Source organism: Coccinella septempunctata, chromosome 3 (genome assembly GCF_907165205.1).
Source record: "Coccinella septempunctata chromosome 3, icCocSept1.1, whole genome shotgun sequence".
NCBI lineage: Eukaryota > Metazoa > Arthropoda > Insecta > Coleoptera > Coccinellidae > Coccinella > Coccinella septempunctata.
In genome coordinates, this window is record NC_058191.1 from 20,907,593 (window position 1) to 21,025,289 (window position 117,697).

The 117,697-nt window shown below is 37.2% G+C and overlaps 2 protein-coding genes across 3 annotated transcripts; one reads left to right on the top strand and one right to left on the bottom strand.

Annotated features, from left to right (window-relative positions):
• Window positions 1–7,468: 7,468 nt before the first annotated feature.
• Window positions 7,469–17,811, bottom strand: LOC123310178 (calumenin). 2 transcript variants are annotated; one of them, XM_044893595.1, is made up of 5 exons: window positions 17,700–17,806; window positions 17,269–17,540; window positions 16,441–16,727; window positions 16,146–16,385; window positions 7,469–8,132 (listed from the first exon to the last, which is right to left on the bottom strand). In XM_044893595.1, exons 2-5 carry the CDS (start codon window positions 17,484–17,486, stop codon window positions 7,924–7,926), a joined length of 954 nt encoding a protein of 317 aa, XP_044749530.1. In that variant the 5' UTR covers window positions 17,487–17,540; window positions 17,700–17,806; the 3' UTR covers window positions 7,469–7,923. The 2 variants fall into 2 exon arrangements, with proteins under 2 accessions (XP_044749530.1, XP_044749529.1); XM_044893594.1 differs by having other exon boundaries at window positions 17,269–17,811.
• A 17,070-nt stretch (window positions 17,812–34,881) lies between these two features.
• Window positions 34,882–102,340, top strand: LOC123310176 (N-acetylgalactosaminyltransferase 6-like). The gene is made up of 10 exons (XM_044893589.1): window positions 34,882–35,414; window positions 35,470–35,542; window positions 71,413–71,557; window positions 77,185–77,351; window positions 77,423–77,611; window positions 77,667–77,844; window positions 93,102–93,330; window positions 94,586–94,807; window positions 94,869–95,123; window positions 102,007–102,340. The coding sequence occupies exons 1-10, from the start codon at window positions 35,256–35,258 to the stop codon at window positions 102,175–102,177; spliced, it is 1,788 nt and encodes a 595-aa protein (XP_044749524.1). The 5' UTR covers window positions 34,882–35,255; the 3' UTR covers window positions 102,178–102,340.
• The last annotated feature ends 15,357 nt before the right edge of the window (window positions 102,341–117,697 follow it).

Genomic DNA, 117,697 nt, shown 5'->3' on the forward strand with positions numbered 1-117,697 from the left:
GATAATTATCAAAGATTCATGAAATTTTGTACAGGGTGCCTTTGAAAATGAAACGATATATGTTAACCAACGGAAATCGAAAAATTGCTCATTTTTCTCAATGAGCTCTAAGCCAAAAAGGCATAGTTCCAATTTAGAGAGTCAACACTATCTTCAACTTCAACAAGTTGAATTGAATAAACACTACATCCTGTCCAAAAAAGAAACTCTTGATACACAGCATAATCATTCTCATCATCATCATCCTCAGCCTTCCCTCGTCCACTCCTGGACATAGGCCTTTCCTAATTCCTTCCAATGCTCTCTATCTTGCGCCTTCTGATACCAATTTTCACCCGCTATCTTCTTTATGTCATGCGTCCAGCGTAGTGGAGGTCTACCTCTACGCCGCTTAGTCTCCCTTGGTCTCCACTGCACGATCTTCAGTGTCCATCTCGGATCCTTCACTCTTGCCGCACACTGCCACTTCGAATCTGCGATTTTATCCACTATGTCCTTGACCATGGTTTTTCTACGAATTTCCTCGTTTTTCACTTTGCCCCTAAGTGTTATACCAAGCATGGTTCTCTCCATTGCTCGTTACATCACTCGGAACTTGTTAGCATAGAACCATGTGATAGCGGTTGTTTCCATCCCATATGTTGCAACAGGCAAAGATTATAGATCTATAGATATAGATTATAGATATATAGATAGATAGATATCTATTTTATTTTACAGTCGTACTTTTAGTATATAGGTATTGGTTAAGGGTACTCGACTGATATATAGGAATTTAATTATTCTCTTTACTCCATGCCGAGTTTTCGGAAATGTTTATTTCCTTCTTCAGGGCCACTACAAATATGAAAACAAAACATTATGAAACCTCAATACACCAAAACAAAATACACTTACAGAATGTGAGGTTTTTTCTTTCTTAATAACTTAATATATTGTAATAAACCTAAAACAAACATAAATATTCACATGACAGCTTGATATTTACGTATTTTAAATAATTAATTAAGACTTGTCTCCATAAGAATTGCGTTCATATTTATGTTTGTTTTAGGTTTATTACAATATTATTAAGTTATTAAGAAGGAAAAAAACCTCACATTCTGTAAGTGTATTTTGTTTTGGTGTATTGAGGTTTCATAATGTTTTGTTTTCATATTTGTAGTGGCCCTGAAGAAGGAAATAACATTTCCGAAATCTCGGCATGGAGTAAAGAGAATAATTAAATTCCTGTATATCAGTCGAGTACCCTTAACCAATACCTATATAGATAGATAGATATATAGATCTACTCTATAATCTTTGGCAACAGGAAGAACACAAGCATCGAAAACCCGACGTCTTAGGTTTATTGAGATAGTTTTATTTCTTAGTATGTATGAAAGTTTACCGAATGCAGCCCATCATTCTATAAGTAATAAAATCCGACCTTTTTTATTAGTTGACATTTAAATATTATGATATTTCACGTACTTGGATGCAATTTTAATTTCTAACAGTTGTTACTCTGAAGGCTTTGAAGCTATATTAATTCACAATTCACGGTTATTCGTGATCTGTGCTGAATTATTTCTCCGAAGAGTAACAAGTGTATAACAATATCGATAACAGTACGGCTGCTGGTGCTATCTATTAGTGTATAATCATTGAACTCTATGGGTTCCCATAGAGTTCAATGTGTATAATAGAGAGTTGAAGTCATAGAGGTAAAGGAACCTCCATTGTTGAAGTGCTGCCATGAACGTAACGTTGTAATTGAATGGGGTATTTTCCAAAATTTCAAAATATATATCAACGAAATCCTCATATCTCAAATATATGGAATAGTTATTTTCCTATCAAGTGCGGAAAGTGATACTTGCCCGCACGAAACTGCCGTTGCCCGAACGATGCGAAGCAGAGTTCGGGTAAGCAGTTGAGTGCGGGCAAGACACTTTACGCAAGAGTAAAGCTGCATTCACAATCAATTCGCGGGCCGAAGTGCACTTCGGCACGAAATTTACTATTCGCAATAATCTTGGAACCAAATACTCAAATTAATCAAAAATGTAACTGATCAAAACATAAGCATTAGCACCATCTAAAGCCGGCACGAAATTCCTTGCCGAAATGATAGTTTGCGACTTGCAAGAAATTTTGTCTTGAATTTCATTGTGAATGGTAACGGTCAACGGAGAACGCCATCTGCTAAGCTTCCGTGCCGAAGTGCACTTCGGCCCGTGAATTGATTGTGAATGTAATTAACTTGTTTAGATTGCTACAGGAATATGTCTCATACCAAACATGTTGGTGGAACTTGAAAATGGCAGAACAATTTTCTGGATATACCCACAACCCTCAGATTTAGACAGGTTCACTGTTTTTATTGCATAAACCTGATCGAGGGGCTCCTCGGCCCGCGAGGCCCCTCAAGCCGCGAGGCCGTAGGCCGTCGCCTACGCCTTCCGCCGCCACTGCTCCCAGAAACATTCTACGTCACTTTTACAATCCGGCATCCTTGGAACACTCATCAATGTTTCTCATCAAATTTTCTGATCTCCATATATTATTGCGTCTATGGTTGTGTATTGCCATCAATGACTCTCATCAATGTTTTCTGATCTCCATAGACTTGATAATATATTATTGAGTCTATGGTTGTTTATTGTCAGTTAATATTCGATCTTCCTTGGGCTGTTATTGTTGATGAAAGAAGGCATTGCTGATATATTTTATAGGTTCCTAAAGTCATCAATATGAAAAAGTTTACAGGTGGTAAATTTTCACTGCTTGCTTTAGAAAAATTCGACTCCATTTCCACAAGTTATAACAATCTGACAAGAACGTTTAAAACAATGTCAGAAACTGTCATCGGTTTCAGGAAGATATAATTCTGTATCTTGGAACATAAATACATAAATGCATTTATGTTCCGATGTTGTCGAATTCACAAAAATTACTAGACTCTAGTAAAGGCATTCTACGTCACAAGCTCTCACATATTTTTTTTCAAAGGCTATATTTTTTTTCCTACTGAATTTTGAGTGGAACCTTTCATGTGGTGACTAACCAATGGAAAATGGTTTCCAAAAATAATTTTTAATTCTTTTTTTGAGTTTTAGGAAAATACCCCATTCTACGCATCCTCATTAGTCAGTTTTGAACGTTTACGTTAGCGTCAGCCTACGTAAACTAGCGTTCTCCCACGTATGTATGCCTTAAATTATCGACGTACGTTAACCGAACATTGAACGAGTAGCACCGATGACTTGCGAATGGCCGAATTTTGACTGTCGATAACCTCAAACGGTCATTGTTTACATTTCCCGTGCATTTTCTCATAATGAATGCAAGTTATAGGAAATCATCAGTGATTTTAAAGTTATCAAAAGGATTAAGTTATAAATCGGTGTGGATAGATAAGAAAATGGCTGAAATTCCACTGCGATTCACATGTGTCTAAAGCTGCATTCACAATCAATTCGCGGGCCGAAGTACACTTCGGCACGAAATTTACCATTCACAATAATCTTGGAACCAAATACTCAAATGAATCAAAAATGTAACTGATCAAAACATAAGCATCAGCATCATCCATAGCCGGCACGAAATTTCTTGCCGAAGTGATAGTTTGCAACTTGCAAGAAATTTTCTCTTGAATTTCATTGTAAATGGTAACGGAGAACGGCATCTGCTAAGCTTCCGTGCCGAAGTGCACTTTGGCCCGTGAATTGATTGTGAATGTAGCTTAACACTTAAACATTTCAATTATGACCGTAAAATAGTTTCCTAACAAAAAATAAAATGCAACGTTTGTGCATAAACTCATCTGGATGGAATTGAAAAATCTAGCATATGGCTAAAAAGTCGCTTTGATTTTTATTATAGCCTCTTCTTATTGGTAGATCATGCCCACAAAAATGCCATTTCTTAAACTCTCCAGCACTTTCGAAAAAAAAAATTTTTAAAATAATAATTTTTTTTTTATTCCCATGACGCTTGTAACTTCTTGAGGAAAGAGCTTTAATATTCTTCTTCTTTTAATACATATCCATTAATGGATGTTCGCGACCACATTTTTCATGGCATCTCTAGCGGTATGGATCAATGTCTGAATTTGGTGAATATCTTGTATACCCGTCCACTGCCTGACGTTCCGCAACCGTGACATCCTCTCCTACCTTCAATCTTGCCCTCGACTATCAGCTGAAGGAATTGATATTTATGGCCTCGCATTATATGGCCAATCTTTCGCTTCTTCGCTATGTTAAAGAGTTCACGGTCTTTATTGATACGCCTGAGATCATCCTCATTCCTCACTTTGGCAGTCCATGGTATCTTCAGGATTCTACGATATACCCACATTTCGAATGCCTCTAATTTGTTGATGTTTTTTACCTTAAGGGTCCAACCCTTCACCCCGTAAAGAAGCACTGACCAAACGTAGCTCCGCACAAGTCTCAGTCTAAGATCAACATCAAAGTCGGTACATGTAAATACATTTTCAATTCGGCATTTTATTTCAACATCCGACGACAATTCTTCATAGAGCCAAAGGACAATAAATATTATCACCGAAGGAATAAAAACAGGACCGCATTTAGAGAAAATGACATAAAATATAAATTCGTCCAGTTCCTATTCCCTTATGACAAGTGTGCCATGCAAAGTGAAAATTGAATTTCTCAGAATAAATCATGTAGTTTTTCATGGCAATAACGAAATTTCTGTAAGGGATGTAAAAAATATAGATTTGGGGGCTTGAATGAAAAATCATGATATTCTGAGTACTGCCCTGAAAATATTGATATTTCATGAGCTGTTTGGAAAAGCTTTCTGAAGCGAACAAACCCACAAAATTTGATCGAAATCGTACCTTGCATTCCAGAGCTACATATAGTTATCGCAAATTTTTCTGAAAGGCCTGGATGACCTGCATTCACCATTAGGGAGATCGGCCGCCGAATGCGAAGTTGAGCGAAGCTGAGAGTTTTCAATGCTAAATGATGAGCTACGTCACTCGATTCGTAGCTGGTCGATTATATTAGCATTGAAAACTCTCAGCTTCGCTCAACTTCGCATTCGGAGGCCGATCTCCCTTAGGCTATGGCCAACGACTCATGAAACAACCTGTATAGGTTTTCCATTATATGTTATTATTATTATTATTAAACAAAAAATTGGAGCTGAGGCAAGGCCTTTAGGTAGCTCTAAATGACATTCTATAAAAAATAAAGTTGACAGCACACTTCCAACAGAACATCACAAAAACAACCGATCGACAGAAATCATATATCACACTACACATCTCAAGTCCTCCGGACCTCCACGAAATAGTCATAGGAGTTCTTGAAAACGTTCACTGAGGAAGCACCAACGATCTCCGAAGGCAAACGGTTCCAGGCATCGAACACTCGATTAGACAAGAAAGACTGACGAGGGGTTGTCCTAAAATTCTCCTTCTGCAACTTGAAGCAATGGCCTCTCAGGTTGCCAGTATTGAGAGGGAACAGAGAGGACATATCGGTTCCAAACTTGCCATACAGAGATCTGTAGGTCACAATCAGGTCTCCCCTCTCCCTTCGATCCTTAAAAGTAGTCAAGCCAAATATCTTGAGACGTTCGTCATAACTGGGGCGATTAAGGCTATATGGAAGACGAGTAAAAGATCTTTGAAGCCTCTCCAGCTTGTCCATATCACCCTTGAGGTTTGGAAATCATACTGGTCCCGCAAATTCCAAAATAGGCCTTACATAGGATTTATAGATTTTGCAGCAAACGTCGGGGCTACAACCATGGAAGGCCTTTGAAATCATGTAAGCCACCCTCCTCGTCCTCTGTGCTATCTTCTGGACGTGCATCGACCAAGAGAGATCGTCCGAGACCGTTAGACCCAAGTCATCGTGGTGTTTAGTTGCAGACAGGACTCTTCCGCTCAACATGTAAGGTTTTCTGGGGTTCTTTTTTCCATCTAAGTTGAGCGGAAGCAGCCAATCCTCACACCATTTGGAGACAACATCCAGATCGCTCTGTAAAGTTGAAGAATTTTCTGTTTTATTGTAAAGCTTGGTATCATCGGCGAACTGGGAACAGGAAGACTGCAAAAGAAGTGGCAAATCGACCGTGTATAAGAGAAACAGAATCGGACCAAGGACCGACCCTTGAGGAACACCACTGATGACTGGTCGTGGACACGAGATATCCCCTGAAACGCGCACTGAAAATTCTCTGCCACTCAAAAATGCTTTAATCCACATCAGTAGCCCACCTCTAATACCAAGATGTTCAAGTTTCATTAGGAGTCTTTTTATAGGTACTCGGTCAAAGGCCCTAGAGAAGTCCAAGTAGATCACATCGACAGAGGTACCGGCGTCGAGAGCTCTCGTCCAATCATCCACACACCGCAGTAGATTTGTGATCACTGATCTCCCTGGCAGGAAGCCATGCTGCTCCGGTGGAATGATGTTGTTAGCCAGAAGAAAGTCTAACATCTGGCCAAGTATCACCCTCTCACAGATCTTTGAAGCCACAGTTACTCTAGAATTTCCAAACATATTCACTTCCCTAGTGATAATCATGAATTTAGTTTTTTGATGTTTATGTTTAATCCCATGTTTTAGCTATGTTCGCCTACTATATTGATTAGTTGTTGTAGGTCATCTATATTATCTGTAATCAGCACTGTATCATCGGCGTAGCGTATGTTGTTGACTCAGACTCCATTGACTTTGATCCCAATGTCTCTATCTTTAAGTGAATCTCGAAAGATGGCTTCAGAGTATATAGTATATACAGAGTAGAGAACGCCGTGCTTTGTTTCCCCAACCTGCAATTTCGTAGTTTTGGAACTGAGGCCCGTTGAATGTAAGTCTTGGTTCTGGCGTGGTGCGTTTGAGATAGGATCCTCTCTTTTTCTTTCCGTCAGATTCACTCCGTCAATTCACAACTTTTGTATTGCTATTTGTATTTGTATTTTGTGTAACTGCTGTTCCTTTCAACCCATTGTATTACGCTTTTCACTTGACTGATTTTATGTTAGTGCCTGTTATGTTCTTTTGTGCGAGTCAACGAGTAAAATTTGTGAACTAGGATTTTTACTTTCGATAGTTATCGCTGACACCCCAGATAACACGGAACCTGGTCTTCGACTCGGAGCCACCAGGGTAGGTTTGCTATTTTCCCTAAAGAATAGCTGGCGCTGGAGATAAAACTCCAAAAGTTTAAATATCTCTGGAAAGCTTCGGAATATCAGTTAGGTCATAATCGAAATCACATCAAAATTCGATGGGAAATCCTCAAATGTGATAATTTAGACAGAATGCCATTCTGAAAAACAAAGAGAATGGCTACTTCCTATATAACCGGAAATGACAAAACTCATAACACAATGCTCGCTGAGTAATTAATTCAAAATACATCTCTATAGAAGAAGGAATGCTGAAATAGTAGTACGTGGAATATGTAGTCGTAACAGGTATAAACATAAGTGTTTGATAAAATTGGTATATTTATACTTGTATAGAATATAAAAATATTAAGTTATGGCACATTTCATAATACAAGCGTTAGAAAAACACATTGGATTTAATTATTTGCAAAAACCCTATAAAAATAGATTCTAAAAAAATTTCAAATATTTGATTTCATATTATTTCTCATTAAGGATAGAAAGGAAAATAATTTAATAAAAAGAAGTACATAGAGTTATTATAATAGTTATAAACTATCTGCACTAAAATAAGTAGTGTTGCATGAAACTGATTTACAGTCAGAACAACACAAGTGGCAATTCTTTATGAAGTGAAAAAATTTTAGATTTCAATATACACCTATTTTGTTGGTTCCTACTTACTGCAATAAGTTGCCGAACAAGAAATTGATGTTCACCATGAATAAAAAGTAACGCCATAATGAACAACAATAAAATAATTGAAACAAGGAGGTTCAAAACTCATCGTGTCTTGCTAGGGCATCACCAAAATCAGTTGCTTGAGAGCCAACAAACAGGTCATATTTACTCATAATTTCATCTTTAGTTAGTTGCCCATCTGCATCACCATCAGCTTCATAGATTAAATGTCTAGCTTCTGCTTCTGCATGATCAAAATCGGGAGGAATAACCCAATTTTTAACTTCTTCGACATCAAGAAAACCTACAAAAAGTGGTTTATTAAAATACTTTGACCCAGTTGTCTGATAAATCTACAAGACACTTCAGCAATCCTGCGTTATCTACAAGTGACCTTGAGATTACGATGTAATCAAGTGTTACATCGAATTCGCAGCTAAGTTGCCACATCAGAATCTATTCAAAACCAATAAAAAATTGAAATGAATAAGTGTCTACTCAAAATGTGGCAAAAATGTAGGGGTTGGTGCCAACTCCGAAAACATGTGATCAAATATTTACCTCTTCTGAGATACGGGGTGTTACGAGATCTTTCCAATGATAAAATTGAAAGGCATGAGATATTTCGTTAACATTTTCGACTTCTGATCATATTTCATTATTCCAGAAAAAAAGATGCCTACCAAAAATGTTTAAAAATGCGTTTCAGAGAAATCTTGAGGTTGTCAACTTCAAATTAGCATATTGCAAGAAGTTAGGGTGGTTTTATGAGATAATCTTTCCCAAAAAAGCCACTAAAACAAACTGTAGACGGATGACCGTATTTTTTGTTCAGAATAGTGAAAGAATGTTAACACCTCATATGAGCACATATTTATCCTTGTGTCTTCACAAAAGTTTAATGTTTTGGACAAGGAATCTCCTACATTTATGACACATAAAAAAGACAATGAAAATTTCCTCGGTAGTAGATAGTAGTGGAGGAAAATTAAATTCCATAATTTACAATCTTTTCGTGATATAGTGTAACTGTGGTTTATTTGTTTCAATCATCTCTGTATCGAGAATGAAAGAACTCAATTATTCGAAGTTAATATGGAGGAGGAATTAAAATGGTTTGTACATAATACAGGGTGCCTACTTCTGAAAGGGCCAAATTTCAAGGAGACATTATACATGTGACTTGCAACAAAAAATGTTATATAACACATTGTCAAAATGTTGACGGTTATTCTTCAATTCAACATTTTTCGATTTCACGAAATATTCCAAGTTTTTCAATAAAATCAATTACACTACAGTTATCCTCGTAGTCTAATCAAATTTGACCACATATCTGGAAACGGCATTAAATCTGCTACAAGATGAGAATTTCTGTATACGAAAAAAATTCTTATTGTCGAATTGGTAAGGGGATGAAAATCACGATTCTGAAGTGAAAACAATCAATCCTATTTTTCCAATGGTTTTATCGATGACAAATTATTAATTATGGATGTTTTCTTTTCAGCAAAAAATACATAATTTATTGTGCTTTCAAATGACATATCACTTTTGTACTAGCTGTTGTTCTCTGCCATGATATCACGGCTAACAAGATAACAACTAAAAAGTTGAAAATTTCTAAACCTATATTTTGCTCTATCTCGAAACTCCTTGTTATTGAATATCAAAGTGAACATTGAATTCAAAATTTGACAGCTTCTGTCGCTTAATAATTTTGAGCAAAGATTAAAGAGTAGTAATATAGGAAACGAAGCGACTAGAGTGATGTGAGCGCCATCTGTGTTTCAAATGTGTTTTTGAGGCCCTAAGACTGGTTAAAATATTAATTCGAGGGACATATGAAATTTTGCGAGATGTCAGAGTCATATGGCCATTTTGATCAAACAGGTTTTGAATGTTTTGATTCTCGTATCCATAGACAACCTCGTATCGCCTTTTGTTTTTCAAGCCCGTTCTAGTTGCTGATTTTTGAAATTTGTGTGTAATTTCTTGGCGAAAACCTCAGAATATCGTTCGAAAATTATTGTATGGTGAAGAACTGTGGATCAAATAAAACGAATTTTACTAAGGAAAATGGGAATGTAAGTATTAAAACTGGTAACATGTGACTCGGTCATTCAATGATTTTTATTTTCAGTGCTACGAAGTGGCCTGCAGACACTACTGACTACACCATGTGCTATGAACATTTTACTGCAAGTCGATTGAGAACTGTTCATCCACGTAAATTGTTGTATGCAGGAAGCATCCCTTGAATGAAGGGCCCATTTAGGGGAAATTATGACTTTTATTCAAAGAGAGACGTCCATTCAAAGATTCTCAATTGCCTTCAATCATAGACATAGACTGTGCCTTCCCTTTCTATCTATGCATGAAATACGGTCAAAAAAAGTGACAGAGAGAAACGCAAGTCGGGCATGCAGTTGTCTTTTTCTAGAATATTGATTGGTCCACACTCACCTCTATGTGAACAAAAAAGAGAAGGTAAATGCCCGACGATCATTTCTCCCTTTCTATAAAAAAAGCCAATTTCATGCTGACATTGCTCAGTCCATGTCTCTATGTCTATGCCTTCAATATATTCAGAAATGCAAAAGTTTTATGGATTTCGATTTGGCAATCGGGTGACTGTCAAATTGTCGTTTGGAGAGTCAAAGTTTTATGAAACCTTCTGTGAGTGTTTTGTTCATTCGTCAATCAATTTGTATATTGTGCCATAAAGAGACCAAACCATGAAGAAATAAAAAAGCATGAAGAAATTATACTGACGGGCTTGAATACAGGTCTTGTATACCTCTGTAAGGTTTTTTTCAATTGTGGTTCTGAAAATTTTGTGAATAATATGTAAGTAACGGAAATGTGTATCCTATGAAGGTAAATTGAATATTGGTTCATATCAATTTCTGATATAAATTGTACAAATTCAACTCAGTTTATTAATTCAAAACGTTTTCACAGAAAAAACACCTTTAACGTACCTAACCATGTACTCTTGCATCCTCGTCAGAGTATTCGTTGTCCACAATTTATAATTTTTGTAAATTTTTTATAGATTGCAAATAAAAATTTATCACATCCAACAGCGTATTTCATTGATACCAATTGATTCCAAACAATGTTAAGATGAAAACTAACATCCGGGTCACAAAACAAAACCATCCTTTTGTTTTGTCGCTCAGGATGTTTGTTTTGGGATCTCAACAAGGTCAATATTGAAATTCAATACAAGGAATAGAATTCGAATTTCGCGCCCCTCAATTATAAAACAGAAAACTGCTATTAAACAGTTTTTCTGTATTGATATTACGTTTTCAGCGCCATCTCATTGTCAAATGTGTTTTCACAGGCCAAATGTAGTCGGTTTTTAGTACTAGCGATATGAGGGCGTTTCCTATCTTTCTACTCTATAATCTTTCATTTTGAGTATCAATATGTTTTCTTGAATCTAACGACGTTAATACAATTTCTAATTAGTATCCTGGAAAAAAAACGGGAAAATTATGCCTGTTTTTTCAAACATCGAATATCGCGATATGTGGTTTATACATTTGCGAATGGAAATGCTCGCGCAGCGATTCGAGAGTACAGTTTGCGTTTTCCCAACAGACGACAACCAAATAGAAAAACATTTGTACAAGTGTTCAGGCGATTAGGTGAAAAAGGCTCATTTGGTGGTTTTCGAATCAGAGACGGTGGTCGAAATAGCCAGCATGAACCTGCTATACTTCAAGCTGTGCGGGAGGACCCCACAGGCCACAACAAGTACTCGTCAAATCGGATCTACATTGAGTACTCATATTCTACAGTACACAGAGTACTAAAAAAAAATAAGTGAATATCCATATCATTTGAAAAATGTGCAGGATCTGTTAGGTGCTGAGGTGAGACTAACATTCTATAATAGGTGGTACCTGAATATGTTAGGAGAGTGAGAGGGCGACAGGATATTATGGACCGATGAGGCCACTTTCACGAAATCGGGATTGATAAATTTGCAAAATAGCCATGTATGGAGAAGAGAAAACCCTCATGCGACCATTGTTTCTCATTTCCAACATCTATATCATTAAAATTCAGTTTATTCATTTGAGTTATTTAGATTATTTGATTCTGTAGATAAATTTATGATTTCCATGAGAATTACCATTGGAATAATAGCAATGATTTTGTTCACTTCAGAATCTGGATATTCATCTCCTTACCACGTCCGCAATGAAGTATAATTGATTTTATGGAAAATCTTGAAATATTTCGTAAAATCCAGAAATGTTAAATTGAAGAATAACCGCCAACAATTCGACCATGTGTTGTATGACATTTTTTGTTGCAAATCACTTGTATGATCTCCTCACGAAGTATGGCCCTTTTAAAAGTAGACACCCTGTATATACACAGAAATCACATTATCGCTGCATAAACATTCCTGTGTTGAATGCCATCTGTATATTCTGCAGGAATAAAAAATGTGTCTACAGGGTATCCCACCGGAAGTGCCTTTTGCGTTTTGTATTGGTAAAACTAGTGCTGCAGTTTTTGTGTTCTATTGGTGTTCCGAGTGCAAAAAGTCATGTTCTTCATAAAGTAAGTCATGGGTGTGTTCTGTGATGTTCTTTTGGAAAACTCGTTCCGCACTATATGCACTCAGTGCGCACTATTCGGCACGAGATCTGAGAGCGCATGCCTGTGTTGGTGCTTTATGTTTATGCTTCGTAACAGAGCAAAACACTGACAAAATTAATGGTGAAATTTGAAAATTATTATTATTATGTTGACATTTTTAGAGTAAATTGTTTGGAATTGGCAATTTTTGTCGTCATGAGCGGGAAGATATTTTCATTGTTATTAATCTGTTATCTTCATCTTCTGACAGTGAAGATAAGCTGACTAACTAGTTGATTTGAAAAGATGATCGGGATTATCTACTTCAACTACTTCATTTATAGAAATTATTTCCTGATTGAATCTGAAAGTGGGGTCTGAAACATTTTCCATTTTTTATTTCAAAAAGAGCGGACCAGCGCACAACAAACAAGGGCAAAATGACATCGAAATCATAGATTTCTTTTCAATCTATGATCGACCGTTATATTTCGGTTTCGTATGTTCTTTTGGAGCTGCACAATAGATATGCTCCTTGACAGCACGGAAATATTCGAGTGCATTTAGTGCAGAACTTGTTTTACCAATAGAATAAGCTATAAGACGTTTACCAGAAAATATTTTTTGGATGTGCTTGAAATTTTTCACGAAGGTAAGAACCGTCTTCAAAATATTCGAAACCATTTATGACTTCCACTTATACTGGAAATGGATATCGACTTGCTTTTTCCAAATTGAACATCCTGTATTCTATTGAATTTTGAATCTATTTCTAAATGAGCGCCATCTGTGTGTCAAGTGTGTTTTTAAGACGCCAGGACTGGTTAAAATATTAATTTGAGTGCCATTTGCAGAAAGATATGAAATTTTATAAGAATTCAGACATCCATTATGATCAAAGAGGTTTTGAATGTTTTGATTCTCGTACCAAAGATTATAGAGTAGAAAGATGGGAAACGAGGCAACTAAAGCGATTTGAGCGCCATCTGTGTGTCAAGCGTGTTATTAAGACGCTAGGACTGGTTTAAATATTAATTTGAGTGCTATTTGCAGAAATATATGAAATTTTTTAAGATTTCAGACGTCAATTTTGATCAAAGAGGTTTTGAATGTTTTGATTCTCATTCCGCATTTTGTTTATCTGGCTCGTTCTAGTTGCTGATTTTTGAACTTTTTTGTCTTATTTTTTGGTGAAAACATCAAAATATTGTTCGAAAATTATTGAATGGTGAAGAACGGTGAATCAAATAATGAATTGTATTTTACGTGATTGCAAACACTACTAACTACACCATGTGCAATGAACATTTTACTGCAGGTCAATTGAGAACTGTTCGTCGACGTAAATTGTTGTATGCAGAAAGCATCCCTTGCATGAACGGCCTATTAAGGGGAAATTATGATCTTTATAGGTCCATTCAATGATTCTCAATTGCTACTCTTTCAATATATTCAGAAATGCAGAGGTTTTATGGATTTCCATTTGGGAACCGAGTGACTGTCAAGTTGTTGTTTAGAAAGTCAAAGCTTTATGAAACCTGCTGTGAGTGTTTTGTTCATTCATTAATCAATTTGTATATTGCGTCATGAAGAGACCATATCATAAGGAAATCATAAAAAAAGCACCAAGAAACTATACTGACATACAGGTCTTGCATATGTCTGTAAGGTTTTTTTTTCAAGTGTGGTTCTGAAAATTCTTTAAATAATACCTACATATGTAAGTAACTGGAATATGTATGCTATGATGGTATATTGAATATTGGTTCATATTAATTTCTGATATATCTATATTTTACAAATTCAACTAAGTTCATTAATTCAGAACAGCCTATTGTACAGAAACAACACCTTCGACGTATAGCAGATCACCATATACTTTAGTGTCCTAGTCAAAGCTCCATTTATTGCTCATAATTTCAATTTTTGTAAATTTTTTATAAATTGCAAATGAAAATATAGTACATCCAACAGCATTTTTCATTGATATCAATAGATTCCAAACAATGTTCACATAAAAACTAACATCCTGATAACAAAACAAAACCATACTTTTGTTTGGTCGCTCAGAATGTTTGATTTCTGATCGAAACAAAATCGATATTGAAATTTAATACAAGGAATAGAATTCGAATTTCGCGCCCCTCAATTGGAAAACAGAAAATTGTTATTAAAAATTTTTTCTGTATTGACAGTGAGTTTTCAGCGCCATCTCATCGGCAAGCGTGTTTTCATTGGCCAAAATGTAGTCGGTTTTTAGTACTAGAAATATGAGGGCGTTTCCTATCTTTCTACTCAATAATCTTTGATGTATATTTTACAAATTCAACTACGTTCATTATTCAAAACTCTATAATGTTTGAATTTGAATACTTTCCCATGACTTACAAATATGTTGTATTTATAAGGGATTATTGGTGTGTGAAAGTGAATGTAGGTTTTATTTTTAATTGTCTAGGGTCTAGAGGGTTAATTATATTCTTCTTACTGGTTATAACAATTATAACATCCCACATGTACTAGTTTCGAGATAGGGTGTAGAACGTTCATTTATTCAACATGTCGTTCAATTTTCTGGATGGACAAACAAAAACTACAGATAAGAATTTGGCGTTGATGGTGTTTGAGGCAAAACCAAATCAGATGAACGAACATTCGGGACGGATATAGATAAGTGTTATGGCAACTTCAGCAATATTTCAAAGGAACTGTATAGGAAATACGTAATGTGATGTGAGCATGTATTAAGAAACAGAAATACATGAATCTATTTGACTCTTTTCTTCAAATATTCTCCACATGTAGATATATTAAAAATTCCCTTTCCGTCAACTGAATATATTGGATATTAGACCAATCAACTGTTTTATTAAAATCATATTGAATTACCCTCCTCATTAATACAATTTGTCAAACAGAAATTATCCTGAAGAAGAATTGTAAATACACCTTCGAACCTTTTGATAGTGTTGAAATATTGACAGATTTGTTTTTACAAAGAACTGTAAAGCACAAATATTCCTTAACAGCTGACAAAATGGGCAAGGTTAGATTTATCTACTTGATTGGGGTGAAAATACACAGGGCAAGATACTCATGAATCAGGACCAGAGAATCTGTTCGACCTATCTATAAGTTCGAAATATCAATGTTTGGCTTATTGAGCATTCACTGTATCTATTATGCTATCATGCACTATAACTTCAGAATACCTCAAGTTTGGTTCTCAATTGAAATATGGGAATAAAGAATCCTTTTTGCAAAAAAATCGACTCATTGCCTTCTGAAAACCAATTTAAAAAATAAACAGTCTTATTTGAACCTCCTGTATATCAGAACCTAATGTTATCTACAAAATATAATATGTATCATTAAAAATTTATTCAGCAACCAATTTCATATAACAGTTTTGAGATTGTGCATTGAATTCCTGAAGAAAAATAGTTTTCTTACAAGCCTTCCACATTTTCAAAAAACTCGAAAACTACTCTAGTTCAAGAGAATACTGCATAAATGAAGGTAGAAATCAACAATAGAATGAAATGAAAAAGAGACAACGCCAATTTAATAATGCATTCAAAAATAAAATAAACAAGATTTTCCAATTGAAATGAGCAGGTTGATATCCATTTCTAGTTTCTAGCATAAATATTTGTCCACAAAATTTCTAGTGAGCACTCCCAGTGGGACATTCTTAATACAATGTACTCACCATCTCCATCTTTATCTCTATATGTATCGAATTGTTCTCTTTCACTCTTCACCCAGTCTGGTTCTTCTTCATCGTCTTCCCCTCTATACAAATCACGGATATATTCCTTCAAAGATACTTTTCCGTCATTGTCTTTGTCAATATCTTCCATAGTCTCTAAAATCATTACATCTTTCATGTATTCATCTTCCTCTGGATGGAGAAATTTCCCATATTCCTCTTTACTAAGAGCATCATCTCCTAAAATGTTACAAAATATAATAAACATCATTATTAGATATAATACATTCTGTACCATCTTTATCAGCCATCTGCCACCTTCTTTTGTCTCGTTTCCTCATCACCATATATGAATAATTCTCATCCTCTTGGTTTACAACATTTGAAAAGTCTATAAAACCATAAACTAACTTTTCATAATCTTCCCAAGATAATTTTGGGTTATTTTCAGGGTTATGCATTGCCCATTGCTTATTTATATCTTCTGATATATATCTCTTTTGTGTGAATTTGATCCAATCCCTCAGTTCTTCACGGGTTACAAAACCATCTTTGTCATGGTCTATTTTATCAACTATCACTCTGAAAAATTCAACTTTTGGTGAAAAGTTTACATAATGCCTACCTTGGATTTTTTTTTTGACAAAAAGTAGGTATGGTATAAGAAATCGATTGGTATATCTCTCAACTTTGGTAGACTTGTAGTTTGGGAGATATGATTTTTTTTTAAAGTTCTTATGAAAATTGCGAATATTCGGTATGAATCAGTCGAATTGTAATATTTTCCTTGTTCAGCGCTTGGATAACTAAATCCAATCGTTTATGCGTTTAATTAATATCTTGAAATGGTATTTTCATGTACTATAATCTTTGGCCAATCGTTTATCCGTTTCATTTATCTAAAAATGATATTTTGATGTAGAAATTCGATTTTTCACTACCCAAGTTAACCTAACCTCAAAATTATTTATTTATATTTTCATCCAAAATTGATGGATTCCCACATTTTTCCGAACTAGCTAAAAACTTAAAGTCATCGAGTTCTCTTGAAACCATTTGTATTCATTGAAATTGATGAAAAATCGCTGACAAACATCTAAGGTAGGCGCTGAAGGAAACTCACCCCAGTCTTCGCTTGCTCTCTTCTGGTGGTAAATCATCAAAAGTTTTGGCCTCTTCTCCCAAAAACGCTTCATGGTCATATTCCTTATTGTGGATATCATTTTCGAAGTGTTCTTTTCCATTCAAACCTCTATTATACACTCGGTCTACCTTTTCTTCCTTTGACGATACTGATACTGCCAAAAAAATAAAAGTAATACACTGCAACAGCTTACGCATTTTCACAAGAAAAACTAGGGCAAATGAATCGAGTCCACACGTTACTCGTCTGTATATCTTGAAATATGTAATGTAATAAAATATATTATGATTATTTTTGTTTCTGTGTACGACAACAGCAAAATGCCGAGTATAAAATAATACAGGAACACACGTATGTGCTGTGTTACTTAGTTGTTCTTCAGTTAACTGAGTTAACTCATAACTGCCCCAATTTTATAGCTTCTTAAATAAATCTGAACAATGAGAATCGACCACATCAGCATTTGGAAATCGGAGCAGACGCCCACAGTAAAGTGATTAGTGTGAAGGAATCTCGAATCTCCTCTCTTCTTGATCAGACTTCTGTTTTATTCATTCATTTTAATTTTTACGGGAGTACGGGTGGATAACGTCATTGCAGTGGCGTAGCTAGAGTAGAGGGCCTCGGTGCAAAAAACAAGGTGGAGCCCCTTAATAAATTTTTTGGTTTCAATAAAGTCGCGGTTATTACGGGTTATTTGCTTGAAATCCATTATAAATACTCCAAACCTGCCAAGCTGCAGTGTCATAGTTTCTTTACCTTGCACCTCAGGCTACAGCTACAGGGTGCGGCATTCAACTTGAGACAGTGAATTATCTCAAGAACTATGTAATCTATATAAAAAAAAAATGTTTCGAATGAAAACTGTTTTAGGTATGAACCTCAGATCAATAAAATCTGAGGTATAAACATATTTTTTTTCTCTGAACTTGGCTTCAAGTATATCTCAAGTTCAAATTGATCTTTTTTAACATCTTTGTTTTTAATGAAAATGTATATTTTTTAGCGTCGATTCTTCTTTTTCATAAAAAAGATGTAACTTTTGTTCAAAACTTTTCTTCATCTGATTTCAAAATATCTAAATTTTATTTAAATCACAAAATGGATTTCTGTCAAATAATGTTAATGGGTAGTCTGGCATCATTAATCCGAACATACGGGAGGGTGTTTAAAACAGGCGAATAGGTTATCTCTCACATCGAGTTCTGTAGAAATTGCTTAAAAAACAGTTTAACACCTAACTGGCTGAAATGAGAATACCACACAGAGATTACATCAGATGATATATCGGGTGTCCCAAGGTGAGTGGCCTATTAGATTATTATGGAAACTATTGATGGTAAAGATTACAAATTTTGTGGATAGATATTTGGCCATGTGAGGTACATAAAATTCCACATTTCCAGTGTTGCCGGATGTACGACAATTTGGAAACAACTTTGTTAATTTATAAATGGAACATCCGGTATTTCTATTTTTTTTTATTTATTTATTTATTTATTTAACGGCAAAAAACCCTTCACAATAAAAAATAGAATTAACAAGAATACATGCGATATACAAAGCATAATAAACCTAATTTAAACAACTAGAACATAACCTATTATTACAAAAAAAAAAAAGAAACACACAAAAATGAACAGGGAAAGGGAATATTCGTATGAAACTGCTATAGTCGGATCATTGCTGGCAGATCTCTTTTCAGTCTCGAAAGCGAATCATTGAATATATCAATACCTAGTGCATCGATAAGATTAGTGTGCTTCATCATTCTTGGAATCGGGGAGTATAACCCATAATTGGTCCTCGATAGTCCCGGTCTAAGTAACTCAACCCGTCTCATGGATCTAGGCGGAACGATCAGATTGAACCGTATCACCAATTCAGGTACAAATATATAAGACCGCGATAAATCTTTGCCACAAAAAATACATCGGCAGAAAATACTCTGGATTTTAATGAAGGTAGTCGATCGCGCATTTGGGTTACCGGGAATGAACTAGCAGGAATGCCTTACCTGTATGAAACATATATGAGGAACTTATTCTGAACTCGCTCAAGAAACAGACTATCAACCAACGTGTAAGGAGACCAAACAACTGACGAAAACTCAAGGGTTGGTCGCACTGCTAGAGTCAGATACAAATATCGCAGTGTTTCAACGTTTCGAAAATCTCTAGTATTTCTAAAAATGAAACCGAAAGTCCGTAAAGCTCTAGTGGAAATTGTCTGAAAGTGGGGTTTGACAGATAATTTACTATCATATGAAACACCGAGATCTCTAACTACACTTATTCGTTCTAAGGCATAACCCCCAAGGAAATAGGTAAAAATCATCGGATCTTCAATTCTACAAATTGACATGGATTTACACTTTCCCAAATTTAGCGACAAGCAATTTCTAACACACCAATTCTCCAACGCTCTTAGGTCCCACTGCAAGTTATAGATGTCATATAGACCCTATGGCGTAGTAAAGCTTCAAGTCATCAGCGAACAATAAAAACATCACATATTACACACACTTCACATATTATCACACATTTATGATATTCCATAAAATATTAAATCTATTACACTCTTACTTTTTCATACCTATATATTGTAACGTTTTCTTCGCTTGATTAAAACGTCCAACTTATTAAAATTATTTATTTACACTTAATACACATATAACTCACAAACTAACTATTACACTACTATTTATTTCCACTCTTGTTTATTTCCACTAGTCGCTTGCCCTGTAACTGTACTTGTACTTGCCTACCTGCTCCTCCGCTGGGCTTATATAGGCGCCGGAAACATTCAGGTACCTTCGCGGTTATTCTGGAATTTCTCGACCGCTCTGGTTCTCGAAAGGTCCGACCGCAAGGGCCGGACTGGTTACACTGTCCCCTCCTTAAGCCTGTTCTGTCCCAGAACAGATTTAGTGAATTCCTCCGAGGACCGTGGCGAAACTTGCACTCATCACCATTCCTACAGTAGCCATTCTGATGGAAGTAGCACTCCACAGTTTTTCCAGGCTCCTTGGCCTGCTTTGGGTTGAAACTGCACACCAGGATCCGTATACCAGTCCCCTGAAATACCACCTCCAGCATGCTTCGCACAACTTGCCAATTTAGCTGGTCCAATCCACAACCGAGCTTGGGAACAGCTAATTTCCTAACCCCAAAGCGTTGAAGGTCTTCTTTCAAGCTATGCAGTGCCGTTCTTAGATTCTGATAGGTTGGCTTCTGATAGGAATGTTGCTTTGTGACTAGGTAATAAATGAACCGACCTTCAGCCTCCAATTTCAAAACTTTTCCGATTCTTGGCTGCTGTCGCAATAGTTGTTCCTGACGTCCAAATTTATTTCTGAATACTCTTGCTATTCCTTTGCTCATACGAAGGTCCTCCGCTACGCAATGAGCGAGAGAGTATTCCTCAGACACGGTAAAGAGATCTTGATGTACTTCCTGTGTAACGCCGAACCGTGCAACACGTGTCTCACCATAGCAATCCATAAACTTCTGGTAATCGCTGCTACCTTGCATCGGGGCTTCCACAAGACGTACTTCTTCTTTGTCCTGCGCGTACGGGGCTAATCGGTTGAAATGGACAACCTTTGGTTTTCCTCTGGGGAGCTTCCTTATCCGGTAAACTACATCATTTATCCGCTTGATTATTTCATACGGTCCCTTCCACTGTCTCTACAGCTTTGGTGAAAAACCTTTCCTCCTTTGTGGATTATGTAGCCACACCAGATCTCCAGTGGTGAATCCACCTTCAATAGCCTTGATGTCGTAGCGCATTTTCATTCGGTCACTTGCTTGCTGCATTTGATTGCGTACCTTGTCATAAACAGCTTGTTCCTTAATTTACTAACGTAGTCCTCCCTAGCTACTTCTTCTCCAGGCTTACAACTCTAGGTCGCAAGGCAGCCTTATTTCTCGGCCGAACATTATACTGGATGGAGTTCCCTTGGTAGATTCTTGAACCGAAGATCTATATGCCATGGTGAATAGATGTAAATATTCATCCCAATCCCGCTGGTGATCAGAAACTACTTTGGCTAGATGTTTTCCCATGGTCCGATTCATTCGTTCGACCATGCCGTCTGATTGTGGATGAAGAGGTGTAGTCCTTGTTTTGTGAATCCCCAATTTGCTGCATACTTCTTGGAATAACTTCGATTCAAAATTTCGGCCTTGATCACAATGCAGCTCCAGAGGTATTCCAAATCTGCAGAAGAATTCTCTGACCAATTTATCAGCTACCGTACTTGCCTCTTGATTAGGACTACCGTAGGCTTCCACCCATTTCGTGAAATAGTCCATCGCTACCAAAATGTACTTGTTTCCATGGTTTGTTTCGGGAAAGGGGCCAGCGATGTCGATAGCTACTCGTTCCATGGGGGATCCGACGTTATATTGCCTCATTGGTGCTTTTCCTTTACCATAAGGTCCGTTAGCAGCAGCACAAACCTTGCATCTTCTACACCAATCTTTAACGTCCTTCTTACAATTTAGCCAATAAAATCGCTGCCTGACTTTTTCCAACGTTTTAGTTATCCCGAAATGTCCACCTGAAGTTCCATTATGTAGTCTGGTCAGAATGTCTGTCACACGGCTCTTCGGCACAATCAACTGAAGTCTCTGCTCAGTTCCATCTTCATTTTCCCAACAACGTTTCAGAAGACCTCCATCAATCTTCAACGTTTCCCATTATGCCCAATACGACTTTACATTCTGGCTCAGTCTGGATACTTCTTCCCAAGTAGGTCGTCTACCGCTTTTCTTCCAACTCAGGATTACTTTCAAGTCGTTATCTTCCTCTTGTGCTCTTTGAATTTCTTCAGGTAGCCAGTCGTCTTCGATTACGGTGGTTCGCCTTAAATCGATCTTTTCTTCCAGGCGCGAACAATGGCTGGAATTCTGGGGACACTCAATGGTTTTGGTCGAACCATTGTCTACCACAGCGACTCCCTTTATTTTCCCAGCTGTAGCCCTTTCAAATTCTGGAAGATTTTGCTTGAAATGCCTCCTTTTGTTGCAGTTCCAGCACACAGCATCCTTTTTCCTAGCGAGCAATATTCTGCGGACTTTTTCTCTGACAATCTCCTCAACAGATCGATCTGTTTCTTGCTATTGTCTTACACGAAGGTGTCCTCTATGCAACGCTTGCTTCGCTGCCTCAATTTCCAAAGCCTGGGCTAAGGCATCATCAATGGTTCTAGGGCGTGCTAGTCTCAGGGCTTGTTGTATTTCACTATCCTTTATCCCATCCACGAATGTCTGGATTGATAGCTGTTCCAGGAAGCTATCTGGAGCAGATGGATAAGGCAGCCTGACTAATCTCGCCACATCAGCTTCAAACTCCTGGAGATTTTCCCCTGTTTTCTTTACTCGGTTCTTTATTTGTGCATGGTATACTTGTTGCAGATGAGCATCGCCATATCTCATCTGAAGTTTCGAAGTAAGAACTTCGTAACAGGCTTGTTGACTCTCCGGAATCGTTTGCACAATGTTGAGTGCCTCTCCTCGTAGAGCTATTGTTAATGCCGTGGCTTTTTCGTTATCGTTCCAATTGTTCGCCAGCGCAGCAGCTTCAAACTGTTTTTGATATGTCGACCAGGGTATTTTTCCATCAAAAGTTGGAGGCTTGATCTTCATTCTACTACCTTCGCCGTTATTTTCCGCTTTCGCTGTGTTGTAGGGTGTTGAAGCCAGAATATCTGTTCTGTTTGACGTTTTTTTCAAGGAATCTATCAATTTGGAATGATGTTCAATTATTCCTGCCATTTCTTCCAATTTTCCATTAACGTCGTCATAAACTTTGTCAAACTTTTCGTCAACTCTTTCATAAACTTTGTCAAACTTTTCATCAACTCTTTCAAATTTTTCGTTCACTATATCAAACTTCTCGTCTACTTTTTCAAATTTTTCATTTATGGTTTCCAGTTTCTTATCCAATTTGTCTTTAAGTTGACTCACCACATCGTTACAATTTTCCTTAATCTGGTCCATTTTCTCATCAATTTTCTCATTCAATCTTCTAGAATTTTCTTCCAATTGTTCATTTAACTTACAAGAGTTCTCGTCCATTTTCTCATTCAATTTTCTCAAAAAGTCCATTACCGCTTGAGTCTCCATCGCGTTCTGCAGTCTTGTGGTCACTGGCATGAACTCCAAATATCCAAAATTATTTATTTAATTCGAGCGATGTTGAACCGCCCACTTGACACCAATGTAACGTTTTCTTCGCTTGATTAAAACGTCCAACTTATTAAAATTATTTATTTACACTTAATACACATATAACTCACAAACTAACTATTACACTACTATTTATTTCCACTCTTGTTTATTTCCACTAGTCGCTTGCCCTGTAACTGTACTTGTACTTGCCCACCTGCTCCTCCGCTGGGCTTATATAGGCGCCGGAAACATTCAGGTACCTTCGCGGTTATTCTGGAATTTCTCGACCGCTCGGGTTCTCGAAAGGTCCGACCGCAAGGGCCGGACTGGTTACAATATCTTTAACGGTTTTTGAGTTATTAATTGTTTTTCGAAATTTTAGATCGAATTGGCGTGAAGTGACGCAGATATTGATCTGATCTATGTCACTGCTTTTGAATTATAGTTGTCAGTTATACAGGATGGACCAAAAAAATCATCATTTGCCAAGTTACAAAATCGTAAAAAAGTCTGTTTTTTCAAATTAGACACCCAGTATATTTTTCAATTTTTGGAATCAGTACAACACACTCTATAATTTTTCTATTCACGTCCCTATACCTATCTCAACTGTATTCCGAGTTATATGCGTTTATTAGATTTCGCTTTATTGATGGATAATAAAATAGATTATTTCATTTATGATGAAAATCTAAATTCTGAGAGATATATCAGTATAATAAGACATTTTGTAGAAGAGTTTGTTGATCATTTGCCTCTTCAAAATTACAATCAAATCTGGTATCAGCAAGATGGGGCAAGTGCCCATTCAACTGCTCAGGTTTCCGCAGAATTTTTGATGATCGATGGTTTGGACGTATGGGCCCCTGGGATTGGCCCGCGAGATCACCAGATCTCACCCTCCTCGATTTTTATCTTTGGCCTAGGATCAAAGATATCGTATATGCAACTCCAGTCAACACCAAAGAGGAGCTAAAGCATCGGGTGATACATGCATTTCGTACACTAGATCGAGATGATTTACTCTGTAATCTGTGGAGATGATATCCGAAGGGCTACGACGAGGGGGGTGCGGAACCGAATCCTGAAATGCTTGGAAGCCAATAATGGTCGGCAGTTATTTAGTTTTTTGTAAACTATTTTTGTTATTTATTAATTGAATAGGTTGTTTTGTTTGTGTTGGTTTGGTTTTGCCTCCGATCTGGGTAAAACTTTATTTTGTTCTCGTAATTTTGATCCAAATTGTAAGAAATTTCTTCTCAATCTTGAAAACTTTTTTCGATTCATTCGAGGTAATTGTGGATACATTTCAATGAATTTTCAATATGTTCTCTCGAGAACTTTGTCACATTCGGCAAAAATTTCAAATAAATTCATTATAAAGCTTCATGTGTATATCTTTCTTGAGCCATTATTTATAGAAAAACCTCGAAACAAAACACCTGTTAGGCAATAATTGCTTATTTTGACATTTATGGATTGAACTGATTCATTGATATGTCGATCTCTGAACGACATAGAGAAAATAACAATACAAAAGTAATTAACGCTTATTGAATCAATCTGAAATCTAATAAACGCATATAACTCGGAATCCAGTTGAGATAAGTATAGGGACGGGAATAGAAAAATTGAAGAGTGTTATGTACTGATTCCAAAAATTGAAAAATATACTTGGTGTCTAATTTGGAAAAACAGACTTTTTTACGATTTCGTAACTTGACAAATGATGATTTTTTTTGGTTCATCCCATATAACTGACAACTATAATTCAAAAGCAGTGACATAGATCAGATCAATATCTACTGACTAAATTTCTGACTTAAATCTCAAATATTGAGCGAACTAGAGTCATTTTCGTAACACGCCAATTTGATCTGAAATTTAGAAAAATAATTAATAACTCAAAAACCGTTAAAGATAGGTAGGAAAAAATAAGAGTGAATAGATTTATTATTTTATGGAGTATCATAAAAAATAGAAATACCGGATGTCCCATTTAAAATAACAAAGTTGTTGCCAAATTGTCGTACATCCAGCAACACTGGAAATGTGAAATTATTTTTAAAATGTACCTTACATGCCCAAATATTGATCCACAAAATTTTAAATCTTTACCATCAATAGTTCCACTCACAATAGGCCACTCACCTTGGGACACCCGATATATTTCATGAAGACAACATTGAGGAAACACTTACATAATTATATACCTATAATTTGAAATTATATCCGAAACATCATTGAATAAAGAATTCAAAGTGAAACATCTATTGGGTTTTGTCTGGATTCCGCGAGAACTGATGCGCATCAAAGATTATATAGATTAATTTCTGATGGAAATTGTACAAATTCAACTAATTTTATTAATTTGAAAAAAATGTATTGTATGTATAGAAATAACACCTTTGATATATAACATTTCACCATGTTCTTTTGTGTCCTATATTCAAAGCTCTTTTATTTGTGTACACTAGTGTACAGGGTATCTTCAAAGGTGAATTGTTTTCACCAGTTGTACGTGCTGTTCAAAAAATGCCTTACTTTTGAATAAACCATGTATAATCTTCAATTCTCTCAAATTTTTTTCATGAATTTCAAGCAAATAGTATACCAAATCTAACACAGTATTTCATTAATATTGTAATGTTTTCTTTGCTCAATTAAAAAGTCCAACTGATAGAGATTATTTATTTACACATATACTAACAAACTATGTTACTACTATTTATTTTCACCCATTTCCACCCATTTTGTGAAATAATCCATCGCTACCAAAATGTACTTGTTTCCATGGTCTGTTTCGGGAAAGGGGCCAGCGATGTCGATAGCTACTCGTTCCATGGGGGATCCGACGTTATATTGCTTCATTGGTGCTTTTCCTTTTTACCATAAGGTCCGTTAGCAGCAGCACAAACCTTTCCGAACCGTGCAACGCTTGTCTCACCATAGCCAGAGACAAAGTTTGTCTCTTCCATAGCAATCTATAAACCTCTGGTAATTGCTGCTACCTTGCATCTGAGGCATCGGAGCTTCCAAAAGACACGTACATTGATGTTTATGTTCTGTGGACACGTACTTCTTCTTCGTCCTGTGCGTACGGGGCTAACCGGTTAAAATGGACGACCTTCGGTTTTCCTCTGGGGAGCTTCCTTATCCGGTAAACTACATCATTTATCCTCTTGATTACTTCATACGGTCCCTCCCACTGTCTCTGCAGCTTCGGAGAAAACCTTTCCTCCTTTGTGGATTATGTAGCCGCACCATATCTCCAGCTGTGAATCCACCTTCAATAGCGCATTTTCATTCGGTCACTTGCTTGCTGCATTTGATTGCGCACCTTGTCATGAATGTAATCCAGCTTGTCCCTTAATTTACTAACCGTAAATGTCCACCTGAAGTTCCATTATATAGTCTGGTCAGAATGTCTTTAACACGGCTCTTCAGCACAATCAACTGAAGTCTCTGCTCAGTTCCATCCCAGTCAACCAGAAATGTAACAGTAAGTCGCAGGGCAAAAATATCGCATTGAAGCGCTTCTTTGAGAAGTTTCATGGATGTACTTAAGATTTCACATTGTGGACATTAACGTCCGCATATTGTTGAGTTTGCGAATTCCTCAACTTTAGATCCCTAGTGGTTGCATGTAACATCATATCGAGATGTTCCGATGAAGTGAACATAGCTACTATTATGCGACTTCTCTCTGTTGATATTTTTGAAATATTGAATCTGTGATATTTTTAGAACATGAAATGATGTGTTGTGAATAAATTTCGATGAACTCTTCCCAGCGACTTCTCTAAGAAAAACTTTCAGTAACTGTCTGAAATGTTCTATTTATCAGCACGTGGTCTCGAGGTTAACTCATAACCTAAATCCCGCTATGCAAAACGTGGTGTGACGTGTTTCGTTCTGTGACTGCGTTGTACTGTTGAGAGAATGAACAAACAAAATCTTTATGAATGAATTTTTAGAATAATTTTTTTAACCGAGCTGTTCTATTATTAAATTTCGTTTTAGTTAAGTGTTACTTGACGTTGATTGATTAATTAACGTGCAGTAAAAGGTGTAAAAGGTAGTTATACAGGGTGTCCGGGGAGTAACTGTACATACTCATACCAGAGATAGAGTTGGACTAGCTGATTACGGATTGACTATAAAAAATTAATTTTTGGATTTCCCTAGAAAGCTACAGGGTGGTTTTCAACTTCTTGGAAATACTTAGACCATCATAAAATCCAAACTTATTGACGGATATTATTGAAACTTGGGAGGTTATTGACACATGCTAAAGTCAAGTCAGAAAGATATCAATTATTTCATTATTCCAGGGCCGGACTCATTAATATTCATTTAAAGTGTTCAGGGTAAAAAAACACTTTGTATTTCAAATTACAAATAATTGATTCGTTTTTTAGGAAGGAGCTAAATTATGCTTCAATTCTTGGTATCAGTCGAAGTTGTCACATCAACAATTATTTTTTTATAAATTTCTTAATTTGGATAAAGTTCGAAAATTGCAATTTATTTACCTGAACAGGACATAGTCATCTTGTGCAGGTCGAAAATAAATGATAAATTTTCTTAAAAAAGTCACTGAAGTTGAAGAAGACTATAATAATTTGTTGATATACTGGGTGGCCACTCCAGACGCGGATTTCACTTTGAGGGAGTAAATGAAGGTATTTTGAAAAAAAAAAATTGGTGATGTTTAAAGGGTATACAGAAGCATATTTCAAAATTATTCTTATGTATAGCTAGTGTTCGAGTACAATGATATAGACCAAAGTTACACTTCTTACAGTCAAGAGAACAGCTGATGAACAGAATAATCAACTGTTGCGATATTTTACGAAATAATGGCGATACGGTTCGGAAGACTGTATCCAATTTGAAAATTCGGCAAGATCGAGAAATGTGTACAGGCTAATGATTTTCATTTCGAACCACTTTTGAAATATCGCTGACTCAGCAATTCATTCGTTCCTATTTTTATTTTTATTATTGTTTCGTTATTGAAGTGCTTATTGAAGCTCTGATTTTTTTTGTAAATTTTCTACTAATACATTCGCATTTTATATTCAAACATGAGATTTTCAGTTCTCTTCATGGTGAAAAATTAAATTTTTCGAAATTTATCCAAATTCAAAAATTCATGGAAAAATAATTCTTGATGTGACAACTTTGAGTGATACCAAGAATTGAAGCATAATTTAGCTTCTTCCTAAAAAACGAATCAATTATTTGTAATTTGAAATACAAAGTGTTTTTTTTACCCTGAACACTTTAAATGAATATTGATGAGTCCGGCCCTGGAATACTGAAATAATTGATATCTTTCTGACTTGACCTTAGCATGTGTCAATAACCTCCCAAGTTTCAATAATATCCGTCAATAAGTTTGGATTTTATGATGGTCTAAGTATTTCCATGAAGTTGGAAAATCACCCTGTAGCTTTCTAGGGAAATCCAGAAATTAATTTTTTATAGTCAATCCGTAACCAGCTAGTCCAACTCGATCTCTGGTAAGAGTATGTACAGTTATTCCCCGGACACCCTGTATAACCTATTGAAATAATGACTACATCAGGATCACTTCTTGGCCCTCTTATCCTCCCCATTTTTGCACCTTTGTAACGTTCAACTTTCAACATACCTCATATGAATTTAGGTGATAAGTAACATTCACAACCTTCAAAATCCAACTTGGAATTCTTTTGAATCATCGAGAGAACTTCAAATTATTATTTTAGATACTGTGCTGGAAAAAATCACCTTCTACTGTTAGATTTTTCACGACACTCAATTTATTACTATCACTACAGCTCTGATTTTTTCTTCTTCAGCTGGACCATGCCGTTCCTGAAGTGGAATGAAGATTTATAACAAGATATATACTGTATTCACATTTATTTTAGCAGTCGGTTGGCCATGAAATAATTTTCTCAAGTTTTTGTAACTAGAACGGAGTAAGGTTGGCACTCATGAAATGTTGTTAATGTCATAACGCCGTTGCCACAACTAATATCAATTAATATTACGAAAATGCCAAAAGTGATTGAAAAAAGAGACAGGGTTCCAGAAAGTGCTAGAATTCAGGTCCGCTCATTCAAATAGTTATACCTTGATATTCTAAAATCCACAATACCTCAGACGGTAGCGAACATATTCAATGTAAGGGAAATTATATTATGTTTCATCGGAATCTAAACGACTTATATTTCAGCTGCATATTTCCACAATCAGAAAGATTGTGAATGAAGAGGATGACAAAGAATTTCCTTCTATTGAGAGACCCAAAAAAGTGGTGGCATTTGAGAATTTTATGTTGGGGTGAATTGATGCGAAACGTTACTACAGGATTTTCGATTAATGTCATCGTAGAATAAGTTTCCGAAAATTGATTTTTCTATTTTTCATTCGACTTGTCCCATACATTGTAAATGTCTTAAGGTACCAATAAATACCTAATTATTATTATTATATCAATGTATTAAGATGAACAGCCACAAATACGAGCCAGTTGTCCTGTTAATTTTTTATTCATGTGGAATTTTTGTTCAAAGGTTAAGTTCATCTTGACTTGAAACTTCCTTCAATTCCTTTTACTTCAATTGATGCAAGATGATTTTTGTTGAAGAATTCAACATTTTTGTGATTGTCCGTTAATTCCTTCGAGAGATGCCCATTCCCAACCACTGCATCATATGCATTTCATCTTCGGGTTAAAATTTTTGAGATCTACAACTGATGTAAACGTATTCAAACTTTAGCCAAAGAAGATAACGGACATTAACTCTCCTCAAGCTGGTGCATATTATGATATTATACTGATCTCTTGTATTTTCCATGCCAATAACAAGATTTGGTATGCCTTCAATCAGTTTGTGTAAACTTCAATTATGTTCGTCACATATTTTCCGAAGAGATTCGACATTGTGATAAAAACGTAATAACAGAAACTTTTACGTAGAACGGGCAACATAGCGTTGATTTAAAACCCAAAAATGTTTTGACAAGCGTCATAACCCCACATTTTCGTACTATACACAGTGAAATGTGTCAAATTTCCATGGCCAACCGACTGCTAAAATAAATGTGAATGCAGTATATGTTCTTTATTTTATATATTTGGATTTGTATGAAACATATTAATCTTGAATAAAAAGATATCAGTAATTCATATAGTTGTTCAATTTCCCTTTTGAGGATGAGAGCAGAATGCGAAATATATGTAGGTAAGAGTAAACACAGGGTAAAAATGAGGCGTTCAGAGCTGAAGAGGCCCAAGCTACATTTTTTCTGAAATTGAGTTTACGAGTATATAAAATTTTGATTCATTTTCAGGCAGTTCTTACTGTTAATTCAATTTCAGAAAAATTGTAGCTTGGGTCACTTTTCCTCGGAACGCCTCGAATATAGAGTGCAAATTGATTGCCACGATGGTAATTATCAAATTGAACATGAATATAACTTCAATAGAGGATACACTTTGGTAGTTTATTCTGTCAAAATAATCATTCCAAAAACCTCCAAAATGAGAAGTCGCAAAGTTGCTGTCTAGGGTGCTTTTTTTACACCTACTATGTGATGTACTGGGTAATTACCTGCGATATGCGATGTTGCGGACATTAAGCACTCTCCAGTAAGTACTGGTTGCCTTTTTTTAAATCAACATTGTGAAGTCGCATTTCCACAGTGGTAATTCCCAACAACTTCCCTGTGACTGAAACTGGTTGACTGGGATCTTCTTTTCCCAACAACGTTTCAGAAGAACTCCATCAATCTTCAACGTTTCCCGTTGTGTCCAATAAGACTTTATATTCTGGCTCAGTCTGGATACTTCTTCCCAAGTAGGTCGTCTACCGCTCTTCTTCCAACTCAGGATTACTTTCAAGTCGTTATCTTCCTGTTGCGCTCTTTGAATTTCTTCAGGTAGCCAGTCTTCTTCGATTACGGTGGTCCGCCTTGAATCGTTCTTTTCTTCCAGGCGCGAACAATGGCTGCAATGCTCGGGACAAGGTCTTCTTATGATAACCAAGGCCGCCGCGGCCTTGAAAAAATTATAAGTCTGAAGTCTCAAAGTGGTCTTAAAGCTGCATTCACAATCAATTCGCGGACCGAAGTGCAATTCGGCACGAAATTTACCATTCGCAATAATCTTGGTACCAAATACTCAAGTGAATCAAAAATGTAACTGATCAAAACACAAGCATCAGCATTATCTATAGCCGGCACGAAATTCCTTGCCGAAGTGATAGTTTGCAACTTGCAAATGATGAATATGAAATGAAATTCAAGACAAAATTTCTTGAATTTCATTGTGAATGGTAACGGAGAACGCCATCTGCTAAGCTTCCGTGCCGAAGTGCACTTCGGCCCGTGAATTGATTGTGAATGTACATGGGCGCCCGCAGAAATTTTTCTCAGGGGGGGCAAAATATCATCTACGATTAGTTTTACTGAAAGAAAAATTTCTCTAACGGTGTCTATCAGAATCTCAAGGGGGGCCGTGGACTAATTCATACTATCCGTCTCCGACCCTTCAGCATAACTTAGCCGACCTTAAGAATAACTTGAATTGACGTCTCAGGGACGTTATTGTACGACGTCTTACTAGCCTACTTGAATTGACGTCTCAGAGACGTTATTGTTCATCCGAGTGTCATCGAAGAGTCGAAGACCAATAAAGACCTAATGAAGACGTCTTCGAGACAACACCCTTCTACCTGGGCGTCAGGACCGGCAAACCGGGGCGGCACATTCTGTGGGCGGCAAATCAGTTGATACCAATTTTTTCAGAAGCGAAAAGACAAACATTATTAATTATAAGAAATGGATCACGCCTTCACAGTAAGGCAGGTAAATAATAAACGAATTAATTCAGATGCATAACATCCGCAGATAATTAAATCAACGAATGTTACGATCTAAATCGAACTAACAAACTACCATCGCTCGAAGTATTACCAGAATTTTCATTTCGCCGACAAAGAGTAGATGCTGACCATGGTTTCGGTCTTATTTGACCTCGTCAGAGCAACAAAACTCAATTGTCAACGAAATGCTATGAATTGCCGGCTCCTTTTATTCCATATCAGTAGCGGGTATGATGTATAAATACATCGTACCGACATCTGACAGAGAAACGGGAACCAACCCAATTCAATTTCCTAACTCTCAGAGCGAAGATAGCAGTATGCATCCATATGCTTTATTCCCATATTGCAGATATCGTATATTACGATAATTAAGCAAGGGAAAAAGCGCGGAAAGGTTCGGATCATGGCAGTAACCGATCTGCCGCGGACATGTAATTATCGTAATATACGATATCTGCAATATGGGAATAAAGCATATGGATGCATACTGCTATCTTCGCTCTGAGAGTTAGGAAATTGAATTGGGTTGGTTCCCGTTTCTCTGTCAGATGTCGGTACGATGTATTTATACATCATACCCGCTACTGATATGGAATAAAAGGAGCCGGCAATTCATAGCATTTCGTTGACAATTGAGTTTTGTTGCTCTGACGAGGTCAAATAAGACCGAAACCATGGTCAGCATCTACTCTTTGTCGGCGAAATGAAAATTCTGGTAATACTTCGAGCGATGGTAGTTTGTTAGTTCGATTTAGATCGTAACATTCGTTGATTTAATTATCTGCGGATGTTATGCATCTGAATTAATTCGTTTATTATTAATTATTAGAGTGAAATCGAAAAGGCGGCTTTTTGCGCTTGGTCGCCAAACAATTCACATATGTTCTTCTCAAAGTATGTTCACTTAAACAAAAGCAAGTGGAATACCACCAGATGGAAAACGATCAAAGATGCCGCATTCTATTCATAACATAAATAGCTATCAAAGTCAGCCTGTAAATATCTGCACCGCAGCGCCCACTCACTGCCCCTTTTTTTTGCTCTCTAGCCAGTCGGTCTCTTTGATAGACATCACAGATAGTTTTTGGGACGGATTCCAAGATATTTCAGAAATAATTTTTATATTCTGTTTGCCAATCTGAATTGGAAATGTTAATTTCTAAGAGGAATTTGAAATACTCGGGAAGCAAGAGTACCTATCAACCCTTTACAATAGCATATCGTGTTTATACGAATTGAGACTGTTGTAGTTTTTCATATATCTCTTTATCTGTGTAGTTTAGAAATTCAAATTGTATCATATTGAAGGTCAGTACAATATATCTGTATTTTTCAAACGTTTCACTGTATATATTTTACTGTATGATACAGGCGCCGTCGTAGTTAGTAGAAATATAACCCATTCTTTTGTATTCTTATCTTTTTTTTAGATTCAACATTTACCAAGGCATATCAATTTATAAAAAACACTTATCTCTGAATATCTACATTTTGACAATGCTGTACGTTATTCCATAAAGAATGATGTACTTAAACTCAATATAGTCCCAGCAAGGTGGCAAAATATCATTTTGCGGGGGCGGCAAAATGTCTGGCGGCGGCCCTTTGATAACGCGTCTGCATTGCGATAGCTAGTCCTCGCTCTGTGTTCAGTGTCGAAGTCATACTCTAGCAGCCTCTCAATCCATCTAGCCACTTGTCCTTCTGGAGATTCATTTACACTTATACTAACACTTATAGCTAACAAACTTACTATGTCACTACTATATATTATTTTAACGTCGAATTTATCGAAACGTCGGCATTGTCACGAAATAAACAATAGAAATCAAACAGTGTCCAATATTCCCAATAATTTCTTCTTCCTCATTTATTTTAACTTGTATTTATTTCCATTCGTCCATTTCTGGCATTGTGAACTCTACTGTACTGAACTACCTGTTCCTCCGCTGGGCTTATATAGGCGCCGGAAACATTCCCGTGCCATTCGCGATCCTTCTAGAAGGAAGCGGCCGCGATTCTTCCAGAAGGAAGCGACCGCCAGGGACGGACGGGTTACAATATTAATTGATTTAAAACAATATTGAGATGCAAAAACATGCTGCTCACAAAACGAAGTCCTACTTTTGTTTTGTCGCTCAGGATGTTTTTTCTGGTTTCAATGTCTATATTCTAATTCAATAAAAGGAAGTGTTATTCGAAAGTTTGACAGTACGATTTCAGCGCCATCTGATTGTCATTTATGTGAAACACAGGCCAAAATTCAAAATGTAGTCGGTTTTTAGTACAGTGACTTTATCAAACACTGTATCAAAAGTCATTGTAGTTTTTAGTACTAGCGTTGAATGAAATACTTCAATCAACGGTACTAGCAATATGAAGGCGTTTCAATCGTATCATTCAACTACCCTCCATACATTCAACCAGAGACTATGATTCAACGTTGCAGAGATAACCTAACTCTTTGCTAGACAGTTATCTATGATCTCATCATAGACATAATAATGTCTATGTCTTTATTAAGTCTATGGATCTCATGGAAGAGATAAGATAAGAGACCTTGACTTCTTGAATAATAATATAAAAATTTTGAATAAATATTATTATTAATTATTCTTGGTAGAACATACTTTCCTGAATAAAGGTTAACAAGTTTCACAGCTAACAACATTATGACAAGTTAACCGTTGGTTCGCATCATATGTATACGTATTTTGATTAGATCCTGTAACTTGGTGGTAGTGTTGATATAAGTTATCTTACACCAAAGAGGAATCTTTGTTTATACATTATACAGTTTTAACAGCTTAACATGTTGAGTTGTAAAAATTGATGAACCTTGATAATTTCACTGAAAGAATGGAAGAACAATTCCAAAACATATGACGCTTCTTTATCCTTTATCATGAGAAGGAATTTTAAGGCAATATACAAGTTTTTCTTCATCTCAGGAATAACAATTGTATGTACCGTTTTAATATATAAAATTGTAATAAGAAGGCTCAAACATGAAATTCCATCACGGAAATCTTCTCTAAGCAAAACGGTATTAGGTCCAGAAGATGTAAGTTGTTAGATTATAAAGTATGAAATTGTCATTTAAAAATGGTCAATTCTAGGTACTGATATTGAATGGCGAGAAAATAGATTGGCATAACTATGCGTTGATTGAAGATGATTTCAAGAGAAAAGGTAGGTGGTGCGATAAATTTTCACAATATTTCAAACCTATTTGTATGAATTTTTCTCTGTTGAATATTAAGGAAATTATTTATCTCTTCCTCTGTCAAAAACATAATGCAAAAGAATCTGAACTATCTAAGCAGATATGCTGAAAATTCATTAGCAAGACATGTACACGTTAGGTAACCACACAGTTCACTTCTGCAGCAACTAAAAAATGTTGATCTTTATAATAGATGAAGAGGTTTAACTGCTAATAGGTGAAGTATGATTTTTGTTACACTGGGATTGACTGAATCTCGCACAGTTGAGAGCTTGTTATAAGATGAACAAATATGCTACACTGCAAGTACGGTCGCGACAAATTATTTTTAAAGAACACCCCCATGAAGAGGAAAAGTAAAAGTAGTCTGGAAAATAACACATTCCTCTGAAAATCCACTCAAAAATGAAATGACTCTTTCTGATCTGCTGAAAGTGACAACAGGGCATTTTATTTCTATAAGAAAAACAAAATTTCAGATCACAAAAAACAACATACGAAAATTGACATGAAAAGTTTTATTCTTTATAATTGTACTCAATGCTTTTTTTCGACTTCATGACCTTCCGTTATATTCAATATAACTTTGATTCACTCTCTGATTTCTAGTGGTATTATGAGTTTCTCATATCACCTTCTTATATGTGGACCTACTAAACTTTTTGCCAAGGCTAAGAAATTATCAAACAAATTGAGCAAACTGTTTGTAGTATGCTTGCAAAAAAAATATTTTGTAGACCTACTAATACTGATATGGAGTCTCTCAGACTCTGATGAATTGATAATGCGAATATATGGGATACTGTAAAACCTCATATCTTGAAACAGAAGGTGAACTTGGAACAAAACTTTATTTTTTTCCTAATTGTCCAAAATATTGCAACAGCCTTTGTTTAGTGGCTGTTACTCGCTCTCACGTGTCAAAGTAGAAATCAACTTAAAAAACCGTGCCAAAGGTGAGACAAAATAAGATAATTTGTTTTGTATTGTTAGGTTCGGTTACCACACTAACCAGGTAGAGTTCACGTGAATTTGTTGTTCCAACATTACATTCTTGCCAAACTGATATCAAGATATTGCGAAGGATGTTGAATGTTTTTGTAGTAAAACATGGAACAAATGTTGCAAGCTTTCCACTGGAGCCTCAAACATGATTAGTTGTTATTCCACATAGATCAATCATGGCATCATCTTAACCGAAACCTGGAGCATGTTTGTATGCATCATAGAGGGAAGATAATTTTTATATTTATTTCCAATGAAGAAATTTCACATTCAAAATTTCTCCTTACTAAATAAAACATGATCAATTCATCACCTCTCTTTCTCTATAAGCCAAAATTTGTTCCAGGTTACCAGTTATGGGTGATAACCGAGGTGATAACTTGGAAAATGGTGGTTTTTATTTTCTTTTAATCTTATTGAAAAATTCAGTGAATTTTTATTTGTTGTGGTTGATAGAATGGGTTTCCTTCAATGTCTTAAATAAGTCAAAGAGATATAACTCATCTGTCAAGCAAACAACATGTGTTAGCATGTGCAAAATGCATCAAGTTGGTTTTACAGTATTGACATTGTGAAAAAAAACAAAACAATCACCAGTAATAGGAAGGTAATAGAATGTCTGTAGGTGTAGCTTAAACATTGCAAAAATTATCGAAAAATTTTAATACCCAGAAGTCGAGACGCTCCTCTGACAACCTCACCGGTTGAAGTTGTATAAGAGGTTGAAACTTTTGGCTAAATCCAATCTGAATGGCTTACTGCTTTAAAATAAATATCTACACTTTTGTGCACATCAATTGATTGTCGTTGTTGTTAGATTCTTTATTCTGTTGAGTTATGTTCAAGTTTCTCAAACAGACATGAAATAATTGAATTCACAAGGTTTTTTTTTTTTTTGGATTTTTTTAAATTTATTCATTTATTTATTCACAAAGGGGGATGATTCAAACCAAAAAAGCATATCCCATTTAAGAATTATTTCCATCTCAGGTGGTTGTGGAAAATCTATTTAAAGTTGGTAATGGCCTACAAAGTAAGATTTTGAGTTGCGAAACTCAGGTTGGTATTGAGAATAAACACTGACCCACTGAGTTTATAAGCCCAAAAGATACATATTTCCAATTTACAATGACCTACTGACAAGGGCGGATATAGCTATTTTTCATGTTCGTCTATGCGGCTGAGCGCACAAAAATATAATTTCTTATAACGTCAGTTTCAAGACGATAAGGCTACCGCGTGAAAGTGTTTAATTTACGCTAGTAGGAAACACAGATTACAGAGTAGAAATATTGTTCCTAACTCATGTGGAAAGTGCCTTTCACAGATTACAGTAATCTGTAATCTGTGGTGCCTTTTGCGCACTCTACAACTTCGCTTCGCGTCGTTCGGTCAACTGCGTTCCCTTGCGGAAAAGTATCACTTTCCACACTTGTTAAGGAAATAACTATTACTTAATTAGCGCAAAAACAACAAGTTGAATATCTTAACAATTCCAATAACCTACAACTGTGCGCTAGTCAGTAACCTATTACTATCACGTGTATGTCCTCCCCTTCTTTCCAATAACAGATTCACCCGTTGATGCATTGAAACATTCCTAAAGCTGGAGTGCCAATCACGCGACTGAGGCGACTACGTCACGTTCACTGCTTTCATTGTAATTTATGGACCAGTTGTCAATCGCGCGGCTCTGGCGTCGCGACTGCCCAAAAAGCAGCCCAGTCGCTACAGTCGCCGCGGCTTGTCAATATATTGCGTGTATGAATTATTCTTATGAATTTTTTTCGGCCGTTGAATTCAAATTGAATTCAAAAAATTACCTGAATGTGGCTTGAGATAAGACAACACATTTTGAGAACTTGCTCCATCGATTGATACTCTATTGGGAATATAATTTAATATGTGTCGTGATTTGTCATTTTTGCATTTTTGAAAAATTAATTTCTGTAATTCGATTCTTCCTATTAAATTTTGCCGAATTGAAATTCGAGAACTAAATCAATTAAGTTTTCCCTCCATTAACGCGTGCTAGTCATGAATCAGCGAAGAAATTCCCACAGAGGCTAAAACATATGTACACAAACTGTAGACCGGTTTCGGGATTATTGTCCCTCATCAGTACAGTGCAGTATAACACATCTCAACCGGAGGATGGTGTCATTAAGCAAGAATGGGGGCCCATCATGAGGGATATTTGACAATCCTCATCACGACACGCTGCGACACGACACATAACTATTTCAATTATGTATGGCTATATGTATATTTTTCACCAATTTTCTGTCGGGCATCGTTTGTACCCATTGTTTCAAACTGGTCCATATTCAGGCAATGGGTACGACAAAACTAGTGATAGAGAGTTGATTGCAATATTCTGAGACCGTTCAGGAGTTTAGGAGTAGAATACGAGCCAACACAAAATTGAACTGATTGCTGATGAGTCGGTAAGAACTGAAAAATATGGCTTCATCCTATTCAAGGTGTCTGTGGACTAACCTATTCTCGTAAATCTCTTTTTCTCGGGTAAGGTGATGAGGACAGCTTCGCGAAGACACATATAATACATGTAATAATGAACCTATTTTTTCTCTTTTACTTCTTCGTTTTTTGAATCGCCCAAAAATACCTGCTGCTTTTTTCATGATATTACTGATACTTGCTTCAATAAAATATTGCGTATTCCAATGCGACGGCGGCTAGAGCCGCGCAATTGGCACTCGTCGCAGTCGCGTCGTCGAGTGATTGACACTCCACCTTTAGGAATGTCATTCCACTCTTCCACCACAGCAATATTCAACTCTTCTGTATTTCGGGCAGCGAATACGACGATGAATCCCCCTCTCTGGAAAATCTCACAAGTTCTCGATGGATATTCTTTTTGTTCTGTTGCTAGGTCAGAGACAACAACGAGACGCCCAATTCCCCACTATATATTTCGTCCGATGTTTTGCATCCTTGTCTCACAGCATCGACCCTGTTTGTAGATGGCGCCAAAGGCACTGGTGTAGCGTTTAGCGCGGGAATTATGAATTATTCTTTTGTGTATTACTGTTTTCTTGTTTTGAAGTATGGGAGCGATTTCGCGCAACCATGGAATTGATGCTGAAATTTTTGCCATGTTGATTATTATAATTCAAATTGGCAAACAATTCCGCTATCAATATGGCTGTGTGAAAATTTTTGGACGGAAATACAACTTTTCGAATGGTGGTTTTACGATTTATTTGAATTTGAATGAAACTAATAACAAACATATGGGAGAACAATTGAAGTATTAAAAAAGGGAAATATAAAACAAAACAAGTGAAATATAAAGCGAGTAACGTATAAACAACAAAATAGGTCGAATGACCTTCACATATTCTTCATTTTCATCAATTTTTCCGATTTGATTATACCATTTTTTTGGTTTTTAAATTTCTGGTTTTACCTTTTAACCCACCAGACTATTCCAATATTTACAATACTTTGCACTGTTTCTATCTCTGTTCGCAATGTTGTTCACATGTTAACCATGAAAAATCAATGTGATTATGAACAAATTTAGAGGCATGATATGGAAGGTCAGAAATATTAGAGTTATCCACCATAAAATTCTCCAATGAAGTTTCACCTTGTCCAATGGATATTGTGAATACTATACTTGGATATTGGATAATACAAACTCCTCTTATCATCTGAACATTCCTTGTTCCAGATGAACATGTTGTGTGCCTCCAACACATCTGATGACAATAGAGCAGAACAACCCGTACACGTTATTTTCTTATAGATGCCTTTCAAAATGAAACCAGCAACATAGGCTACTGAAAAAGTTTCTGCACGACCCCCATTCACATCTGCTTTAATTATGGATACCGTCTCCTCTGTTGATATTTCTGGCATACATATGACTTCAACTTCATTAGGTTGACATTCTCCTTCTTTCTCATCTTTCTCCAGAAATGATTTTAAATTGCTGAGAGGATCATTATTGTCCTTCTCACAATTTGAATGAGTGGAACAATGAATTAGATTGTTTAAAATTTGGGCTTTCAAACTACCCACAAATTGAAAAGCAGAGGGATTATCATTACAACCTGATCCATATCTGATGCATCCAAATAGGTTCTCTAAAGGATCTTGATTTAGAGACCTTGATTCCCCTGATAGCATTCAGAGATGTAATCCAACCCATTTGAGATGGTGGTGTACTTTGCTTGACCTGCCCGCTTTTTGAAAGCCTTTTAAATTTCCAACTCTTCACCATTTGCAAAGCTTTTGGCCAATATTCAATATGAGGAGAGTTTTCACTAATATTACATTTCAACTCCTTTCCTGACTGGTTGGTGTTCCCATTAAAACTATCGAACAGCGTATCCACTTCCATCAGGAATGAGGCTGTAGCAATACACTCCTGTTGCATTGCTCCTAAAAATTGATATTCGATGAAAAAATATAAAGATAAATTTGAAATTAATCTTACCATTTCTTATCATCGAATACAAATATGCTGACACAGTTCTACTCATTACTTGTGCAGCTATGTTAACCTTCATGGCATACTTCATGATTGGGTCAAAAAATCTTTAAGCTTATGAAGGGACCTGAAGACATAAGGAGATGCCTTGTCATGCTCATAAGCCCAACGAACATGCGAGAATTTGGCCTCCATAGTTGTAACGCTTTCTTCCATTTGAACGTTCAGAAATACATTGTATTTCCTGAATAAAGCATAAGTACGCTTTAATAAATGAGGGACATCGTACATAATAAAATTTTTTTGGCTCCATATATAAAATATGGTTTTTGAGTTGTCACACCCAATTCTTTCAGGCACTTGACATTGTTAACACCCATATCACAAATAGTTGCAACAATGTCTAATTTTGCTACGTTTGTAACAGCTTTGATGACATCAAATAGACAATTTCTAAGAATTTCTGAACTGCAACTCTTGTGGGTAAAGTAAAACGCTATAGGTTGCTTCCATTTACGGTTTAGTCCCACAAGCATAAAGGTTAGAACTTTTCTGGCAGCCTGTTTTCCACTTCTTTCTCCTCCAAAGTCCTCAAAGCCAATGATTTTCTTCTGGCCCTTATCGTAGTACAAGTTTTCTTTGATGTCCATTTCATCAAAGAGCAACACGCAACAGCGATCAAGGTCCTCTTTTATATTTTCATTAATATGCTTAAAAATGTTTTTATTTATTCCAGCATTCAATGGCACCTTTTTGAGCAAGTTCAATACAGTGTTGTAGCATCTGGGACTTTTCTTCAATAATAATAGAGACATAATTTTATCGTCCAAAGTCCATCTTCTGCCTCTTTTACTCTTCACTTTCGAACATCTTAATTGAGACATCATGAAGTTTCAGGATGTTTTAGGCATGTTTTTATATAAATTTCGAACCTCTGGGGCATCAGACAACTCTAAAACGCTCCTCAAAGTTTTAGACTTTTGTCTACACTAAGCATGGGCAAACTACGGCCCGCGGGCCAGGTCCGGCCCACGTGGAAGTCTAATCCGGCCCGCGTCAAGATTTTGAAACAATCACCAGTATTTTTGTTTCCTAAGTTTGACCGCCTGATAAGGAAAAGCAATGTCACCTTATACCGAGTTGTCTCAAAGCGTAAGTTGCGTACTGTTTATTATCATCTTAAAATGTTGAAGATTATACATCGAAGACGACAAATTAGCTGGAAACGTATTAGGTGGAAGAAGGACTGATAAATGGGGGCTTCGTAGCTGCTGAAGTGAACCAAGTCTATGCAGCCTAGTTTTGGGATACATGACGTTAGAATATAAGCATATGCTTACATTCACTTTACACAAATCTAAAGAAGTCACTTTGGAATTAATTGGTGATAAACAACTTCTTTGTCATGTATCTCAAAACTAGGCTGCATGGACTTGGTTCACTTCAGCCCTGAATCCCTCAAATAAAAGTCCACCAATTTGTTATTCAAATTGCATAGAGTTGTGCTCGAGGCTCAGCCTTAGTACTGCGTGTGCTTCTGGCAGCGGCTGGCATTATTTCTTGTAATCCCCAGAAAATGCAAAAGTCGCCAAATCTCCTTCGATGTTCCAACGACTGCATCACAGAACACAAATAGTGATGCATGGAATCCAAAACTTGCAACGAACGGCTTCTTGCTGAGCTCCAAACATGAAGGCAGTATTCGAGTGTGATTAATACATGAAAATTTATTCAATTATTCGATTCTGCGTAGTTTGAATCGATTAAGTAACGGTTTCCTTCTAAATGAAAATTTTTTAGCTTTAAGAACGGTATTAATTATTGGATCTAACATTAATTTTAGTTTAGCAAAGTTTGCGCGCAACTTCTAGTTCTCTCAATTCTATACTAAATTATTTTGGATTTGCTTGGGAGTCTTGGGACCTCGAGTTATAGCTGTCAACAGCACGGTTACTGAGATGATGATATTATGCTCGTGGTGGTTAGTAACGAATCAAGCATTAAAATTTTCATAGTGAATAGAAAAAAAGAGAGCCTTATTTTTGGTGAAAACTTTATTTGGAGACTGCAAAAGCAACGTCCGCTCGACCGGTTTCGGTGAATCAAATCACCATCCTCAGGAGTCAAGTAACAGGACGACTGCAACGAGAGAAGATATATTCAAGATTCAAAGATTTTTAAGAAAATAGGAAGTGAAAAACTCACGGTGCAGCAGCCCTGTTATGACTTTTCAAGTGAGCAGAAAAATCGATCGGTCCTCACTGTTGTCGACATATAAAATCCTATGAAATATTAAAAACACTCAGCTCAAATTCGAAATTCGTTAAAATATCTAGGTTACATAAAACATAAACAACACAAACACGAAAGAATGTAAAGAGCACAGCGCGCAGGGATGGACCGCGACTATTGAAGACGGATCGACGAACGACATACGGGAGTCGACACTCGACCGTCAGTCAACACATAGGCGGGGGCACGAAAGGGTAAAAAATGTGCGGGGTCCTGAGGTCGTTAGTCGCTCACTACCGGGGTTGTCTCCTCCACAACCGGTTCCATCTTAAGCATATCGAAAAGGCGTGGGAAATCGTGCGTGGACAGAGAATTTAGAGCGAGCAGAGACTTGTCTTCGATGTGGCAGAAAATCTCCATCTCCTCCAACACACACTGCCTCAAACCAAAGCTGGATGGATGAATGATTTTAGCGTCCTTCTCCGGGTCGAAAGGGTGACCGGTGAATCTCAGGTGTCTGCCGAATATTGACTTATCGCAGTTGCTTCTTTTTTGGCTTCGAAGGTGTTCGTTAATTCTCTGTTGAAGAGGTCTACCAGTTCTTCCAATGTAAACAACGTTACAGTTTGGGTCTCCACATGTCAATTTGTAGACTCCGCTTTGCTTTAGCGGTGGTATGCTATCTTTATTATGTACCAGGAGGTTATATAGGGTGTTAGTAGATTTATAGGCCACTCTGACATCGTAGTTGTGGAACAAATTTCCCACTCGGGAAGACAGAGATCCAATGTAAGACAGTTTCATGTACTTAGTGTCAATCTTATGTTGTTGAAGAGCCGAAGCTTCACTGTTCAGACGTTTCAGCTCCTCCTTCCTCATCATGGAGTCCACCCAGCTAAGATCGTATCCATTACGGATTGCTACATGCCTGATAATGTTCAGCTCGGATTGGAAGTCCTCACTTGAAAGTGGTATGGTGAACAGTCGATGTATCAAGAACCTGAGACCTGAGAGGCGTTGACTTAAATGGTGGGAAGAACAGAAGTTTATAATATGGTCAGTCTGTGTTGGTTTCCGATAAATGTTGAACGATATTCGGTTATTCATACGCTTCAGTTTAAGATCGAGGAATGGAATCTCAGAATCCACTTCCATCTCCATAGTGAAGTTTATCCTCTGATGTAAGCTATTGATCAAGTGTAGGAAGTTGTCCAATTCACTGCGGTCACCTGTCCAGCAAACTATCACGTCATCGACGTATCTGTACCAGAAAAGTATATTCTTTATATAAGGGTTGTCTGTGTTAAAAACCAACTTCCTTTCGAAGAAAGACATAAAAATTTCAGCGAAACTTTGAGACAACGGGTTGCCCATCCCGAGACCGTCCTCCATTCTGTAGAATACGTTCTCAAACGAAAAATAATTCTGCTTTAAGCAGATCTCGACTAGATGAAAGATGCTCTTACAGTGATCGTCACTCAGGGATGATGTCCATAAGATGTGCTTGAACAAATTCATCGTCTGGGACACGGGTATACTCGTAAAGAGGTTCGAGACGTCGAAAGAGACCAAAATGGCGTTATCGGGTATGTGGGTGTCTCTCAGATTCACAACTAGTTCAGAGGAATTCAGAATGCTGTGTGGAGACCGATATTGAAGATTGGTGTGGATATAGTCGCTCAACCATCGTGCCAAGCCGCTCGCCAGGGTGCCACAAAATGAAAGAACCGGTCTTATGCAGATAGCTGGCTTGTGTATCTTTGGTAGCCCATATAATCGGGGAGAGACATGGTTCATTGGCAGAAATTTCTTATAGCTCTCACACACTTGAGGGGCATAGGTGTTGACGACGCTGGAGAAGTCTTTCTGATATTGCTTTATAGGGTCGTTTTCCAGTCTCACGAAACCATCTGCTGATATATATTCTAACACCATTGATTTGTAATCGTCCCTTGGCATAATCACCAGACAGTTCCCCTTGTCGGCCTTTGAAACAAAAAGCTTATTGGTGGATATCTTCTGTCTTATTGACTTTATAATGTTTCCGAATTTGTCGCGGGTGGAGAAGGATGATATACTCTCTTTGTACTTATTCAAAATGGTGTACAATCTGGAGGACAATGCGTTTGAGTGTTCTTTAACTATGGAGCGAATAGCACACTCCAAGTCTGCAATGAGAGACTTAACTCCGGAGATACCAGAGGGGGGAAGGGCAAACTTCAATCCCAGGCCGAGAAAATTGAGCTCATCTCTTGAGAACTTTGTGGTAGTCAGGAGTTTCACCCTTGGGTGGAAGGTATGGTTGATTGGTGAAAGAGTCGTGTGATCTACTTGGAATGGGTCACCTCTATCCCTCAATCTTTGTAGCTTATCATTAAGTGATCTAAATCTATGTCTGGATAGGTTATGTAACTTGGCATGCAACCTTACCCGCAACTCGTCCAACTCCAAAGGATGAAGTCTCATCTGCAATATGTCATCCAGAATCTTCATTTTTATTCTATTTCTATAGATGTTGGAATGCCACTTGTCGATTTCCCTCCTTATCCTAATCCTCGTGTGGTTGCGGAGAATATTCCCCTCGCGACGGATTGTGCTCAACCTATACGATCTCAATATGTAGTTTGGGCAAATGTTCTCCCTGAGACATGTCTTGTTGAACCAGATGTGACCTGATGCGATTTCTGTCTTTCTACCCAACTTGAAAAGTAGACGGGTTAAAACTGCCAGGCTAGCAACCATCATGACTTCTTTGAACCCTTTGGCGTTCACCATATTGATAGTGAATAGAAAAAAAGAGAGCCTTATTTTTGGTGAAAACTTTATTTGGAGACTGCAAAAGCAACGTCCGCTCGACCGGTTTCGGTGAATCAAATCACCATCCTCAGGAGTCAAGTAACAGGACGACTGCAACGAGAGAAGATATATTCAAGATTCAAAGATTTTTAAGAAAATAGGAAGTGAAAAACTCACGGTGCAGCAGCCCTGTTATGACTTTTCAAGTGAGCAGAAAAATCGATCGGTCCTCACTGTTGTCGACATATAAAATCCTATGAAATATTAAAAACACTCAGCTCAAATTCGAAATTCGTTAAAATATCTAGGTTACATAAAACATAAACAACACAAACACGAAAGAATGTAAAGAGCACAGCGCGCAGGGATGGACCGCGACTATTGAAGACGGATCGACGAACGACATACGGGAGTCGACACTCGACCGTCAGTCAACACATAGGCGGGGGCACGAAAGGGTAAAAAATGTGCGGGGTCCTGAGGTCGTTAGTCGCTCACTACCGGGGTTGTCTCCTCCACAACCGGTTCCATCTTAAGCATATCGAAAAGGCGTGGGAAATCGTGCGTGGACAGAGAATTTAGAGCGAGCAGAGACTTGTCTTCGATGTGGCAGAAAATCTCCATCTCCTCCAACACACACTGCCTCAAACCAAAGCTGGATGGATGAATGATTTTAGCGTCCTTCTCCGGGTCGAAAGGGTGACCGGTGAATCTCAGGTGTCTGCCGAATATTGACTTATCGCAGTTGCTTCTTTTTTGGCTTCGAAGGTGTTCGTTAATTCTCTGTTGAAGAGGTCTACCAGTTCTTCCAATGTAAACAACGTTACAGTTTGGGTCTCCACATGTCAATTTGTAGACTCCGCTTTGCTTTAGCGGTGGTATGCTATCTTTATTATGTACCAGGAGGTTATATAGGGTGTTAGTAGATTTATAGGCCACTCTGACATCGTAGTTGTGGAACAAATTTCCCACTCGGGAAGACAGAGATCCAATGTAAGACAGTTTCATGTACTTAGTGTCAATCTTATGTTGTTGAAGAGCCGAAGCTTCACTGTTCAGACGTTTCAGCTCCTCCTTCCTCATCATGGAGTCCACCCAGCTAAGATCGTATCCATTACGGATTGCTACATGCCTGATAATGTTCAGCTCGGATTGGAAGTCCTCACTTGAAAGTGGTATGGTGAACAGTCGATGTATCAAGAACCTGAGACCTGAGAGGCGTTGACTTAAATGGTGGGAAGAACAGAAGTTTATAATATGGTCAGTCTGTGTTGGTTTCCGATAAATGTTGAACGATATTCGGTTATTCATACGCTTCAGTTTAAGATCGAGGAATGGAATCTCAGAATCCACTTCCATCTCCATAGTGAAGTTTATCCTCTGATGTAAGCTATTGATCAAGTGTAGGAAGTTGTCCAATTCACTGCGGTCACCTGTCCAGCAAACTATCACGTCATCGACGTATCTGTACCAGAAAAGTATATTCTTTATATAAGGGTTGTCTGTGTTAAAAACCAACTTCCTTTCGAAGAAAGACATAAAAATTTCAGCGAAACTTTGAGACAACGGGTTGCCCATCCCGAGACCGTCCTCCATTCTGTAGAATACGTTCTCAAACGAAAAATAATTCTGCTTTAAGCAGATCTCGACTAGATGAAAGATGCTCTTACAGTGATCGTCACTCAGGGATGATGTCCATAAGATGTGCTTGAACAAATTCATCGTCTGGGACACGGGTATACTCGTAAAGAGGTTCGAGACGTCGAAAGAGACCAAAATGGCGTTATCGGGTATGTGGGTGTCTCTCAGATTCACAACTAGTTCAGAGGAATTCAGAATGCTGTGTGGAGACCGATATTGAAGATTGGTGTGGATATAGTCGCTCAACCATCGTGCCAAGCCGCTCGCCAGGGTGCCACAAAATGAAAGAACCGGTCTTATGCAGATAGCTGGCTTGTGTATCTTTGGTAGCCCATATAATCGGGGAGAGACATCGGAAACCAACACAGACTGACCATATTATAAACTTCTGTTCTTCCCACCATTTAAGTCAACGCCTCTCAGGTCTCAGGTTCTTGATACATCGACTGTTCACCATACCACTTTCAAGTGAGGACTTCCAATCCGAGCTGAACATTATCAGGCATGTAGCAATCCGTAATGGATACGATCTTAGCTGGGTGGACTCCATGATGAGGAAGGAGGAGCTGAAACGTCTGAACAGTGAAGCTTCGGCTCTTCAACAACATAAGATTGACACTAAGTACATGAAACTGTCTTACATTGGATCTCTGTCTTCCCGAGTGGGAAATTTGTTCCACAACTACGATGTCAGAGTGGCCTATAAATCTACTAACACCCTATATAACCTCCTGGTACATAATAAAGATAGCATACCACCGCTAAAGCAAAGCGGAGTCTACAAATTGACATGTGGAGACCCAAACTGTAACGTTGTTTACATTGGAAGAACTGGTAGACCTCTTCAACAGAGAATTAACGAACACCTTCGAAGCCAAAAAAGAAGCAACTGCGATAAGTCAATATTCGGCAGACACCTGAGATTCACCGGTCACCCTTTCGACCCGGAGAAGGACGCTAAAATCATTCATCCATCCAGCTTTGGTTTGAGGCAGTGTGTGTTGGAGGAGATGGAGATTTTCTGCCACATCGAAGACAAGTCTCTGCTCGCTCTAAATTCTCTGTCCACGCACGATTTCCCACGCCTTTTCGATATGCTTAAGATGGAACCGGTTGTGGAGGAGACAACCCCGGTAGTGAGCGACTAACGACCTCAGGACCCCGCACATTTTTTACCCTTTCGTGCCCCCGCCTATGTGTTGACTGACGGTCGAGTGTCGACTCCCGTATGTCGTTCGTCGATCCGTCTTCAATAGTCGCGGTCCATCCCTGCGCGCTGTGCTCTTTACATTCTTTCGTGTTTGTGTTGTTTATGTTTTATGTAACCTAGATATTTTAACGAATTTCGAATTTGAGCTGAGTGTTTTTAATATTTCATAGGATTTTATATGTCGACAACAGTGAGGACCGATCGATTTTTCTGCTCACTTGAAAAGTCATAACAGGGCTGCTGCACCGTGAGTTTTTCACTTCCTATTTTCTTAAAAATCTTTGAATCTTGAATATATCTTCTCTCGTTGCAGTCGTCCTGTTACTTGACTCCTGAGGATGGTGATTTGATTCACCGAAACCGGTCGAGCGGACGTTGCTTTTGCAGTCTCCAAATAAAGTTTTCACCAAAAATAAGGCTCTCTTTTTTTCTATTCACTATCAATATGGTGAACGCCAAAGGGTTCAAAGAAGTCATGATGGTTGCTAGCCTGGCAGTTTTAACCCGTCTACTTTTCAAGTTGGGTAGAAAGACAGAAATCGCATCAGGTCACATCTGGTTCAACAAGACATGTCTCAGGGAGAACATTTGCCCAAACTACATATTGAGATCGTATAGGTTGAGCACAATCCGTCGCGAGGGGAATATTCTCCGCAACCACACGAGGATTAGGATAAGGAGGGAAATCGACAAGTGGCATTCCAACATCTATAGAAATAGAATAAAAATGAAGATTCTGGATGACATATTGCAGATGAGACTTCATCCTTTGGAGTTGGACGAGTTGCGGGTAAGGTTGCATGCCAAGTTACATAACCTATCCAGACATAGATTTAGATCACTTAATGATAAGCTACAAAGATTGAGGGATAGAGGTGACCCATTCCAAGTAGATCACACGACTCTTTCACCAATCAACCATACCTTCCACCCAAGGGTGAAACTCCTGACTACCACAAAGTTCTCAAGAGATGAGCTCAATTTTCTCGGCCTGGGATTGAAGTTTGCCCTTCCCCCCTCTGGTATCTCCGGAGTTAAGTCTCTCATTGCAGACTTGGAGTGTGCTATTCGCTCCATAGTTAAAGAACACTCAAACGCATTGTCCTCCAGATTGTACACCATTTTGAATAAGTACAAAGAGAGTATATCATCCTTCTCCACCCGCGACAAATTCGGAAACATTATAAAGTCAATAAGACAGAAGATATCCACCAATAAGCTTTTTGTTTCAAAGGCCGACAAGGGGAACTGTCTGGTGATTATGCCAAGGGACGATTACAAATCAATGGTGTTAGAATATATATCAGCAGATGGTTTCGTGAGACTGGAAAACGACCCTATAAAGCAATATCAGAAAGACTTCTCCAGCGTCGTCAACACCTATGCCCCTCAAGTGTGTGAGAGCTATAAGAAATTTCTGCCAATGAACCATGTCTCTCCCCGATTATATGGGCTACCAAAGATACACAAGCCAGCTATCTGCATAAGACCGGTTCTTTCATTTTGTGGCACCCTGGCGAGCGGCTTGGCACGATGGTTGAGCGACTATATCCACACCAATCTTCAATATCGGTCTCCACACAGCATTCTGAATTCCTCTGAACTAGTTGTGAATCTGAGAGACACCCACATACCCGATAACGCCATTTTGGTCTCTTTCGACGTCTCGAACCTCTTTACGAGTATACCCGTGTCCCAGACGATGAATTTGTTCAAGCACATCTTATGGACATCATCCCTGAGTGACGATCACTGTAAGAGCATCTTTCATCTAGTCGAGATCTGCTTAAAGCAGAATTATTTTTCGTTTGAGAACGTATTCTACAGAATGGAGGACGGTCTCGGGATGGGCAACCCGTTGTCTCAAAGTTTCGCTGAAATTTTTATGTCTTTCTTCGAAAGGAAGTTGGTTTTTAACACAGACAACCCTTATATAAAGAATATACTTTTCTGGTACAGATACGTCGATGACGTGATAGTTTGCTGGACAGGTGACCGCAGTGAATTGGACAACTTCCTACACTTGATCAATAGCTTACATCAGAGGATAAACTTCACTATGGAGATGGAAGTGGATTCTGAGATTCCATTCCTCGATCTTAAACTGAAGCGTATGAATAACCGAATATCGTTCAACATTTATCGGAAACCAACACAGACTGACCATATTATAAACTTCTGTTCTTCCCACCATTTAAGTCAACGCCTCTCAGGTCTCAGGTTCTTGATACATCGACTGTTCACCATACCACTTTCAAGTGAGGACTTCCAATCCGAGCTGAACATTATCAGGCATGTAGCAATCCGTAATGGATACGATCTTAGCTGGGTGGACTCCATGATGAGGAAGGAGGAGCTGAAACGTCTGAACAGTGAAGCTTCGGCTCTTCAACAACATAAGATTGACACTAAGTACATGAAACTGTCTTACATTGGATCTCTGTCTTCCCGAGTGGGAAATTTGTTCCACAACTACGATGTCAGAGTGGCCTATAAATCTACTAACACCCTATATAACCTCCTGGTACATAATAAAGATAGCATACCACCGCTAAAGCAAAGCGGAGTCTACAAATTGACATGTGGAGACCCAAACTGTAACGTTGTTTACATTGGAAGAACTGGTAGACCTCTTCAACAGAGAATTAACGAACACCTTCGAAGCCAAAAAAGAAGCAACTGCGATAAGTCAATATTCGGCAGACACCTGAGATTCACCGGTCACCCTTTCGACCCGGAGAAGGACGCTAAAATCATTCATCCATCCAGCTTTGGTTTGAGGCAGTGTGTGTTGGAGGAGATGGAGATTTTCTGCCACATCGAAGACAAGTCTCTGCTCGCTCTAAATTCTCTGTCCACGCACGATTTCCCACGCCTTTTCGATATGCTTAAGATGGAACCGGTTGTGGAGGAGACAACCCCGGTAGTGAGCGACTAACGACCTCAGGACCCCGCACATTTTTTACCCTTTCGTGCCCCCGCCTATGTGTTGACTGACGGTCGAGTGTCGACTCCCGTATGTCGTTCGTCGATCCGTCTTCAATAGTCGCGGTCCATCCCTGCGCGCTGTGCTCTTTACATTCTTTCGTGTTTGTGTTGTTTATGTTTTATGTAACCTAGATATTTTAACGAATTTCGAATTTGAGCTGAGTGTTTTTAATATTTCATAGGATTTTATATGTCGACAACAGTGAGGACCGATCGATTTTTCTGCTCACTTGAAAAGTCATAACAGGGCTGCTGCACCGTGAGTTTTTCACTTCCTATTTTCTTAAAAATCTTTGAATCTTGAATATATCTTCTCTCGTTGCAGTCGTCCTGTTACTTGACTCCTGAGGATGGTGATTTGATTCACCGAAACCGGTCGAGCGGACGTTGCTTTTGCAGTCTCCAAATAAAGTTTTCACCAAAAATAAGGCTCTCTTTTTTTCTATTCACTATCAATATGGTGAACGCCAAAGGGTTCAAAGAAGTCATGATGGTTGCTAGCCTGGCAGTTTTAACCCGTCTACTTTTCAAGTTGGGTAGAAAGACAGAAATCGCATCAGGTCACATCTGGTTCAACAAGACATGTCTCAGGGAGAACATTTGCCCAAACTACATATTGAGATCGTATAGGTTGAGCACAATCCGTCGCGAGGGGAATATTCTCCGCAACCACACGAGGATTAGGATAAGGAGGGAAATCGACAAGTGGCATTCCAACATCTATAGAAATAGAATAAAAATGAAGATTCTGGATGACATATTGCAGATGAGACTTCATCCTTTGGAGTTGGACGAGTTGCGGGTAAGGTTGCATGCCAAGTTACATAACCTATCCAGACATAGATTTAGATCACTTAATGATAAGCTACAAAGATTGAGGGATAGAGGTGACCCATTCCAAGTAGATCACACGACTCTTTCACCAATCAACCATACCTTCCACCCAAGGGTGAAACTCCTGACTACCACAAAGTTCTCAAGAGATGAGCTCAATTTTCTCGGCCTGGGATTGAAGTTTGCCCTTCCCCCCTCTGGTATCTCCGGAGTTAAGTCTCTCATTGCAGACTTGGAGTGTGCTATTCGCTCCATAGTTAAAGAACACTCAAACGCATTGTCCTCCAGATTGTACACCATTTTGAATAAGTACAAAGAGAGTATATCATCCTTCTCCACCCGCGACAAATTCGGAAACATTATAAAGTCAATAAGACAGAAGATATCCACCAATAAGCTTTTTGTTTCAAAGGCCGACAAGGGGAACTGTCTGGTGATTATGCCAAGGGACGATTACAAATCAATGGTGTTAGAATATATATCAGCAGATGGTTTCGTGAGACTGGAAAACGACCCTATAAAGCAATATCAGAAAGACTTCTCCAGCGTCGTCAACACCTATGCCCCTCAAGTGTGTGAGAGCTATAAGAAATTTCTGCCAATGAACCATGTCTCTCCCCGATTATATGGGCTACCAAAGATACACAAGCCAGCTATCTGCATAAGACCGGTTCTTTCATTTTGTGGCACCCTGGCGAGCGGCTTGGCACGATGGTTGAGCGACTATATCCACACCAATCTTCAATATCGGTCTCCACACAGCATTCTGAATTCCTCTGAACTAGTTGTGAATCTGAGAGACACCCACATACCCGATAACGCCATTTTGGTCTCTTTCGACGTCTCGAACCTCTTTACGAGTATACCCGTGTCCCAGACGATGAATTTGTTCAAGCACATCTTATGGACATCATCCCTGAGTGACGATCACTGTAAGAGCATCTTTCATCTAGTCGAGATCTGCTTAAAGCAGAATTATTTTTCGTTTGAGAACGTATTCTACAGAATGGAGGACGGTCTCGGGATGGGCAACCCGTTGTCTCAAAGTTTCGCTGAAATTTTTATGTCTTTCTTCGAAAGGAAGTTGGTTTTTAACACAGACAACCCTTATATAAAGAATATACTTTTCTGGTACAGATACGTCGATGACGTGATAGTTTGCTGGACAGGTGACCGCAGTGAATTGGACAACTTCCTACACTTGATCAATAGCTTACATCAGAGGATAAACTTCACTATGGAGATGGAAGTGGATTCTGAGATTCCATTCCTCGATCTTAAACTGAAGCGTATGAATAACCGAATATCGTTCAACATTTATCGGAAACCAACACAGACTGACCATATTATAAACTTCTGTTCTTCCCACCATTTAAGTCAACGCCTCTCAGGTCTCAGGTTCTTGATACATCGACTGTTCACCATACCACTTTCAAGTGAGGACTTCCAATCCGAGCTGAACATTATCAGGCATGTAGCAATCCGTAATGGATACGATCTTAGCTGGGTGGACTCCATGATGAGGAAGGAGGAGCTGAAACGTCTGAACAGTGAAGCTTCGGCTCTTCAACAACATAAGATTGACACTAAGTACATGAAACTGTCTTACATTGGATCTCTGTCTTCCCGAGTGGGAAATTTGTTCCACAACTACGATGTCAGAGTGGCCTATAAATCTACTAACACCCTATATAACCTCCTGGTACATAATAAAGATAGCATACCACCGCTAAAGCAAAGCGGAGTCTACAAATTGACATGTGGAGACCCAAACTGTAACGTTGTTTACATTGGAAGAACTGGTAGACCTCTTCAACAGAGAATTAACGAACACCTTCGAAGCCAAAAAAGAAGCAACTGCGATAAGTCAATATTCGGCAGACACCTGAGATTCACCGGTCACCCTTTCGACCCGGAGAAGGACGCTAAAATCATTCATCCATCCAGCTTTGGTTTGAGGCAGTGTGTGTTGGAGGAGATGGAGATTTTCTGCCACATCGAAGACAAGTCTCTGCTCGCTCTAAATTCTTTGTCCACGCACGATTTCCCACGCCTTTTCGATATGCTTAAGATGGAACCGGTTGTGGAGGAGACAACCCCGGTAGTGAGCGACTAACGACCTCAGGACCCCGCACATTTTTTACCCTTTCGTGCCCCCGCCTATGTGTTGACTGACGGTCGAGTGTCGACTCCCGTATGTCGTTCGTCGATCCGTCTTCAATAGTCGCGGTCCATCCCTGCGCGCTGTGCTCTTTACATTCTTTCGTGTTTGTGTTGTTTATGTTTTATGTAACCTAGATATTTTAACGAATTTCGAATTTGAGCTGAGTGTTTTTAATATTTCATAGGATTTTATATGTCGACAACAGTGAGGACCGATCGATTTTTCTGCTCACTTGAAAAGTCATAACAGGGCTGCTGCACCGTGAGTTTTTCACTTCCTATTTTCTTAAAAATCTTTGAATCTTGAATATATCTTCTCTCGTTGCAGTCGTCCTGTTACTTGACTCCTGAGGATGGTGATTTGATTCACCGAAACCGGTCGAGCGGACGTTGCTTTTGCAGTCTCCAAATAAAGTTTTCACCAAAAATAAGGCTCTCTTTTTTTCTATTCACTATCAATATGGTGAACGCCAAAGGGTTCAAAGAAGTCATGATGGTTGCTAGCCTGGCAGTTTTAACCCGTCTACTTTTCAAGTTGGGTAGAAAGACAGAAATCGCATCAGGTCACATCTGGTTCAACAAGACATGTCTCAGGGAGAACATTTGCCCAAACTACATATTGAGATCGTATAGGTTGAGCACAATCCGTCGCGAGGGGAATATTCTCCGCAACCACACGAGGATTAGGATAAGGAGGGAAATCGACAAGTGGCATTCCAACATCTATAGAAATAGAATAAAAATGAAGATTCTGGATGACATATTGCAGATGAGACTTCATCCTTTGGAGTTGGACGAGTTGCGGGTAAGGTTGCATGCCAAGTTACATAACCTATCCAGACATAGATTTAGATCACTTAATGATAAGCTACAAAGATTGAGGGATAGAGGTGACCCATTCCAAGTAGATCACACGACTCTTTCACCAATCAACCATACCTTCCACCCAAGGGTGAAACTCCTGACTACCACAAAGTTCTCAAGAGATGAGCTCAATTTTCTCGGCCTGGGATTGAAGTTTGCCCTTCCCCCCTCTGGTATCTCCGGAGTTAAGTCTCTCATTGCAGACTTGGAGTGTGCTATTCGCTCCATAGTTAAAGAACACTCAAACGCATTGTCCTCCAGATTGTACACCATTTTGAATAAGTACAAAGAGAGTATATCATCCTTCTCCACCCGCGACAAATTCGGAAACATTATAAAGTCAATAAGACAGAAGATATCCACCAATAAGCTTTTTGTTTCAAAGGCCGACAAGGGGAACTGTCTGGTGATTATGCCAAGGGACGATTACAAATCAATGGTGTTAGAATATATATCAGCAGATGGTTTCGTGAGACTGGAAAACGACCCTATAAAGCAATATCAGAAAGACTTCTCCAGCGTCGTCAACACCTATGCCCCTCAAGTGTGTGAGAGCTATAAGAAATTTCTGCCAATGAACCATGTCTCTCCCCGATTATATGGGCTACCAAAGATACACAAGCCAGCTATCTGCATAAGACCGGTTCTTTCATTTTGTGGCACCCTGGCGAGCGGCTTGGCACGATGGTTGAGCGACTATATCCACACCAATCTTCAATATCGGTCTCCACACAGCATTCTGAATTCCTCTGAACTAGTTGTGAATCTGAGAGACACCCACATACCCGATAACGCCATTTTGGTCTCTTTCGACGTCTCGAACCTCTTTACGAGTATACCCGTGTCCCAGACGATGAATTTGTTCAAGCACATCTTATGGACATCATCCCTGAGTGACGATCACTGTAAGAGCATCTTTCATCTAGTCGAGATCTGCTTAAAGCAGAATTATTTTTCGTTTGAGAACGTATTCTACAGAATGGAGGACGGTCTCGGGATGGGCAACCCGTTGTCTCAAAGTTTCGCTGAAATTTTTATGTCTTTCTTCGAAAGGAAGTTGGTTTTTAACACAGACAACCCTTATATAAAGAATATACTTTTCTGGTACAGATACGTCGATGACGTGATAGTTTGCTGGACAGGTGACCGCAGTGAATTGGACAACTTCCTACACTTGATCAATAGCTTACATCAGAGGATAAACTTCACTATGGAGATGGAAGTGGATTCTGAGATTCCATTCCTCGATCTTAAACTGAAGCGTATGAATAACCGAATATCGTTCAACATTTATCGGAAACCAACACAGACTGACCATATTATAAACTTCTGTTCTTCCCACCATTTAAGTCAACGCCTCTCAGGTCTCAGGTTCTTGATACATCGACTGTTCACCATACCACTTTCAAGTGAGGACTTCCAATCCGAGCTGAACATTATCAGGCATGTAGCAATCCGTAATGGATACGATCTTAGCTGGGTGGACTCCATGATGAGGAAGGAGGAGCTGAAACGTCTGAACAGTGAAGCTTCGGCTCTTCAACAACATAAGATTGACACTAAGTACATGAAACTGTCTTACATTGGATCTCTGTCTTCCCGAGTGGGAAATTTGTTCCACAACTACGATGTCAGAGTGGCCTATAAATCTACTAACACCCTATATAACCTCCTGGTACATAATAAAGATAGCATACCACCGCTAAAGCAAAGCGGAGTCTACAAATTGACATGTGGAGACCCAAACTGTAACGTTGTTTACATTGGAAGAACTGGTAGACCTCTTCAACAGAGAATTAACGAACACCTTCGAAGCCAAAAAAGAAGCAACTGCGATAAGTCAATATTCGGCAGACACCTGAGATTCACCGGTCACCCTTTCGACCCGGAGAAGGACGCTAAAATCATTCATCCATCCAGCTTTGGTTTGAGGCAGTGTGTGTTGGAGGAGATGGAGATTTTCTGCCACATCGAAGACAAGTCTCTGCTCGCTCTAAATTCTCTGTCCACGCACGATTTCCCACGCCTTTTCGATATGCTTAAGATGGAACCGGTTGTGGAGGAGACAACCCCGGTAGTGAGCGACTAACGACCTCAGGACCCCGCACATTTTTTACCCTTTCGTGCCCCCGCCTATGTGTTGACTGACGGTCGAGTGTCGACTCCCGTATGTCGTTCGTCGATCCGTCTTCAATAGTCGCGGTCCATCCCTGCGCGCTGTGCTCTTTACATTCTTTCGTGTTTGTGTTGTTTATGTTTTATGTAACCTAGATATTTTAACGAATTTCGAATTTGAGCTGAGTGTTTTTAATATTTCATAGGATTTTATATGTCGACAACAGTGAGGACCGATCGATTTTTCTGCTCACTTGAAAAGTCATAACAGGGCTGCTGCACCGTGAGTTTTTCACTTCCTATTTTCTTGAAAATCTTTGAATCTTGAATATATCTTCTCTCGTTGCAGTCGTCCTGTTACTTGACTCCTGAGGATGGTGATTTGATTCACCGAAACCGGTCGAGCGGACGTTGCTTTTGCAGTCTCCAAATAAAGTTTTCACCAAAAATAAGGCTCTCTTTTTTTCTATTCACTATCAATATGGTGAACGCCAAAGGGTTCAAAGAAGTCATTAAAATTTTCGTTTGGTTCGTTGTCAACGTCTGTGTAATTCGAAGTATTTTTGACCTTTTGATTTTCATTGATGAGAGCAACAAGAATATCACATATTTTTCAAAAATTTCAAGAAACAAACAATCACGTCCTTCAAAGTACCTTTGACTAATATTTACAACATTACTACTGGAGGGAGGAGCACCAAATATGGCGGGCGGAATCTGGTATCGTGGGCATATTTAATGAATAATCATAATATCTCGGAAACAACTGCATATTGTTATGTGAACAGGTGTTTTCCACTATGAAACTATGAATAGCAGCGTAAGCAACCGACTATAAATGTGCCTACAGATTACTCTAACCTGACGTGGGCCCATGTCATAATGCGCATGATTCAAAAATCTAACATCGGATTTTGCGCGGAAGCGTTCAATGTGGGAACGTGGGAATACACGTGTCAACGTCACGTCTGACTAATTTAACGCTTCCGCAAAAAATTCTATATTAGATTTTGGAATAATGCATATTATGACTTGGGCCCACGTCACGTCAGAGTAATCTGTTGGCACCTTTAGTGACCAGCTTTTAGCATCATCACGGCCAATTTCTACCAGAGTATGGACAATTCTTAGAAGCTGAATCACAGTTTCATTTTTCACATACTCTTCCGTATCCTACCGAACAATAATTAATTTTTGTCATTTTTTTTACTTTTCTAGGATGTTAGTCATGTTTGATGTAAAAATCGAAAAAAGTTAATCACTTGTAAAAATGTGTATTTTTTTTGGCCCGCCTAGGTAATTTTTCATTTTCCCCTCAAAGAGTTTGCCCATGCCTGGTCTACACTGTTTTTTGAGTTTCCGTAAGTGGTCCTCTTTTTGCTGGATGATTTTCACCAATTTCTTTTTCCTGGGTGAAGTGTGTATCATGAAGAAATTTTCTATATCTCTGAAAATTCTGCCTCTTCGTTTGGGTGTTTGTGGCTGATCCAACTGCATACTATGAGAGGACCCCTCTGCATCTAAAAACAATGTGAACTTCAATTTTTATATACCTACAGTTTTTGAGAATTTTCAATTCCTCTCATATTGAAATATTCTTGATAACAGCATACAAACAAAGGAAAAAGGGCGCCAAAGTTTATTTTGAATCGGGGCGTTGTATACACTAGAGAGCCGGTCCTGATTTAAAACATACCTAAATTTAATAATATCAGATTCGATTGGCATATCATTGCTACTTTCAGATACAATAAATCTGCTTTCTTCACATTTTTCTGGCGTTGCAGAAGTCGAAGCGAGTGATTTATTTAAGAACTGCATTGGAACTGCATCTCTGAGCAGTCTATGATTTATAGAATCTGTGTATGACTCTAGAGTGAAATGTTTAGAGCATATTCTGTAATTTCGGAGATTCTCTCCCATGAATCTCATTCCTAGTTTTTCTTGCCAGATTTTGGATCTGAAAATATAAAAAATAACATTGTATTCACAGTTATCACTGGTATAAATATCTTCAACTTACTTGTTAATATTATTTGGAAATCGATGCATTTTTGGTACTTCATCTTCTCCAGCTCCACAAATAAAACATTTAACCATTTTAAAAGAATAATTTGTCATAAACAAAGTCTCACAAAATTTAAATTTCAAACCACTGTCACTCAGTTGACGCATGTGTAGGTGTATTCCGTGTTGCCACAAGTATTTGCATAATTTGTCATAAACAAAGTCTCACAAAATTTAAATTTCAAACCACTGTCACTCAGTTGACGCATGTGTAGGTGTATTCCGTGTTGCCACAAGTATTTGCACGTGGACTGATGAACATAGAATAGCGCTTTCGCCATTGGAAATGGAACATTGATTTTGTTAATTATCTCGCAATGGCAGTTTATATTTATACATTTGGCAACGCCAGCAAAACCGTATGCAGCGCCTCTACATACAGGGCCGTTGATGTAGACAAAGATAGATTTATGTTATTTTCAGTGAAATAGACAAAGATGATTGACATAGCCTGAATCGGACAAATTTAGTGAAGGAGTTGACCGTCTCGTTGTTGTCTCTGGCTAGGTGTAAATTTTTGACATTTCTGGTTATGTGCCACATCCTAACGAATCCAGAGATACGAAGATGATAGCACTATCCTAAGTAGACCACGAAGTGAAAGACGCCCAGTTCTTAATAAGAGGCAAGATCGTTATTTAGTCAATTATCATGCTCAAAGACATCGGCATGATCCCAACCACTGCCTTACGAATTCACATGCAGCGCACATTTGATCTTGTTTTATCAACCTCTATTGTTAGAAGACGGCTTCATTGTGCAAATCTTCTCTTGAGGCGGTATTTGAGGTTACCAACTTCACTACAACGGCCCAGAACTGTTCGTTTAGAATGGGCGAGGGATCATGGTGGAAGGCTTTTGCAGAGGTCCTTGCCGTCTTCAGAGACTGGCCTTCCTCGCCAGATTGCTCCATATCCAGGCGGGACAAAATAATGAAAGGGTTCTTGAGCAAGACCAAATCAACAGATTGCCGTGGCCTGCGAACTCACCTGATCAGAAGCCCATCAGAAACTTGTAGGATTTGCGACTTATCAACGCCCCCAGAAATGTTGGTTTGATCATTGGCGTTGCGAAATGAGATTGCAATGCTAGGGTGAGCAGTACGGTCAGTACGGAACTATACTATGACCATTGTTGTTATTGTTTTCATAACCACTAAAGCTAATCGTTTTTTGAGTGTTGATTTTGGATGCGTGTTTAGATGTTGAAATAGACTAACAGTTAATAAAATGACTTTTCGCTCAGTGAATTTAATTAACTGTGTATACTATCATTCGAATCTAGGTGCTCCTCAGGGCCCGATTTCTATAGTTACAGCCATACTCGGGTTACTCTGGCTGCCACCAGAGAGCGTATCGCTTACTTTGCAACGCGTATTGCTGCTGTGGAAGCGTGGAATAACATCCCCAAGGAGACAAAATGATAAGAGTGTGATTTTTTTCAATGCATCGACGAGTAAATCTTGGAAAGAAGAGGAGGACATACAGACTATTGAACCGTTTGCACTGGTAATATTTGTTAAGATATTCCACAAACCTTCATGTTTCAGAAAATGATCTCAGAAATGAACCTCTTGACGCTGTGTTTATTTTCAAAAAATAAGTACATGCGGAACTTACGTGTTTCAGCGTCTTAATTAAAAGATACTGGCTGAGAAACTGTAAATTTAGTTTTTTAAGAGACTTTTGTGTTTCTCCTGATAACCACAAAATTAAGAAAAATACAAAGATTATGGTAGGATTCCATTTTCCGTGAGCTTTAGAACTAGCCCACAGACTTACGCCTAGTAAGCCTGTATATGGGGGATTCATAGCTGAAGTGAACCAAGTCTAGTTTTAAAATAAATGGCTTAGAAGTTGTTCATCACCAATTAATTCAAAAGTGACTTTTTTAGATTTTAAAATGTTAGAATGTACGCATATGCTTACATTCACATTTTGAATTAATTCGTGATGAACAACTTCCGAGTCATTTAACTCAAAACTAGGCTGCATGGACTTGGTTCACTTCAGCTATGAACCCCTCATATATAAAGGGTGATTTCAGATTCGTTCAACTTCCGGTGAATTCTACATTATTTCAATGTGTCAATTACATATCATTCTCAGAAAATTCTTGTGAAATCTGAAAGAACCCTTAAAATTTCCTCAAATAGGACTTAATTCCAATGTAGTAGTAACTTGTAGATTTTTGCATGAAAATTCCTAACTTTTTAGCTTCATAGAAGACATACCAATGCTTTTCTTTCATTAATTACAAATTCAATTGAATATGGTGTTTATATTAAAGGTGAATATCGGCACAAGGAACATGAAATTAAAACAACTATTCTCTCACCGACGTTTCGGTAATTTTATTTCCTTCATCAGGCTACAACAAAAGGTAATTGTTACCAAGCGTTCAGGTTGAGTCAAAAAACAACAGAAAGGTCCAGAATATAAAAAGAAGAGGTCAAAAATATAAAAACTAATATATGAATAAAATGTGAACAATGGAATGACTGAAAAGAAGGAATCAAAAATTTTTACATAATTTATCCAAAAAATTTTTGATTCCTTCTTAATATATGTACAGGGTGGGCAAAATTCGTTGTCTACTGAGGGGATGTCGAGAACTACAGCACCTAGAAGAAAACGGACGGCATATTCTCGAGCTCTTTTTTCTTGACTAATCCAAATCTGAAAACAGATCCAGCCTAACGTTCATAGATTTTGAGTTATGAACGAAGACTGAGAAATTGTCATTTTTAATGAAGCTGAATAACTCGCTTATTTGAACTCGTATTCGAAATCTGTTGTTACATTCTACAGGCACTTTTTTATGAGGAATTCGAATATGATATCAATAAATTTTTGGATGAAGTCATTTTCGAGATACGACAGGGATTTCTGATTTTTCAAATATAAACTATAGTTGAAAGTTCTTTGATCTTGCTGCAATTTCTTTGCTGATTTCAAAAATGTATCATATGTTGCTATTCACATGAATGTTACACGAGAAAAAAATTCAATACTTTTTCCTGCTTTTCGATTCTCTGTTGCATTATAAGTAGGCTGGTGTAACCTAACTTCATAATTTTATAATAAATAAGTAAATTGTCTTTTCTATTTAAACCTCTGTTGTGAATACACAAGTGAAATAAAATAACATGAACATGAGTAAATAAACGCCAATCAATAAATTTTTGAATGAAGTCATTTTCGAGATACGACAGGGATTTCTGATTTTTTAAATATAAACTATAGTTGAAAGTTCTTTCATCTTGCTGCAATTTTTTTGCTGATTTCAAAAATGCATCATATGTTGCTATTCACATGAATGTTACACGATAAAAAAATTCAATACTTTTTCCTGCTTTTCGATTCTCTGTTGCATTATAAGTAGGCTGGCGTAACCTAATTTTATAATAAATAAGTAAATTGTCTTTTCTATTTAAACCTCTGTTGTGAATACACAAGTGAAATAAAATAACATGAACATGAGTAAATAAACGTCAAATAAGATAATTCTGGAGCAAATTCGGGCTCATGGGTTAATTTAGCCCACTTATTTTATAAACAACTATATTATTTTCTTCTTGACAAAATTTCACTAGGGTCTAGGGCTGCCATAAATGTTGCAACAGGATAGTGACACACAGAATTTGAAAACTCATCTGATTGGTTTTAATTGATTCAATAATCATCTGAGGATAAGAGAAAGGCGCACGGATATTGGCTTGTTTTTTTTTACTAGGTAGTTGGGTTACACTTCATTTTCTCCGATAAAATTAAACATATCCATTGAAAATCTTTACATACTTCTATTATAAATGTATAAAAGTCTGTCGGTTTGTTTGTTTGTATGTTTGTCTTCAAGTAAATCTGGAACCCGAATGCCCGATTTGATAGGAATTTCACTGTTGTGCAGAGAATCTATTCAAGTAGGTTTTCCTGTAAAATTCATTCCTATATGATGAAGAGATGAGATGATATAAACAAGTCGTGAATGAAGCCGTTAATTTCAGGATTTGATATCTGACGCTGGGTGAACTGCGTACAAGTTTGTAAAGTTCAAATAGTTCTATGAGAATGTTCGCTATGTCATCTATATAAGACCCACGATAACCAATTTTCGCATTTTTAATTCAATCCAAAATAATGTTTTATTTGAAAAGGGCTTTTGACTGGCATGGTATAAGTTAATATAAAAAATGAATGAGACCCTTATATGCGACATTCACTCCTGAACGAGAGTGCTCCTTACATCATAGTTTTCTAACGAATATTTCGCGAGATATGACTGGTCGAAGATCAGGTATGAATGGAATTAGCATTTCGATTTGGACAATGAACGTAGGACGTTGCTTGATCGAGGTATAGGGAATTGTTATTTTTTTTAGAATACGTTGCGCTTATCTTTCGATAATTGGAGTTTGTAAGTTTATTTTTAGTTTTCTTCTAGCTTTATATTGCTTTCTCACGTCTATTTGATCCACAAAATCTGCTCATTATGGCATCGAATGGAAATGCACATAATGGGTTGTATGTATAAAGAAGAGTATTTGCTAGTACTGTAATACTTTCTTTGTCAGTTGCTCAAAAAATGTAAGTTCCTTTCAATAAACTGAAGTAAAATAATTTACTACTTCTTCGTGCATATGCCCCAATATAGTGCACACTAGGGAAATACTACGTGAGCGCACATCTTTAGCTTTCCACTCATCGGACATTTTTGACCAGGACAACTCAATAACTCACCGGAAACTAGGGAGTGAAAGTGGGACATTCCGGTGTACCGGGACGTATGGCAGACCAACTCTAAGTTCAACTTAAGAATTGGAATATGCAAAAACATAAGTCACATCATATAAAGAAATCGAAAGTTACACTACAGCCATTTCCAGTTAAACCGCTTAATCCCCTTGTCCAAAATTCCAATCCGATATTTTGGAAGATGTAGATTTTTTGGGGGAGAGCCTGATTCCTGTGACACCTTCTGTCTAGGCACGGAGGATATTTTGAATTATTTATTTATTTAATACAAACGGCGGAGCCAATATTCATTCTCCATAGAATAATCAAATCATCGAACAAAGAGAAAAAAAAAGAAACAACAAAATTTCTGAATTCAATCAAAATAGCAAAAATCGAACCAGATTGTAGTTGCATATTCATCTGTCAAGGAGATATAGGAAAGGAGGCGCAGGTCACCAGTTCGTCGGGAAAATGATGACGACATTGGACACCTATGTCAAGCTGAATTTACAGAACTGGTGTCGTTAGCAGTGGCGTAGGTTATCTGGACGTAAATTGTTTAGAATAATCGTTAGGAAAGAAACTTCGTCGTTAGTGTGTGCTGAGAAGACTTTTAAAAGTTATTGGTACTTTATAAATAAGTTTGTCAATGTAGAAAATGTTGCATAATTGAAACGAGTGCGTTATTTCGAAAACTGAAATTTGAATGTTCAGTCTATAATTAATAATTATTCAATTCATTTTGCAGATCCTTATTTGAAATTCGTTCGATGCAATTCAAAATGATGTGCAATATTTTTCAGGTCTACAATATAAGAATATGCCAGTATTCAAAGGTTGATTTAGATATTTTGAACGGAAAATCCCTATTGATAGAAGTATCCACAAGGCGAAAAATATCAAAAAGGCCTAGTGACAAAAATTTACAATAATATTGATTGTCCGAAAGATTTACTGGGTTGTTTTGTGAATCTGAGAAAAGTTATTCGTGTCAAATACTCTAATATGCTACTTAAAAAGTCGAAGGGACAGAAGCATAAAAGGGATCTCTCTTTGCACCTACAAATTGGCAACAATACGCACAAAATAATTAATTAATTTCCTGTTTTTTGCTTCCATCATAAAATAAATTTTTCCTATGGATCCCACATATGCATATTATTTCGCCCCATTTGACTTCGATGCTCCCTTCTCCAGCAATTTTTCATTTTGATTTATAACGATGATCTATCGAATATTGAAGTTTGTCCTATCTACTTTGGGCGTTTAGGCTATATATTCCATATTCAATTTCATTATATCAATAAATTTTTGATTAGTGAGCTAATAATTCCTATTTGAATGATATGGGAGAGTTTACGTTTGAAATTAAAATCGAGGAACAATATAATTCAAAAATTAGCTGGTTCTTCATGGGGTGCTGATGCCATCACACTTCGTACGGCAGCTTTGGCCCTAGTTTTTTCTGCTGCTGAGTACTGTTGCTCTGTTTGGTTCAACAGTGCTCACGTCAATAAAATCGACACCATACTCAATGATTCTATGAGGATCGTTACGGGGACTATCAAATCTACACCTTTGCATTGGTTACCCGTTCTGTCAAACATCGTACCACCTCATATTCGCCGACAGGTGGCAGTCTCGAAGTCTTGGAATAAATTCCATTCCTACCCAAATTCATTTCCAATTTTATCATATTTACCAGATTCTAGAAGTGCCAGATTAAAATCTCGTAAGCCTTTATGGACTAATGATTTTCTGTATTCAACTAATAACCATAAAGAATTTTGGCAATCAGAATGGAATTCATGTAATCTCTTTAATAAAGATTTGATTACTGATCCTTCAAAAAAAGTTCCTGGCTTTGATCTTCCAAGAAAAATTTGGTGTACACTAAATCGACTGAGGACTGGCCATGGTCGGTGTAATAGCATGCTCTTTAGGTGGAATGCTGTTGATAGTCCAAGATGTGAGTGTGGTGCAGAAGAAGAAACTATAGACCACTTGGTGAACAGTTGTGGAATATATCGTTTTCGGGGTGGTTTCGAAGGTATTCATTCGGTTACCGATTCTTTTTTGAGTTGGGTTACTAATTTCAAAATTATTTAATGAGTAATATAAAATGCAACACACCCCTCTCGTTTTTTCTTTCTTTTTTGTTTTCAGATTATTCTTCGTCAACCATCATAGTACAAAGAATGGGAGGAAGTTTTTGGATTTTGGCATATGAAGAAGATGTCCTTCAATTTCAATTATTTTCAGCTTATTCTTTACACAAATACATCATCATTACACTTATACGGGCAAACAGAGAGTTTTTTCTGAGGTTTTTATCTCTGTTTTTTTCATGTATCATACGAAGATATGTATGGTACCCCGTTGACATTTTTCCTCTGCTTACACTGAGATCTGGAACCTGGAACAGGTTTTTAGGATCTGTTTCTTGTTCCATTTCTTTACACCCGCTTCATTGTTATTTTCAGATTGTAAAAGTTTGTAACACTCTTTTTCAAAAGAATATATATATATATATATTTCCACAGGCATATTTAGGTCAGATAATCATATAGCGACATTTTTTCTTCTTTTCATTTAGCTCATATGCCTTCAGTACTGAACTTCAGAACTATATTGCTGTTGGTGTACTTCAAATTCCAAACGTCTGCACTAACTGTTCTCGTATATCTATACTATACTATACTATATCATTCATGTTATTGTGATAAATTCAATTTCATAACTCTGGATGTAGAAGTTTCTGATCCAATATGTTAAAAACCAACGTTTTCCCTGCAGGACATATCGTTCTACTTAAAAATGTACATCTTACCTCGTCTGTTTGTTTACACCTCAGTTCAGTGATGTGAAATTTCTAATCTACGCCAATGCGCGCTAGTGTGACGTCATTGGACGCAGCCGAGTATTTCCGATCTGCACTTGCTCCTCCTTTCCTATATCTCCTTGTTCATCTGTCTCAAAATTTCTATGCTAAACATAAGATGTCTAAAACACTGGTGTGTCCACTTGTCACTTTTGCAAGCATCAACAAATAGGGGATAAAGGATCAGTTTCGTGGCGGCGCCACCATGTCATTTGCTTTGTTCTATCCTTGTTCTAGCAAAGGAAGTCCAATGATACTTTCTCATTTTATTTTGTTTTCGTTGATATCGAATATCGAACAACGAGCTCAAAATATGAACTTTCTCATTTTGTCAGCTGTTGAGGAATATTTGCGATTTACAGTTTATTTTTTGTTGTAAAAACAAATCTGTCAATAATTCAACACGATTAGTTTATATTTACTATTCTTCTTGAAGATAATTTCTGTTTGAAAAATTGTATTCATAAGAAGGGTAATTCAATATGATTTTGATAAAACACAGTTGTTTCATCAATTATCCAATATATTCAGTTGACGGAAAGGGAATTTTCTCGTGAAGAATATTTGAGAGACGAATAGATTCATGTATTTCTGTTCACATCATATTGCGTATTTCCAATACAGTTCCTTTGAAATATTGCTGAAGTTGCCATAAAACTTAGCTATATACGTCCCGAATGTTCGTTCATCTGACTTGGTTCTGCCTCAAATTCCAACAACATCGAATTCTTAGCTGTAGTTCTTGATTGTCCATACAGAAAACTGGACGACATGTTGAATAAATGAATGTTCTACACCCTTTCTCGAAACTAATACATTTTCACATACCATTTCCAAAATAATCAGAATTTTATTAAAATACTAACAGCGGGTTTCATAAAACTTTTACTGCCCGATCGACGAATTGACAGTCACTGGATTTCAAAAACAAAATCAGTAAAACTTTTTCATTCCTACATATATTGAACAAGAAGCAATTTAGAATCATTGAATAGATGTATATAGATCATAATTCGATTCGAGAATTGAATTCCGAATTCTTATGGCTGAATTATTGATTGAAAACAAATTGACGTTTATCTGTCAATCAAGCGTTGATTCACCGATCGAGCTTTATGAAACCGGGGGCTAAAGTTGCAGATTTTTGAACTATTTTTCTTAATCATGAGGCCAGTTTGTGAAAAAGGATATCGATTTTAAATTATATTGAACTAAGATTATTGTTTTATCTCCCCTAATTGAAAGTATTTTAAGTAGTTAATCGATAACCTAAGTAAATGTAAATGAAACAATTGTTTTTTCTACATGATTTTTATTACTCAGAATAATATGGGAGAAAAACGCTATCCTTAATCACAAATTGGCCTTGTGATTGAAAAAATGGTTCGAAAATCGGCAACTTTAGGTTAGATTTTTTCAGAAACGGTACATTTTCGCTCAACTCTTGTTGGTGTCATTCGATAGCATTTGATCCACTCTATCGTGGTGTGACGTTTGATTCACTAGTTCTGGGACAGCCTGTATACAACATATTCGTAAGTCGTAGGAAAATATTCAAATTATTTTCAAATATCAATTGACAATGCTCGGTCAAATTCGAAACAGCGCTACCTACAGTGGGAAAAATGAAACTGACCCGATATCCCCGACAAAAATGAAACAAAATCGAATCAGTGAGTATACCATAATTTTAGACATCTTAGCCTCCATCTCTATGCCTCAAGAGGAGTTTATACCACGGGACTTTCCCGCCATCCTTATAAGGTAAAGGGGGAAACACTACCAGAATGTGGGGAGTTGCCAGAACACTTGAACGATGAGTAGAAGTTACGAATATTACAATAGTTTCTACTTTCATCGAAAAGATGGCAGCACTTATCGAACGTCTTTTTTCAATTTTACCAGGATACGTATCGTAGCTAATGGCGAGACTTTTCGAGAAATTTTTTCCTCTGGAAATTCATAGAAGTGATAATTTCACCTCGGAAAGTTAATAACATGAATGAAAATTTGTTCTTCGATGAAATGTTTTTTTCTACAAGCGTGCGAGTTCAACCTTTTTCTCGCACACATTTCAAGTTGCAAAGAGTACCTTTCCCGCACGCAAATAAATAATTATAGAGTAAATTAAATTCTATCATATCTCTATGCACCGAACGCCAACATGGGAAACCCATGGTAACGACATGCAGAATTAAGTCATTATATATGAATCAATCGAATGAGATATGATCTATTTCGTAAAATGGATATTTTTATATATTTCAAGCGCTTGTAAAAAAAATATTGTTCCTAACTCTTGCGGAAAGTGTCTTGCCCGCACGAAACTGCCGTTGCTCGAACGATGCGAAGCAGAGTTCGGGTAAGCAGTTGAGTATCACTTTCCGCACATGATAGGAAAATAACTATTCTTTCGGAAACTCGTGAATCGATTGTTCCCAATTTTGGATATGTTCTTAAGGCTGACAGTGACTTCTAGAAAAAAATTATGATCTTCATCGGCTTGAAGAATTCGTTAAAAATGAAATTTGTATTTTTCATTTCAATTTTTAACCATGATACAATTCTGGCACAATTATGAAACAATTTTTTTCGGAAACCTCATCCTTTTTTCTATGAGATCGTGATATTTTCGAATCTCAAAAAAAGGTACGCCAAAGTGAAAAAAGGGCTCACACACCTAGGGAATTTGACTACTTCATTTTAAGTACTTTCCTAGTAGTATAGGTCATATTTATACAGGGTGGTCCAGATCGTAACCAAGAAATTTTAACCACGTATTCTATATCAAAAATAAGCACTAGTTTGTCATATAAACATATGTCGAAAAATGTTTCCTCTCCGAGATACGGGGTGGTAAAATTATAGAAAAAAAATGTTTTTTATTGATAACTTTCACGCTGCTTGAAATATTTATATGAAATTTGAGACATAGGTTTTGAGTGTCAAGGAGCACTTTTCGCATAATATCATTTCTTTTTTATTCTACCAGTGGCGTCCGTACTGCAGCGAGAATTAATATTTTCAGATAAAAAAATGATACGCCACTGATTTTTCCGACAATAAAAATCATTATTCAAATCATTATTTAATTTGGAGCAAATTGGGTCTTTTGACTTTTTGCTGTACGAGGCACCGTTTCCGGTTAAAAAAATTAACACACATTTTCATGTATGAAGAAATCGCCGAAATTTGATATGAGGTACATAATGATAATAAGACTATTTTTGCTACATCAAATTTTGGCGATTTCTTCATGCATGAGAATGTGTTTTATTTTTTTAACCGGAAACGGTGCCTCGTATAGCAAAAAGTCAAGAAACCGAATTTGCTCCAAATTAAATAAGGATTTAAATAGTAATTTTTGTTGTTGGAAAACCCAGTGGCGTAACATTTTTTTATCTGAAAATATTCAGTCTCGCCGCAGTACGGACGCCACTGGTAGAATAAAAAAGAAATTATAATATGCAAAAAGTGCCCCTTGACGCTCAAAACCTATGTCTCAAATTTCATCAAAATTTTTCAAGCAGTGTGAAAGTTATTAATAAGAAACTTTTTTTCCTATAATTTCAACACCCTGCATCTCGGAGAGGAAACATTTCTCGACATATGTTTATATGAAAAACTAGGGCTTATTTTTGATGTAGAATACGTGGTTAAAATTTCTTGGTTACGATTTGGACCACCCCGTATATTTTAGTTCCGTTATTGACACTAGAGAAATTTATGACCAGATGTTGAGCTTGATCTGGAATTTTTAGTCCTTTTGAGATGTCAATAATTTATGAATGGACTACACATATTCCGATAATTCATATTCATTTGATTTTTGTTTGGGATAGGACCTGGAGAACAAGGAAAACCATACGTTTTAAAAAATAATGAGATGGACAATTATGAAGCATTATACAAAATGAATGGATTCAATGCTGCATTGAGTGATAAGATAGCATTAGATAGATCGGTTCCTGATATAAGACATCCTGGGTAATACTAGGTCTCATTATATATTATACAACTTTCTAGTGCGATAAACGCCCAGCAAAAGACTATGATTATTATTTTTAAGATATATTTTCTTTAAGAAATCGAATATGTAGTAGGTACATTGAGTTGCAAGTAAGAAGATCACTGGATTTTGTGATGATAATTTTCTAAGGGTTATCCATATATACTATTGGCAATATTTGACCGTCAAAATTAGAGGACCAATTTATTTTACTCTCTTCGGTAAGACCAAAAAGTTTTATATATTTTCGGTTTAGTACCCTCTTAATGAATGATTTCAAAATAAATAACGGGGTTGGGTATACCTACGGTTCAGTGAATCGTTTGTTTGGTGTTTCAGTAGATATCAGTGATCCACCGTAATGTTTAATGATACAGACAGACTTGGAACATAGATACAAGCTTTGAGTATTCAACCCCCTAGAGCGACAACTCAGTTTAGCCAAGTGAAGCCAAAATAATTTGTAGTTGTTGTCTACGAATGAGATAGAGACCGCCACTCGAAGACAGCTAATCTCGAAAAAATCAATCATTGGCCAGTAACCATATATCTGTGGATAGTCGAACTAAACCCCAGTATATAATCATTGTTAAACTGCGAGCAACAGAGTCGTATTTTTCAAATATACTTTCAACATCAGGTTTGTCGATGAAGTTAATGTGATCGCACGCGCGTTTTTATTACTCTACTGTTTATATTCATTTTTCGAGTTATTATTATTATTTCTTCTCATTTTCTAGGGTTTCATCTGTACGCGTGTTTCACCTGTGCGTGGGTTCATCGTATTTCTCTTTGATATTTCAATTCCCAGTTCATAGACCGGGATTCGTCGATACGGTAGACGTACCGATAAGTGTATTTATCATATAAACATTCGCCTGTTATCCCGACATCTGTATGCTATCAGATTTTAGATCCTCATATTACTCATAATGGGAAAGCCGTGCCACTGTTGCAGGAAAATATTCGAGGATCACCTGTTGTTGTCATGTTCTGTTTGTCAACAACTGTTTGGGAATTCCTGCATAGGAATGACTAGTTCTGAGATGCGGGTGATAAATTCGAAGAAGGCTGTCTCTTGGAGTTGTGTTAAGTGTGTGGCCATTGGAAATGACATTACTTCTCTAAAAAGCCTCATTGTATCGCTACAAAGAGATATCACCGAATTGAAAACTTCAATTGCTTCTTCCCAATAAAACGTCAGTTCGAATATTCTCGACGATGAAACTTTCGAGGAAGTAGTTCGCGAGACTGAGGATCGTATGCGCAGGAAAGATAACATCATGCTCTATGGTTTGAAAGAGCCACCTCTTAGTACCACAACCACTGGGGGGCAGGTGGATGATGCAGATGGTCGGAGTGTTGCTGATGTCCTAAAATTTATCAGTCCAGGCTTTGAAACGAGTGTCAGGAGGGTGCACTGAGTATGAAGATTTTATCCATCCTCAGATAAACCTCGACCAGTGAGGGTTGTTCTCGCGTCTGACAGTAAGGTCCATCAGATCCTGTCCAAGTCCAAACGGATTAAGGAATATAACTTGTCGATTTCTTCTGATAAAACACCTAGACAGACTGCTTATTATAAAAAAGTAAAGCGTGAGTTCGACCGGCGAAAACAGGACGGAGAGGATATCCAGATGAAGAATGTGCGGGGCACACCTGTCATTACACCTTTAAATTAACTAGACCCAGTTGCAGGACCAACAAGCTTTCGTGCTTCAGAATGTACGTGGGCTCAATTCTAAGACAGATGGATTTTTTGTAACGTCAATGTTGCCGATTTTGATATAATTTGTTTGAGCAAGACATGGTTGCAGTATGGTGTCTTCAATTCGGAGCTCTTTCCGGATAAATACCGGGTATACAGATGCGATAGAGACCTGGAGTCGTGTCAGTTGTCTACGGGAGGCGGTGTGCTTCTGGCGGTCGATGAGAATTACCACTCGGAGTGTATTGACTTGTCAACATTGCGAAATGCTGTACCATCCATCGACATAGTGGGATTTAGTCTGGACACAGGGATAAACAGCGTACTGATTCTCGTGATTTATATACATCCCAATACAGATGCTGCTTCCTTTGAACACTTTTTTGACGTTCTGAGTTCCATAGACCAGATTTTGAATAAAAATGATATTCTTATAGGCGATTTCAATGCTCCGCTGTTCAGCTCCGATGCCGTGGTGGATTATAAGTCTATTTTCAATTTCGATGTTCTCAAAAGTTCTTGAGTTGAAACAGATCAATACTATTCCTAATTCAAATGGTAGATTACTGGATTTGGGGTTTTCTAATATCGATTGTGCTACAACTGGCAAATCTGCGGGGTTGGTTGGTGTTGATCCACACCATTCCCCATTTTCTTTCGACCTGAATCATCGTCCTGCCGCTACGCATGACTTCGGCGGAGGATAAGTGCACTAGAGAATTTAACTTCAGAAAAGCTAACTTTCTCATGATGTACCGGATGATTTCCGAGGTTGGCTGGTCTGACGTTGTGAACGCGACGAATGTGGAACGGGCATGCAATGCTCTCTACTCAGTGGTTGAGGACATTATTAATAAGACTGTTCCCTACAAGATAAAGAGGAGCCGAAGATTTCCCACTTGGTTCTCTCCGGTTCTAATTAGATACATACGTATGAAAGAAAGTGCTTATCGTAGATACAAGAGATCAAATGATAATTCTTCCCTCCAACGATTTAGGACTCTAAGAGCAATCGTTAAGTCAAAAATCAAAACTGATTACAAGGACTTCATCTCTTGTGCAGAAGAATCGATCGCTAACGATCCTACGACATTCTGGTCGGTCATTCAAGAAAGAAGGGGCCGCTCGAGATTTCCTGGTGTTGTGGCGGATGGGGTTGATTCGTATAATAAACCTGGAGACATTGTCAGTGCCTTTTCGCTTCACTTTAGTTCGGTTTACTCGTCTGATGACCCTGTGAGCACGGAATTTGTTAGTGAACGGCATGATCTAGACTTTATCGCTATTGATTCTGTTACCCAATCCGACATTCAAGGTAGTGCAATGAAGCTCAGTGGTAAAATGACCTCTGGTCCGGACTTGGTTCCTAGCTTTATTCGGACTGTATCAGCGCGTTCTCAGTGCCACTCGAGCATATTTATAATTTGATATTAAGAACAAATGTCTTTCCATCTCGATGGAAGATAGCAAAATTTGTTCCGGTACTCAAGAGATTTATTTGAGCATCACCTCCCTTGACGATTGCAGGATGTTGCAGAGAGCAATTGACATCATCATTGATTGGTGCAGTAACGACATGCTTTGTCTGAATGCTTCTAAGTGTAATGTTGTTGGTTACACTAGAAACAAAAATATAATCCACTTCGATTACACTGTTGGTGGTGTTGTGCTATCTCGCATGACGGAGTTGAGAGATTTGGGTCTTGTATTTGACCAAAAGTTTACCTTTGTGCCGCATATCAATCAGCTACTCATCCCGGCGTTAAGATTATACGGTTTTATTGTTCGCAACGGCAGATTGTTTTCCCATCCATCAACCTTGATTCGACTCTACAACAGCATTGTGAGGAGCAAACTGGAATATGGCTGTCTCATTTGGCGTCCGATATATAAATGCCATATAAACCATCTTGAGGCTATTCAGAGAAGATTTCTCAAATGGCTTTCTTTTAGGGAGGATGGTTCTTATACACCACGTGGATATGATCATCAACTTTGCTATCCAGATTCGGTGTCCATTGTCTGGAGATAAAAAGGCGATTGCATGCTATAAGATTCGTGGTTGGTTTGTTGAGGGGAAATCTTGACAGTGTCGAACTGTTGGCCCAACTGAATTTTTTTGTTCCGAAACAAAATAGCAGGACGAATCAATTTTTTTACGTGGGAACACCAAGGACAAATCTGCTTTTGCAGTCGCCTTTGAGATATATATGTGTAATTTCGAATAGTTTGTTCCATTATTGTGATCTGCATACTGATTCTGTCCGCCAAATTTGTAATTTATACCTTGTTCTGTGTCTAGAATTCTGGCATCCATTCTCGTTCATTTTTTCTTTTCCTTCATTGCAAGAAGTTTCACACAGTTTATATTAAAATAATTTTAGTTATTGCATTTATTTATGAGTATCACTCATTTTTTTGTAATTCTTCGTTGGAATCGTTTCGTTTCATTTTTTTGTCCTGTAATTGGGTTGTAACCTGTTGGAAATAAATGCTTATTATTTGCGAAACCTTTAAATTTGCATTGCAATCAACGCGAATTCCTTGTTAAAATCAACAGAAGTATATTGACAAGGCCTCTAGATTTGACGCTGCTTTTGATTTTTTTTTCAAATTATTCATGAAAATGATAATTGATTAGAAATGTCTATACATTATGAATTTTTGTGCTCGGCTGTATGAGGCGGCTTTGCTTCTCTTCCCCACTCTGACGAGCCGCCATTGGTTCAGATATACTTCTTCAATAGAATCTTCTCACGAATCAACTCTACACTCGAATATGAAGCATCGGCATTTTACGTCGACACCGAACAATGTCTACAAAAGAAGTTATTTTTATCATAAAAAATTATTTTGCCAAGATTATCTATTTATTCATTTATTTATTCCAAAGTAGGAGTACATACAGGAAATACATTCCCAAAGAAAGTACCCACAAAGATGTCAAAAAAATTATGAAAAAAAGCAGCTATTATGAACTACAGTGCCACCACTTTCACTTTAAACTTTATATCATTCGAAATGGCAAATTCAGAGCAAGATCGGCATCCCTTGTCATTAGGATCGGATGCAGTAACGTCTGCCATGGCGGTCAACCGATCATAGATGATTGTATGACATTGACAATTTCACTAAAATACCACCACATATCACAGAAACAACTTGTTTCTGTGATCTGTGTATACCATATCTTTGGTAAAAATTCAACACTGTTTATGAGTAATTGAGATTCTTATGAAAGTCCGCTTTCTTGAATATTTTTGCAGGGGTCGGTTAATAAAAAATTCTACCATTTCAATTTCGCCCATATGTTCTATTATAATACTCTTTCCTGTGTGGACCGAAAATGTACAGGATGTTTTTCAGATCATCAAGTTGGACAATCAGAATTCGTCAACTCAAAATTTTCAAATTACTTTGTTAAAGGATCTCACATAATACAAATAACTTCTTCATCAAACTTTTGGTGTCTTCTTGAGGCTGTAATTAATTTTTTTTTATTACAATACCCCTTCCCACACACAATTGAAAATATGACAAAAACAAATTAGAAATATATTTTAACCTAACTGAGAACCGGCAGCATAAACTGAACCAGAATGAAGGCATTATTCGACCTTATTAAATGTATTTCTAATTTCTCTTTCTTATGTTTTCAATAGTTCATGTAGAAGTCTACGTTTTGGTGAGGGGATATTTCAATAAAAAAAATATTTGCATATGTAGATATAGCTAACTTTAAGTCATTGCACAATATTATGACCATTCGATTTCCTACAAATAATTAGTTATGAAAATGAAATCATCTAAATCTGTGTCTGGGCGTTAATCGTACTTTTACCTTAATATATAATTTTCATTCTGAAAGCAATTGATTGTTCATTATTTCGATTTCAGGTGCAAAAACAAGAAATACCTGAGAAAATTACCTAATGTTAGTGTTATTGTTCCCTTTCATAATGAGCATTGGAGCACTCTACTAAGGACTGCTCATAGTGTGGTTAATAGATCGCCACCAGAACTTCTGCAAGAAGTTATATTGGTAGATGATGCTAGTACAAAAGGTAGAAAGTCAAAGAGAGGTTCTAATTATCAGTTTTGAATATTAATACTGATGAATGATGAATATTTTCAGATTTTAGCAGAAAAAAATTAGATGATTATTTAGCTTCGAACTTGAGTAAAGTACGTGCTATTCATTTACCAGTTAGAAGTGGTTTGATAAGAGCTAGATTAGCAGGAGCTAAAGAAGCAATTGCAGATGTATTGGTTTTTTTAGATAGCCATACTGAAGCTAACGTAAATTGGTTGCCTCCATTATTAGGTAAATTTTTGCTCAAAACTATGCTTACATTGTCCTGAATACTTATTTTCCACAGAACCCATTGCTCAAGATTACAAGACATGTGTGTGCCCATTCATTGATGTAATTCAGTATGAAAATTTTGAGTACAAGGCCCAAGATGAAGGAGCTCGAGGAGCATTCGACTGGGAATTTTTTTATAAAAGATTACCTTTACTTCCAGAAGATCTTGAGCATCCAACTGAACCGTTCAAGTAAGATTGAATAAATATATTATATGTACTTTCATAGTCTCCAATATTAATTGTAATGAAGTTAAGGGTTTAACGACTCAAGAGAAATTGAGGAAGAACTACTCTTTTTTTTATCAACCAAGCTTTCGCATTACTCCACAAAATAAAATTTTTCAAGATCAAAAAACAATTGCAATGTTCGAATAACAACATTTGTATATTCAGAAAGCGGTTGGAAGATTATATAGTAGACTCAATGATCCGATTCCGTTGCCATTGAAAAGTACGAGGATATATTGAAAAATTCTTAGCCTACTATAGAACCAAACAAAATGTCAATGTCAAAATATTTTATTACTCATCATATTCACCTCTTAATTGGAAACATTTATTACAGCGAACCTGCAACGTCTCTAGACCTCTCAAAAAATTTTTCTTCTAGCTTCTGCAAACCAGACCTCCACAGCTTTCATAACCTCCTCGTTGAAAGAAAATTTACGACCTTTTAAACTTTTTTTCAGTTGAGGAAAGAGATGACAGTCGGATGGAGCCAAATTTTGTGAATAAGGGGGGTGTTCTAGTAAATCAAACCCTAAATCACGAATTTTTTGCATGGCAACATGAGATTTGTATGCAGGGGCGTTGTCCAGCTAAAACAAAACACCTTCGAATAGTTTTCCGCGTATTTTCTCTTAAATTTTTTCCCGTAGAGTGGTCAGTAATGTCGAATAGTAATCTCCGGTTATTCTACCCTTATCAAAAAAAAAAAAAAACAATCATGATTACTCCATGGCAACCCCAAAAAACTGAAGCAAGAACTTTTCCAAAAGAATTTTGGACACGAAACTTCTTAGGTCTTGGAGAACCAGAGTGTCGCCATTCCATCGATTGTTGCTTTGTTTCTGGATTGTAGAAATGTACCCAATCTCATCCATAGTAACAATTCGGTTTAAGAAGTCTACATCGTTTTCAAATCGAGCACAAATCGAACGCGATGCTTCTACCTTTGCACGCTTTTGGTCAACATTCAAACATTTGGGGATCCACTTTGCAGCAATTTTTCTCACGTCCAAATTGACATGAACTGATGATGAACGCGTTCGTATGAAATATTCAATGCTTCAGATATCCGTTTTAGCCCAATTCGACGGTCTGATGAAATCATGTCTATATATAGAACTGCATCAATATTTTCGGGGACTGACACAGAAACTGGCCTTCCCGATCGGTCATCATCTTCAATGGAAAATTTACCTCTTTTGAAGCATGCAGTCTAATTTTTCACGGTCGCATACGAAGCACATTGATCACCAAGGGAATTAAGCATATCTTAAATCTGCTTACCTCTTAAACCTTTTAAATACAGGTTGATGGCTCGATACTTAAATTTTTCGATTTTCACAATTTCGGCGGACATCTTCTTTCTTTTAATTTATTTCGTAACTCTGGTTTACTTTTTTGACCTCAAACTTCACACTGACAATTCTAATGAGTTATTGTTCGTTGCTATATATATTGGTTGCAATATTTTTTTATGCATGGAACTGGTCTAGGCTAACTAGATATCAATACATCCTCGTAATGCGATATTATATCAAATAGATTGCCAGGATTGTGATGGAGTTTATATCGGTCAAACCTCTCCTTGGTTAAAAAAAAGGTTATCGCCTCATAAATCTGATATAAAGAGTGGGAACGATGAACGATAGATGTGCTTTAGTAACATGATCATAATTTAAATTATAAAATTGACATTGATAATGCAAGGAATTTAAAAACAGAATTACTACCATGCAAGACTATTACACGAAATGATTGAAATAAGGAAAAATGAAAATACCATTAATAAGAGAAGTGACACGCAAAATTTGAGCAATATTTACAGCTATTTGTTGAAGATGAGACCTGACAGAAGATACCAACAGAGATTGGATGAACGAGAACAAGAGTGGAAGACTTTGATTTTGTCGAGCACATCTGTGGTGTTAATGAAGGTTGACAAGTGTCATAAATGGAGACTGTTAAAGATTGAATTAAAGTTGTTTGTTACAAGTTTGGTCAGAACCTGGACATAAAATTATTGGTTGTAATGAAGAATGATAACGCCTAAACGGCAATGAATAAAATAATAAGGATAAATTCAGATGCATACCACCCGACGATATGAATATCGACAAGTGTTACGATCTGAATGGAGCTAGCCAATTTGCCATCGTCAAGGCCCCAAATGGAGTACGTTCCACCGAAGAAAAGCGGATGCTGACCATGGTTTCGGCCTCATTTGGCCTCATCAGAGCAACATAGCATTTTTCCACGGTGGAGAACGTTTGGAATTTATGGAACTTTATTCAATGTTGGCGTGTTCTACTGGGTAATATTTACCTAGAGCGCCACCCAACATGAAACGGTGTCCGATTCAATCCCCTCCAGATAGAAACCAAGACGAAGACAATAGCATATGTCCCATATTTTCCCTAATTCAGTACGCCGATTCGCTTTGCGAACGTCAGACGCATGATGAATTGAGAAGTCTGGGACGCGCTCAGATCACGATATTCATATCGTCGGGTGGTATGCATCTGAGTTTATCCTTATTACTATTGGTTGTATTTATTGGATATTGGATCTTGTTATGTAATTCTGTCTATGCCTTTAGTAGATGTATGTGGTCGAACTTTGCTGAAGTCGGTAAAAAGGTGTAACCTAAATTTCGGTATGATGGAGTGATGAAATTGCAATTGTTTTTTGATCTTGGAGATTTTTATTTTGTGGAGATCCCGAAGAAGCAATGAAGTATTGCGAAAGCTTGGTTGATGAAAAAAGAATTGTTCATCTTCAATTCCTTTTGAATCGTTTAATCCTTAACTTCATTACAATGTATACCTATATATCTATATGCTTTTCAATGAGATATTTCAATTCGAATTGAAAATCTTCAATTCTTCTGTTTAAATAGAGTGCTATAAATTTTTGACACATGTCTAGTGAATATAAACTAAGCAGCAAATGAAGTGAGACACCTAAAAAATTTCCGAAGTTTCACAAGCTATAACTTTGACATTACCTCGATGATGTCGCGAGATGCAAACCCTTATCCTTCGCCTACATGCCACTGGCACAAAGAAATTTTTTCAATCTCTCCTTATTGTACAGGGCATCCCAAATTGCTTGATTTCGGCTGTTTCTGGTACTTCTAGACTAGCTGGGAGGAGTTGGTTGAGAGGAGTCCTGGGCTCAATTTTCGTGAAAAGTCCTTTAGTGGAAACATTTGTCTTGAAGATATAATCAAATTTTGATATTTTGTCGATTTGGAGAATGTGTCATATCTTCTCCATTCTACAGACAGTTTTCACTGGACGACAATTCGAAGAATTGCCGTTACATTAATGCGTGCTAGTCATGAAATCACAGAGAGGCTGAAACATATGCTCCATTCACTTTTAATATAGCACTCGGGTGGCCATGGAAATTTGACACATTCCACTCTGTAAAGTACGGAAATGTGTGGTTATGACGCTTGTCAAAACATATCATATAAATCAGCGCTTTGATGTCCGTTCCACATAACAATCTCAGTAATTACGTATTTTATCACAATGTCGAATCATTTCGAAAATATGTGACGAACATAATTGACGTTTACACAAACTGATAAATCTATAGTCCATTCAAGAATGATTGACATCCCAGTAGGTCTTGAAAATCCAGACGCAGCTTAATATCTGATCACAAAATATCTTTAAAAATTTCTGTAGTTTCACTCACAGAACATTAATATGCAAATATAACCTAGACAAGTATTTGAAAAGAAGAAATATTTGAATTCAGAGCATATTAATCAGTATTCGAAATTGAAAAACTTATGTTTCCAATTTGTACGATTCAATTTAGAACATAAATAGCAGTACAAAATTCAAATTATTGTCGGTCAGTGCAAAGATTCACACATAATAGGACTATAGATCACTGTTTATTCACAATACCAACCTGAATTCCGCAAAACAAAATCTCAACTTATGAGCTATTACCAACTTAAATTCGATTTTCCATAGCCACCCGAGATGTCAATCATTCTTGAATGGACTATAGTTATTTGCAAGGAAAATACAAGAGATTAGTTTTTAAATATATTTATTTTTGCTACGGAAGAAAATTGAAATATTGACACATAATTTGTAGTAGCTTGAAGAGAGTTTATGTTGGTTATCTTCTTCGGCTAAAGGTTGAATACGTTACATCAGTTCTAGATTTCAAAAATATCAACCTGAAGATGAAATGCATATGATTCAGTGGTTGGGAATGGGTATCATCGAAGGAATCAACGGATAATTACAAGAATGTTGAATTCCTCAACAGAAATCATCTTGAATCATGGAAGTCAAAATAATTAAAGGAAGTTTCAATGCAAGAAGAACTTCACCTTCAAACAAAAATTTCACATGTCGAGTTGACAATTAACAGGTGAACTGGCTCGTATTTATGGCTGTTTATTTTTAATACTGATAATGATATAATAATAATTAGACATGACATAGGCATGATGCCGTTGCCAAGATACTTCACCAAGAATTGGCACTAAAACACCAACATCTAAGTTCGAAAAAGATTCCTTATTACAATTACCATCCGGATGCTGTATTGGAAAATGAACATCACAAGCTATACTGGGATCGCACGGTTCTCACAGACCGGAAAATAACCCACAATAGACCAGACCTCATATTACTCAATAAGGATGAGGACAGAGCACTATTCATCGATGTGGCGATTCCAAATAATAACAATCTTCTAGATAGGCATACTGAAAAAATTTAAAAGTACAGAGATCTCGAGGAGCAAACCAGGAGACAGTGGAAGCTGAAAGATGTCAATACCATCCCTATTGTCATATCATCTACAGGCCTGATACCGAAGAAACTACTAGAGAACTTGAGGAAACTTCAGCTGGACGAAAATATCTATAGAGTCATGCAGAAGGCGGTACTGCTGGGAACGGCGAGAACTGTTCGGAAGTACATGGAAAATTCAGATGAACACCGTCTGCTCCGACAGGAAGTGCGGGTGGAGCAGGAATCCAACCTACAGCAGGGAGCCGAGGAGCGACCCGAACCCGACCACCACCTCGAGCCCGAAAACCTGGAAAGGGTTCCAACAGAGCTTAATCCTTTTGATATCTGAGATATCTGGGATAAGTGAATTTTCCTCTGGAGAGGAGTGTGAAAGCCGCAAGGCTAAAGTCATTATATATTAATTGACCCCTTCAGACAAAATGTATAGGACAAGTCAAATGAAAAATAGAAAAATTAATTTCCTGGAACTTATTCTACGATGACATTAATCGAAAATCCTGTGATAACTTTTCGCAATCGTTCACCCAGGGGCGGTACCTCCAAAATTTTCAGGTGGTGCGAGATCTCAATAAGGCGTCTCTTTGGTAAAAAAAATCATTGTTTTTTTACTATGCAGTTACTTATTCGTTTTTGAAAAGTAGAATATCAATATATGTGGATACAACTCGCCTTTGACATGGTAACGAATTGTAGAGATGAAAAGTAAAAGTATAAAAAAAAAACCCCAATTCACACACAAAAAATTACAACATTTATGATCAAATTGCAACCTTTTTAGCTATTACAAATCGTTTTGTTAATATCTGAGAAATGGCATTCTCTTCCATGGACAAGATTTCAAGATCTGACAACGGGCAGACGAGCAAAAAATTAACGGTAACTGCGAGAAATGAACTTCAAGTTCATTTCCTTATTCCTCATTTTCTTACCGTCTGGGGAAGGGGGAGCACGGGGCACGTATTTGGCGACCAAGCGCAAAATGCCGCCTTTTCGATTCCACTTTAATCATTGATGTTCGTCTTTTCGATTTTGAAGAAAAAAATTTTTGTGTTAAAAAATTGGTAGGTATCGTTTTATCAACTGATTTGCCTCCCCCAAAATGTGCCGCCCCGGAAGGCTGCCCGGTTTGCCGGTCCTGACGGCTGTCCCGGATATGGAGTGCATTGCTTCGTTGAGCCAGAGAGTATAACGAGTCCAAAGAAATCCAAACAAAGAAACCGATTTAACCGAAGTTTTTGCTCCGTCAACTAAATTTAAGCTGTTACAAGGTAACGACCATGCATGAAGAATGCATGAGGATATTTTTTTAAATTCTTGTTTGGATATTTTTTTTGACTCCCAACGTGTTCGCTCCATTATAGTACCCTCAACCTCGATAAAATTGACTTTGACATGAATTATATCATTCATGTGTCAAAGAAAATGCCAGTAAGTTCTGCTCCTTAACAATCGGTTTATAAGCAACAAAAGACACTCTCACATCTCCGTTTTCTTTATAAATATCAACAAAACGGAATTTTATAGATAGTTCTTCAACATGGCTTATATGTAACGCCAGTGCGTTCACCCTGAAATAAAATTCTCAAATGCCACCACTTCTTTGGGTCTCCCAATAGGAAAAAATTCTTTGTCATCCTCTTCGTTCACAATCTTTTTGATTGTGGAAACATTCAGCTAAAATATGAGTCGTTTAAATTCATATCAAACATTATGTAGGTTCACTTACATCGAATATGTTTGCTACCGTCTGATAATTGTAGATTAGATATTAGAATATCAGGGTTACCTAATATTTGAATGAGTGGACATGAATTCTGAATAGCACTTTATTTTTTTTCCAATCACCTTTGGCATTTTTGTAATATTAATTGATATTAGTTGTGGCAACGGCGTTATGACATTAACGACATTTCATGAGTGCCAACCTTACTCCGTTTTAGTTACAAAAACTTGAGAAAATTATTTCATGTCCAACCGAGTGCTAAAATAAAAGTGAATGGAGTATACAGGGTAGTTTCCTAATTGAATGTCAATATTTATGGGGGTGATTTTTGGGCCCATTTTAAGGAAAAATCTTCATATGAACATATGTCTTAAACGTCTTACCTTTTGAGATACAAGGTGCTATTATTTAGATAGTCAGTGGCACGCCACTGACTGTATTCAACTATGAGCAAATTTGATCTCTTGAATTTTTTTTAGTCCGACGCACGGGTTTCATCTTAAAAAATAAAATCTTCGTATTTCTCTGCATGGTGATATTGTCATGGTATGTATTAAGGATATTGTTATGATCATGCAGAGAAACGGTTTTTATTTTTTTAAGCGGAAACCGTGAATCGGATTGAAAAAACTCAAGTGATCAACTTTGGTAAGAAATGATTGGGAATTTCAAATATAATATTCATTTCAGGAAAAATCTGTGGCGTACCATCAATGTCTGCCAAAATAGGTAGGTCAAATTATGTACGAACGCCACTGGTGGAAATTAAGAAAAAAGTGATACATTAAAAAATGCCTATTGATTCATAGTATACATGTATGACAAATCTCATTAAAATATTTGAAGTGGTGTTGTAGATATTGATAATAAATGATTTATTTTTGAAAATTTTATCACCCTGTATCTCAAAAGGTAAGACTTTTAGGACATATGTTCATATGAAATTTTTTTCTTAAAGTGGGCCCCATAAATATTGAGACTTAATTAGAAAACATCCTGTATATACACAAACTGTAGACACAATAGAAAGGGCTTGAAAACAAAATACCCTGCTGCAGTTACCTGAAGATTATGATCTTGCCTCACACCACTGGCGAAAAATCCAACATCGCCAAAGAAATATCGAAGTTATAGCTAGATTTTAAAGAAAGATATACGATATTCCCATAGCGATACATAGTATCCGAAGAGTGGGAAACATGTCCCGAAGTACTGACCTAACAATCTGCTCGGTATCGAATATAACTTTGTTGTGAGTCCCTCTACTATTCCCAAAGTCTTCGCCAAAAAACGGAAATTTTTGGCTGTCCTGCACTCACACCCTATACAAAAAGAAGGGATTGAAGAAAAATTTTTAGGCGTCTCACTCCATTTGCTGCTTAGTCTATTTTGTATGCAATATGGAGAATTGAGAAAAGGGAAACGATCGCTGCTTGTGAAACATAGATAAACAATCTTATAAATAATGTTGCATTAGATAATTTCAGCCATTACTCTCATTTACGTTAACTAAAGGATACTTGTAAGTAAAGTTAGTTTTTTTCAACTAAAAACTGAAATTATTTGATTTTCACTCATCTGACCACTACAGGTATCGAAAACTACTTTCTTGCTTTAGATTTGAACGAAACGAGTTACAAATACATGAGAACATATATACTCACACAATATAATAATAGCTTTATTGTCCAACAGTTTAACCCATTTACAGGACAATGCGAATATAAAATACAAAAAATACAAAAAAATAACAAAAGATAGCATAGAAACAAAAACAAAATAAATAAAAATTTTATATGATCTGTGATACATTCCCTGAAAAATAACAGATTGCTGACTTGATCAAATTTACCTTTGATGAGTAGAATATATCTTGACCAACACAAAATGAGTTGAAGTTCTCACACATTTTTGTGATAGGTGCCTTTTGCAGAATTTTCGTTCGTGCTCTTTCTGGCTTGAAAACCAGGATAGTTCTTGAGTTGATCTTGGAACGCTAAAGTTGACTTTCGACAATTTTTCAGAACAATCAATATTATAATACACCACATTAAAAAGGAATGATAAAGAAGCAATAACCCTTCTTATTTCTAAACTGAAATATCCAGTTCGCTCACACAAGATTGCACCGTCACATCCTTGGGGTGGATACACTCCATCAATTTTAAATAGAAGGAATTTCATAAATCTTCTTTGAACACTCTCAATTTTTTTCTTATGGCACTCATATATAGGACTCCACACCACACTTGCATATTCTAACTTTGAACGAATAACTGCATTATACAAGATTTCAAGACAGTTCATCTCGGTGAAATCCCTACAATTCCTAATCATGAACCCATACAGCTTAGCAGCATCCAAAACTACCCGTGAAATGTGCTCAACAAACGACAGCTCCGTATCAAACAAAACGCCCAAATCCCTCAAAACAGTATACCTTTCAAGTCTTTTACCGTTACATTCATAATCGTAGGAATATATTTCAGTTCTTCTGGAGAAAGTCAATATATCGATATTAAGATATATACAGGGTGACTCATTTTAGAAGATCCACTGAAAAAACTCCTTGGAAAGAGTTGCTCAGCAAACGTATACGTAGACGTTTAAAAAAATTAATTTTGTGAAAATCGTATAATCTGTTTTAGGTTCAAACGTAGAATTTGCGGTCCCTCAATGATATTCTTTTCTGAAATTTTCTACCGTTGAATCTAAATAAAAATAGGAACTATCACTACAAGTAAGTTCAAATGCTCCATATTTATCAGACTTACTAGTTTCAACCCGCGACTTCGCTCGCGTAATCAACAACGCAGAAAATCAACAAACGTCCCTACAAAAATGAAATCAAAAAGTAATAGTAACAACTAATAATCAACATAAAAAATTTATAACAATGTAAAGAAAAACCCCAATATGTAGAAAACAAAAAACCCGAAAAACAAATAATCTACAATTCCCTCTTCGCATCTATTCTGTTACAGCCTACGACGACGTTATCACGATCCTATTACAAATCGAAATGATCATAATGTCGATCGTGTCCCGTTTAACCTCGCTGGGTAGATTTTATTTCTTGCTTAAATTTGTATTTTTTCAACTTGTCATATCTCGCCAGGTTAGTATCCGTTAATGAACTAAGTTGTAAAGAGCTTTCTTCTACGATCACGCTTAGTACCGTCGTGTGGTGATTAGGTTTTGGCGGTATGTGCTGGGGTGAGTTCACGCTATTTGAGGAAATGCGTGCTCTTGGGGTGATTGTTTCGTCCCACTGCTAGGGTCGGACTCATGAGGTAGGTTAATTAACCCTAGCAGCTACCTACGACAATCGCCGAAGCAGCGTTGTTTGTGCCTGCTATAAACGCCGGTTACGTCGAGGGTATCGAGTTTTGCGTCGCCGGTGGCGCCATCGTTTGGCGTATGCTGCACCGCAATAGACGTATAATCTACCCTGTGATCGCAACCGTCGTGCGCAGTGATGCCATCGTTTGGCTACCCTTGGTACCATCATGGTGAGATGAAGTATTCCTCTACCATGGGTACAACTACGCCGCCACAACACTCCCCCATCAGCGGCGCTGACTGGGGAAGCGATGCGATACGGTAGGCAGGGTACCGCCGTTTACGAAGATGGGAAAGGGCGTCTAGAGTAGCGTCAGAAATACCAGAGATGGGAGCGTGCATTGTGAGCGAGCTATTGTCTCAACCGGTCTGGCCTTCTGGGATACGTCGTTAAGACGGCCCTCCCTCATCACGTCGGGGTCACCACTTTGGCGGTATGTGCTGGGGTGAGTTCACGCTATTTGAGGAAATGCGTGCTCTTGGGGTGATTGTTTCGTCCCACTGCTAGGGTCGGACTCATCAGGTAGGTTAATTAACCCTAGCAGCTACCTACGACAATCGCCGAAGCAGCGTAGTTTGTGCCTGCTATAAACGCCGGTTACGTCGAGGGTATCGAGTTTTGCGTCGCCGGTGGCGCCATCGTTTGGCGTATGCTGCACCGCAATAGACGTATAATCTACCCTGTGATCGCAACCGTCGTGCGCAGTGATGCCATCGTTTGGCTACCCTTGGTACCATCATGGTGAGATGAAGTATTCCTCTACCATGGGTACAACTACGCCGCCACAAGGTATAGAGGGAAAACATTACTCCGTACTGTTAACTTGTAAACTCAGCTTGTAGCAACCCCGTTCTGTTCCATCTCCACCTTTTGCCAGAAAGTGCTAGCTGGTGCGATAGTCCGTGAACCACTGAAATCAAAAAAGGAGAAACACCCCATCCTGTCCGAGTTCTTCCCCTGTTGCGAGTAAACTCTTTTGCTGGAGCGCAATCTCAACAACAGAGCGGAGAACCGCATCCTACTGCTGTGCCCTGTTACCCCGATCTGCAAACACGTAACTTTTGAGGCTGAGCTCCATCCCCATTGTCCGCTTATTGAAAGTCTTGTCACATATAACTGTGTCTCAATCCTCTTATTCAGCCGATTCCTCCCCCTCCCCACCACTCCCACTCGCTGCTTATGAATATACCGATAATATAATCTTCAATCCAGTGAATTGAATTGTTTTATGCAATGAGGCAGTAGATAAACTTACCACTATAGCTAAACAACACTTGTTAGTTTCAAGTGGTGATTTGAGCGTATAATTGGAGCGAACAAAATAATCACAGGCGATTATCGCAGAGAAATTACCACTCATACGATGTTTAACCTCGGAATTCCACCGTGTAGTTTTGATAATACATGCTCACAGATCCAACAATGAGCCTCGGAACAGGACGGATGCAATGATGACGAATCCTGCTAGAAACTGGAATACGAAAACGGAAAACAAACTGAACAAGAAGCAGAGATGGAGGAAAAACATAATTCGAACAGCTTGCTGGAACATAATGTCGTGGAATACCAAAGGGAGCGAAATACTTTTAGAGATGGAACAGCACAAAATAGATATATGTGCGTTGTCAGAAACTAAGCGCAAATGTAAGGGAAGCATTAGAACACCAAAATACGTGTTAATATATAGCGGTGTCGATAAACACAAAAGAGCCACAGCCGGAGAGGAGCTACTTATAGCCGAAAAATACGAACACCTAATACAAGACATACACTACGTAAATGAAAGAATCCTTAGAGTATCACTGATGATAGGAACAGAAAATCTCAACCTTATCAGTGTGTATGCCCCAGACATTGGTAAGAGCAAAGAAGAAACAGAGACATTTTACGAAAATCTAGATACCGAGCTAAGAAACATACCGATAAATGAAAAACTACTGATTATGGGTGATCTAAATGCCAGAATCGGGAATAGTGTACTGCCTGGAGTAAAATACAAATTTAACGAGGACTACATCAACGAGAACGGGGAAGCGTTAATAGATCTGTGTGCACGTTATAACATGAGAATTAACAACACCTTTTTTAAACACCAGCCCCAACCCAAAATTACATGGCAGAACACTAGAGGCCAAAACTCAACCATAGACTATATAATATCGAACAGGGCCATACATCCAACCCAAATATTGGACACAAAAAGCCTGACATCAGCTAATATAGGATCCGACCACTTTTTGGTCATTTGTAAGCTGAGGATTACCATTCAGAAGAACATTTATAAAAACAAGCAATGGTATACACCATAAGTAGAAGCTCTGGCAAGAGAAAAACGCGAAGCATACTTGAGATATAGAAACAACCAAATACCAGAAGAAAAATATCATTACATTCAAACAAGAAACAGGGTCAACGCAGAAATCAGAAAAATAAAATGTAACTACTGGGAAAAGTTTACCTGCGACATGGAGCATGACTTGTATGGAGCTCAAAGGAAGGTGTGGGGAATGTTGAAGAGAAGGAAACTGGGCATCGTGGAATATGCACAGACACAACAAATTGATGAGTCCCGCTGGAAAACCTATTTTGAACAACTGTACACAGATAACACCGAAGAGAAAGATAAGAAACACAGTGAAGAAGGAAGTGGAGAAAACGAAGAATGTCCCGTAATACTCGAAGAAATTACTACAGAAATGGCAAAAAAGATTGAGAACAGAAAATCGCCAGGGCTAGATAATATACCGAATGAGCTGTTGAAATACGGAGGTCAAAAATTGATCGTGGAACTTACAAAGCTTTTCAACAGGATATTAATATCCAAAAAAGTCCCTAAAGAATGGAAAAACAGCATTACCATTCCTATATTCAAAAAAGGGGACAAGAAATCACCAGAAAACTAAAGAGGCATAACCCTACTTAGCTCAGTAATGAAAATTTTCACAAAGATCATAGAAGCAATAATAAGCGAGCATGTGAACATATCAGAAGAACAACAAGGGTTCAGGAAAAATCGGTCGACTATAGATGCTATTTTCATAGTCAGGCAAGTAGTGGAAAAGGATATAGAATATGGAAAGCCCGCATACATGTGCTTTAAAGACCTCACCAAAGCGTTCGATAGGGTAAGATCAAGTGACGTAGTGGATATCCTTGGAAAGAAACAGGTGCCGAAAACAATAATAGATATCATAAGACAACTTAATCACGATACATCTACCCACATATTAGTTAATCAAAACCTAACAGAGGAAATAAAAACACCAACAGGAATTCGACAAGGAGATTCTTTGAGCCTCCAGCTTTTAAATCAAATAATGAACGAAATAATAAAACAAGTTAAAAGTACAAAAGGATATGCGCTTACAACGGGCATAATCAAGATTATCTGTTTTGCCGATGACGCCCTGATTATAGCAGAGAACGAAGACGATTTGCAACGGCTCCTGAACGCATTCTATGTAAAAGCTAAAAATCTCAACATGCAAATATCCATCACAAAAACCAAAACCCTCGTCATTTCCAAAGAACCAGTGAGATGCAAACTTTCTCTGGAAAATCAAATCATCGAACAAGTTATATCATTCGACTACCTAGGCATACAAATTACTTCAAGCCAAAATAGAACAAATAAAGTGAATGGACAAGCGAATAAAGCCAGCCGAATATCAGGTGCACTACGGGACATCATCTGGAATAATACATTTATGAATAAAAAGGTTAAAGTTAGGATAAACAAAACTTGTGTTAGACCGGTATTGACATTCGCTATAGAAACAAGAGCTGACAACAAAAAAACTAAAAATATCATTCGAACAACTGAAATGAAAATACTAAGAAACATCTCAGGCTACACACTAAGAGATAGGAAAAGAAACACTGACATAAGGCACGAATGTCAAGTAGAAGACATTGTCAGGTGGGGACGTAAGCGTAGAAGAGCCTGGGATGATCACGTGGACAGGATGACTACGGGAAGACTAGCAAAAATCGCTAGGTGGTATACCACGGACACGACGCCCCTTAGGAAGACCCCCAGGGAGATGGATGGATTCGTGGTCATCAATATCTCAAGAGAACTGAGAGTTGGAGAATACAGGCCTAAGGCCTATGATATGTGGAAGAAGAAGAAGAAGTTTTGATTGTTGAAAGAGTGGGACGTTGCTTGCTTCTAGACTCTGAGGGACGTCCACACTGTCAAATATTGCTCATCAACTTTCAAGCTACTTTCTCGTCTGAGTTAGACAATAAAACTCGTTTTTAGTCTTTCAAAGTTTACTGACGACTTTTCCTAAAATACCTTGACAGTCAACTCCTTTCATATATCTTTCCAAAACAAGGTAACGATGATCAAATAAAAATATTATCCGGGAGACTTTAGATCTGCAATTTTTTTCATGCAACAGGCCTGTAAGCAGGGATTGATTTATGGTTTCTAGCGAGGTATACGTAGGCAACATGACCAAAAACGCCCAATATGACTAAGAGAGAGTAGAATATCTAACTAGTCTGGAGTCCGCAAAAAGCTATTATTCTTCCTCCAGTCGGATTGAAGATTTCTTTGTGGAAAATTCAAGAATGGCAACAGATAAATAAGGAGGAGTAATATGTAAGGTTTCAAATAACTTTGGGACGAACTGTTATTCTGAAAACAAACAATAGCAGTTGTTTCCATTTTGAGAAAGTGTAATAGGGAATACTCCTTCTGACGAAAATGATGTATTTCTTATGAAATGTCTTTGAAACGTCACATTTTGAAATAACCACTTCAACCGTTTCCCAAAAAAAAATATTTTAAGCACTTAAAAATGGAAAATAAAAATGGGTATTTAAAATTTAAAGCGTTTCATGTCGATTGCATAAGTTGGCAACATCGATTGAAATATGCTTCGATAATTAAGGACAACAAATACATTATCTTGATGAGATAGACAAAGATGGCTGTCTAAGAAGTCTGCGACGAACGAGGAAGGTCGTAAAATTTTATGGGATTTTTATGGCCGGTTGCAGTTGAAGCTTGCCAGTAAGTAGGCGCCTGTAAATCAACAGCTGATCGGACATTGTTCTTTTCATTGTCTGGTAGTCGCTGTTGCCAAATCGTAAACTCGGAACCAAGCGATTTAAATTTTAAAACCCCATATTTGAAGAATGATTTTGAATAGTTTCCGCTGTGCATTCGAAAAAATCATGAATGAAACTCATAATTATTCAGTTTAAACTTGCATATGCAGTGATAACCCAAATTGAGGAGAATTCCCAATTTGGAATCTTTTTATGGAATTTCTCATTGAAAACTCTTCATTTCCCGAATTGTATAATATCTTGATTGATTTGTATATCTGATTAATATTCATTTGTTTAGGAGTCCGGTAATGGCTGGAGGACTATTTGCAATAAGTGCTAAATTTTTCTGGGAATTGGGTGGTTATGATGAAGGTTTGGATATTTGGGGAGGTGAACAGTACGAGCTGAGTTTCAAAATATGGCAGTGCGGCGGTCAGATGTTAGATGCTCCTTGTTCAAGAGTGGGACATATTTATCGAAAATATGCTCCTTTCCCGAATCCAGGTAAAGGAGACTTTGTTGGCAGGGTATGTAAGATATTTCCGTCCTGCTAATCTTGATGGTTGTGCTAGAATAATACAGATTAGAATCTATGGAAAACCCCAAATTTCAGAGGTCTTTCACTAAAATTCAATGCGACATAAATACGAATAGATATACCAGAAGGGTCGTATTCCTTGATAATAAATCACTGCGTTGAGATCGTAGGTTCAGGAATAAGTAGGAAGAAAACATCCAATTTACTTCAATGACCGACGTTTCGCAACTTTATTGTTGCTTTATCAAGCTCTAGACGAAGATGATGTTTATAGATCCTTCATTGTCAAACATACGCTGCACGGTAACAATGCAGGTGGACAGCGACACACTCACTCGGTCGTCGACTGAATAAATTCAATATAAAAACCATTTGAAGCTTGATGATATGATATTTTTAATTTGTATTACTGAAAATCGAAAGGATGAATGCACAGACTCAGGTTTCAAGAAATGTAGCAGAAAGAACCTTGGGTACAAAAATCACCAGAAATGATGGACTGCTGGTGTAAGGGTCATGAAAAAGAAAATTGATACTATGACAATCCGCTGACGTTTCGGGAATATATGATGTGACTATGATGATGCTGTGAAACACTAATATAAATTAAAGAAAAAGGAAAAATAGAAATAACAAGCTGTACTACGAGTACAAGACTTTTTTTGTAGAGCCCTGAATGAAGAATGAAGAATGAAGAAATATATTTTCTGATATAATTTCCGGAAACTTATCTAATATATATAATTATTTCTTTTTACTTCTTTTTTAACTAGTTTATATCGATAATGAAATAGTTAACGCCTTAACAGGGAGGCAATGAATAATAAAAGTTAATTCAGATGCATATCACCCGCTGATATGAATATCAACAGAACAAATGTTATGATCTGAAACGAACTAGCCAATTTGTCATCGTCAGGATCTTTCTCTCAATGTTTCACATTATGATATTTCATAATTTCTGGAGAGCCCTGAAGATGAAAAAATATATTTCCGAAACATCGGCGAACTGACGTAATATAAATTTCCTGTTTTATGATAATTTCACCACCAATCCATCATTTCTGATATGGATCAATTTTATAAAATTTAGAAATATAGAGGTTCATAGTGTTGACTATGTATGAATGATCTTGTTACATTCTGAATAATGAACAGAGTAAGAAAAGTTGGAATATAAAAATAAATCTATGTTCCTAATCCCATCTCATTAATATTTAAAATAAGCAAATTTGTCATCATAGAACTACAAGAGGGTTGCTGAAGTTTGGATGGATGAATATGCACAATATCTGTATATGCGTAGGCCTCATTATAAGTCAATCAATCCAGGAAACTTGACAAAACAAAAAGAAATAAGGAAATCCCTACATTGTAAGCCATTCAAATGGTTCATGCAAAAAGTCGCCTTCGATTTGCCCCTGAAATATCCGCCTATAGAACCAGATGACTTTGGTTCGGGAGAGGTATTATTTCATTGAGCATAATACACAATACATATCCTATATAATATAAATACATTTTTAGGTGAGAAATGTGGGTGTACCTGAATTATGCGTTGATGCAGGCGATAAGGATAAAGATTCTGTTATTAAAATATCAAAATGTGCCGATAGTATTGCAAAAAAAGCTGATCAAAATTTCACACTCACTTGGCACAAAGATGTTCGTGTGAAAGGTAAATCACTTTGTTGGGATGTATCAGATCTCAATGATAAAGCTGATGTTACATTATTTCCATGCCATGGAATGAAAGGAAATCAATATTGGAAGTATGATATAGTAAGTATAAATAATTATACTCAAACGATGACATTTTACTAGAATTTCATTGGAAACCTATACCTTCTGGTCTCTTTGTAAGTATATGGTTTCGGGACATACGGCACATGAAATGGCCAGAACAGTTTCTAGATAATTGAAATTGAAAATTTTCCATTTAAAAAATGGGAAAATTATTATCACTGTTATTATTATTTATAGAAATTCATGGATACTTCTATTATCTCAAAACTAACAAAAATCATGAAAAATGTGCATATTCATGCTGAGAACATGTCGTCTTATACAGGGTTCCCCATAATAGGCTGCCCATTTCAATATTTGAATTTTTTTTAGTTTACAAAACAAACTGTTATACTCAATTACATCTAACTCTTTGGGATTTATGATAACCCTTAAATTTGTTGGCTAATTTTATACTAACTTTTAATAATCACGTCTTCTAAATGACCTCCACCAACTTATACATTTTTCAATATTAATAAATGGTGGTTCATAACATGGCGCTGGGATATCAAATTTTTGTCTATTCCTTCAACTTCAACACGAATTTTGACTTTGAGTTCCTCGATTGTACATGGACGACTCACAAACACTTTGGCTCTATCGATTTGGCGAGTGACCCCTAACTTCTATCGAATTGCTTCTTATGTGAGTATTATGCTTCATAATCAGTTCTTGAAACTTTTGTTCACTTATTTAGCCCCATTAACTTCCTCAGGTAAGCATTACCAACAATTGAATAAGAAGTCTACCTAGATTTTTCTCTGTCATTATAGTGACTTCTGCACACAACCTATTGCATTTGCAAGCTTGCACGATATAAATTGATAACTTTCACCCCCTAGCCACCAAACTGCTCAGATTTTGGCTTCCTAACTGATTATTCTGTGTCTCTGGTTCAAATTCAGAGATGAGTCGCGCAATCGACCTCCTACACGTATTGTTCCATACTCATCAACGAATGGACCTACGTTCTTAAGGGGAAGTAATACCTCGAGAATCTCCATTCAAAAACGACATTTACTAGTTCTTAACACGTTGACTGCCACAGTAATTTTCAGATTTCTGGCCACTTACATTTTTTATGTTCGTTTTCAAATAAATTGTCTCTTCATGCAAGCCAACATTGATTTTTTGTTCTTTCCCAAGAAGCCAGCTATCGATATTATGATATATTACGAGTTTAATCGTAGCAACACAAGAATGGCAAGTGAATACAGTACGAGACAATTCGTAGTTGGCGTCCTAGAAAAGATCGCTACCTACGAGTTCTCTCGTAGTCGGCAGTCAACGTGTTAATTTACGCTTTCAATTTTCTACGTAAAGCCTTGATTTCTTTTTTAAATTAAAGTTAGGGAACGTCTTGATGTCACCCCGACTCTTTTTTTCCAATTTTTTTCTATCTTTCAACTGTATCAGTTCGTAATTCAGGCTATTGCTCAAAGATGTGGCACATTTCCGTATTTAGGGTAGCATCCGTAAAGCAACCAGTGTCGATCATCTTGATCCCGAATCGTATGTACTACATCCCCTTACTATAGGTAGTTTTTTCGACATTAACGTCCAGTTGCAGAAAAGTCCATTAAAATTTAATACTTCATTAAAATCTTAATCCTCCATTTTCCCCTTCAAAAATTACAGTTTTAAGGTTTGATAGGGCATCAAATCTTAATGGACTTTCCTGCAACTGGGCCTATGATTGTTATTCAATCTAGTTAATTCTCTTAGGAATATTCCATCTGAATCATTCTTATGAATGCTATCTTCGCCTTTTAAGTTTCAGCCGGTGTAATGGAGGAAGGTAATGGAATTCGTAATAGACCCACTCGGGTTGCTGGATCCCAATTATCGATAAATCTTTGACAATAAGCCATTACGTGGAGCGTCTTCTTCCAGCACGAACATTTTTTAATTAACTTTTATGGATCTTTGATAAATTTTTGTGACTGTTTTCTCTCCCATATATTCGCTTTTGAGTACTCTTGAAATTTCTTAAATCCTTTTGATTTTATAACTTGGTGTCTGTTGGTCCATTCCACCAGAATGAGTTTTGTGGAGTTTGCTTGGGAAGCTTCTCTGGATTTCTCTGGATAGTAGAGCTTCGGGATTCTCCTCCGATTTCACGATTGAACTTGACCTATTAATCGATAGACCACTTTGACATGGTTTACGTTGAAAATATTTTGATATCTTCGAATCTGACCATGCATCGATTTTTACGCTAAGGATTTTCAGGGACGTAACTGTTCTTTGCATCAACTTCTTTAATAAGGTAGCCGCACATAGCTCTAGCTGCGGGATGGTCATTTTGTTTTTGTACCTTTGTCTCAGGTACAATCAGCGTTGTGTGGCTATTATTGTGCTCCATTGTTTTAGCCTTAGGTCATGAATACTTCTATCATCTATCAGCTTTCTTCATTTTACCTAGTGACGAATATCTTAGAATAGATTTCTTCACGAATATTTATTTGATAATAATAACCAGCAACTTTGGTTGAGAAAGAAGAAAAACATCATCAACAACAACAACAATATGATGGAGGTCAAAACTTTTGACACGTAGAAAATTATTTGAGGAAACCGTATATGTGGTGGGATATTTAGCCAGAAGAACGATGAAAGATATTAATGAATGTTTGAATTGCTTGGAAGTAATTGAGGCATTAATTCTTGAATTGAAGGTGAACACAAAATTTAGAGTTTACGAATTGAGAGAGAGAAAAATACTTTATTGAACAGTCAGTCAAACGGCTATCGACCTAGGTCTTCCAGCCAAATTTACGAATTGTTAAACTATTTTGGCTGTGACTAGAGTCCCGACTCGGGACTCGTGTCCAGTCCCGAGTGACGTCATTAAATTCGGGACTGATATTCGGTCCCGAATTCAACGATACGCTGCACTGGTGCTTTGAAATTATTAAGCAGTGAAAGAAGTAGCGAAAATCATGCGCCTATGCCTAGTCAATTAGAAACAATGATTTATATTTCAATCGGGCATGTAGATATGAGTTGCTATAAAGGTAAATATGTTGTGAAAGTATATTTTATTTTCAAATCATCACATTTATAAAGAGAAAAAAGAGCAATCTTGAAATGATACATCTAAGGTGAACATTTTAAACAGAACCACTACCTCTTCATTTTTGGCTAAATTTTCATACACTTCAAATAAAAATACATTTCATTGAGGTGCCGCAGCATTGTATCGTTATTTCGTATAGAATATCATACATTTCACAAATATATTTTCCAGATTCCTTTCTCGATCACATTTTTTTTAAGTCAAGAATGGCCGTGAGGAAGAGGTTCACTTCTGAATCAAAAATTGTCTGGCAATTCCTCTGGATCAATTTACACTAAGCAGTTCTCAACTTTCTCACCAGTTAGAATTGCATACTTCGATGCTCCTTCCATTCTCAAATTCCAAGATAGTATTTCTCCTGTCTTTGCAATCTTGATTTTGAAAAAGCCCACACTATTTTTTGATAAGCAATCACTACTTGAATTTTGTCGCAACTATTCATAACTAATATTATAGGATTCGCGAACATAACCTCAAAACTCTTTTACAATGTCGGGACTGGACAAGGATCCCGAGTAAGGACAGGAGACTTGTTTGGTAATTGAGTCCATAGACAAACTGATTGAGTCATTTGATTTCGTCCGTCGGGACTGGACACGGATCCCGAGTCGGGACTCTAGTCACAGCCAACTATTTTTCATCACTTAACTATAAATATCCTTTATGTCTTAATAATCCAATTCCAAATTAAAGAGAACTCGGGAAGCAAGTAGATGTTGAGTTCAAAGACTTATGAATATGTTGATATATTATCTTTTTTTTTTAATTCCTATCGAGAAATTGCATCCATTGTTACCAAATCTACATTTTCATGATTCCAGAGTGACCTGGAACCCATACTAAAGAGACCTTGTTATTCTTGCCTATATCAATGTGTTTCCTGCGGCATGTCAGCTTTGAGTCGATGACATAGAAGTTCAGTGCTTTGGTAGCGGTTTGACTATCAGAATGGATCACTATGTCACATCCTTGATAATTTCTTTCCAGGTTTATGTCCACGAATCTTTCGATTGCAAGTACTTATGTCTGAAAAACACTCCAGCAGGAGCCTAACGATATTGAACACTTGGTGATTGCCCCGTATATTCCATCGCCAGCCCCTGTCGTGATTTTTGATCCGTCAGTATAATGGTATTAACTTTGAAATACTGGGTAGTGTATTCCTTCTCCCATTCCTTGGACTTTTAATTCTCTCATTACCTGTACCTTCCCTAGATATTCTGAGGATGACCTCATGGGCTACCCTATCTATCACTAGGTGAAGAGGTGTGAGATCTGCGATTAAGTGTTCTAGTTAGGCACGTTCTCATAGCTCCAGTGATGCACGCACAGGCAAGCCTTTGTACCTTGTGGACTATTTTCCCCGTGCTCGTCTGCTCTGGTTTAGCAAACCACAGAACTGCCCCATAGGTTATTGTCTCACAATCATGACGTACATCCATCGTAGTATTTAAGAGTTAGAGCTCCAAGTTTTACCGGATGTATTTCTGCACGCCATCAAGGCTCTTATCGCACTACTAGAGGTATTTCTAATATTCTACATGAGCTTGCTGTCTAGGATTATCCCCAGATATTTGACTTCCATTCTACGATAAATCCACTCAACGAGATGGATTTCATAGCTGGAAAGTTTTTTTTACGAGTAAAAGGAATGACTGTGGTCTTGGTTGGATTAATGTTCAGCCCCCCAGAAAACCACCTCGGATCAATAATTCTGAGGCCTTCTGTAGTAAAAAAAGAGGAAGCTCTCGAATTCACCTCTGTCTATGATATTGTCTTAAGACAATAGTTCCGTTAGCTTGGGCAGTAGTTCATCCACTTCCAAGCTTCATAGGAGAGGAGATATTTCTCCTCCTTGTGGTGTTCCACGAGTGGTTTTGACAGAGATAGTTTCACTGCCACCAATGTCTCAGCTGTTCTCGTCGTTCAACACCCTATACATCCATTTTATAATGGTATCGTTCCCTCCTCGTCTTGTGAAGGAAATTTTGTCATTCTATAGTTCGAGAATACAGAATTTGAAAATTTCATAGGAAATGTCACATTTTTCCCACTGATTTGTATGGCTGAAAGGTGCTAATTTCCCATTCAAGTCGTTGGCGATTTTTAGCGTGTTATCGGTTACTTGTGGTTATGTCACCTGAAGTTACCGTTGTATTTTAGCTTGAAACCGGTTATGGAGGGAAAGTGATATGACGTCATATCCTACGTCACTAGTATTTATCGCAAATAACCCAGCTCACGATCAGAATTACAAGCGGTGACAAGGGATTGTTTATTCATAGATTAAGGTCAAATGTATGACACGATTGAATGAAAAACGTTATCGAGAAAAAAACAGTTCTATTCCTGCAGTAATATACTTTTAAGAACGAGTCTATGGACTTTACGGAATGTGGAAAGAAATAAACCATGAACCAGTGGAATGCAAGCAATGCTTTCTTGGAGGAACTGGATGTTGGCCACCAAAATATACCATTCGTTCATCAAAGAGAAGAATATTGATCTCCGCCAGTGTAGAACCTAATTCTTGGTAGAAAAAACATCAGCTGCTATAGAACCCATCGCACATCCTCCAGAGTGGAGAGTTGCTCGGCTTTCAGGATAATCCTAGGGTATTCCTTCGGCATTATTTCTACCCCGATTGCCGCCTTTTCTGCGTTGATGACTGCTGCATAACCAGTGGCTTTCCTGGTTTTTGCTGCAGCTGTCTTCCTTTTTTTCGGCGGAGGATGTGTTATTTGCTCCGGATCTCTTTTCCTCGTTCCTTCTCCGTTGGATTGTCCTTTGGGTCTGGGCCCTGAAGAGCCTGTTTCCCAGTCTCTTCAGTTTCTATCCCCTGATGGAGGAGTCGCAGGTACTACCGTAACCTAGCACCACTGAGCCCCTTCCCCAGTGGCTCTGCTGCCTGGCAGATTTTTCGATCGTCTGATCTTTTCCTCTACAGGGTGCCCGGATGAGGAAGTGGAGATTTTCTTCTCCCCTTTTCCAGCGGTTTTTTTTAAAAGTAGTTTTTCTCTCCATAAATGGTCTCACGAGTAGCTAGGATCATATCGGTAGCTCTTCAGAGCCCCGCATGCATAAATAAGGGGTTTATACAATGGATTTCCTCCCGGTGCTCCAAAGTCGAAACCAGTAGTCTTCTCTGGCTATCCACGCATCCCTCGGATTGGTTTCCCGCCTTGGATTTAGAATTTTTGATGAGGTTGTGAATACAGGCAAAATGCAATATGTTGAAATTTAAAAAAAGTATATCTCGATATATTTGAGTTATAAGGATTTCAATGTTATATATTTTGAAATTTAGGAAAAAACCCCATTGCCCGGACAATATTGTACTTACGTTGAATATATGCCCTTAAAAACATTTTTCGCTTTACTACTGCATAGAAAAAACTTTTTCCATATCTCTCGGTGAGCACCTAGGAAAACGAAAAAAAAAACATGGTCCTTCGATGGACAAAATACCCTGTACGTACGTTTTCGCAATTTGGGGAGAAAATTTGCTCAGAAAATGCACCGAAAAAACGACCTTTTCCATATCTCTCAAACGGTGACTGGAAAAAGAAGGCGGACAAACATGGAAAAACGATTCTGATATTTTTGTTCCCATATTCGCATTCGGGAGTGCCAGCTTCAGATAGCTGGAATAACTCAACTTTTTCATGGTGATTTCTGAGATTAATGAGAAACTACAAAGAATCTACTTTTATATCCATACTAATTTTAATGATGACTGAACAGATGTAGTTAGTCTTAATGAATCTATTCTTGAAACTCAACTGATTTTTTTTCCAGGATAAGCAATGGTTCATGCATGGAATGAATGCAAGATGTTTAGATTGTGATCCTGGAACCATGAAATTGTTTGTACGTAACTGTGATGATTCTTCTAAAACTCAGAAGTGGAGACTGGAACATGTAAATCTAACAATGCTAGTAAACTGGGACAATATTGGAGTAGTATAATAAACAACTGTGCCATTAAATAGTTTTTCGAAAATTTTATATCATTCAGTACTGATTCAACTAATCGACAGTTTGGCCACTTACTTTATTCACAAAAATATTGTAACTCATCAAAAAACAATACCCCTGATTTATATTGAATAAATATTTTCATGAAAATTTACTATATAAAAATAGTTTAATTATCAATCCCAGATACGCAAGTCGCTCCTAATAGCCAGAATAGGTATCTATTCTAATTTGATTCTGATTAAATTATTTCAATTGACATTTTGCTCCTGGCAGGTTCATCGCGAATTTTTAAGCAATCTTAATTACGCGGCCGGGCGTTGGCCGTTGACAGGGCAAGATATCTGGGTGATCGGAGTTTGAATAACCCGAGTCTTTCCTCGTTTTTGTGTCATTGTATGTGTTTATTCCGAGTAGTCAGTTTGTAACCTACAAACCTGCTGAACATTATAAACATCTTCTCTTTTTGGGCCGCCTGCTTAACGTAATTTGTTACAGACTTAAAAACTCTTGCACCCTTTGAACCTATTTTTGTAAATAGAGTAGTACAGACTACCAGCACAATTCACGAACTCTATGAGAGTAGAAACGCTCAATGGTTGTAGTCAAAATACGAGTTACAAGTGAAAGTGAAATTCAATTGAATACAGAGGTATCACAAGTGAAAATCATTTTTCATTATGAACAGTAGAGACCCCTAAGTTTAGCGGGATCTGGTAGCTCCATCCCCCAGGACTAGAGCATATACAAGTGAAATTTCATTTATATCGGTTTATTGACAGAAGAATCAACATAGAATTATCCCGTCGTGGGGATGGGAAACCTGGCGAGAAATTATGTACGTATATTAAGTAGGTACGCAGTTAATCTCGGGAGATTGGATCAAACTAAAAAACACGATTCAGACCCAGTTGAAGGGCCACTGTAGGTTACAGTTGAGAATTCTCAGAAAGAAATGAAGGACGTAAACCCCCTGGGGTGTGTTCATAAACTTACTCCGAGAGTAGAGTATGAGTATGGTCATGCTCAGAGAGCATACTCTGAGGAACTAAAAGTACGTTTGTGAACGCTTCGGGTAATCAGAGCTTACTCTGAGTAAGTTTGTGAACGCAACCTTGAAATTCGTAAGGTGATAAGGAGATAAAAATAGTTATTCATGTACAAAAGACAAAAAACTGACTATTACAATAGAGCCTACAATTGATAGCCAAGGCTGGCAAGTAGGCGAGACAATATAAACAGTTTTTTGTCGATGTGCTTATTACATATTTAGTCGACCTCACATACGTTTATGGAAGTAAACACAAGTATTCACTTGTGTACTGTAAATCCAACCTGGCCATATTGTGCCAATTCCCTCACGTGTGGAAGAGTATTACTCATATCCAAAAAATAATCGAGGAATAGAAAATAATTATAATAATTTTCAATAATATAATGACAAATTAAAACACATTGACTCTGTTCCCTATCTTTTATTCTAAAAAACGTCGAAGAAGTTAAAAAGTTGACATGTTTCGGCTTTTATCCCATTTCCAAAACTGAAACAGAAATGTACCAAATCACACAAAACGGATATCAAACATCACATCTTAAAATCGAGGATAACCGGAATTCTAATTGTTCATTGACAATCGGCTCGTTTCGTCTGTGAGGAGGAAGATATTTTCAGGCATTCCAAAAGGTCTTATGCTTTTTTCACCTTCGTGTAGAATTTTCGTTTTATTAAAATCTATAAAATGATTACACGTGATGCAATGGTTAAAGAAGCCTGTTGAAGGTTTGTTCCCTAAAATAGTTCCTGTGTTCATCAATTCTAACCCTAAGATATCGACCAGTTTGACCTATACAGGGTCTTTCACGAGGAACCTCACCCATATTTATACGGGAAACTACTGAACGTATTTTCATGAAATTCAGCACTTATGAGTATTTCACGATGCTGATGAAATCTAAAATATTTTCAAGGCATGAGCACCTCCGGTTTTTCCGGAAATGACGTCAACTTCCGTTTTTCAAATTAGAACACCATTTTTTTATTGCAGAAATAGATTCCTTAGAAAATTTCAAGTTATTTTGATGTAACATTTTTCAGTTTTGGTTGGAAAATTCTCTCTGAGCGGGAAAATTCGAAAAAAAATCGAAAATAGAGCTCCGCTGAAACAAGAATAACTTCGAGGTTTTTGGATGGAAAATTTTCATTTTTGGGATTTTTCAAGATGTAAGATTGATGTATCCACTTTAAAAATCGAAATCGCGATTCATGATACAGGGGGTGAAAAAATCGCTTTCAAAGTTAGGGATGACAAAATCGTGAAAAATCAATTTTTTCAAATTAGAACCCCATTTTTTTATGGCAGATATTGAATCTACGTTAAAAAATAATGTGAGTGTATGCATCACACCCTTGCCCTAAAGTGGATATTTTCTGAGTTATTCACAAAAAACTATTTTTCGTCTTGAATTTTCAGCTATTTCTTTTCCCTTCACGCCAAAAAGATGACATTTTCAGGAACTGTTACTTAAACCATGTTTTAGATTTTACTACCCTAATATGCAAGAGAAAAAAGTTACAGGTTGTTCCTAAATAGATGGCGAATTTTGATTCGAATTTGTATCGGAAACCTCTTTATTTCAACTAATCGGCCATCGGTTTTCTCTCCAGTGATAAATAAATAATTCCTTATGAACCATATGCAAAAACTTACCATGTTTTACTTTTTTTTTTAATGATAGATATCATTAATTACATCTGCCAAATTCCTCTTTCTTCAGTAGCATTTTGTGTTTACTATTAATTTGGTGATAATTCGTATTAAGTTATAAAATCGATCACTATGCCTAATTTTACCAATGAAGATTATTTAAATCTCATTCTACTTCATGGACAATGTAAAAAAGTTGTAGATAGAACGATTCGACTGTTCATTGAGAGGTTTCCTGACCGACCCAGACCAACGAGAGATACCATTAACAGAACCATGACAAACTTGAGAAATGTCGGATCTTTCGTTAAGAAAACTATACACAGAGAAAAAAGTGTAGTAGAAGATGAGAACAAAGAAATTACAGTTCTTGCAATTTCAGACAATGGAACTTTCAAGAGACCTGGAGTTTCAATGTTTTTTGGGCCATTAAAAATAATGCAATTCTCGATGTTCACATTTATGATGGGACTCTAACTGGTAAGATAGAACACTACACATGTTTGCATTATTTAAAGAATGTTCTCCCTTAGGAGATAGATATTCTGACATATTGACTCAAATAATTGAGCCGCTAGTACAGAACCATAATGACTTATGGTATCAACAAGATGGCGCGCCTCCACACAATTCACTCAATGTGTCAAATATCCTCTACAGGCTATTTGAAGATCGATGGTTGGCGAACAATGGTCCACATCTTTGGCCACCACGTTCTCCCGATTTAACTCCTTTAGACTATTATGTTTGGGGTAGGATAAAAAATATTGTCTACTCAATTGTCAGGGGAATTCCCCTGACTGATAAAGAGGACTGCATAGAACGAGTCAGAAATGCGTTCAGGTTTGTTTAGATTTTTAGATTCATAGTTTTGAAACTCAATTTGGTTTTTAAACACTTTTGCAGATCTCTTCCTCCCGATGAAATAAGAAGAGCAACGCACGAAGCATTCCTGAGACGTATAAATAAATGTCTAGAAATTAACGGTCAAAACTTTGAGCATCGTCTCTAGTTATAACTGCGAGAGTTTGCCATGGTTCTCCTAATAGTAGATTTAAGTCGGTTTCAAGAAGGGGTGAAAAATCTACAGCATGGTTCAAATAACAGTTCCTGAAAATGTCATCTTTTTGGCGTGAAGGGTAAAGAAATAGCTGAAAATTCAAGACGAAAAATAGTTTTTTGTGAATAACTCAGAAAATATCCACTTTAGGGCAAGGGTGTGATGCATACACTCACATTATTTTTTAACGTAGATTCAATATCTGCCATAAAAAAATGGGGTTCTAATTTGAAAAAATTGATTTTTCACGATTTTGTCATCCCTAACTTTGAAAGCGATTTTTTCACCCCCTGTATCATGAATCGCGATTTCGATTTTTAAAGTGGATACATCAATCTTACATCTTGAAAAATCCCAAAAATGAAAATTTTCCAACCAAAAACCTCGAAGTTATTCTTGTTTCAGCGGAGCTCTATTTTTGATTTTTTTTTCGAATTTTCCCGCTCAGAGAGAATTTTCCAATCAAAACTGAAAAATGTTACATCAAAATAACTTGAAATTTTCTAAGGAATCTATTTCTGCAATAAAAAAATGGTGTTCTAATTTGAAAAACGGAAGTTGACGTCATTTCCGGAAAAACCGGAGGTGCTCATGCCTTGAAAATATTTTAGATTTCATCAGCATCGTGAAATACTTATAAGTGCTGAATTTCATGAAAATACGTTCAGTAGTTTCCCGTATAAATATGGGTGAGGTTCCTCGTGAAAGACCCTGTATAAAGGCAGGGCATTCGTCACAGAATATTTTGTACACATTAGAAACGCATTAGAGAACATTGATCTTAGGTTTTCATTATTCTGTAATACTTATTTTGAATGATCAATTTCGATATTCAAATCATTTCGTTCAACATGATTCCCCGGTCGCCCTGAATCCCAGCGTGATTAGTGAAAGGAGAGATAACCTTTCACTAATCACGCTGGGATGGCCAGCCGGCGAGCGCTTCAAGTTAAGGTACTTAATAGCACCTACGACGCACGTAGTTATAACCAGGTTGAACTGTACAATACCTAGTATTCTGTCTTGGCCTAACTCGCTATGATTTGGTCAGTTTTCACAGTTTCTTATTATCTATTTCAAGATTTTATAGGTATTATTGAATGAATAGTTAATTATTAAATATTATAGGTTCTATTTCATAAAAGAACGTATTCGTATCTTTTCAAAGTAGTTTAGTCAATAGAAATATTACAATACATTAATTTATCTTACTTTGATTTGAATATTAAATGAGTAGTTAATTTTTGAATATTGTATTCCCTCAAAACTGAATAACTTCGAACTTATTTTTACTTATTTTCTCTTTTATTTTTCGGAAAAAGACTGATGTCTCTTTTCAAATTTTTCACAACAACTGTCAACATGATTTTTCTATATTAAAATTGTAACTTGATGTCACTGGAACATTCTATCCCCATTAAGCAACTCGTTTCTTCATCCCCTCACTTCCAGTCTGCAAAGCTTAGTAATGGGCCGACGATAGGTGTTGTTTGCTGTGTAATAAAGCACCCCGTATCTTGATCAATGGAAGAGCGGCTTTCCACTGGTCATTGGGTGATTATTTTTAAGATGTTAAATACACAAATTGAATGCCCTCGAAAGGGGAAAAATATGGATTCGGCCCGTCGCACGAAGGACAGGTCTTGAAGTTGATATTATTTCTGGGGAGAAAGTTTAAATGAAACTCATGAAAAACTTTAACAAATAAATCTATTGGCAAAATAAAATTAGAACTTCTCTACAAATACGTACTCGGTCGAAGAAGACCAACAAAATCTTCAATTTCTTAGACATATGCAAATGAGCGCAAAACAATAAACCATATTTTTCTTAACAAAAATCTTGGGTTAAAATTCAACTTCCCAACTTAGCGCGCAATAATAATCAATACTTAATTAATGAATTATGGAGGAGCTTTCAGGACTCTGGACAAACAAAAATTGGAACTTTCTACCTTTTTCTGCGACTGCTATTTGTATGACGCTACCGATGAAGAACTTTTCGACACCAGACTTTAGCCGCACAAATCGGCGAATTTTTTACACTCAACCGAACTTCCCGCACTTTTCCGTCGCAAACGTTTAACGCTTTAAGTTTCCCTATCCAAAATTTCAACACAATTCTATATATGGTCTTACTACAAATCAAAAATAAACGATCACTCCTCGAATACTACTTTCAGTGGCGTAGCATGCCTTAGAGGGGCCCTGTATCAAAATGTGTTGAGGGGCCCTAAGGAAGGGTGAAGTAAAAAGTAGCAAAAAATGTTCGATTAGTATCGAAATGATTATAGGCTTGTTCGTAGAGTGGTTCACAACGGTTTTGAACTGTACAGAGCAAGCGCAAATAGATTTTCGCTACCCTAAAATGGAATTGCGCTTGCTCTGTACAGTTCACAACCGTTGCAAACCACTCTACGAACAAACCTTATATGTACTTATAATTAAAAGTTCTAACTTATACTTGGTGCTGGGAGTGAAATAATACACAAACAAATAACATACAAACAATAAAAAATAATTTACAAACAACATAAAATGTTGTTGTTGTCTATTGACAATAACGACATGTCTGACAGCCGTTCCTGTCCCATAGAAGTGCTCAGATAATTTTTTATGAGTTTTAATTTTGAAAAACTCATTTCAGCGATTGCAGTTGTAACCGGACGGGTCAAAAATAAAAGGCATGCAGTAATAACGTCCGGAAAATTGGATGCAAGGCTATTGAATTTTATCAGGACTAATTCTAAAAGTTCTTTGATGGCACGAATTTTCTGAATTTCAGATTTTAAGTAATCGTATCTATCTGAATGATCGATTCGGTGTAATGAACGGGATTTTGAAATGAATGGTTGTCTTAGCACTTATTCTCAAAAATGCTATTGTAAAACCTGTAAGAGGTTTTGGATAACATTTTTAGGAATTTTTTGCTTACAGACATTCGGGGGCCCCTAAAGCCTGGGGGCTTCGTATCACTGATACCGCTGATACCGCGGTAGCTACGCCCCTGACTACTTTACTGATTCCCGATAAAACTGACTTTAGCTCCAAATTATTTCCGTTCTCTTTAACTACCTTCAATATCTTAAGACGCGGACACGATAGCATTTGTGACTTTTGAGACAATATTTACAGAGACAAAACAAAGATTTATACCAAGGGCGGCTCGTTAGAGGAGGCAAGGGAGGCTAAGCCTCCTCATGAAGCTTAGAGCTAAAATACATTCACTTCGGGCATGTCCTCATTTTCAGAAAGTAATTTCTATATACATTTTCCGAACACCTGAACTAGATATTCAGATAAAAATTAGTTCATTTTTCGGTCCTCCGCTCATAAAAATCCAGCATAACAATCATACAATCCGCCGGCTGCGTACGCGTCCGCCGCGTCGAATGTGAATATTTCCTAGTACTGCCTATTCGGACGGAGGCTGTTGGGCCTGCTGCCTCCGTTGATAGTGTAACTCACGCATACGTTCTCTGGACTCGCATACTAGCCGAACAAGAATTCAGCTGACTTACTGTACCATATTCGCCCGTAAAATGTACCAGAGGAGGCTCAGCTCCCCTGTTCTCCATTGATTCTTTCGTGCCGTCTTCGACTATATTCGCTTGATCTCCGACGGTAGGGGCGTTGTCCGGCGGTAGTTGTTATGATTTCAATTTTTAATTTGAATGTAACGACTTCGTGGAGAACTGGAACTTCGGGAAATTTGTGATATATTCTTGTTAAGATAGGTTGTTTTGTTAGGGCGTTAGGGGTAAGTACTGATACGGATCAAAAAATAAAATGGAATTGAACATTGAGAATTAACTGTACACGTTGTTAAAACCTTTACAAGACCTCCACCAAATTTAATTACACTAAAGTCTACCGAAAATCGTCAGAATAGAAGTTTCAGTGTTGTTTGGTACGATAAATGTGATTGGTTAACTGGATCGATCAAACAGGAAAAATTATTCTGCTGGCCATATTTACTATTTTCTCATCAAACAGAATAAACTTCATGGTTCAAAACGGGGTTTTCAGATTTGAAAAATTTACCGCGATCTATCGAAAGGCATAACAAGTCAAAGGAGCATATAGCATCCTCTTGCATTCAAAATTAATCTTAGAACTGACAACTTTTCATTATGCTGAAGAAGTATATTTTATTGACTGATAAGAGTTTGTTCCAACACTCCTCGAAAACTATTAGCCTCCTTAGCTCTCATGACCACGAGCCGCCACTGATTTATACTAATTTACAGCTCATTTATCTTTCATTCCGAGGTTGACCTAATAAGACTGGGTAACTCGATAATACTCAGTAGCGTCTCCCAGTATTCGAAAAGAGTCCATCAATTCCAAACGTTTTTCCATCGGAGAAGAAGCTGTGTTGCTCTGACTAATCTTATGTGTACATGAGTACACCTTAGATTCATGATTACACAATAGTTTTATGGGTACAAAAAATATGTATCGTGTTTCATTGAATCTTTTTCTTCAACATGTACAGGCTGTATTTAAAGCTGAGGCTTTTTTTAACAGAAGGTAGAACTGGTCAGAATAAAGCGTTCCACCAAAAATCACCTATACCAAAGTATATTATCTTGATTCTCCGTAGGTACCGAAGTACCCCTCAGAACTTTCAAAATGACAAAGTTGAAAAAACAATTGAAAATGATATGATTACTGAAATATGTAGATCCTAAAGCTGCATAAAACATATGCCGCTGTGTGCCGAGCGGCTCTGTCGATCGGCAAAATCTCATCGGCAAAGCCAACGAGGGATGATTTAATTCAGATTGCTTGAATAAAAAAGTTGTTTTGTCAATAAAGTGTTTGACAAAAAATCGTCCAAGACAAGACTAGAGTCACACATGAAGTCCTAAAAACATTATCTATTATTTTTTCAAGTGATTCACTTCTCTACTACAGATTGTTTGATTGAGTTGGGTTGCCAATGTTTGTTTTCGAGTTTCACAATGCACAAGGGGTATTTTTTTTCTAAGTGATTCACTTCTCTACTACATATTGTTTGATTGAGTTGTGTTGCCAATGTTTGTTTTCAAGTGTAACTATGCACAAGGGCCATTGTTATTTTTATTTCAACGTTATGTTTTTTAATTTTCATAGTACCTACCTCAAAAAAATGATTTGGGACCAGTTACGTTTTTGAATGAACTCCTGACAGATTCTATCCATAATTCGTGTGTGATGCCTAGTGTTCATTTTCAGCAATGGAGGCCGTGATGTGTGATGTGATCTTTGTGATAGTTCTTGTGGCAACAGTTATTGATCCTTTTGAAATTGATTGAGTGGAGCTTTTTTTTCTTCAAAGTCTTGTACACTTTGCTTTGCGAAGTTCCTAACCCGATACTAATTTGACGAGTACCTAGTACTAGACGGTTTATACCACCCGTTCAATAATTTTATTAGAAATTTTGTTATCAATATTTGGCCTATCAATGTGCTCCGCCATGTTCTTTATAATGATGAAACCCTTTTCCAGAAGTTATTTGGTTGATATTTGTTGAGGTTGAGAAATCTTGATGAATTTTGCATTCATTTCCACCGTTAAAACAATCATATCTGCATATTTCGCATGAGTATATAATGGCATGTCGAATTTACGTGGGAATTACAATTTTAAAGATTTTCAATTTGAAATATTTTTTTTTTGTCGATTTCTATCTAAATGAACATATCACATCCCTTTTTGAGACCTTGAATGAGTACATTTTTGAATTAAATAACTTTACTCTATCTCTATTGATCAAATCATCTTTGTTTCATTTTTTCAGTCCAGATATATCAAAAATCAATTTGTTTTCTGTTTTGCTCTTGTCCGAGTGAAAGATTGAAAATAGAATTCTGGAATATCTGAATTTCAAAATTGGAATTTAATTGAAGGGTTGATAAATGAAACTGTTGAATCTGACGGATCCTCCTCAGTTATAAAGAAGAGAACCCCTGAAGACGTCTCAAAAATGTTTTTCGAGACGTTGAACAGGATAAAATGACAGCAATAGCTCGATAAATCCTATTTGAAATTCATAAAGTTCAAAAACGAGAATATCACAGAATCAGACGGATGTCGGATCTAATGTTATCTCACATGCCTTCCATATATCCATCCAATTCAACTTTCTAGGACAACTGCAGGTGTTTCTTAAACTTCGGAGGAAGGTGAAAAGGGTTTAGAAATTTCATTAGGTGCCTACTTATCTAGAAGGACGCGAATCACTCACCTGTCTTTCGGCGAACGCACAAGCGATATAGCTGGAAACGAAGGAGATATATGAGATTGGGGTGTATTACCCTTCTCAAACGAAAGGTTTCCTCTTCATCGGATTTAGAAGCGAAATTAAGATATCTTGTAACCTTCAGAGGATCAGTTTACTCTAAAAGATTGATCAAAAAGACCTCGATACTTTGAAGTCTTCCACGCGTGTCTGAGCGAAATAAGAAAATTTCCAGAAAACTTCCCAATGAACAGTGGTTTTTCGAAAATGAATTGGCAGTTTTCATAAAACTTCGAAATCGAATTGAAAATTATTCATGGAAACCACTATCCATTAGATATCCACTGCTCTGAAGATTCGACTCAAAATTTAGTAGGAAAAAAAATCCTATATACATATGGCTGCACAATGAAGGAATTTAAGAAAAATTGGGACAGTTTATTGAAAGTGCTTATGTTGACAAAGTGCTATTATATGGTTACCCTATTTCAGTGGAGTAGTTTGCCTTAGAGGGGCCCTGTATCAAAATGTGTTGAGAGGCCCTAAGGAAGGGTGAACTAAAATAAAAGTAGCAAAAAATGTTCGATATCTATCGAAATGATTATATGTATACTTAAAAGTTCTAACTCATACTTGGTGCTGGGAGCGAAATAATATACTAACAATATAAAATAATATACAAACAACATAAAATGATAAACAAGCAAATAATAAACAAACAATACAAAATATTAAAGATACACTTGTCTAGTCTTTATTTCAGCAAATCTATTTATCAAATCAGCCATAGCTGATGACCATTTTAGTTTTTTGAGTTGATCCCCCTCTATTGACAATAACGACATGTGTGATAGCCGTTCCTGTCCCATAGAAGTCCTCAGATAATTTTTTATGAGTTTTAATTTTCAAAAACTCCTTTCAGCGGTTGCAGTTGTAACCGGAAGGGTCAAAAATAAAAGGTAGGCAGTAATAACGTCCGGAAAACTGGATGCAAGGCTACTGAATTTTATCAGGACTAATTCTGAAAATTCTTTGATGGCACGAATTTTCCGAATTTCAGATTTTAAGCATATTTTCAGAGCAATTAGTTGTTCAGATAAATCAACTGAAATATCCATACTGTATTTAGCAGACAATATCATCATTTCCTTCGACAATGATGAAAGTTTCTCCGGTTTGTAATACTCCGAACGTATTTGGGTAATCTCTTTTTCTTTCATGTCATTTTTTTCACAAATCAAATTTATTAACTAATCACAAAAGCGAGATTTCACTACAACGCATGAACCGGTTTTTATAAATCTCGTAAACGAGTTGAAATAAAACACGTATACGACGTATACGTTGCCATTCCCTTAATCGGGGGAATCCCGGAGTTGGCTAGTCCAAATTCAAAATAACTACACAACACCATCTGGTGGATAAATATCCCCTAAGAATACAAAAATCGAAAAGAAGTAAACTGTCGTGGCAATTTGAGCGCCAGCCCAACTGGAAAAAAGATTTTTTTTTGATATTCGTATCTATCTGAATGATCAATTCGGTGTAATCATTGTATAAAGACCACTTTATACTCTTTATACAATGGTGTAATGAACGGGATTTTGAAATGAATGGTTGTCTTAGCAGTTATTCTCAAAAAAGCTATTGTAAAACCTGAAGAGGTTTTGGATAACATTTTTAGGAATTTTTTGCTTACAGACATTCGGGGGCCCCTAAAGCCTGGGGGCCCCGTATCACTGATACCGCGTTAGCTACGCCCCTGCCCTATTTCGTCCCATTTTAACGACGATTGTTGTAGGGTTCGATCGAGAAGAAGATTGTGATGACCATTTCATTATAGAAAAATTTTTGAATACTTCAGACGAATTTTATTGCTGATATTTTGAACTAATATACTATTTTTTTATACTTGGTCCTTATAAGGACCAAGAAACATAATTGAGTATTTTTCTGTGGTTGGTTGACTCCGAAATGAGCCATTTTATAAAATCGTTTGAATTACTTAATTAATAAAAAAAATAAAAAATCCGCAATTACATTTTCATTCTCATGTAAAAATCGAACGGGTCAAGATCCTAAACGAAACCATATATGGTTGAGTCAGTCAGCACGAGGTAAGTATTTTCTATTGCTTTGCGATAATTCAGATAACAAATGATCTAGGGTCGTATTAGGAATAAGTATAAAGGTGCGTACAGACATAAAACAAAACTTCGTATCGTAACTCCGCCGCTTAACAAGTCTTGACGACACTGCGTAACAGCGTAGCGTAACCACAGATTACAGAGTAGATGTTACTATGTTACGGCGCATTTCGAATTTTCTTTGACATCAACATGATTGTGAACAGTCTTGACATAGACATCAACATTGACATCTTAACATTGACGTTACCTTTAACATCATTGTGAATGGGCAATTAAGCTGTTACGCTAAGGCCAAGAGACAAGGATCCCGAGTAAGCTCGGGATCCTTGTCTAGTCCCGACATTGTAAAAGGGTTTTGAGGTTATGTTCGCGAATCGTATAATATTATTTATGAATAGTTGCGACGGAATTCAAGAAGTGATTCCTGATCAAAAAATAGTGTGGTCTTTTTCTAAATCAAGATTGAAAAGACAAGAGAAAACACTATCTTGGAATTTGAGAATGGAAGGAGCAGCAAAGTATGCAATTCTAACTGGTGAGAAAGTTGAGGATTGCTTAGTGTAAATTGATTCAGAGGAATTGTCAGACGTTACAGTTACTCGACTCCAAAATGAAATTAATAAAACCTTTGCATTTCTGAATATATTGAGCAATTGGGAATCTTTGAATGGACGTATGAAGAGGTCATAATTTCGCCTAAATAGGCCCTTCATGCAAGGGATGCTTCCTGCATACAAAAATTTACGTGGATGAACAGTTGTCAATTGACTTGAAGTAAAATGTTCACTTCACATGGTGTAGTCAATAGTGTTTGCATGACTTTACGCCCTGAAAATGTTATTCACTTCAGAGCACTGAAAATAAAAATCAATGAGTGACCGAGTCACATGTTAGCAGTTTTAATACTTACATTTCCATTTTCCTTCGTAAAGTAAAAAAATTCAATAATCAGCAACTAGAACTAGCAACTTCAAAACCTATTCGATGAAAATGTCCTTCCGAAATCTTACAAAATTCCATATGTTTCTGCAAATGGCCTTCGAATTGATATTTTAACTAGTCTTAGGGTCTAAGAAACACATTTGAAACACAGATGGCGCTCACATTATTTTAGTCGCTTCGTTTCCATCTTTCTATTCTATAATCTTTGGTATTTATATCTTCAAAATGAACCGACACGATGCGCATAAATAGATTTCGAACATTTTGGTTAATGTTGAACTGATGGACTAAGTTACCATGAATGACTGTAACCTAATATTTCATAACCAAAATGGTTAAAACGACGAGATGACAGTTTTCTCGCATCCTCTAGGAACTCCAAAACTCAATAATTTTATGAAAATACTGCTAAAAACCAAAGACGAAAGTCGAAATATACATTACATAAGTGCAATTGTGAAAACAATTATTGATCATTCCGAAATATGTACTGTGTTTTTTGCAGCTCGACATAATATATCAAAATTAGAAGAGTTGAAAATTTTTTTGGGAATTGGTTTGTCGGGACCCCAAGAAAACAACGACCAAGATTTCGCCGAAATTGGGTACATAGCCTCATTGTGTTGAGCCCAGATTGCCGTCACCCTTGACTAGTAGCTGTTAGCTATTAGATTGTGTGATGTAATTACCGAGAATAAGTGATGATAACCTAATATTCAAAATACATATAGACACGGAGAAAGGACTGAGCAATATCCGCATGAAAGTGTCTACTCTGCAGATGGAGACGTATTAAAGGGTTCAGTATCACTGAACTGCGTGTTGAAGGTTCTCAGAAATGTACAAATTGGCGAATTCTGTGTTATCTCGTTCTGTCAAAGAGCTAAAGGGTACCTATAGCAAAAGTTTCAATTGATCTTAATCTTCTCTCGGGAACTTCAAAGGGAAACATCCGCAAAATTGGGGGGACGCTGTTCTTATATGAAAAACTTAAGTCACGAATTTTTTTGCTGTTTTCCAAACTAAGCATATCAAACCTAGATTGAGCTTCGCTGTAATCACCATCTTTCATAGCGAAATTATTACGGTATGACAGGTACTTGAGAAATTAGTGTTGCATGCTTTCTAATCTTCTTTTTATGACACTCGTAATGGGGGTTTCAAAGAGAAGAAGCAAAATTTAGTTTATTCAGAACGAAGGAGTCACACAAGGTACTCTGAGACATATTATATTTATTTCTCGTGAATGAAATAATAGAACATTTATTCAGGTTGAAAAAAAAGAAAGTTATCACTACACTATTGAGAGAACCTGTCCAAATTTTCTGGAAGTGAAGCAAAACCCTCAACACACTTTATCTTTAGGAATATCTTCCGCATAAATCAAAAACAAACAAGACGGAAACAAGAGGAGACATTATTAAAACAAATAGAAAAACTAAGGGACCCAGGTGGGAACCCTGAATCACACCCGATGTGTTCCTGGAGCTTCTAGACTTCTGCCCTTCCATACATAAAAACCAAAGAGTAACTCTTTGTACAAACTGTGATCTAGCAACACATAAGACCTCACCCATCTCAAAAGATTATTCCCATCCTCTGCGAAGGAATAGTACCGAATGATCAACCTTATCGAAAACCTATTAAGAGTCCGTTTATGTTTCGTCTGTCTGATCTTATGATTCGAATAAATGTTGCAGGAAAACTCACCAAATTGGTTTTCAATTCCTCCCTCAACAAACCCGTGCTGATGTTCTATTAGCAAGTGTCTTATATATGATGCGAAAATGAAATCAGAGACTCGAACAATTTTGGAATGGCCGAGAGAAAAGTAATAGGTCTATAGTTCTGAACGAGATCCTTCCGGCCCTCCTTCTGAACCGGAACAATCTTCAAAAGCTTCCAACGATGCGGCAAATCACCAGTCTAAAGCGATCGGCGAAGAGAATGGTGAGAGGTATAGATAACGATTTGTAACAATTCTTCAAGAATATTGGCGGAATCTCATCGAGAATCGAGACCTGTTCCCTTGTTACGATCTAACGTTTTCTAAGCTTCTTCCACAGTCGTCCCAGATAGGGAAATCCATTCATGTAATTACTGCTGTAGATGCCTTCCGTAAAAAACGAATCATCGATCGGGCAGGAAGGTGATTCGAAGACAGAACTCAAAATATGGGTAAAATATTCTGAAAACTCTTCTGATGATGTTGCCTCATTATTTCCATATTTCCTCATAACCGTTGGAAATTTACTGTGACCTTTACGAGATATCTATATGGAAAAGCCTTTTTTTCGTAGCTCCTGCTCTATATTTCCAAGATGAGCTCAAGGCAAGTTCACATAATGCCATTTATTTTGCGTTCCTTTTTGCAAATGATACAATCTACTACTAAACAGTATGCTGACTAACTTTAATGATTTCTCCA

Bases quoted from the DNA above. Each gene is read 5' to 3' on its own strand.
- LOC123310178 (XM_044893594.1), bottom strand. From the start codon at position 17,486: ATGCGTAAGCTGTTGCAGTGTATTACTTTTATTTTTTTGGCAGTATCA. The intron at 16,386-16,440 runs GTACAGAATGTA...GTAACATTTTAG, and splicing joins GCAGATGGCTGATAAAGATG to GAGATGATGCTCTTAGTAAA. The intron at 8,133-16,145 runs GTGAGTACATTG...CACTTTTTGTAG, and splicing joins TAGAGATAAAGATGGAGATG to GTTTTCTTGATGTCGAAGAA.
- LOC123310176 (XM_044893589.1), top strand. From the start codon at position 35,256: ATGAGAAGGAATTTTAAGGCAATATACAAGTTTTTCTTCATCTCAGGA. The intron at 35,543-71,412 runs GTAGGTGGTGCG...TGTTTGGGATAG, and splicing joins AGATGATTTCAAGAGAAAAG to GACCTGGAGAACAAGGAAAA. The intron at 93,331-94,585 runs GTATGTAAGATA...TTGTCATCATAG, and splicing joins AAGGAGACTTTGTTGGCAGG to AACTACAAGAGGGTTGCTGA.